The sequence below is a fragment of the Dasypus novemcinctus genome, chromosome 21 (assembly GCF_030445035.2).
Source record: "Dasypus novemcinctus isolate mDasNov1 chromosome 21, mDasNov1.1.hap2, whole genome shotgun sequence".
NCBI classification, from domain to species: domain Eukaryota; kingdom Metazoa; phylum Chordata; class Mammalia; order Cingulata; family Dasypodidae; genus Dasypus; species Dasypus novemcinctus.
The window spans coordinates 3,537,817-3,681,995 of NC_080693.1; the positions used below are offsets into that span (position 1 = coordinate 3,537,817).

Consider the following 144,179-nt stretch of genomic DNA (forward strand, 5'->3'; position numbering starts at 1 on the left):
TGTCAAAGGAGCCGCGAAATAGCTCTATTAGGCTCTGCATTTGAGCATTGTTCATGATGAGAGAAGTGACTTCTTTGGCATCTAAAGGCCAAACAATGGTGTGCGGCGGGACGCCATATGTTTGCATGGAGAGAAGTACTAAGTCAGTAGCTAACGCAATCCATGCCCTTATAAAAGGGCAAATTTTTGGAAGCTTGCTTTTGGATGTATGCAGGAAAAGGAGAGGGCCATCTTGCCATAAGAGGCCCGTGGGAGTGATTGGCGTTGGCAGGATTAAGGCTAAGACTGGAAGGTTAGGGGAGAATCGCTCTAGACGGCATTGCTGCAGAGCGGCACTGACTTGTTGAACGACTTCTCGGGCGGCAGGGGTGATGGTGATGTTCCGAGTAACCGCAGTTGGTGGGCTATCTTTGGCTTGCAAGAGCTCGAAAAGGGGCTGCATTTGCGCTGTTGTGATGGGGAGCGCTGAGCGAAGCCAATTAATTTGTCCACAAAGCCGTTGGAGCTCAGTGAGTGTCATTTTGTGAGAGACGTGAATTTTTGGGCTCGCAGGTTGAATGGACTGGTGAAAATGAAAGCCTAAGAATTGAAAAGGAGGTTGGAGGTTTATTTTGTCCGACTGCACAGTAAGCCCGAGGCTGGAGAGGTTTGTTATTGTTGCCGAGAGCAGATCATTGAGGAGCGCATGGGAGCTCGCTGCCAAAAGGAGGTCATCCATGTAGTGGAGGATGTATGTGTGCTCCGGATTGAACTTGGAGCGCAGCGGCTTAACGGCATGGTTGACATACAATTGGCATATAGTAGGGCTGTTGCGCATGCCTTGAGGTAACACCTTCCATTGAAATCCCTGCACTGCACCTTGGTTGTTGATGTGCGGAACTGTGAACGCAAACCTTGGACAGTCCTGGGGATGGAGAGGGATAGAGAAAAAGCAGTCTTTGATGTCGATGGTTGCTGCATGAAAATGTTGGGGGACTGCGGTGGGATGCGGGCATCCTGGCTGAGGCGATCCCATTGGTTTAATATGCTTGTTGATCTCTCGGAGGTCGTGGAGAAGGCAGAACTTGCCTGTGTTTTTCTTGTTAATGATGAAGATTGGCGAATTATAGGGACTGGTGGACGGCTCAACATGCCCCGCTTGTAGCTGCTCTTCGACGAGGGCAGAGAGAGCCTGTAGCGTGTGAGCTGGCAAGGGCCACTGCTCGACCCAGATGGGCTCCTCTGTGTCCCATTCCAGAGGGATAGGGTCAGGTTTTGAGATGGGAGCAGTGGCCCCTAGGAGGGGGGGGCAGCGCGGCTGAGAAGGCTTCTGTGGTGATTTGGGCTTTTAACTGGCTGAGGACATCTCTCCCCCATAAGATCGTCTGGACTGACGAGAGGACGAGTGGGCAAATTTGGCCTTTGTGGCCTTCTCGGTTGCTCCAGTGCAGAGGCTGAGATGTTTTCCAGGAGGTAGCAGCTCCTGTGGCGCCGATGACTTGAGGGCCAGTTTCGAGGGGCCAGTGATTGAACGCGGCGATCTCAAAGGGAACACAGGAGACTTCAGCACCAGAGTCCAGAAGCCCATCGAGCCATTGTCCATCGATTTTAAGCTCTAATGAGGGTCTCTGGGGGCGTGTGATGGGCATTGTCCACATTATGGCTTGGGAGTCTTCCCGAGGACCTCTTGCGGGTGGGGCTGAGGCCTGCCCCGCTGGGAGTTTAAAGGCTGCTGGTAGTTTTGGATGGCATGGCAGTCACGAGCCCAGTGATATCCTTTTCCACAGCGTGGACACAGCGTAGAAGGGCCTCTCGGTCTTCGTGGTGGCAGGGTGGAGCGGGGTGCTGGGCCTGGCTGAGGGCACTCACGGACAAAATGGCCGGACTGACCGCACCAAAAGCAGACGGAGATGGGAGAAGATGAAACGGCCATGGTAGAAGCAAAGGCAGCAGTGAGCGTTTTGACTTGTGGGTCAACGTCGTGGCAGGCGAGAACCCATTCGTGGATATCTTTATCACGTATGGGGAGGACCACAGCCCGGAAGGGTGCAAGGCATCCATCTATGATGAGCTCTTTGGCGAGTGCGAACTGAACGTCTTCACTAGAAATTTTTCACTGGCAAGCTTCCAGGACGCGGGCGACGAATGCTGGGAAAGTTTCATTGGAGTCTTGAAGCAGTTGTGCGAGCTTGGTGGGCTGCTTGGTGGAGACTAGAGAAAAGGACCGGTGGACGAGGAATTTTACCCGGTGCCAAAATCCTGGGTCAATGTGTAGATATGGACGAGGGTCCGCGTAGTTGTTGATCCCTGTATACGCATCAGGTGGATCTAAGACGCCAGCTTGGGCATTTTCTACTACCTGCTGGTCAACGGCTGCTTGGTAGTGAGCTCGCCATTCAAGAAATTGACCTGGCGTTAAGATGGTATGGGCTAGGGAAATCCAGTCATATGGGAGAACGAGTTGAGTTGCCAGCTCTTCAAGGAGCTGCGTCACATAAGGGCTGCCGACTCCATCTTCTTTAACAGCTTTGCGGAGGGTCTTAACTTCTTCCGCTGTGAAGGGCAGCCAAGTTTGAGGTCGTTGCGGCGTAGGCTGCAGATTTAGTGGGTAAAGCTGGGGGGTATGAGAGGGTGCCCCGCTAGGAGTAGGTGGAGGGCTACTGCCATACGGTGGTGGTGAGGGATAAGCGGAAAATAAGTGAGAAAATGGCGGCCAGGCAGCATTTCGACGACAACAAAATGGCGGTGGGGCACTTCCGCGCCAAGATGGCGGGGTGGCCGTGTCACTTCCGGGCGCCGGCCAAGATGGCGGAGTAACTGCGTCATTTCCGGGCGCCGGCCAAGATGCCGGAGTAACTGCGTCACTTCCGGGCGCCGGCCAAGATGGCGGAGTAACTGCATCCAGTTGTGAACAAAATGGCACGGGGGAAGCTTCCGGTTTAGCGGAAGATGGCGACCATACAGTTTCCGGGGCGGAGCCGGATGCTGACAGGGCAGGAAGAGGGGGGTAAAGGCGGGAAGAAGCGCCTTTGTTCCCGCCGGCGGGCTCCGGGCCCGGTGAAGAAGAAGCTGGAAGTGCGCCATTTTGGGCAGAGGTGGAGGAAGAAGGTGGAAGTTCGCCATTTTGGGGAGCCGCAGGAGCGGTCTCTGTGTGCCGCGGGGAGCTCGGACGGGGGGGCTCCTGCTCGAGGGCGGCCGCAAGTTGGTCAGACAGAGAGTCAGTGTTGGCGGACTCATTGGGATCACAGTCTAGAGGCTGCTTGGGAGAAGCCTCATGAATAGTCTCGGATGGGGCACCGAGGAGACAGGCGTGGATGGCGACGAGAACGGGTAAGAGGCCTGGCGGGAAGGAGCGTTTTTCATGCTCCATTGCAGAGGCGACTCGATCTATGAGTCGCGAGTATGTGTCCGGGCTCCAGAGTTGGCAAGTGGCGAGCCACGGATTAAAGGGGAGCAGAAGGTCCCAGTATTTTTGGAGTTGCCGCAGGGAAATGCGGACTCCATTGGTGTTGAGCAGGGCGGCGAGGGCCCTGACTTGCGGTGCCTGATGCGTAGATAGAGAGGCACCCATGTTGATATAGAGACAGGACGATGGCGAGGGGTCCCTACCTGGAGAACGAGGATGGGCCGTCCGATTCACAGCAGCAGCAGCAGCAGAGAGGGGCCGGGGGAGGAGCCCCACGTTGGGCGCCAGTTGTAGCTGAGCGTGAGGGTTTCGTCCTCGCTCAGGCCCAAGAGTCGGGGGGGCTTGCTCCTGCTAAACCACCGGCGGGGGGTGCCCCAAGAGGGAGCACCGGTTCTCCAGGAGTGGGGGACGCACGGTTGGGGAAAAACCACGGAGACCGCTTGAGCGCAAGAACAGGTCTGCTTCATTGCGGAAGTACACTTGGTTATATAGGGTTGGGTAGAGGGAGGGGTTGGAGCTAGGGCGGGCTAGCTACGGGGTGGTAGTGAATAGGTGGGAGTGGGCGGGACTGGCAGAAAGGACAGCAACGGCTGGAGGGGGAAGATAATAACGGCTGGGAGGAGGGGTGGAGGAAGGCAGTAACACCCTCCCCCCCCGCCAACCCGGCTGTCTGTTCTCTGTGTGCATTTGCTGTGTCTTCTTTGTCCACTTCTGCTGTTGTCAGCGGCATGGGAATTTGGGTTTCTTTTTGTTGTGTCATCTTGTTGTGTCCGTTCTCCATATGCCTGGCACCATTCCTGGGCAGGCTGCACCCTCCTTCACACTGGGCAGCTCTCCTTATGAGGCGCACTTCTTGCATGTGAAGCTCCGCTCTGCAGGGGACACCCCTGCATGGCACAGCACTCCTTGCGTGCATCAGCACTGCACATGGGCCAGCCCCACACGGGTCAAGGAGGCCTGGAGTTTGAACCATGGACCTCCCATGTGGTAGAAGGATGCCCTAACCACTGGGCCAAGTCCACTGTCCCCACATTCTTTAATGTGATAGCAAGAATCTCCCTAATACAGGGGCCGCGACTAGTGAAGGAGGAAGGAATATTGATGGGCCCTTCATATTGATGGATAACTTATGAACCTCTCATTTTGAAATTGAAACAGCGTTGTATTATAGGGTGCCTAAGTGTTACCTCCTGAGAGCCTCCTTGTTGCTTAAATGTGGCCTCCCTCCAAGTGGAACTCAGCATATAAATGTTTTTCCCACGCATGGGACGTAGCTCCTGGAGATGAGCCTCCCTGGCACTGAGGGTTTACTACCAGGCACCAACTAGCAATGCAACTGGAAAAGGACATTGACTGAAAGGGCAAAAGGGTAAAGACAAATGAGTTTATATGGCTAAGAGACTTCAAAGTGAGTCAGGGTGTCATTCCAGAGGTTATGCTTATGCACACCTCAGCAGGATCTCATTGACTGCCAAATTAGATATTGCCTCAAAGAGTGGAGACATTCAGACACTACAGGTAGGACAAACAGCTCAGGAGTTTGGTGCACTGCCAGTGGGCCCTACCTGGGAAATTATGCACCCAAGTGTGACAGAGTTGTACTCAGTTTTGGTTTCCTTACATATGGCTATTCTACTCCTTCTATTTGAGCCTATATTTAGTGCTAGAGTTGATGGTGTATGTCCAAGAGACTTAAATCTTTGGTCTGTCCATGTTCTGGCTCAGCCCTGAATCTCAACGGAGTTGCAACCCCTACTGTCTAGTTCATTAGGGTCCCCCAGGACAACTAACAAGGAGATGATGATGGACAACAAGCATCCCAAAGAACATAGTCTGCAACTGCAAGTAAGATAGTCCTATCCATCTGCATCATAGGATCTAAGCCCCCTCTCAAATAGAGATGGAGTAGGCATCACCATGCCAGATTCCTTAGCACTGGGGAATGAATGATGGGCTAGAGTAGACTTCTTGGTATTCTAGTATAGACTTATTGTGATTCTAACAATGGAAGTACTTTTATCATTGATGTGGAGGCAGTGGCCACTGGAGGTTCTGAGGGGAGGGAGAGGGAAAACCAGCTGTAATATGGGGACATTTTCAGACCTTGGGAATTGTCCAGAATGACACTGCAATGACAGATACAAGCCATTATATATCTTGTCAAACTTACAAAATTGTGCAGGAGAGAGTGTAAGCTACAATGTTAACTATAATCATTCTTAGTGACAGTGCTCCAAAATGTGTTGGCAACAGCCATGGCAAAGGAGTAAGAATAATGAGTCAGATTAGTGAGCTTTATGTTTCTGTTGGTGTGTTTTAAATCTTTTTGCATTTCTCTGTTTGTTCACTGTATATTTTGATACCTCCTGATGGCAATATTCAATTAACAAATCACAATTCTTAAAAGACCTCTATTCAAATAACCAAAAAATTACTAAGTGCTTATTTTGATAACTAAGTATGGATACTAATAAGATAAATTAACATTATATGTGTTAAATTTTTGAAATGATGAAAATTGTAAGTTTTGACTAATAAAATTATTACAACCCTCTTTTTAAAAAATTGTTTTTGCCTAAATTGAAATGAATATGTTTGCTTCACAGAACAGAATGAGAGATATGACCTAAATGGATATAGAAAGAAGTAAAGGTTTGTGGAAGTGCCAAGTAAAATTTGATAAGTTTACTTAAGGGAGTGTGTTTTGTCCTAACATAAGATGGCTGGTTTTCATAAAATCAGGATGGAAGTATGTAAGACAAATTTTGAATGCATATGGCAAGTTGTAGAAGACAATATAGGAGGTAGGATTAAGGGAATGTTTTCTGTGAAGGTGAAATTTGTCTTGAGATGAAGTAACCAGTCTATGTGGTTATGGATTGTTATAAGACATTTATAAAAGCATTGTTTAAATGGAAATATCCAGGAAGTCATTATTAAATAGAAAGTGAATTGGTATTGATAAAAAAAAGTAACTTCATAACAGGAAAACCTGTCAGAGGCCATTTCAATCTACATAAGAAAGTGGTGGTAGGAAGAAGATAATCTTGATTCCACTGGGAATTTTAGGTTTTCATAAAATAATGAAGAAAGTAGTTTTTCCTGTACTGCTAAAATAAAATACCAGTTAATTAATGTAATCATGGTAAAGGTGTAAAAGCAAAAAGTAAAGTAATAAAAGAGTTAAGACCATCTGACATGTTACAAGTTGAATGAAAATTGTTTAGAAATTATTACAAAATTAAAGGGCTTTTATAACATTCTGTTAACCAAAGTTGTTTGGTAAAATGTTCATATGAATATTTAAAGATTGTATAGAATTCCCCCAAGCTAAACAATGCCTTCTGCAAAGTATTAAATAAAAGCATAATGTTGTTAATCATGGTTTTAATTATTTTAAAAAATGGTTTGTGTCACAAAATCTGTCGGAATCTTGGTCGGTGACCCAAGATATCAGGAATGAAAGACAAAGAAAGATTGGGTTCAGGGGATCTGAGAGCATTGATTTCTTAAGCTCATCAGACAACTTTATTGAGTTGAGGGGCTAGTATATATACCCCTAACATACATGACATTCAGCACAAAATCAAGTTACCTATTACCCTTACCTCATTCTATATTAACTAGTGATTGATGAACACCAACAAACTTTACTGGAACTATTATTATGAAAATCAGTAACTATGCTCATAAATCTTGTTACTCAGGTTGTTCTGTTCTATATGTTATTGTTCTGCCTGCAGGTGTGCTTTCCCAGCCAAGATTATGATCCGCACCGATAATCACAAGGGACAGTTTGACTCAGTGGTCAAGGAAGTAACTTGCTTCCATGGAAACAACATGCCTTTGTTTCCCACAAAATTCACCTCTCCACCTTGTCATCAAAGGCAGATGCTTGGGCTTGTATTCATCTGATTTGCCCCAGTCCACTGAAGAAGCAGTTCTCTGGCTATAGAGAGTGGCCACTGGGGGTTGCCAGGAGTGACACATAACACTTGGTTATGATAAATTAAAGTAACATCAATGCTGTATACAAAAGTTCCAAATACTGTTGCTTTGCTGAAAATATCAGTTATGTCACTATCCCCTTGCTTTAGATCTAAGGCTTTCTTAACTACCTCCTTAGGAAAGTCAAGCCAGCATCCATTCACCTTCATGTGGGGGACCAGCAGTGGATCTTGCAGTACATCCTAAGGCCATGTGCAGAGCCCACACCATCTCTCCTGGCCTGGTGGCAAAGGATCCAGCTGTGCAGAAGAAAGCAATGGCTGTAACCCTATTTCATTATACTGATGGTATTATTTTAACTAGTAATTCTTTTTCAGAATTAAAAGAAGCCTCAGAAACAATGGTATCTTATCTTAAGGGCCTGGAATGGGGAAACAGTTGCGACAAACTTGCAAGGTCCTTGCTGCAAGTAAACTCTTAAGTGTTGTTAAAGTACGATGTTTTCCCACACCATAAACCAAAACAATTATGGCCTTTTCTTGGTTGTTGAGGTACAGGAAACACTTAATTCTTCATTTAGCTCAGATATTAAGAACCAATGTATGTGCTAATCATGAAGGGTTGTACATGGAAATGAGAAAATCTCCCAAGTGGGCTGCTTTTTAAGAAGTAAAGAGGGCAATAATACAGTCTCAAGCAGTAAAGGGGGTGGGCCTTGACTTACCCCATGAATTGTATGTGGCTAGCACCAATACTGACTTTGGGTGAGATTTGTGGCAAAGGCACCTTTTTAAATAAATATCCCTTTGGGTTTTTTAAAATAGAGTTTAAAATTTTTAAAAAAGATACATGGATTACATAAATGTTACATATAATATATAAAGGATTCCCATATGCCCTTCTCCCAACCCCTCCCACATTTGTCCACATTAACATCCTTCATTAGTGTGGTCCATTTGATACAACTGATGAACACATTTTGGAGCATTGTCACTAAGAATGAATTATACTTTACATTGTAGCTTACACTCCTGCACAATTTTGTAAGTTTGACAAGATATATAATGGCTTATATCTGTCATTGCAGTGTCATTAAGGACAATTCCCAAGGTCTTTAAATGTCCCATTATTACACCTGGTTTTCCCTCTCCCTCCCCTCAGAACCCCCAGTGGCCACTGCCTCCACATAAATGATAAAAGTACTTCCATTGTTAGAATCACAATAAGTCTATACTAGAATACCAAGAAGTCTACTCTAGTCCATCATTCATTCCCCAGTCCTAAGGAATCTGGCATGGTGATGCCTACTCCACCTCTATTTGAGAAAGGGCTTAGATCCTATGGTGCAGATGGATAGGACTATCTTACTTGCAGTTGGAGACTATGTTCTTTGGGATGCTTGTTGTCCTCGTCATCTCGCACTCTTGCAACCTAAGGAATGCAGTAATTAAGAGTTCGGTAAGTATGAATACAAAGAAGAGATAAAATGGGGGCAAGGGGTTGCCTTTGGGTGGGGCTTTGTGGGTTTGAGGGGGGCTGGAGATGGGCGGATGGGTAATATTGCCCAAAAAGTGGGGGGAGGGAGGGGTAGCATACGAACACAGGAGCGTGTCAGGTGTTGGTTGAGAGTAAAATGCTGAGAAAATCGTATCAAAATATAATTAAGAGGGTTACCTGTTTAGGATGCTCGGAAGGGATGGTCCGATGTGGGACGGGCTCCTGGGGAATGTCTGAATGCTCATTTTGCCAGAGTGGGTGATACCATTGGGTAGAGACCCAAGTAGTGAGAGTGGGGGTGGACCCACATCCTGGGGAGGACTAATGCCATCAAATAGAGGGAACTGTATCTCTCGAGAGAAAGGGTGGCTCCCAGGGCATTGGGGCAGCTGAGCAAGTTAGGACATGAACACTGTTGCAAGTATCTCTGGACGTGGCTCCTCGGGAAACGGAGGTTGGCTGTCACTGTGGGCACCAAGGGGATGGGAAAATGGATGTTAAATGTGTGAAACCAAGGTAAATGTGGGGTAAGAGAGGAGTTTCGTGAGAGTACACAAGGATGGATATAAAATATGTAATATTACATCATAAACATATAGGGGACGACAGAATGATAATGTAAACCATAATGTAAAACATAGGATAACTAAAAATGTTAGAAAACTGCGTGTCCTAAAGTATGCACCGCAATGTAAGCACAGATGTCACCTGGTTTGAAAGCTATTGTCTCAGACTCTGTACATCACTTTAAGTAAATATGTTGTGAATAGGTTGTAAGAGTATCGCTGTGGAAGGGAAAAGGTTTTGTGGTGGATGTGTGGGAGTGCTGTATATTGCATACATGAATTGCTGTGGTCTAGGGCTCTTGTGAAGAGAAGTTCAATAATTAGGGGGAAAAAAAAGGAAAAGAAAAAGATAGGATGTAGAATTTTTCCAAGTCAACACGTATTCTATATCTAACCTTTAAACCCATCGCTATATCCCATTTTGCTAGTAAGAGATCCTGACATTATATTGGGGCTTCAATATTCAGGAAGTTCTGGATCCCAGAGTGGTCCAACAATGGCAGCGGAGGAATACTGGTATAGGATACTATTGACAGGGGATATATGGCTGACAGGGAGCTATACAGGGCATATGTCCAGGGTGCATGGTAATGTTTAGATATACTCATAGTGGCAACAATTAAAAACTAAAACTGGGGGGGTACTGGGTCCCTGGCCGGGGGTGCTGTGCCGTGGTCCCTAGGGGAGCAGTGGCAGTCCCCCAAGTGCAGCGGCAAGGACCGAGAAGGAATGAGGGTCCAACTGTGAGCCCCTGATACTGACTATGCTTGTGAGCCTATATGCCTGAAATAAGAACAAGGCCTAGAGCAGCACTGTGCCTGGGAATTTCCTCCTGACAGCCTTCATGTTACTCAAATGTGGCCAGTCTCGAAGCCTAACTCAGCATCTAAATGCAATGCCTTCCCCCCAGCGTGGGACATGACACCCAGGGATGAGCCTCCCTGGCACCGAGGGAACACTATCAACTAACAACTGATAATGCAACTGGAAAATAACCTTGAATTGAAGGTTCGATGTGGATCAGTAGAATATCCCTGTCTACATAGAATAATATGACTTTAAAATGCTGTTTGATCTAATGTAAGGGGGAAATAGAAAGGAGAAATGAGTTTATATGGCTATGAGTCTCTTAAAAAAAGAGTCTGGAGGTTGTCAGAAGGATTGCCCTTATGCACAACTGAGCAGAGTCTAAGAGACAGATAAAGTAGATACAATCCCCAGGTATTGGTTCCTTTGAGGGCTAAAGGGACCCAAGGGTTCTATGGTCATGGCAGATAGGGTTCACTGCCATGTCAGATGGCCCTTCTTTGGAGCTGGTGTTTCTGCGTGATGAAACTGGACCCAGAGGGGATCTCTTTTCATAAGACTATCATGCTACTTTACTGGAATTGTAGTTGGTATTGGGGTTTAAGATATATTTAGGGGATTGAATCTTTTTACTGACAATATGATAGCCAGGCCCTGAGCCTCAACAGACTCCAGCTCCTACAATCTGATTTATTGAACTCACCTCACTCAGCTAAGATGGAGTTGAAGAAAGACAACTACCACACCATGGAGCCTAGAGTGCCTACAACTGAAAGCAGGAGGATTGCATCCAGTAACCATGTGGAATCTGAGCCCCCTCTTGACATAGAGGTGAAACGGACACAACCAATCCAAGGACCACAGAGAAAAGGTGGCATTGGAGTGGGAAAAGTGGACATGGTGGCTGATGGGTATGGGGAATGGCAGGAAGAGATGAGATGTGGAGGCGCCTTTGGGACTTGGAGTTGCCCTGGATGGTGCTTCAGGGGCAATCACCGGACATTGTAAATCCTCCCAGGGCTCACTGGATGGAATGGGGGAGAGTGTGGGCCGTGATGTGGACCAGTGACCATGGGGTGCAGAGATACCCAGAGATGTACTTACCAAATGCAATGGATGTGTCATGATGATGGGAGTGAGTGTTGCTGGGGGGGGGAGGGGTGCGGTGGGGGTGGTGGGGTTGAATGGGACCTCATATTTTTTTAATGTAATATTTTTACAAAATCAATAAAAATAAAATAAAATAAAAAAGAGTTCCTGGCAAATGGAATGAAGCTGTTCAAGGCTGAAAGAAAGGATGAGCACATACCTTTTGTAGTGAATAGAACACTTTAGACTTTGTACCTTGAGATAAGATTTTTTAAAAATTCCTTAGACTATGGGTAATGCTGATAGCTAATACATGTTGCTGCTTGATGTCATGTACGCTATGTGTTTATGCTTATTGGTGCATAGGCTAGTATATCTGCTTCTTGTCACATACACTGGGGTATATATAGAGCCCCTTGTAAACAATAAAGTTGTCTAAGGAGTTATTACTCACAGACCCCCTGATCCCAGCTCTCTCGTTCTTTTTCTCTCTGTCTTTCTCTTTGTTTCCTTCTCCCTTTTCTCTTTCTTTAATTCCTGATACCCTTCGGGTCCAAATCTCCAACACAGTATCACTGTAGTTAAGCACTAATTTAGCAGTTTAGATTGACAGACATTTAACACATATATTCTGGGTTACTCTTCAGTAGTACAGTTTTGAAAGATTTGTAATTCAGGAGTAAGATATTGATTTAAAACTGAAAGCTCTTTTTCACACCTTGATAAAAATTCTGATCAAAATAAAATGTGACTAAAATTAAAATATTGTTAACATTTTAATTTTCTTTTAGTTTGTAATATATTTTAATTGCAGGCTTACCAAAGCTGCTAACATTTTTTATTTATCTATTTATTTAGGGTTTTCCAGTTCGAAAGTTACTAAACTTTGACGGGACTCATTTTATCAGCTTGGCTCTCCTGGCCCAATTAGAATTATCATGGAAACAAAACAGAGAACATTAATGTTGCTATGTTTTTCTACTTTTTGAGCAGTTTGATTCTCTCAGCCCTCACTAGCCCACAGATACAACATTCAGGTGGCAGGGGGGTTGCAGAGTTGCTGCAGGAATGTTTTCCTTATGTTAGTTAACTTGTTAGCAGAATGTTTTCTTACAAGCATGTTTCAGTGAAAAGTGCTTTCTTTTGCGCTTCTACTTGTACGGGATTTTGTATCTGTGATTTAGCCTTCCCTTGCACAAGTGGTTTGGCATGATTTAAAGGTTCTTCTATAGTTTCTACATCTGAATCAGTACCTCCTTCTTACCTAGTTGCTCAGAGAGACCTGTCACTAAGGCAGAGGTGGAAGTCTGCAAATTCCTTTCTAGTTGTAATTCTTCTTTCCTCTAGCCTTAGCATAGACAGACCATTCTTTGCACCTGTTCATGTGATTCCTCTGCTTTCTTAAATTCTCCTTTTGATTTACTTATCAGTTGGAGATTCTGTTCCAACTTTTAAATCCTCCTCCAGTCACCTTGCCTTTGCTTCAGCTGCTGCTTGTTAGTAGTATCACAGCAGGCAAGGAAGAAGGGCCATACAATGGCTGCAGCCACCGCACATTGCTCATTTTTCTTAATAAAAGTTCCCTCTACTCTTTTCTCTAACTGAACTAATCCAACAGGAGTGTGTGGGGCATCCCCCAGCTCCCTCATGGGTCCCTAAGTATTTATTGGCTGAGAGAGCTCATACCACATAGACATGCATGGCTGCCCCAGGATCCCCACACACACACACACAGATTCCCTGTGTCCTGCAGGGTCTACTCTACAGTATCTGGAATGGCTGACATGCTTTCACCTGCCTTGTCCCCGATGGGATTCTCTGGAATATCCTGCCAACTATGCCAATTTTAATGCAGGGAGGTTGAGCCCAGGAAGGCCGACAGAATACTTTGATATTCCAAAGAAACCACATGGGGAGGCCAGCAGCACTCACGCCATTTATTTACTCACATGTCCCAATGATGGTGATCAGGCAGCAACCATGCTGTACAGTAGGGAAACAAAGATTATATAGGGCTAGACAGCACAAAGAGGGGCTCTAGCTAATGCACAGAGTAGCTCAAGGGTGTAGGTAGTTTAGTAAGTAACAGTGAGTGTATACATATAAGGGTAATTGTGTGGGTCCCCAGAACAGTGAGGGTCAGCACATATGAAGGTTAATGATTACTATGCCTAAGATTCTGTATGTACTGTAGCAGTAACTTCCAGGATGGATTGTCGGTCGATTCCACCCCCACACTTTCCAGCAACCTACACAAATAACTAGTGGGAGGAAGAGGTGGGCATTTCACGTCCCTACATGGAGATTAGTGCATAGCCATATTTGAGGGTTGTTATTTCTGTCTACTACCCACCAAACTAAAAGCTCATGCACATATTCCATTATTTTTTAAAATGGAATATTCTTTGAACTCCAGACATATGGAAGTGAAAATGGATATATTGGTCTGAATCATTCTGAAAGGAACACTTAATGCCTCAAATGAGCTTACATGACCTATTTATAGTTTTTATAATAACTTATGTCTGTTTTCTAAATTTTGGCTAAATTTTTTATAATCTTTTAAAACTAACTGCTAGAGTTGGTCATATATTGCTTCATATGCAATCTTAATGACAAATAGCTTACAAAATTTTCAAAGATTAATTCATTTATCCCCTTCCCCTCCTCCTGCCCTTCTGTTTTTGCTGCCTGTGTTGTCTTCTCTTCTCATTTTCTGTCCTCGAGGATTCACCAGGATTCGATCCTGGAGACTGCCGATGGGGAGAGAGTTTCCCTGTCAATTGCACCACCTCAGTTCCTGGTCCCTGCTGCACTTCGCCTTGAGTCTCTCCTTTGTCTCTCTTCTGATGCATCATCATCTTGCTGTGTGACTCACTTGCGTGGGAACTGGCTTACCTAGTGGGCACTCATGGTCATAGGCTTACCACACAGGCATACTTTCTCTTCTTTTTCACCAGGAGGCTCCAGAGATCCTCCCATATGGTAGGTGGATGTTCTATTACTTTAGCCACATCCACTTCCCAAATTTTAATGCATTTTTGGGAAGCATAATGACATTTTATGAAATATTTTTATGGCAAAATAAGGCTCAATGAAGGCTGTGACAATACTTATGTGCAGATTTATTAAAAATGAATGTCAACTCTTATCCAATGAGAAGATGCATATTAAAGAATATAAGTGGAAACACCATTTGACTGTATGCTATATGAGCAAATATTTCTTCATCAATACAAAGAGAATTATTTCCCATAATTTCTGAATGTTTCATTTATATTTGCTTGGTTTCTCATCTCTGTCCTGAACTCAGCTCCCCTATCTTGTCCTCTTCCTATCATGAGCCTTGCCTCGGTTCTTGTGCGCTGTGTGCCCCAGTCAGTCATGGCCCCTCACAGCTCCCACCATGCTGGCCCTGTCAACTCTCCTTGCACCTTCCCCAAAACTTACGTCTGTTCACTCCGGGCAGGTTGCTTTGTCCCATCGGTCACCAGGTTCTCTCATTTTCCACTCCTTCCCAGGCAGACTTACCCCAGTACCTCTCCTTATGAAATCCCTCTTTCCTGCCTCTCACCTTAGACCTCAGACCCATCCCACAAGGACCCCTGAGCCTGGCCTGCATCCCTTAGTTTCTGTCCTTTATTCAGCACCCACTTCCCTTCCCTGATCCTGCCCAGGACCTGCTCCTGCCCTGCCTCGGTTTAACCCCTGCAGGCTCCCCCCTCTGTAGATTGACCCCACCCATTCACTACTCTTCATTCAGCTCCCCCCAGCCCTTTTAATTGCCCCATCCTCCTAGGCCCTCTCACCTTTCTGATCCTGCCTCACGCAGTTCATCTGCCCCTCAGCCACTGACCTCTCCCAGCTCCACCTTTGAACCCTCCCCACCACAAACATACAGAGAGGTCTCATATCCTCACCGGGGTTCTCTTCTCCTTCTCTCTTTCCCCTCTCCCCAAATTGGCCCCAAGTCCCCTGCTTCAGGTCACCACAGCTCTCCCCTCTCACGGGTCATGCCATTTTCTATGAAGACCTTTAGACCTCTCACCTTCCTGAAATGCTGTGACCTGGCTCCCAGCTCCATGCCTCCATGTTCCATACACTGCTGTCCCCCTCATTTTACCTTGAACTCTGTATTCTTCCCCTCAGCTGTGTCAGTTTACACCATGGTCTACATGGGTCTCATCACACGCCTGATGCCTCTTCTTTCAGGAGATGCCTCTGCCCTTTCCCACCCTTCAGTTCTCCATCCTTGTCCCAGTGCTCCCTTCCTAGCTATGTGCCTTCTAGTCACTACCTGTCCCCAGTCCCCAGGAAAGCCACTCCCAGGCCCTCTTCTCACTGTCTCCCCTGCCTTCTTCCCTGGCTCTTTTCAGTTCCTAGGCACTCAAGCCCCTGCCCTCTGTTCACTGCTGCTTCCCCCTCCTTTCTCCCCCATCATCTTGGATCAGTTTCCCTCTGCTAGCTACCCTAGTGGATCTGCTTGGTCTAGTTACCGTTATGTCATCCATCCCCTTCTACCTGCCTGCCTTCCCTTTCCTCAAGGGCCCTAGACCCCATTATGGAGATATTGAGTCTCAGGGCTCCCTGCCCCTTCTCCACATTCTGCCTCTAAGATGGGTGTACAGAGGGCACAAGATCACCCTGCGACCTCCACACACCCTATTTTATGGTGATGAATGCACAACATTGTGATTATACTAAAAGCCACTGATTAAACACTTTGGATAGATTGTATTGTATGTGAATATATCTTAATAAAACTGCTTAATACATAAATAATTGTGCTAGAACAGCCAGAAACAGAAGTGATTTCCAGCAGGGGAAACAGACACAAGGTGAAGAATTGTCTTATTTATTCATTTTTCTTATTCCTGAAATAATGAAAACCTTCTAATGATAACTGAGGTAATGTATGCACATCTATGTGCTTATAGCAAATACCATGCATTGCATACTTTAAATGAATTGTATGCTTTATTAATATGTATCAATAAAACTGATTTGTTAAATACATTTTTAAAAAAGCAACAAAACACACCCTATTCTAAGCTGGTCATGAAAGATGCTCCAAACAAGTTCCTTGCAGAGGCCCACATGTTAGGTCCCAAAGCTGGGCCTTTGGGGATAACCAGAGATGTAGAGGGAAAAAACTTGACCAAGAGAGTTAGGGAGAACTTACATTTGTTATGACTGCAAACAGGAGCCAAGGTCAATAAAGCAACTCAGACCTGTCTCCCCATGTGGTAGTTTTACTCTTCTTTACATACCTAAGTTACTACTTAACATTTCCTTTGATTATACATTAGCTTTTATGCATATGGATGAACATACATAGCTAGTTATATAATTGTATGATTAGTATGTTCAGGAAATCATGCTTGCATGATCAAAAATGGGGCAGATAACTCCACCCCTGGGTGGGAATTTTATTATGTTATTTAAGCAAGTTGGAGTGAGGACAACCAGGGGTTTCTTCTGTGCAGGTCTAAGCAACCAGTTGAAGCTGGTTTTCATACTGCATTGCTTCAACACGATATTCTCGACCACAAGAAATGGAATTTGGGGCCAAGAGAGGGTTGCATCTCATTACTTTCTAATTTACATATAATTCTTTCCTTTGTATCTTAGCAACAGGGAGAGAAACAAGTTACTTTCAGATATTTGGTCATCCTACATCCTTCAACATCAGACCACTGTCCTCATTATCATAATCAGGCCTCTACCAGAATGTCATAAGACCCTCAGAATCTCTTCAGTTTAAGCAAAGGCTTTGAATCTCCTGTTTCCTGCCCCAGCTGTTCTGTAATAAAGCTCTTTCTGTCTTTGAAACCTGGTGTCATAGTATACATTTTTTGTGTGCATCGGGCAATGAGGCCATTTTGGCAACAGCAATAGGACAAAGAGCTCACAGGTAATCCCAATCCTGTGGACAGGGAAGAAACAAATCCTGGGCACTGTGCCTGAGAACTGCTGAGCCTACTGTTCCCAAAACACAAAGAAGCCATGGCCCCACCTACCTGCTTACAGTAGGATCATTTTCCCTCCAAAGCAAATAAATGGCAATGTCTCTTTCTGACCTGAATGGTCGTTTTGCTCTGAGGACTAGGGTGGCACACCAGCCAATAACGCATTTCATATTATGTGATAAAATCTGCATTCTTTCAAAAGATTAAAGGTAAAAATAGTATAATATGGCATGCATAGTTAAGTAGTATAATTTTTTTTAAGATTTATTTTTTATTTATTTCCCTCCCCTTCCCCACCACCCCAAATGTCTGCTCTCTGTGTCCATTCACTGTGTGTTCTGCTGTGCCTGCTTGTATTTTTGTCAGTGGCACTGGAAGTCTGTGTCTGTGTTTTTTGGTTGCATTATCTTTCTGTGTCAGTTCTCTGGGTGTGTCATGCCACTGCTGGGAAGGCTGCACTTTTTTCAAGCAGGGCAGCTCTCCTTACAGGGTGCACTCTTTGTGCATGTGGCTTCCCTACACGGGGAAACCCCTGTGTGACATGGCACTCCTTGTGTGCATTTGCACTGTGTGTGGGCCAGCTCACCACATGGGCCAGGAGACCCTGGGTTTGAACCATGGACCTCCCATGTGATAGGCAGATGCTATATCCATTGAGCCAAATCCACTTCCAAAAATAATATAATCTTGATTGAAATTATTTTCAAAATCAACAGAAAACCTCATTACGGTTGACCTCATAGGTCACCTACATTTTATTTAAGAGAAATGGGCACTAGGATATGCCCAGAAAGATACAATTTCTGACTTCCATTTATCCCCTAAATTCGAATCTCAGAGTTTGACTCTCCCATACTACTGAGCATTTATTTCTCAACATTGCAGTGTTTTGTTCCTTACTACAAATTTCTATCAGCTTCACATAAGACATGGTGACTAAAAGAAAATAAAGAGGATGGAAAAATATTGGGAGACCTGTATTTTTATTTGCTTCTGGGATACATGTAACAATGATAAGAAATGCTCAAGTAGAAATAAATGTTGGAAATCTTGATTTTTATATGCTTCATAGGGACATACACGTACTTTAAACTCTTATTAAGCAATTTCTCTCTTTTAGCAACTAGACAGATGAGGCAATATAGACATTATTCTTAGATTCTTATTCTTAGATTCTCTATACTTAATTTATAGAGAAGTGGACAAAACAGACTTCATCTCTGCTATTATAAAGCTTAAAATTTAGTGTAAGAGAATTATATCAAATATGTAGACTGAAAAATTGAGATATGTGATATTAAGGAAAATCATTGTGTGGAAGTGTTTTTTTTTTTTTGAAGTTTTAATATTTATGATTAGCCTTAAAGAATGAGAACCAGATAGCAGTCAGAAGAAGGAAGATGAAAAATGTTCTGGTCAAAGTTGATTAAACATGGGGAGGCCTCTTCCCATGAGGCCTTGGGAACATGGCTGATGGATTAGACAGATAAGGTTCACCTCTCACTAAAACAAAGGAGAAAGAGCCAGAGGCTAACTTGGGGACCTGCTTTGGGGTATAGACTAGGAAAATGCTTCACAACTGCCAGGAGAGTGAGGGAGAGAGATGAAGGAGCTCAAACAACAAGCTGTGAGTTATTAAACCTCCTGGCTGCTGGGAAGGGCTCTCCTACCCAATCCCAGAGATATTAAGTGAGGGTGAAACTCCTAGAGAACTTTGTATAACTGAGCAGAGAGCAGACATGTTCCACCCTGCCAGCTCCCTTGGCTGTATAGAGAACGGGAAGGTGCTCTGAGTCATCTAGGAGGGAACTGGATAGGAAGGGAAGCCAGGGAGAGATGGTGGTTGCTTGCCCCAGTGGCTGGGAGCAGCACATGCATCCTGCCCTCAGGGAGGATAGCCTAGGTGGAGCTGTGGGCTCCCTACTCCAAATGGAGTGTAGTGGCAGTTTCCCTGGAAGGAAGAGGAATCTAGGAGGGTGGAGAATGATTTTTTTTGTGGTAAATGTAGCCAGCTGGGCCCCTCTTGAACATCGGGAGGGACCATGACTCAACAGGGAGAGGGGAAGATCTCCTCAGGCAGGTTCTCATGCCCAGCTGCTCAAGTAAAGAGAGGAATAACTTCAGAGAGGAGGCAGAGACAGGCAGCTGATCAGCAGGGGGATTGCAGGGAATCTAACCTGCCCAAGGGAAAAGGGGTGGACAGCCTTCTGAAAGGCTAACTAACCTAAGGATGCAAATTACCTCGGTGGAAGAATTCCTGCCTAGCATATATGAGGTCCCTGGTTTGAGTCCCAGTCTTTAAGAAGTGATCCACTAGGTTATCATGCATCCAGCTGCAACTTTTTGACAGGAACATATAGACATTCTCTTTTTACTAGCTGTTCTTGGATCTCTCTCTTTTTTAAAGGTTCCTTTTAAAATTCTCTCCTTATTTTGCTCAGTAAAAGCCTGTTCAAACCCTGCAGAGGGCAAGCTGCAGGGTGATTGAACATCAGCAGCGTGAGAAGATCCCTAAGGGCCTAAGACAGAAGGCTGCTTTTCCATGTTGATTTTTGTTTTTCTCTTATATCCTTCTTCCTCCTCTTTTTAAAAATGAGTTACTTCTCTCTTTTTTCTTGTTTGTTGTTTTTCCTTTCCTTCATCTCTGTTTTTTCTTTCATTTACCATTTTTTCTCTACCTACCCTATTTCCTTTCTCTCCATCTTTATTCCACCTTTTTTCTTTTGTCTCTAATTTTTCTTGTTCATATTTCTATCTCCTTTTCTGCTTTCTTTCTTTTTTACATTTTCTTTCTTTTCTTTTTTCTTTCACCCTCTTCTCACCATTGCAGCCTTTTAATTCATTCTATATATTTTTCCCTATTCTGTTTCTTGTTTCATTTCTTCTATTCTACTATCTCATATTATTCCTCTGTACTTCTTATTCAAGTTAATCTTTCCATTTCATAGGTCTGGTAGAGTTCCTCTCCTACATTTAACTATTATTATTGCTATTGTTCATTTTCTCTTCCTATCTCTTTCCTTTTCTCTGGTCCAATTTTTTTTCAAGGGAACACAGACAAAAGTAAGGAAGTAGAATAAAAAGAATGTAGTATCAAAGTGAAATATTACCATGAACAGAAAAGCAATAATAAAATAAAAGCATAGAATAGAGAAGATAATCAACTGAATAAACCCATCAAGACAAACAGATTCCTAGACACCAACAAAAAATTACAAGCCATACTAATAAACATGAAGATATGGCTGAGTTCAATGAAGAAACTAAAACTAGGATGAGATGCAAAACATGGAACAACTAATCAGAGATGTCCAAACACCTAACATGAATCAACTTAATGAACTGAAGGAAGAGATTAAGGGTATTAAGAAGACACTGGGAGAACATACTGAAGAAATTGTAAACATACATAAGATAACAGATATGATAGTGATGAATGACACAATCCAAGAAATAAAAAATACATGGGAAGCATACAACAGCAGATTTGAACAGGCAGAGGAATCAGTGATGTGGAAGCCAGTACATCTCAAACCAGATAGTAGGACAGATAGATTAAAAAGATAGAAAAAAATCCAGCAGGGATTTAGAAATTTGAATAACAATATGGAATGCATGAACATACACATAATAGTCATTCCAGAGGGAAAAGAGACAGGAAACGGGGAAGAAGGAGTGTTGGAGGTAATAATGGCTGAAAACTTCCCTACCCTACTGAGGGAGAACCTGTCCAGGAATTGCAGCACACCTCAAAAAGAATACATCCTAACAGAATACCTCAAAGACAAGTATGTCAAATTGTCTAATGCTCAAGACAAAAAAAAGAATACTGAAAGCAGGAAGAAAAAGAGAACCATCACATAAAAGGGAAGCTCGATAGGATTAAGGGATGATTTCTCATCTGAAAACGTGGAGGCATGAGGTGGTGGTATGACATTGTTAAGGTGCTAAAAGACAAAAAACTTGCAACCAGAAATTCTCTATCCAGCAAAGCTGGCACTCAAAAATGAGGAAGACTCGAAATTGTTGCAAGTATCTGTGAATCTGGTCCTTCAAGCAGTGAAGGTTTGTTGTCACTGTGGGCTCTGAGGGAGGAGGAGAGAGGAATAATATAGATAGAAGCAGGGTAACTGGGGGTAAAGTAAATGTTCCACAAGGTTGTGCAATGATGGATATAGGATAAGTTAAATTTCACCAAAAATGTATAAAAACCTATAGGCTAAAATGTACACCATAATGTAAACCATAAGGTAAGTAAAAATTTAGAAAATTGTGTAGCCTAAAATACAAACCATAATATAAACCAAAATGGAACTATGATAGATATGTTTCAATATCTGTACATCAGCTGCAGCAAATATAACATGAACATGTAAAAAGATCATTGCTGGGGAAGGGGGAAAATGTTTGATGATGGATATATGGGAGTCACAAATATTGTATTTGTGAATTTCCTGTGATATAAACATTTTTGAAGACATTTTAAAAATTAGAAAAAAGAAAGTATAAGACACTGAGGAAGAAATGAAAGAAATCGCCTTGCCACTGTACATTTAGGGCGGCACCTATTACAGTGATGAAAGGCAAAATGTTAAAAAAAAAGTTTTATGATATTTTTCATTTATAGTACCCCAATTTATTTTTACTTTATTTCCGTTTTTCTAAATTAGTCTGTATTCTATTGCTAATCTTCAAGCTTATCATTACTATTTTATTTTCCTATTATTTGCATGTAGCAATATAATAGGCTTCATGTTTGAAGATGTTTTGGACTACAGATGGGTTCAACTATGGCAGGGGAGGAATGTTGGCATAGGGTGTTATCGATGGGGGACGCATGGTTTGGAGAGAGTTCTCCAGACCATGTATATAGGGTATATAAAAATATTCAGATATTCATTGGGTATTATCATAGTAGCTACAGTTACAAATGACAACTGATGGAGTGCTGAGTTCCTAGGCAGGGGAGCTCTGTCAAATTGCCTAATGGAACAGCAATTGTTGGAAACTGAGGCCCATAGTGGCCTCTCAAGGAGAGACGTGCTGTCTCCATGCTAGTGCTGTCTCCATGACTACGCTTGCAACCTAAGGAATGCGGTGATTGGGAGTTCCTGGCAAATCGGTTAAAGTTGTTAAAGGTGAAAGAAAAGATGAGCATATACCTTTTGTTATGTATAGAACACTTAGACTTTGTACCTTGAGATAAGATTATTTTAAATTCCTTAGACTATAGGTAATGCTGATACTTAATACATGTTGCTCCTTAATGGCATGTAGGCTAGTATTTGTGCATAGTGGCACGTAGGCTACAGTGGTCCTGCTTGCAGGCACGTACACTGGGGTATATAAAGAGCCCCTTGTAATCAATAAAGTTGCCTGATGAGCTTGAGGCTTCAGTGCTCTCAGATCCCCTGATCCCAATCTCTCTTTGTCTTTCATTCCTGATAGCATTCAGGTCCATGGCTCCAACAAGCAATGATTCCCCAAGTGCAATGGCAAAGACCAGGGAAGAAGGATGGCCCAAAAATGAGCCTTTGATACTGATGGCATTACTTATGAGGCTGTGCACTTGAAAATTCAACTTGACCTAGAGCTGCAGTGTGCCTAAGAGTTACCACCTGAGAGCCTCAATGTTACTCAAATGTGGCCACTCTCTAAGCCAAACTCAGCATGTAAATGTATTACCATCCTCACAGCTTAGGACATGACTCCCATGGATGAACCTCCATGGTACTGAGGGATTACAACCAAGTACCAGGTGGTGATGCAACTAGAAAAAGATCTTGAATAAAAGGGGGAAATGGTAAACAGAAATGAGTTTATATGGCTAAGAGACTTGAAAATGAGCCAGAAGGCCATCAGAGGGGTCGTGCTTATGCACATTTCAGCAGGATCTTAGACACAGCCAAAGTAGATACCCAAGATATGGGTACTCCTGAGGGCTATGGAGATGAGACATCCAGTTCCTACAGTCATAACAGATGGCTATGGAGTTCAGTGCCTTGCCAGTGGGACAGACTTTAGAATTGGTGATGGAGTTGGACTCAGATGGGACCTCTACAGATGCCTCTTCTGTCACTTTTATTGAACCTCTGGTTGGCACTGGGGTTGGTGTATACTCGAGACTTGAATCTCTAGACTATGTGCCAACTGTGCCCTGAGGCTCAGCAGAGATGCAACAGCTACTCTCTGGTTACTTGGGCTTACCCAGGTCAGCTAACAGGGAGGTGAGGATGGTCAACAACCACACCAAGAAGCCAAAAGTCTACAAATGCAAGCAGGAGAATTCCATCCATCAGCCATGTGGGATCTAAACCCCCTCTTGATTTAGAGGTAGAGTGGACATCACTAATCCAGGGTCCTCAGGATGGAGAAATAGAATATGGATTAGAATGGACTTTTTGTATTCTATTATTGAATTATTGTGACTCCAGCAATGGAATAAATTATAACATTAATGTTGAGACAGTGGCAATGGGAGTTGCTGGAGGCAGGGAGAGGGAAAAGGAGGTGTGACATGGCATTTTCAAGTCTTGGAATCACCTTGAATGATATTGCAGGGACAGATGCAGGACATTATATAACCTGCCATAACCCACCAAATGGAACAGGAAAGTGTAAGCTACAATGTAAACTATAATCCATGCTGTGTAGCAGTGCTCCAAAATGTATTCATCAAATGCAATGAATATACCACACTAATGAAAGAAGTTTTTGTTTTGGGGAAAGTGGGGGATGTGGAGAGCAGGATATATGGGAACCTCCTAGATTTTTTAATGTAACAGTTTTGTGTGATCTATGTATCTTTAAAAAATAAAAATATATTTAAAAAACACATTAGAGGCATATAGCAGTAGACTCAAAATGATAGAAGGATAAGTAATACAGAAGACACAACTGAAATTGAAGACAGAAGTGTTGTGTGTATTTTTACATGTATGGAGCAGGACAACTAACAGAAGGATGGAAACAAACGCAAGTCACTCACTCTGGTAGACTGGAAAATGGAAGTGATGTTCCCAACTGTGATGGACTTCCCAAAAAAAGTAAAATCCCCTGTGTGACTGTGCATAGGATCACAAATGTCCTTTAGGTAAAGGAAAGACAACTGGCTACATAATCCCACTCTTTGACAGGATGTGGAGGACATGGTCTTGCCTTGGACAGCATAAGAGGCATTAATGAAACAAGGGCTTGCCCAGGGGAAGACTCCCATATCCTTTCTGATGACCTTGGTAATAGTAGTGGGTGAAGTGGTAGAAAGGATCAACAATTTTCTGCTTTGGGTTGGAATCAGAAGTACAGAATCAGCCATTTTCACTGAGGCAGCCCAGAAGGAGAAAAGTCAAGCAAAGGGAGGCCATGCCAATAGGGACATAAAGGAAGCAGAAAGAACTACCAAAGGAAAAAAAGAGGAGGAGGCAGGGCTGGCCCACCAAGGAAGGCAAGGCTGCTTTACTTACCAAAGCAGGGGAGAGACAATGCAGAAATGGATGTGATTCCTACAGAAAAACTGCTAAAATTATGGGGCAGAAGATGATCCCTTTAAATAAGATCTTAAGGCCATATTACAAACCATAAAAGAACAGGAAGAAGTGGGCTCTCAGAACTGAAAAGGCTTAAAAATCTGCAGAGCTGCCCGATAGACCCCAGATGTGCCCCAGAAAAGAGGAACATACAGGTTGCTGAGGTTTCCTTGTCCACAGACCAGGGCAGTGAGGAAGACACTTCTGACTGTGATTGATTCAGAGAGGAAGGGTGCTCCCATCATCTGTATTCTGATCTTACTTCCTTTAAAAATAATGCTTGTTGGAGAGCAGATGCAGCTCAAGTGTTTGAGTGCCTCCTTCCCATTTTTGAAGTCCCAGGTTCTATCCCTAGCACCTCCCAAAAACAATATAACAACAGACTGGTGAAAAAAAACAAATCAGGAGAGCCAGTGTAGCTCAGCGGGTGAACACCACATACGTTTTCCTGGGTTCTATCTCTGGCCCTAGTAGCTCAAAAACACAAAAAAATGAATGCCCAGGGATAGAGTTAAGGATTCCAGGTCCACGCTACAGGTGATATGCCCTGTATCTCCATTAGGGTTGATAGGGAATGAGAGGGGTGCACACTTTCAACAGTCTTTTAGATACAAGTGCCAAAGAGGCAAAAAATGTCCACACCTCTGAAGAGTAGTCAATATAGTGAATGACAAAATCATTACTAATGATGGTATGGCTAGGCTTATGGAGGAAACTACAAAACTAAGAGGAGATGAGTTTTATCATGGGAAAAAAACCATGGTAGACATATATTCTGGATATGGCACAGCAATTCTCATGCAAAATGTGACTGTGGAGAAACACTTCTGCAAAGTGCTCAGATACCTGAATGGACTTCAGGCAGATGTAGGTACCTCATGACAAAACAAATGCCCTACCAATAAGCACATTCCCAAACACCAGCAATGGGGTGAGAAGACACTGGAATGGAGAACTCAACTGCATAAAGACTATCTGGAAGAACTAACTGGGTGGTGACTGCATCTAAATGTATTTAGGAACTGAACACTGCAGGGTAAAGAAAACAAGGCAGTGGAATATATGTTGGGAACAATCAGCTTTGAGGGAGTGGAGGACCAGCATGTATCCTATTTAGGCTACCAATGCAAAATCCCAGCCTCAGTATGCTCAACTGCTTTCTATTTCCCCACTGGAGTGCACTCCACAAGGCACTTCCCAGTGGTGGTTTGTGGTCTGGACTGCAGTGGTTTTGACATAAAGGACCCGTAATTCCAAATTGGAGATGAAGAGGGTTCCTTCCTTGTGAAAATTGGACATTCTGAAAATTGGACACTGCCTATGCTTCAATGTACTTTAATGTCCTTGCTTGATGTTATCATTATGTCCTTCATTGCAAAAATCTTCTTGTAATAATACTAATGCATGGCATGGCACACTGACAGATTCTGGATTCTGGAGAATCCTCTAACCAATGAACCCACAAATGTCCATGACTGATGTGCTTTATTCAAGTACTGATCTTTTTTTTTTGAAAGATTTTTTGTTTCCCTCCCCTTCCCCCTACCCCCATTGTCTGCTCTCTGTGTCTATTCACTATGTGTTCCTCTGTGTCTGCTTGAATTATCCAGTGGCACTAGGAAACATTTCTTTTTTGTTCCATCATCTTGCTGTGTCAGCTCTCCATGTCTGCAGTGCCACTCCTGGATGGGCTGTGTTTTTTTCACATGGGGTGATCTCCTTGAAGGATGTACTCCTTGGGTGTGGGGCATCCCCACGCAGGGATGCCCCTGCATGACACAGCACTCCTTGAATGCTGCAGCACTGTGCATGGGCCAGCTTACCACATGGGTCAGGTGGCCCTGGGGATTGAACCCTGTACCCTCCATATGGTAGATGGATGCTCTATCAGTTGAGCTATGTCTGTTTCTTGATCTCTTAAGTTAACTTCGCTTCATATTAGTTCTTAGTAAATCCAATATTTAGTATACCAGTGTCAGTTCACAATTCTATATTGTTATCCCACATAGTTTCAAAATTAAGACTTGTTCACAGGCAAAATGGTCCATAAAAAGAGCTTTCTTTTCCATTAAATTTTCTAAAGTGAAATCCAGCTGAAGATTTTCCTAAATACACTTTATGATTGTTTCCACAGCATAAGAATATCAGTGCTGAGGAATGAGAGACCACTGAACACATGCTTTCATTCACAACACCAATAAGCAATATATACAGTGTGAAATCTCAGTTGTCCTACAAATGCTGGTGTTTATATTCTTTCATATAATGTATGGTCAGAATATTAACCAAAGCCTTTTACATATATCAGGGTTCTTAACCAGGGGTTGATGGACCCCTTGATTTCATGGGATCTGTGAGTTTGAATTGAAAAAAAAATCAATGTTATCTTTATTTTCTCTGCCCTCTAACTGAAATCTAGAATTTTCCTCCCTTCTGAAGGTAGGCAATAAATGTAGTATTCATCTCACCTGACTGGTAAAGGAGTCCATAGAATAAAAAATATTAAATCCAGACATATATGGCATTCATAGTGCTTCCCTCCAGTATCAATTTTCTCATGTTGTCTAAGATTACAAAAACAAACCTAAGGTTTTCCCAGAGATGCTATTCATACAGTATCTCTCCAGTGTGAGATTTCGCATGTTGTCTCAGAACAGATCAGAGAAGGCTTTGTCACCTAGGTGACATTCCTAGGGTTCCTCTTCAGTGAGTCCTCTCATGTTGTCTAAGGCTATGATAGATAATGGGTGAAGGCTTTCCCATAGAGATGACATTCATATGGTTTATCTCCAGTGGGAATTATCTCATGCAGATTAAGTCTAGAGATGCTATTAAAGGCTTTGCCACTTGATGACATTCAAAGGGTTTTTCTCCAGTTGTGAGTTTTCTCATGTTTTTTCAGGGAAGAACACCAAATGAAAGGTTTTCCACATAGATAACATTCATAGGGCTTCTCTCCAGTGTGAGTCCTCTCATGTTGTCTAAGTGCAGAATATTGAGTGAAGGCTTTCCCAACCAGATGACATTCATAAGGTTTCTCTCCAATGTGAGCTCTGTCATGATTTCTGAGGGTAGAACAGTGAGTGAAGGCTTTCCCACACAGTTGACATTTATAAGGATCCTCTCTAGTATGAGTTCTCACAGGCTTTCTCAGGGCAGAAGAATGAGTGAAGGCTTTCCTACATGTATGGCATTCATAGGGCTTCTCTCCAGTGTGAGTTCTCTCAAGTAGACTAAGGCTATAGATTCTACTGAAGGCTTTCCCAGCAGATGACATGCATGTGGTTTCTCTCCAGTGTGAGTTCTCTCATGTTGTCTCAGGGCAGAATAGTGAGTGAAGGCTTTCCAACATTGAAAAGTCTTCATATGCTTTCTCTTCTGTATGAGTTACATTGTAATCTGTAAGGCCAGCATTTTGAATAACCAATTTACCAATCAGATGACACTTATATGATTTACTTCCATGGTGAATTTGTTTTTGTTGATTAAATGATGACTGGTCACTGAGAGCTTTTCCAAATAGATTGCTGAAGTAGGGTTTCTTTCACTTTTAAGTTAACATATGTTCAGTTATTCTGGCTATGTAGGCAAAATCTTCTGGCAGTTCACTATATTTCATGCCATTCTTTTCAGGACAAGAGTTCTCCTGGGAAGTAGAGGAGAAACCATTCACTTAATAAAAAATCCACTCATATACAAATGAACTCTACACTAATCATTCAGTGACAGCCTCCAAGTAAAATCTTTACCATACCATGTTATTCTTCTTCATGTACAGAGATCTTTTCTTTTGTACTATCTCAACTGCAGAGTGTTCAAATCAATTCTGGGAGACTTCATACACTTTCAAATATTGGGCATATGGGCCATGCTTATTGGAATTATATTTTTACAAAACTCAGGTTTTTTGTGTGTGTTCAAGTTAATTTTTCCCTAAATTCAAACTATCACTGACTTGTTCTGGATTAGCACTTAAAAACCAATTTACTTACACTTAAGTACCTATACTGAATTCCTAATTCATTGCACTTCCAAGTATCTATTTTGAAGACAAGGGTTCACACCTATGATGGCTACCAATGACAAGAACATAGATGTGCCTTTCTGCAGCTATGTTGCATGGACAGCATCTGTTTTCTAAGATCACATTCCCTTCCTGAAATAATTGAAGAAAAAGAAACAATTAGTAGACTAGCATTAGGGAAATTAAAATGTTGAAAAGTATCATGTGGCCCTCTATTTGTCTCAAATATGACACTTATCTGGGAAAGAGTATCAAATTAAGGAATACTTTAGGAAGCAGAAAATATTACATAGTACTGACAATTAGAAAATACTTTGAAAATTAAAATAGAAGACAAATTATAAAAAGCTAGTATGTTGGGGAGGTAAAGAGAGGAAAAACCATCCAAGAGGAAGACAAAGAAAAGATCCATTAAGTGAATGTTAAATCCAATAGTATACAAATATACATTTCTCCAAAGTCTCAGACACTTGAATAGATAATAATGTGGTAAATGGAATAATGACCACATCCAATTGAATTTTCCCAGTATTGACAACTACATTAGAAAATATAACCCACATAAGGAAATCTGCAATAGATATTTTTAGGAATCTACTTACCCAATGACCAGGACCCTCTTATCATGAAGCAGTTTCCTAGAGCTTACCTGAATTCTGCCTTTGGAAAATTCCAAGTCCTTCTCTCCAAAGTTCCTCTCCTTGCTTCAACTGGGAAAGTATATCTGATTTATAAACCTGATGCCCTGGTGGTGGTAAAAACAACAACAACAGAAATTTTGAGATCTCTGCAGTTTGAGGATTGCCATCAAATCTAGGGAAGGTGATTGTTTTATTTTCCCAGTCTTCTTAGACACATACCATGAATGGGTTGTCTTAAACAAAGGCAACCTACAGTTCTGAGGCCAGGAAAGTGTCCAAAATCAAGCCACCATCAAAACAATGCTTTCTCCCCAAGACCGAGATTTTGGGAATAGCTGCTGGTGAATTTTCGTCCATAATTTATCATATGGCAATGCACATGGCAGCATCTCCTGGCCACTTTATTCTCTTCTGGTTTCACTGATTTCAACTTAATATTTCTGTTGCCTTTGGTTTTTCGTTTGTTTTTTTTTTTTGGGAGACGCTGGGGATTGAACCGAGGACATTATACATGGGAAGCAGGTGCTCTATCACTTTAGCTACATTCACTCCTCTGTGTTGGCTTTTTGTCTGAAATTAATTATTTGATTAAGGACTCTAGTATTCAGATCTGATCCCCTCCTGAATTAGGTGTGACACACTTTAACTGAAGTTACCTCAACAAAAGGCCCTACTAACAATTGGTATATACCTACAGGGATGGATTATATTTAAGTATGATTTTCTGGGGTACATAAAGCTTCAAATCACCATATATCACCCTCAAAACCTAAAAAATACATGTTCTTTCTATATGCAAAATACTTTCCATCACAATATCCCAAAGGCTTCAACCCCATCAGAAACAATGTGAAGTAGAAAGTCTAATCAAAATCAATTATGGGTGTCATCTGTCCTGGGGCACAATTCATATCTGTGGATCTGTTAAGTCTATAGAACAGGTTATGTGCTTCTAGTTTACAATGGAGGGACTGGCAACAGATAAACATTTTGATTCCCACAGGGAGAAACTGAAAGGAAAACAGGAGTCATGGGTCCCAAACAATTCAGAAACCATGCAAGGCATGCTTCATTAGATTTCAAGGCCTGAGATTCAGCTGTGGAACAATGTTTTAATCTCAGGGATTGTTGAAGCAGCAGCCTCAAGCCTTCCAATAGCCTGTGCAGAAGGCTTGGTCTCTTCAAACCCTGGGGTGAAGGCCCCAACCTCTGATAATACTGGGCTGCTGGCCAGACTCACTAAATCATGAGGGAATAGGCTCAACCCTCTAACAAGAGTGGGGTGGTAGCCCAACTCCACAATCCTAAGGGTACAGCTTCCAGCCATTCAGAACAGAGGGATAGTAGCTCTCATACTGAACAATAGTGCAGAAAGCTGCCCTACATTGAGCACTGTGGGAGATTCACCCTTTTCACATAAATGGGTAGGTCTACTCTCTTGGCCTGATAATCTGTCTTCAATCCAAATCTCAGCTTCCACAGTTCTCATCTTGACTGTGGTGTTCTGGGGCTGGCTGCTGGCAAACCTTGGTCCTTAGCTTGTCATATGGCAAAGCACATGGTCTCATCTCCTAGTCTCTTTCTTCTCCTCTGGGTTTTGTTGATTCCAACTTGTTACTTCCTATGGCTTTCTCACTCTCTGCCTGAATTTCATTCTATTCTAAAGAACTCAGAATTAAGTCATCTTGATAGAGGTGGGGAACACCTTAACTGAAATAACAATGGTTTCACATGCACAGGAATCCATTTAATTTAAGAACATGTTTTCTGTGGTACAAACAGCTTCAAACCACTTTAATGCTCAAAGAAGAATAAGGTAAACCTTGAAGATCAGCCAAGGGAAAAGTACCTGCAATACAGAATATTGATGTCTTCACCATTAAAAGATTATCTCTTAATATTGTACCCAAATACAGCGAGGACCTCTGGCCGTTGATGCCCAAGTGCAAAGAGAGCCTGCAAAACCCACTATATTTTCAAGTGAGAAGAAATTCTAGGTTTCCACTGTGTTTCACTACTGTTTTAAAAAAGAAACCAATAGCATAAGCTCCCTGGAATAGTTCATGTGTAAAAGGATATCCTTTTGTTTTTAGGACTATAGTTTGAATCCACACCAAATACATAGAGAAAATAGTTACTAAGAACATTTTAAACTCACATTTTCTTTAAGAAAATATTCATTGAATTCTAAGCACTGTTCTGATTGTTGCACACCGAGTAGAAGAAAACATGAAATTTGTGTTTGAGAATATTACAATCTACTGGGGTGAAAAACTATATGCAAAAATTAAGGAAACAATCATTTTTAGGTAGTCATACATGTTACAAAATAACAAAATATATTAAGTATATAAAGTTTAAAATAAAATATAAAAATATAAAACAATATGAACAAGTTGTTCTAGACACTTCATGAGAAAATAAGGGAAATTTATATAGATATGGAAATTTCAGAGACTCACCCAGTGAGACCAGATGATTAATATTCTCCAGCATCACATCTCTCAAAAGCTTTCTCTGGGATGTGTCCAACATGGCCCATTCTTTCTGAGTGAAGTCTATAAGTATATCTTCCAAGTTTACTAACTCCTAAAAACATCATGAACATTGGGGTTCAGAGAGGACCATCTCTATCAATGTCCAGAGTGGATGTTCAAGGCGATAGACAGCACTGAGAAAGCAGTGGCTTTACAAAACAGTAACTTTACAAAACAGTAACAAAACAGTGGCTTTACAAAACATTCTCAGTGCTGAATGGCCATCTGCTCTTCACAATCAGACAGACATAAACACACTGAATGTTTAAAACCCCATTATAAAAGAATATCAGAAGACATGTGGTATGGTATGAACTGGAAATTTTCTAATAGACTGGTCATTATAACTTCCAGGTGGCACTATACAATTTTCACTTCAGCATTCATAACTAAAACAACCTTTCCCACCAATTTCAAATAAATCTACAAACTCATCATAAGGCAAGCAATACCCATGTTTGCCACTTTCATATCACAACTATGATTAGATTATTCCCTCAGATGACCTCAGTTTCTTCTCAACTAGGAAATAATTTTGAAATGTGTAAGAAGTTTTAAAAGATGCAACGAGCTAATGTGTAAAGGGTTTCCAATATAAATATTATTCATTAAAATGGCAGAGAACCTTACAATAAGTCCAACATTCTGCTGAACTAAGCAGTCACACAAAACACAAAACTTTGGCCCAATAGATGTTGCCTCATTTAACTCTACATAACTGAGGTGTTCACCATAACATGAGAGTACAGAGAATTCAGCAGCACACAATAAAGTCCCCGGAGACACTATACTGAAGAATGGTCCTAGCCTGACCTTTACAGGGAAAGACACCTTCCAATTTCCACTTTTCTTGGGACCTCCAAATATCCATGTTCATTGTATCTCTTGTCTATTCACCTCCTCTGTATGTTGAAGAGTACAAGAAGTGTCTTGAAACACTCTGGTTTCACAAGTTTTTCAGCAATTTCCAAAGGACAGTACATTTTACTCTACATACTAAACCACTCCTGAATCCATGCCAACATTAAAGAAACAATACTTCTTATAATTACTTCCATTTATAATGTCTGAATAAAGGTTATCAACAAAATTTGAAATTGGACAATTGGAGACAAGTGGGTAACGAGAATTTTAGTTATCTTTCTTTAAAAGTTTTCAAAATATGCAAGTAAATACTAATACTTTACAAAATTAAAAATTGGGCAAAATAAATGATTCCTCTTTTCCTTCTATTAGCTAACCCTCAATTTTACTCCTCTCAACAATGCATAACCCTCTACCCCACCATCTGTAGCAATGCACTGGTTGAACTCACCTGCTGAAACATCAGTCACCTTCTGACTGTAAACTTCTGCTCCTACTCATCTCTATCACCTATTTTCACCTGCATGCTGAAACCAACTACAGGCATTAAAATGATCAATGGGTGCACTATTTTTCCAATGTGCTGAATGAGAAAAAACCTCTCATCTCTCCAGTGAAAACAGAGACTTAATGGAGTCCAGAGCAAATTTGTGTGATGTTGGAAAGGGGATTACTTATTGATGAATCCCTAATCTATTGTAACTGTCCCAGAGGCCTGGATAAACTGAACTGCAGCTAAGATCCTTGAATATCTCCTAAATGAGCTTAGAATAGCCACACCAGTAGGAGAAACATACCCATCTGCTGACCATACATGGGTCATTTCAGTAGAAGAATATCCTACTCACTGGTGGTTGCATTGTAAATAGCTCAGTTGACAACTGACTTCCTCTGGGTTTTCACTCACCACCAGGTAAGCACTAGGTGAACAAAGTTGAGAATGGAAAAAGAAGGTATGAAACTCTCTAGTCTTGTCCCCAATTTCCAGATCCACCTGTCATGAAACACAAGACTTCACCTGAAAGTAACCCACCCCCATCAACAGAACACGAAATGAGTTCCAAGAGAAATAAGGGGAGGACCCTCCTCTCCCCAAGACAAGAGTAAGAAGGTCTTGGCAACTCTGGATAGGTGCAGTTAATGTTGGGGTTTAAGATATATTTAGGGGATTTGAATCTCTGGACTGACAATGTGATAGCCAGGTCCTGAACCTCAACAGACTCCAGCACCTACAATCTGATTTATTGGACTTACCACACTCAGCTAAGATGGAGTTGAAGAAGGACAACCACCACACCATGGAGCCTAGAGTGATTACAACTGAAAGTGGGAGGATTGCATCCAGCATCCATGTGGAATCTGAGCCTCCTCTTGACATAGAGGTGCAATGGACACAACCAATCCAATGTCCACATAGAAGAGGTGGCATTGGATTGGGAAAAGTGGACATGGTGGCTGATGGGTATGGGGAAAGGCAGGAAGAGATGAGAGGTGGAGGCGTCTTTGGGACATGGAGCTGCCCTGGATGGTGCTTCAGAGGCAATCACTGGACATTGTAAATCCTCACAGGCCCACTGGATGGAATGGAGGAGAGTATGGGCCATGATGTGGACCGTTGACTATGAGGTGCAGAGGTGCCCAAAGATGTACTTACCAAATCCAATGGATGTGTCATGATGATGGGAATGAGTGTTGCTGGGGGGGGAGAGGTGGGGTGGGGGGGTGGGGTTGAATGGGACCTCACATATATATTTTTAATGTAATATTATTACAAAGTCAATAAAAAAAAAGAAAGATAGGAATACCTTCATTTTACCCATGAGAACATGAAAATCATTGAGTTTTATATCATTAGCCCATGGTGTTCAAAGATTTTCAATTCCCTCCTTGAATCCAAAACATTGAGTCTCCACCACCAAAGAAACCACTCAAGGATATCTCAGATGTGAGTATTCCTGGCCTATGAATCATCCATCCCAGTCTTCTAAATTTTCATTCCCTTTTTGCTTTACCTTGTATCTTCCATTTTGTGTACACTTGCCCTAAATCATCTTGGTTCTTCCATGGCGGTATCTAATGATATCACTCTCTCAACACTGAGTTCTAGATCCCATTCTGCTGGACTAAGATATCACCCAAGATCTCAAACTCACCAAAACATAACATTTACCACTCAATCCCCAGAACAATGTAGGTCTGGAGCTTTGCAACCCTAAATAAATGTTTCTTAATAAATTAAATGTTTGAAATGTGAGTCAATTAGGCGATTGAGAGTGATGATCATTCTCCTTGCAGAGAGATTTATGTCAAATTTGACTACATATTTTAGTTTCATTTCATATAAGGATAAGGTTGGCCTTATGGCCCCTTTCCCCAGCTGATCAGATATTCACACAAAGGAAAATATGTGGCAGCTGATATCTGGTGCTTTAGACACACCTTGGATCCCAGGCAACAACCCAATGGCTTGGTTTGTAGAAAGAGTTCCTTGGAATAGGGGCTGCGGTTAATTGTGCAGCTCTTTCCCTGTCTGCAGACAGCTCTCATGCAGGTTTACCTTACAAAATGAAATCCTGTATGGACATCTCTTTCTTCTTTTTACTTTTTAGTGGCTTTAATCTAAATGAAATGTGTAATTTACAAATGAATTGTGTGATTTTCCAAAGCAATCTCTGGGGAGCAAATGTACCTCAAGTGGTTGAAGCCCTACTTCCCCTTTATGAGGTCCTGGCTTGACCTTGCAGTACCTCCAAAAAAAGGAAGGATAAAAAAAGATCTCCATGGGTGAGCGTTTTGGGGTTACATTAGCATAATAAGCATGTAGAGCATTCTGAAAATGGGACCCTCTCCACATCTGCAGTATTTTCCCATTTCCTACAACCTCTCATCATAAAAAAAACTTTTAAATATTAAATCATACTTCAAAAGCATAATTGATGCACCGTTAGTTTTAGTTGTATTTATTCTTCCATGAGTCTATTCAGCTTTGCCTTTTGTATACATTAATACTGTGTAATAATAGAGATACCATTTTGCATTCTACCTTTTTGAGTGGTGGTCAAAGTGATTGTCTGATTCACAAAAGTCTTCGTCATTATATTTACAGCAAAAGAAAAAAGGAAAAGAAAAGAAAGGAAAAAACCTAGGGCATAATGGACTTCTCAGTAACAGCTTTTAGTGTTTATGTATTTGTACATATGTGTGTATTAAAAAGAGCAGAATCTCATTTACTCTTACTTGTAACAAAATGCTACATGAAGCATGCCCAGATCACTACACATTCTAACAATTTTCAAAAAACTGTTGGGCCAAATTCTGGATAATTACATGAATTGGGGGTGAAAACATACTGGAAAGGTTTTTTTCCAGTCTGATTTTTCTGATGAGAAATCCACCAAGTGTTTCCACTTTGATATTAGGATTGGTTCTTCTCAATGTGAGTACTTTTATGTTAACTAGGGAATGTATGACTACTGAAATTTTTCCTTCAGTTACAGAGTGTGAATCCTCATGTATTCTACAATAGTTGCTCTTTGAGCAAAGAAATTCCTCATATGTATTTCACTGAGTGGCTTGTCCAGGTTGAATTATCTGGAACTCCTCAAGAGACATCAAACTTCTGGTAAAGACATCCTGTCTTACTTTCCATTTGGGGATTATTCCTACTGAGAGCTTCCTTGTGTACACAAAAGCAGGAGGCTACTGATTGCTTATGTCCAGTGATTCCAGACCTAGAGTTTCTCTCCAGGGCAGTTCAGTCATCTTATTTAAGGATATTTTATAAACAAAAGTATTTCCATATAGATTACATTGATATAGAATTTCTCCCCTTCTCTGACTGTTTTTAAAGTTACTGCTGTGGCAGTAAATTCTTCTGTACTCAATACTTTAATATATATGAATTCTCAAAAATGTCACATTAGGACATGGACCCTTCCACACTGATTAAGGACATAGGGTCTCTCTCCCATGTGAGTTCTTTTATAGAAATACAAATTAGCAATCTGGCCAAGTGCTTCCCATGCTCACAAGATTTATACCATCTACCACTAATGTGAAATTGGCATCTATAAAGATTAATGCTCCCCTATTCTTTGCCATATTCATTATATTCATAGGATTTCTCTCCAGTATGAATTTTCTCATGTTGTCTAAATTTAGAGGAATAATGAAAGGCTTCCCACCAGGATAAATGTCTTATCAAATTGTAACTCCAATATGTGAATGTCATTCTTTTTATGAGACCAAGGTATTTGCAGAATAACATAAGAATAAGAATATAAGACATAAGAACAGAATAAGAACATAATAAGAACATAAGACATAAGAACAGAGATTGATAAAGCAAAATATAATGACATTTTTAGAATGTTCTCCCATTGTCTTTGGTGTCATTTCAGAAAATATCTTTCACTTGAAAAAATCTGAGGTCGACACTACCAAGTTCCTGTACTCCCACTTTCCATGCTCCTCCTTATATTGAAGCACAGGTTCCTCAAATTCAAGTGGACTTTTGCCTTGGAGAAAGCCTCTACCTTCCACACACAGATCTTACTCCAATGGTGAAATCACATGTGATTTGCAGACAGATAACTCATACATAGATTGTGCATTCAGAGGTGTCTGATTATTTAAACTGGCAAAAAACATTGAACCAATATTGAGCATTCTTTGAAATGAAAAGATTTTCTAGAGAACTTGATGTTTTAGTTTTCTAGGCTGTTCCTGTAAATATCATGAACCTGAGTTGGCTTAAACAAAGGGAGTTTATTGGCTTACAGTTTTGAGGCCATGAAAATGTCTACCAAACCAAAGTAAATCAACCAATCAAGGTATCATCAAGGTGATGCAATGTTTTCTTCCCAAAGACTGGCCACCACAATCCTTAGTTCCTGTGCCATGTGGAAAGGCACATGGTGGCATTTGCCATCTTTCCTTTCTATTCCAGGTTTTGTTGATTTCAGCTTATTGCTTTCCTGGTTTTCTTTCTGCATCTGAATTTCATTCTCCTGTAAATGACTCTAGTAAGAGGATAAGACCCATTCAGTTTGTGGTGGGTCCCACCTTAACTGTAGAAGCCTCAACAAAATATCTTACTTACAGTGGGTCCACAACCACAGGAATGGATTAAATTTAAGAACATGTTTTTCTGGAGTATATATAGCTTCCAGACACCACATTTGGGGCCAGCAGGTGCTGCCTCTGACACCTCTACATATCTGAGATGTTCATTTTATGGTGAAAGAGCAGAGAGTCTATAAGTGCAAGTCAGGGGCTCTCCAGACTGTTATATTGAAAGACAGTGATAGTTTGCTATGGAATGATGTCTGCCTTTCTCAATTTTCTTGGGGCATAAAAGGATCCATTATCACTTTTTGGGGGGGGGGATTTTCCTCCCTCTTCTGTGATTAAGAGTAATATAAGATTCTTGATTGCTTCTCACTTTCACTCCTCTATTTACTTTCAAAATCTTTTAATGTCACTTGGTTAAGAGGGATATAAATACTGTTTCACAGTGACCCAAGATTGTATTTTTAAAACATTCAATCCTGACAACTTATTGATGTTTTGCCTTCACAAAATGTAATCCTAAATGACATCTTACTGATCTCAAAGGAATTGTTCTTTCACCTTGAAAAGGAGAGGTACTAGATAGAGGCTTCTTTGATATGTTATGAGTTCCAGGGAAAGTGTTGCTAAATTTAAAAGATTTTCAAACTTTGTTCTGTTTATATTTTTATGGGTAAAATGTTATTAATGTACACATTTCAGTAATTATATAAAGGGCCTAGAGATTAGTCAATGTCTTCACTATCCATGAGTTGTGCTACTACTGAGCTGCCTGATTTAGACAAAAGTACTGTGTAGTCTTGTTAGTCATAATTTCACAGAAGCAACCAAATTTCCTTCTCAATTGCATTACATTTTAATGAACTTTCCCCAGAGCTTTCACTTAAATTTGCAAGAGAGGAGCAATGTGACATGTACAAAGGAGCCCCAATAACATTAAGTGCCAATTTCTCATTAAAAATGTTGGAGGTAAGAAGGCAGTGGGAAGAAATATTTATAAAGTGCTGAAAGAAAATAATTAGAATCAAGAATTTTATATCCAGAGAAGTTCTCTTTCAAAACTGAGGAGATTAAGACATTCTCAGATAAACAAAAGCTGCATATTCATTACCACTTGACCTGCCCTACAAGCCAAACTAATGGGAGTTCTTCAGACTGAGAGGAAAGGACACTAGGCAGATGATCAAAGTAGTATGAAAAAAATAAAGATCTCCAGTACAGGTACTTACCTGGATAATTATAAATACCAGTACTACTTTATTGGATGAGAAGGGTTTCTAATTGATAATCTGTAAAACATCAACTAAATACAAAAGGAGCCAGTAAAGAATGACTTGAGGTACAAAAAACGTCTAAGAAAGACTTACAAAAACCAAATAGCAAAATGGCAGAAATTCTGCATTACCAATAGTTATTTGTAAATTAAAAGACATAAATATCCCATGCAAAAGGCAGAAATTAGACGAATGTATAAAGATGCATGACTCAACTACATTCTGCTTACAAGAGCCACATCTTAAATCCAAAGACACAAACTGGTCAGAAGTGAAAGTATGAAAAATATGCCACAAATATAGTAACCAGAATAGAGTGAGGATGGCTAAATTATCATCAGACAAAATAGACAAAAGTCAAATACTCTTAGAAGGAACAAGGAAAGAAACAACATATTGATAAAAGGGTCAATTTTAAAAATACATGTACATAATTCTGAAGCCCAAAATATATGAAGCAAACATTCGCAGATTTGATGGTTGAAATAGGTAGGTCTATATAAATAGAAGATTTCAATAAACCACTTTCAGTATTGGCTAGCACTTTCTAACTGAAGGTCAAAAAGGAAATATAAGACCAGAATAATACTGTGTACCAACTAGACCTAGCAGACCTATATAGATGTATATAATATATAGAGAGAGTGTGCAAAATATGTAACAAAAATCTGTTTGAAAACAGCAGAGTACATATTCTTCTCAAGTACAGAGGATCATATCCTAGGATAGACTTTATGTTATATCACAAAACAAGACTTAATAAATTTTAAAAGACTAGAATCATATAAAGTATCTTATCTGACCAAAGTGAAATGCCACTAAAAATCAGTAACAGAATAGGAAAATTCACAAATATGTGGAACTTAAGCAATACACTCTTAAGGAACCAATGGGTCAAAGAAATCACAGGAAACTTGGAAATATCAATAGCTGAATGAAAATGAAAACATAAAATACCCAAACTTATGACAAACAGATTGATCAAAAAAGGAAAGGATATAAATAATAAAAATCATTGGCATTGAAAGGGGGAATATTACTGCTGAAGTTACAGAAATAAAAAGGATTATAAGAGGATAATAAGATTCACTGTATGCTAACAAATGAAATAACTTACATGAAATGGACAAATTCCCAGAAACACACAAATTGAGTAAACTGACTCAAGAAGAAAGAGACAGTCTCAAAAGACCAAGAACAGGTACTATTTGTATGTTGGAGGGAGGGAGGAATAGAATAAATGAAACATGGGACATTTTTGGAGAGGTGGAATGGTTCTACATGATCCTTGAATGATGGATACAGACCATGTCAAACTTCATCAAAATCTATAAAAGTAGACAGTCTGAAATGTAAACCATACGGTGACCATGGTTACTAACAGTGTTTCAATACACACAAATTGAGTAAACTGACTCAAGAAGAAAGAGACAGTCTCAAAAGACCAAGAACAGGTACTATATGTTATCAAAACCTCCCAATGCAAAGGGTTTAATATCCATTGCATAGAAAGAGATCCCACAACTCAATTGTAAAAAGACAAATGATGCAACTAAAAATTGGCAAAAGACTTGAATAGACATTTTTTGAAAGAGGACTTAACAATGGAAAAAACATGAAAAAATGTTCAACATCACTAGCTGTAAGGAAAATGCAAATCAAAACTACAATGAGATACTGTTTCATGTATTTTTGAATGAGCACTATTAAAAAACAAAACTACAAGTTTTGTAGAGGATGTGGAGAAAGAGGAACACTTATTCACTGCCTGTGGGACTGTAGAAGGGTGCAACAGCTGGGGAAGACTGGTGGTTCCTAAGGAAGTTAAATATAGATCTGCATATGACCTGTCAATCCCACCACTAGATATATACTCAGAAGAACTGAAAGCAGGGATTCAAACAGACATTTGCACGCCAATGTTCATATGACCATTATTCACAATTGCCAAAAGATGAAAACAAGCCAGTTATCCATCAGCAGATGAATGGATAAACAAAATGTGGTATATGCATGCAAAGGAATATTATTCAACTGTAAGAAGAAATAAATTCTCGATACATGTGTAAACATGGATGAAACTTGAGGACATTATGTTGAATGAAACAAGCCAGATACAAAAGGACAAAGGATATATGATTTCACTAATATGAATTAAATATAATCAATATACTCATGGGATGGCTAGAATATAGGCCATCAGAAGACAGACTGAGGCTCAAGAATAGGAAGCTGAAGCTTAACTTGTGAAGGATTTGTAATACGATTGATTGTTATGGTTTGTAAATAGGTAGAGGTGATGACAGCACATTACAGTGATTGTAATTCACAGAACTAATATGTGGGTGGGGTTGTGGTTGAAAGGGAAAGTTTTGGTTCATGTATATCACTCAAAGGAAACCTAGAGGATGAAACATAAGACTATATAGCATAGTGACAATAGTACAAATATTGTAAGATCTGTTGTCTTGTATGTACAGTGACATTATCTTACAGTTTTTCACCCTGCTATTTTTTCATTTTGTCTTCAAAGCAGCTTTAGATTACAGAAAAGTAGATGTGGCTCAAGTGATAGGGCCTCCATCTACCATATAGGAGGACCTGGGTTTGATTGCTGGGGCCTTCTGGTGAAAAAGAAGAGAAGTGTGCCTGCATGATGAGCCATTGCCCACATAGTGAGTCAAGTGCCCATGTAGTGAGCTGTGCATCCATGCAGTGAGCTGTGCACCCATGCAGTGAGCCAAGTGACTGGGTGTCCATATGGGTGCCTGCACAGTGAGCTGAGTGCCCACATGAGTGTCTGTATGGCAAGCTGAGTGTCCACATGGTGAGCCGAGTGCCTGTGCAAGAGCTCATGGGACAAGCCCAGTGCCCATGAAGCAAGCCAAGAGCCCATGCAGTGAGCCAGTGCCTGTGCAAGTCAGTCACACAGTAAGGTGATGATACAACAAAAGAGAGATGAAGGGGAGAGTCAAGGTGAAGCACAGCAGAGACCAGGAACTGAGGTAGTGCAACTGACAGGGAACTTCTGTCCACATCATAAGTCCCTAGGATTGAATCCCTGTGAATCCTAGAAGAGAAAGACAAGAAGAGAAATAGATACAGAAGATCACACTGCGAATGGACACAGACAGCAAAAAACGACAAGAAACAACAGCAGGGTGGGGTAAGGGGAGGGGAAACAAAAAAAGAGAATATAGGTGATTCCCATAGACCCAACATCCTCCCCCATTTCCCCTTTCCCTTACTAATAACATTTTACATGTGAAGGTACATTTGTTACAATTGATGTACAAATATTGAAACACTGTTAGTAACCATGGTCAATGATTCACCGTATGGTTTACATTTCAGACCGTATACTTTTATAGATTTTGATGAAGTTCGACATGGTCTGTATTCATCATTCAAGGATCATGTAGAACCACTCCATGTGTCCAAAAATGTCCCATGTTTCATTTATTCTATTCCTCCCTCCCTCCAATCCCATGATAACCATCAAGATTAATTCATTGAAGGACAAGATTCGTAGTTGCTTGTAAACAACATTGAGGGTTTGACCTTCTGGCTTGTCCTCCACAATCAGGCGCTGCCTATGCTCTGAAAAGACTCCTTCCCTTCTATTTGAGATCATACCAGGACACCCCAAGGTGGGAATCCAACACATTCTCACTCATTATATAAGTCTCAAGCCACTGATCCAACACACTATGACAAGATGAACACTACATATTCCCTAGAGCCCTGCCCCATGTGTGCCTTGTCCTACATGCCCCCACATCCAACACCTTAAACTAGTAACCTACCCAAGCCATGTTTGCCAAAAGAACATTCCCAATGTTGTACTTTAACCACATACCTGCACATCCCCATAGTTCACCTGCTTGCTCCCTCAACCTTGCCCTCAGTTCCATAGTCAAACCCACCTTCCCCAACCTCCTCCCATCAGAGACCAGTACCACTCAGCCCAATAGCCTCACTTCACTCTATTATACCCATCCACTGCACAACTACAGCCTTCCAATTTATCACAGATTTTGTCACAACCTTCTTCCTGTTTCCTGTAAACCTATCTTTCAGACTTTAACCCTCTAAGTCTGCTCAGCGTACTTAATTTATATCACTGAGGTCATGTTATGTTTGTCCTTCATTGCCTGGCTTGCTTTACTTAACATAAGGTCTTCAAGATTCACCCATGTTATCCTGTGTGTTAATACTGCATTCTTTCTTACACCTAAGTAATACTCCATTGTATGTATGTATATACCACAATTTATCCATTCATCTCTTGATGGACATTTGGGTTGTTTCTAACTTTTGGCAATAGTGAATAATACCACTATGAACATTGGTGAGCATATATCTGTTTGTGGCCCTGCTTCCCATTCTTCTGTGTAGATTCCCAGCTGAAGGATTACTGGATCATATGGCAGTTCTATAGTTAGCTTCCTGAGGAACCATCAAACTGTCCACAATGGCTGAAGAATTCTATATTTCCACAAGCTGTGGATAACGGTTCCCATTTCTCCACATCCTCTCCAAATCTTGTAGTCCTGTGTTTTAAATAGCTGCCAGTCTAATGGGTGTAAGATGATATCTCTTGTAGTTTTGATTTGCATTTCCCTAATGGCTAGTGATGTTCAGTATGTTTTCATGTACTTTTCAGATATTTGTATTTCTTCTTTTTTTAATTGAGTTTTTAAAAAAGATTTATTTATTTATTTATTTATTTCTCTCCCTTTTCCCCCCAACCTGGTTGTCTGCTCTCTGTGTCTATTTTGCTGTGTCTTCTTTGTCTGCTTCTGTTATTGTCAGTGGTGCAGAAATCTGTGTTTCTTTTTGTTCCATCACCTTGGTGTGTCAGCTCTCCGTGTGTGCGGTGACATTCCTGGGCAGGCTGCACTTTCTTTCATGCTGGGCAGCTCTCCTTATGGGGCACACTCCTTGCATGTGGGGCTCCCCTATGCGGGGGACACCCCTGCATGGTAGGGCACTCCTTGAGTGCATCAGCACTGCACATGCACCAGCTGCACATGGGTCAAGGAGGCCCGGGGTTTGAACCGTGGACCTCCCATGTGGTAGATGGATGCCTTAACCACTGGGCCAAGTGTGCTTCCCTATATTTCTTCTTTAGAGAAGTGTCTATTCAAATCTCTTGCCCATTTTTAAAAAATGGGTTGTATTTTTTTTTTGAGGTGTAGGATTTCTTTATAAATGCTAGATATTAGGCCCCTATCAGATGTATGGTTATCAAATATTTCCTCCCATTGAGTAGGTTGTCTTTTCTCTTTCTTGACAAATGGACAATATAGGCAGGGCAGACAGCTCAGGAGTTTGGCACCCTGCCAGCAGGCCCTACTTAGAATTTATGCTCCATGCAACAGAGTTGGGCTCAATGGTGGTTTTACCAACATGGCTCTTTTGCCCCTTCCATTTGAACCTGTAGTTAGTACTAGAGACTCAAATTTCTGGGTTGTCCATGTACCAGGAGAGTCCCAAATCTCAGCAGATCTGCAACAGCTACTCTCCAGTTCATTGGACTCACCTAGGATGACTAACCAGACGATAATTGACAACTACCATCTCAAGAAACAGAGAGAGTCTGCAACTACACCCAAGATAGTCCCATTCATCAGCACCATGGGATCTAAGCCTCCTCTCAATTAGAGGCAGAGTGTGCATCACCATCCCAGAATCCTCAGGATTGGGGGATGAACGATGGACTAGAGTAGGCTTACTGTTATTCTACTATAGAGTTATTGTGATCCTAGCAATGGAAGAATTCTTATTGATGTGGAGGCAGTGGCCACAGGAGGTTCTGAGGGGAGGCAGAAGGAAAAATAAGTATAATTTGGGGATATTTTTGGCACTTGGGAATTATCACGAATGACATTGCAATGACAGGTATAGGCCATCATATATCTTGTAATAACTTACAGAAATGTATGGGAGTGTAAACTACAATGTAAACTATAATCAACACTTAGAGGCATGCTCTAAGATGTGTTCATCAATTGCGGCAAATGTATCACACTAATTAAGGATATTGTTGATGTGGGAAAATGAGGGCTAGGGATTGGGACATATGGAAGTCCCCTAAATTTTTTATGTAACATTTATGCAATCTATATTTCTTTTTTAAGAAAATTTTAAAAATAGTACAAATTTAAGCATATCTTCCCTGAATCAGAACAAATGTATGTTAATATCACATGATATTAAAAAATAGGGTGGTATTTGGGTGAAAATACACCTAAAGCAATCAATGGACTGTAGAGAATAGTAAAATATTAATATTTCTCCATCAATGTTAAAAAAAATTTGAGTGAAATTAACTAGACACAAAGTACTACATATTGTTAGACTCCATGTATGTAAAATATAAATATAAATAAATTTGTAGAGATGGAATTAGATTAGTGGTTATGAATGGCAGGGGAAGGACAGAGGGATTGAGTGTTGACTGCTAATGGGTAAGTTTTTTCTTTCTGGAGTAATGAAAATGCTCTAAAATTGAATGCAGAGATGAATGTGCTAGGCATTCATTTTTACAAAAGCCATTTAACATATACTTTAGTTGAATTGTATATTATGTGAGTATATCTTAATAAAATTGCTTAAAGAAGAAACAAAAGCCTCCCAATGTAGTGAAGTCAAGGACAATAAGCCTTCACCAGTGATTTAAGTAGAATTTCTCCAAAGAAGATATACAAATAGTCAATGGCACATGAAAAGATACTCTAAATCATTGGTTATCATAGAAACGCAGATCCAAACCACAATGAGATACCAATTCACATCCACCAGATAGTGGTCACTAACAAAACAAAAATTAGTAAATGTTGGTGAAGCTACTAAGAAATAGAAATCCTAATACATTGCTAGCAGCATTGTAAAATGGTGCAGACTCTTCAGAAACCAGCTTGGAAGTGCCACAGAAAGTTAAACAGAATTACCATAAAACCAGCAATCCCACTTCTTGGAATATACTCAAAAAAACTGAAGGCAGGGAACTCATATAGATATTGGTACAACAATGCTTACCACAGCATTGGTCAAAGTAGATAAAAGGTGGAAGCAACCTGTGTCCATTAACAAATGAATGAATAAACAAAAAGTGGTATGTGCACAATGGAAGATTATTCAGCCATAAAAGAGAATGATGTTTTTACTAAGTCCTTTGAGGTACAAAAGAGTTTAATTTTGAGGAGGTCCCATTTATGTATTTTTTCTTTTGTTGCTCATGCTTTGGGTTTAAGGTTTAAGAATCTACCACCTATTACAAGATCTTGAAGATGTTTTCCTACATTTTCTTTGAGGGGTTTTATGGTAGTCACTTTTATATTTAGGTCCTTGATCCATTTGAGTTAATTTTTGAAGTTTGATCAGTGGTTATGTAGGGCTACAGAACATGTATTAAGGGGTGTGGAGTTTCTCTTTCTGCCATAATGAAATAGTTCTACATTTTTTGGTGGCAATGAAAGCACAGCATTGTGATTGTGCGAAGCCACTGATTCCACAGTTTAGCTAGATCTTATGGCATGTGATGATATCTCAATAAAACTGCTTGATAAAAAAATAATTATGCATGAAAAGCCAGAAATAGCAGCTATATACAGCAGGGGAAATAGAAAGAGATTAAGAGGTGGAGGGAAACCGACTTTGGCCCAGTGGTTAGGGCGTCAGTCTATCACATGGGAGGTCCCCGGTTCAAGCCCCGGGCCTCCTTGACCCGTGTGGAGCTGGCCCATGTGTGCTGCTGATGCGCGCAAGGAGTGCCATGCCACACAGGGGTGTCCCCCGCATAGGGGAGCCCCACGCGCAAGGAGTGCACCCATAGGGAGAGCCACCCAGCGCGAAGGAGGGAGCAGCCTGCCGAGGAAGGGCGCCGCCCACACTTCCCGTGCCGCTGACCACAACAGAAGCGGACAAAGAAACAAGACACAGCAAAAAGACACAGAAAACAGACAACCGGGGGAGGGGAGGGGAATTAAATAAATAAAAATAAATAAATCTTTAAAAAAAAAAAAGAGGTGGAGAATTTTCTAGGTTTGTGTGTATGTGTATTATTATTATTTAAATGAAAAAGCTCTAGTATTGATTGAAGTGATAAGTGCACAGCCATGTGATTATACCATATACCACCGAATATACACTTTGGATGAACTGTATGCTTTTATTAATATGTCAAAATAATATTGATTTGTTGAAAAAAAAAGCACTGAAGAACATAAAATCATGGTAACAGTTATTATTCTTAACAAATAGCTATAATTTTGTCAAGTAATGAGATTATAACACAAGGGGTTACTGATAAAATGGTCACAGCAGAAAATGGATATACCATTAACTATAATGAGATTTAACTATCACTGTGAGAGAAATGAGACGTAATTAGAAAAACAATCATAATGTAAAAAGAGAGCAACATTTTTATACATGGTTCCACAATGCTAAAAGTCTAGTGATAAAAGAGAAAAAAAAGAATATTGGCGAACGGGCAGAAAATCAGATACCCTTCTACATTTTTGGTGGGAAATAAAAAATGATGCAACCATGTGGAAAATCTTTTGGAGGACACACAGCTCTCATATGACCTGGCATTCTCTTTCTAAGTATACAGCCAAAGAATGGAAGAGCAACAACTCGAACAATAGTTTTATAAACCACAATTAAGTGAATAAAAAATGTGGTATGTATATATACAAGAGAATATTATTCAGTTGTAAAAGGAATGAAATCCTGATACATGCTACGCTGTATGGATGGCCTAGAAAAAATGACATTGAGTGAAATGTCAGACACAGAGACATATTGCATGACCTCACTCCTTTGAAATAACTGGAATAGGCAAGTTCAGACACAGAAAGTAGATTACAGCTACCGGGTGCAGGAAAGAGGGTCAAGGACCAGTGAATGCATAACGGAATCAGGGTTTCTGTTTAGGGTGATGGGAAAGTTTGTGTAATGAATGGTGGTGACCTTAATACAGTAATGTAATTAATCCTACTAATTAATGGTATGGTTGGGAGGGATTGAGATGGTAAGGCATATGTTGTATATATGTTTCTACAATATAAAAAAGGAGCAAGTAAAGTCAATGACGATTAAATGCAATACAACACAATTTGTTCATCCCTTCATGTATTGATGGACACTTGAGTTGTTTCCATCTTTTGGAAATTATGCATAAGGTTGCTATGAACATTGGTGTGGAGATGTCTGTGTCCTTCTTTCAATTATTCTGGATATATATCTAGCAGTGGTGATGTTGGGTCAAATTGCAGATCTAAATTTATGTTCCTTAGGAAACACCAAACAGCTTTCTACTGAATAGGTGCAATTCTCCATTCTCAACATTGACTAAAAATTCCTCTCTCTGTATCCTCTCCAATGCTTGTAGTTTTTTTTTTGGGGGGGGGGCTTTTTTATTTGCTTGCTTGCAATAGTGGTCATTCTAGTAGGTGTGAAAATATATTTCACTATAGCTCTGATTTAATAGAAATGAAGTCAATCATATGACTCCATGCATGAACTTGAAGACATGTTGAGTGAAGCAAGACAGACAGAAAAGGAATTATGCTATGTGAAAGATGCTGATTTAAAATACTACATGCTGTTTGTCTCTATTTATATAAAATATAAAACCAAAGAAATATACAGACAGGAATAGATTAGAAGTGACATATGGCAGGAGAAGGATAGAGAGATTGAGAGATGACTACTCAGGTGTATGGATTTAGGTTTTCATTTGTTTCTGTTTTGTTATTTTTCTTCTTTCTGTTTATTTGTGCTGTAATGTAAATGCTCTAATCAGGGTAAAAATGATGCATGCACAAGTCTGAAGTTATACTAAATGTCACTGATTGTACAATTTAGATGGATTGTATTGTTTATGAATATGTTTTTTTATCAATACAGTTAAAAAAACAAAACACCAAAAAAAATAAATGCAATAGGAAATACTAGGTGGGATCTAATAATGAAGGAGAAAAGACTCAAAGAGGCTTTATTGGGGACATATTAAAAAACTGGAATATAGACTATGTTTTATAGCAATATTAAATATTTTTAACTGTACACAAAGCAGTTATATTAGTGAAGATCTTGGTTCTGAGGAAATGTACATGGAAAGTATTGTGTTCAAAGAGCATGGTGTATCCACTGACTCTTCAATGTTTAGAAGAGAGGAAGAGAGAAGGAAGAATGGAAGAAGAAAAGAACTGCCAATGTGGCAAATGTTAAAAATGGTGGATCTGGGTATGAGAAGCAGGGATGTATGTAGGTATTTTTATATTTGAAATTGTCCTGTATGTTAAAAATTATTTTGATAATGTTAAAAAATAGTAAAAAAGGAATTGAGAAGAGAATTTAAATCATACACTATAAAGTTTCAATTAAAAATATTAACCAAAAATACATATAAAAAACAAGTAAAGTGGGAGGAAATTTTAATTCTTTAGTTGTAAGTAATTTTATACATGATGCCAGTATCTGCTCTAATTATTTAGTTTAATACATTTTCATTTAAAGTAATCACTTCATTAAAAAGACTTTACCATAAATAAATGATAATGCAACAAATTATAGCCTGTAAGAGATGTACTTTTTTATATTTTTTTCTTTTTAGGAGATACCAGGGAATGAACCCAGGACCTTGTACATAGGATGCAGGTGCTCAACCACTGAAGTATCCTGGCCCCAGACCCACTTTAGATCCAAATGCCCAGAGAGGTTGAAAGTAAAAGAATGGGCAATACTGAGAGACACCGCATCCAAATAATAACGAAAAGAGAGTTAGACTCACTTGAGTTGTTATCAGAAAAAATTTAAACAAACATGGTTACAAAGACAGAAAAGTATTTATATATCCATAAAAGGGTCCATATATCAAGAACATATAATAATTATAAACATATGTGCAAGAAACAACAGAGCACTTAAATATATAGAGGGAAAAAATGACAGATTGAAGGGAGAAATAGTTTTACCATAATATTTGGAAATTTTAATTTCCCACTTTCTCATACATTTAGAAAAATTATACAGATGATTAGTAAGGATATTGAGAACTTGAACAACACTATAAGCCAACAGGACCCAGTAGAATATATTCTTCTCAAGTATATGTGGAACATTCCTAGAATAGATGCTATGTTACCCCACAACATACACAGAAACCCTGAAATTATGAGGAACTTCTTTGACCAAAGTGGCATGAAACTGGAAATTAATAAGAGAAGGACATGAAACTGGAAATTAATAACAGAAGGGAAATTAGAAAGTTCCACAAATATGTGAAAGTTGAATTACACACTCAAATCAACCTACAGGTCACAGATGAAATCTTGAGGGGAATTAGAAGACACTTTGTGATCAATAGAAATGAATACAGAACATACCAAAACTTATAGGATGCACAGAAAACATTACTAAGAGAGAAACTTGTAGCCAAAACTCCTAAATTTTAAAAATAACCATCTCAAATTAATAACATAATTTTACACCTTAAGAAAATACAAAAAGAAGGGCAAACTAAACCCAAAACTGGCAGAAGGAAGGAAATAAAGATTAGAGCAGAGATGAATGAGACAAGAGAAAATCAATAGAATCAACACAGTTTTAATAAAACCTGGTTATTTGAAAAGATCAATAGAACTGAAAATCCTATAGGTAGACTGATTAAGAATAAAGGAAAGGGAAGCAGATGTGGCTGAACTGATAGAGCATCTGCCTACCATATGGGAGGGTCTAGGGTTTGACACCCAGGGCCTCCTAGCCTGTGTGGTGAGCTGGCCCATGTGCACAGCTGCCACATGCAAAGAGTGCTGTCCCGTGCAGGGGTGTCCCACACATGTGGGTGCCCATGTGCAAGGAGTGTGCCCTGCAAGGAGAGCTGCCCCACACACAAAAAAGCACAGGCCACCCAGGAGTGGTACCACACACACAGAGAGCTGATGCAGCAAGATGATGGAACAAAAAAGAGATGCAGTTTTCTGGTGCCTCTGAGGGTGCAAGCAGACATAGAAGAACACACAGGGAGTGGACACAAAGAGCAGGCAATGGGGGGGAGGGCAGGGAGAGGAGAGAAATAATGAAATAAATCTCTTAAAAAAAGCATAAAGGAAAGAATCAATTCACTAAAGTTAGTAATAAAAATAGTGACACTGCTACAATGGGATTTAAAAGTAAACTTTAAGCAATTGCACCACGACAGATTAGGTATCTTTGATGACATGGACCAATTCCTAGAAATACACCTGACCTTCTTTATAATATTTACTCTTAAAAATTCACTGTTCTGAAAAACAAAAAGCAAAAACTTAGTGCAGATTTTTATAAAAATAATTTAGGTAATCGTATATTCTATTTTTTAGGTAACTTATACTTTTTGGTTACCCTTTGTCTTTCCTGTCTGGCCATTTTCCAAGGGAAGTAAAGATTTGTTAGAGTCAGTGATCGGAATTATCCAGGCAAATCAATCAACCACCTGCCCCTGTGGTGTTTCAGTTTGATTTAGAAGTGAATTTAAAGTGATAATGACCATGTTAAATTATGCACTTAGTATCAGAGGATTTCATCAGTTCAGATGGGACAAAACTTGGAAAACATCATGTATAGCTGAAACCTTAAAGATTTAACTGGGCAAAGTCTTAGAAAAGGTGCTTGGGATAGGAATTGGTTTACTGGAAAAATGTACAAAACCCAAGCAACATCAGACTGTTCTTTGCAGAAACTAAGAGGAGAGGGAAATGAAGGAAATTGAAGTATTCAGGACTGAAGGCCATTGTAAGCTCTATGGTCCTTGTCCTAAGGACAGTGGGAAGCCATCAACAAACTTAAAGAATGACAGGATGAGACAGGTATGTCCAAGAGAGCCTTTTAGGTTACAGATGCTTTGACATGTGGACAAGAGAGTACACCAACAGAAAACTGAGGAGGGTAAGGGTGAATTTTAAATATTCAATGATGGATGTCCATAAGACTTGATGAAAGAAACAGGTCCTGTGACATTGCATGCAGTTTGGACAAAGAAGTCAGGAACTATTTAACCCCTTTTCTGTGAATCCCTCCTAGACTAAGTACAGATGAGCTACCTGGGCCTCACTGAATCAACTTGAAGGGTATGTCACTAGTGCAATCTGGGAAAATTTGTGCATTAAAATAAACAATGATAACAGATAAGAACATATTGAATAAAACTGAATACCTCAATCTGTAGTGCTATAACAAATAAACAGGAAGCAAACAAGCCTTTTTAAGGTAGAAAGCTATGTAAGATATATAGAAGCAGTGCTGGAAATGGAAAAATATTACCATCTGACAACCATCAGAGTGGTAGTTGATTCAGATGAGAGGATGGTGGGTGGAGGATGGTTTGGGCCTATGTATTGATATCAGAATATGTCCTCGTAATATGTCATTCATTGTAAAGTGAAAACATGTTTTTGCATGAGAAGGAACCTGAGAGAAACTTCATGGGGTTATCAAGTTCACATCACCAGTGGTGACCCAAAAGGGGATCTCCTACCTCTCCTGATGGGCTTCCCTCCTAACTTCCTGATGGTCTGAATGTAGGGTCTAAATCTGAAGAGGAAATACTGGGCAAAGGCTAGGGCCATCTGTGCTCCTTAAATTTTTCAAAGATGTGAAAATGAAAGAACTTCTCAGGAGGAGCTCCATATTGAAGTTGACTGGATAAAGCTGACAGGAAAAATGTATTTTTGAGAGAGTTTGAGAAGGATGAGACAGCAGATAAAAGTTGAAGAGGTTTGTGAATGGGATTACAGCATTGAAGCAAAGCTGATTTCCTCTTTTGGGGTGTTCTACTAGAGTGTTCCTGTTTTGCAGATACATATATTTTTGTGAAATGTTTATTAGTGGGCAAATGGGATAAAATGAAAATAACTGGGGAAACAACTGGTGAATCTAAGGAAGGGATTGGATTGGGAGTTCTTTGTACCTACTCCTGCAATTTTTTAAAAGAGGTCCTGGGGATTGAACTCAGGACCTTGTACATAGGAAGCAGGAGCTCAAGCACTGAGCTGCACCCACTCCTACTGCAGTTTTTCATATCTTTAATATTATTTCAAAATAAATGACTTTGAAAAACACCCATGTTGTTGCCATCCTACTAAAGTATTGAGGCCAAATCTGCTTCAATGCTATTCAACCAAAGTCAAGAAAGCAACTGACTTTTTAAGAATCTGGATGTTATTAAAGAGAAAATGGGCAATTATTATAATAATAGCACTATGTCTTTGATGTCCTGAGTGATTTGTGGTGTTTGTGGAAACAGCAAGATATCTGTATTTCAGTTTCCCACAGGAACTCCTTCCACTGCTCTATGTTGTGGACAGACTACCCTTTGTCCCAGGTTGAAAGCCATGGAGTAGGACATTACATAATTAGGTGGGAAAATAATCAGAACTGAAACCATAGGAGTGAAGCCAACTAGATTCCAAGGTAGGTTCCACAGGAGAGCAGCACTTGGCTTTTCTACTAAAGTCCTGTACTCTTCATCTTGTTCTTTTCTGGTTAAAAACTCCTCTATCTGTCTTCCCTTTATACAGGGAGGGACAGTTCATAAACCTAATCAGAATTACATTTCAAGGGACACCCTGATTACACAGCTGCTAAAGCTGGCCAGGCTCCATTTTGTGGAACGCGCCCTGTTCACTTTGAATTTATCGTACAATTAAAATTTTAAAATCTCATAAAATTTTGCAAACATTTTGTATCCTTTATTAATTCTATAAGTACTTTTTGGCTGAATTCTTTGTACCAGGAAATTTCTGGATCCTCGAGATTAAGTAGGGACCCAGATTCACTGGATCTCTATGGACAAAAAGCTAGAATCCCCTGGAGGAAATATATTTTTTTTTAAAAAGGGAGCAGGGAGTGGATTTGGCTCAAGTGATTGAGCACCTGCTTCCCACAAGGGAGATCCCAGGTTCGGTTCCTGGTGCCTCCAAAAAACAAAGACAAAGAACAAGCCTTGTGACTATAGAAGATTCTTCATTTCATACATTAATTCCCACTTGTTAATATACTTTAATGAAGAGCCTTTTCAAGTGTTTTCTCCATCTTTCTACTGGGCTTTTTGCCTTTCTTACTAATTTGTAAAGGTTATTTCTATATTAAGGCTATGAGTCCTTTCTTGGATATATGGACTGCAAAAGTATTTTCCCACTAGTTGACTTGACTTGTACTTTCTCCATGTTGTCTTTTGAAGACTAAAATTCCTTATTTTTCTTTTATTTTAGTACTGTTTTAAACAAATCAATTTTATTGACACATATTAATAAAGCGTAAATTGTTCCAAACTGATTGATGGTATTCCATTTAATCACATATTTGTGCATTCATTACTTCAATCATTTCAGAGCACTTTCATTATTCCAATAATAATAAACAAAACACCCTAAAAAACTCATCCCCTCTAAATCTTTCTATACTTCTCCTGCTGTACAAAGCTGCTATTCTTTTTCTTTCTTTCTAGTATATTTGTATTATTATTTTGCAAAAACGGCCTTATATATGCAATATCACCCACATTCATGCTTTTCATGAGGTTTCACTGTCTTATGAAGTCCCATGGTACAGTTTTTAGCTTTCCTTCTAGTAATACACATGACCTTAGACTGGCCCTTTCAAACACTGTCATACCCATATATAGCTCAGCTAATTACAAACACCATGATGTGCTTCTATTCATTTCCAAAGATTTACAAATAACCTTTTTACCAGTGATGCACACATTAACCCTCAGCTTTCCATTCGCTACCCTCATTTTCTTTTCTGGTGACTTATATTCTAATTATTAACTTCATGAGTTGACAATTTTATATTTAGTTCATAATAGCACAATCATACAGTATTTGTCTTTTTGTGTCTGGCTTACTTCATTCAACATAATGTCCTCTAGGTTCATCCATGTTGTCATATGCTTCACAACTTCATTTCTTCTTACAGCTGCATAATATTCCATTATGTGCATACACCACAGTTTGTTTATCCATTCATCAGTTGATGGACACCCAGGTTGCTTATAACTTTTGACAATCATGAATAATGCCACTGTGAATTTCAATGTCTGGATGTCTTTTGGTGTCTCTGCTCTCAGTTATTCCAAGCACATACATAGTAATGATATTGCCAGGTAACATGCTAGGTCGATATTCAACTTTCTTAGGAGGTGCCAGTCATTCCTCCACAATGGCTGTACCATTCTGTATTCCCACTAACAGTGAAAAAGTGTTTCCATCTCTCCATATCCTCCCCAACATTTAGTTTTCCAACTTTAAGAGTGGTCAGTGTAATAGGTGTGAAATGATATCTCATGTAGTTCTGATTTGCATTTCCCTAAGTTCTAATGAAAAACACTTTTTTTCATGTGTTTCTTCACCATTTGTATTTCTTCTTTGGACAATTTTCTTTTCAAGTTTTTTGCCCATTTTTTAATCAGGAAGTTTGTCTTTTTACTCTTGAGTTGTATAATTTCTTTGTATATCTTGGATATTAAAGTCTTACTAGATATGTGACTGACAAATATTTTCTTCCATTGAATTGGCTGCCTTTTCACCCTTTTGACAAGATCCTTTGAGGTGCAAAAGTGTTTAATTTTGAGGCAGTCCCATTTATCTATTTTATCTTTTGTTGCTCCTGCTTTGGGTGTAAAGTTTAAGAAACTATCACTGGTCACAAGATGTCAAAGATGTTTTCCTACATATTCTATTAGCACTTTTATGGTTGTCTCTTCTATATTTAGTTCTTGACCCATTTTGAATTAATTTTTGTGTAAGGTTTGAGATAGACATCCTCTTTCTTTTGGCTATGGATATCAAGTTCTCTCTGCACCGAGGGAGTAGACTGTTCTGGCCCAGCTGGGAAGGCTTGACAGGCTTGTCAAAAATACTTGACGATAGATGTGAGGGTCTATTTCTGAATTCTTAATTTGTTTCCTTTGGTTAATCTGTCTTTATGCCAGTATCATGCTGTTTTCACCACTAGCTTGGTAATATCTTTTTCTATTTTTAAAAAGATCTATTTATTAATTTATTTCTCTCCCCTTCCTGCTCTCTGTGTCATTTGCTGTGTGATCTTCTGTGTCCACTTGCATTCTTGTGAGTGGCACAGGGAATCTGTGTCTCTTTTTGTTGCATCATCTTGCTGCATCAGCTCTCTGTGCAGTGTCACTCCTTGGCAGGCTGCGCTTTTTTTTCATGGGGGGTGGCTTTCCTTAAGGGGTGCACTCCTTGCACGTGGGACTTCCCTACATGGGGCAGGACTTTTATTGGGATTGCATTGAATATGTAAATCTATTTGGGTAGAATTGACATCTTTATGATATTTAGGCTTCCAATACAGGAACAAAGTCTGTCCATTTATTTAAGTCTTCTTTGGTTTCTTTTTGCAATGTGTTGGAGTTTTCTGAGTATGGACTCTTTAAATCTTTGCTTAATTTTATTCCTAAATATTTTATTTTAGTTACTATTATAAATGGATTTTTTTTCTGATTTCCTTCTCAGATTGCACACCAGTAATGTATAGAAGCGCTATTCATTTTTGCATATTAATCTTGTATCCTGCCACTTTGCTGAACTTGTCTATTAGGTCTAGTAGCTTTGTTATTAATTTTTCAGGAGCTTCTAGGTATACAATCATATCCTCAGTGAATAGTGGAAGTTTTACTTCTTCCTTTCTTATTTGGATGCCTTTTATTTCTTTATCTAGCCTAATTGTTCTAGCCTGAATTTCTAGTACAATATTGAATAACAATAGTGACAGTGGGCATCCTTGTCTTGTTCCTGATCTCAGCAAAAAAGCTTTCTACTGCTGCGATCAGTTTACAATAGGTCTACATGAAGGGAAGGCAGTGTATAACTTAGAAATAAAGGACAGAGAGAGAGACTCAGAAGAGGAGAGAAAGATAGGGCCAGGGGACTCATAGCTTCTGAAACTGAGAGCCTCAACCCTATTTTACACATCGTATTTATTTGGAAACTAATGAGCAGCTGTTTGCTATCAGAAGTGCAACATCATCTACAATAACAGGAAGGAAATGCAACATCATCTACAATAACAGGAAGCAACAAAAAGGTAAGCCAGTTTCCCACAACATTCTACCTTTCACCATTGAGTACCATGCTAGCTGTAGGGTTTTCTTATATGCATTTTACCATATTGGGAAAGCTTCCTTCTATTCTTATCTTTTGGGTGTTTTTATCAAGAAAAGGTGCTGTATTTTGACAAATGCCTTTTCTGCATCAATCAAGAGGATCATGTGATTTTTCCTCTTCAATTTATCAATGTGGCTTATTACACTAGTTGATTTTCTTGTGTTGAACCACCCTTGCATACCTGGGATAAAACCAACTTGCTTGTGGTTATAATTCTCTTAATGTGATTTTTTATTTGGTTTGCAAGTATTGTGTTGAAGATTTTTTTGCATTTATATTCATTAGAGAGATTGGACTGTAATTTTCTTTTTTGTTGTATCTTTGTCTGGTTTTGATATTTGGGTTATATTGGCTTCATAGAATCAGTTTGGTAGCATTCTTTCCTGTTCAATTTTTTTGGAAAAGCTTGACCAAGTTTGGTATTAGATCATCTTTGAATGACTGGAAGAATTCACCTGTGAAGACATCTGATCCTGAACTTTTCATCTTTGGGAGGTTTTGTTTTTTTTTTTAAGATTTATTATTTATTTCCCACTCCCCCCCCCAGTTGTGTGCTCTCTGTGTCCATTCACTGTCTATTCTTCTGTGTCCATTTGTATACTTGTCAGCAGCACTGGGAATCTGAGTCTCTTTTTGTTGTGACATCTTGTTGCGTCAGCTCTCCGTGTGTGCGACACCACTTCTGGGCAGGCTGTATTTTCTGTACAGGCAGCTTTCCTTATGGGGTGCACTCCTTGTGCATGGAGCTCCCCTATGCAGGGGACACCCCTGTGTGGCACGGCACTCCTTGTGCACATCAGCACTGCATGTGGGCCAGCTCACCACATGGGTCAGGAGGCCCTGGGTTTGAACCCTGGGTCTCCTATGTGGTAGGTGGACGCTCTATCAGTTGAGCCAAATCCACTTCCCTTTGGGAAGTTTTTGATGACTGTTTCAAACTTTTTACTTGTGATTAGTTTGTTGAGATCTCCTATTTCCTCTAGAGTCAGTGGAGGTCAGGGGTTCTTATCCTTTTTTGTTCCACGGACCCCTTTGCCAGTCAGGTGAAAACCACGAATGCTTTCTCAGAATGTAGCAGCAGAGTTTTTGGCACTTAACATTGGCATGTCTTTAAATTAAAATTTAGGATTATTCAAAATTCCTTCAAGTTTATAGACCCCCTGTAATCTTCCCAAGCACCCCTGGGGGGGTGTGTTGAACCCTTGTTCAGAACCCCTAATATAGGTTTGTGTGTTTTCTAGGAATTTGCCCATCTCATCTACATTGTCTCGTTTTTTGCACACGGTAGTTCATAGCATCCTTTTTTGATCTCTCATTTCTGCAGGGTCCATGGTAATGTGTCCTTCTCATTTCTGATTTCATATATTTGCATCTTTTTTGATTATTGCTCTCCCTAAGGATTTCTCAAATTTGTTGAACTTCACAAAGAACCAACTTTTCATTTTTCTTTTTGTTGATTCTCCCTATTGCATCTATTTATTTATTTATTTATTTTAATTTATTTTCATTCATTCATTCCATATTCCCCCCTCCCCCCATTGCAGATTGCTTGCTGTCTGTTCTCTGTGTCCATTCACTGTGTCTGTATTTATTTTTTATTTATTTCCTCTCCCCCCCTGTTTGTGCCTTGCTTGTATTCTGGTATCTGCATCCATTCACTGCATGCTCGTCTGTGTTGTTGTTATTTTCTTTTGCTTATCTCCCTTTTTTGTTGTGTCAACTTGCTGAGCCAGGTCTCTGTAGCACTTGTGGGCAGCAGCACTCCGTGGTGCTTGCAGGCTGGGCAGCACTCTGCAGTGCCCAGCTGGCAGCTCACCACAGTGTACAGATGAGCCTGCCTTCAAAGGAGGTCCCAGGATGTGAACCCAGAGCCTCCCATATGGTAGATGGGAGCCCAACTGATTGAGCCACAGCTGCTTCCCATTCCCTATGGTTATTTTGTTCTTGATTTCATTTATTTCTGCTCTGATCTTTACTATTTCTTTTCTTCAGCTTGGTTTAGGGTGGGGGTACAGGCAGGGGAGAGAAATAAATGAAAAAATAATTCTATGTATAAAAAAACAAAACCCACCTAAGGGGGAGCAGATGGAATGCAACTTGTTGAGTGCCTGCTTCCCATGTTCAATCCCAGGTACCTTCTGAAAAACATCAAAGATAAACAACATGTTTGGCAGTAAAATATGGATTTTCTATAATCACAGATAAACACAAATATAAGTAAATCTTGTGTCAGTATGGCAACAGCAAATACACAATCATTAAGGAAAAAGTACCAGAATTGTAGGGTCTTATCATGTCATTACAAGGTATAAATTCCAAGAAAAAAATAGCAAATTAAAATTGAAGTGCACCTATTTGCAAGCTTTTGCAAACTGACAGAATTACAACATGTGAGAGCCAAGTAAGAGCCACATAAGAGCCAAACTGACATCCCAATAGGAGATTCTGGGACGACTCTCTCAGCAAGGGATGGAATAGAGAAAAATTATCAACAAGGAGAGACTACTTCATTATCATGAATAATATATTTTACTTAATGCACGCTTGTCCTTAAGCCATCTATATAAAACATGGCAAAGAGGAAAATACACTTCTGTTTCATGAACTTAAGGAACTGAAGGGCTGAGGCAGGAGAAGGATATGTAGGAGGCAACCATGGTCATCCTGTCAGCAATGAAGCAGGCTCTAACAAGAGAGAAAGAGGAGGCAAAGTAGAAGGGGCCAGATGAACACAGGAAGTGAAGGATGGAAGTAACAAGGAAAGGGAGAAGTAAAAAAAGGCCGCAAAGCTTTGGCCTGAACACATATCAGGAAGGAAATGCTGACTATGGAAAAGGGAGAGACCAAGAAGTAGGAGTTTGGGGGAGGAGTCTAGAGTTTGGCATTGGCACATTACACACAGAAGTGGGATGTCCTGGATACAACTCTGTGTAAATCTGGACTGTGTGGAAAATTGGATTAGATAAGTAGGGTTAGTACTCATGCCAGGAGAGATGGAACTTAAGGCCAAGAGTAATCACATGAACCACAAGTGAATCAATTTCTGGAGAAGGAAAGAGGTCCAAGTATGGAGCCCTGGGGGAAAACAAAACTAAAGCTGAGGAGTTTTTGGAAGAAAACACAAACTAGCAGAGGAGACAGACATGGAAAGACTAGAGAGTCCAGATGATAAAAAGAAAAAGGAGAATGTGGTGAAACAGAAATAAGCGATGGGAGCACTTGAAGAAGTACACAGGAACCAACTGTGCCAAACGCAGCTGATGCAGCAATTAGTGGGATGTGAAGGATCTTTGGGGAGTAAGCTTTCCTTTTCTATCACCCAGCAGAAAGGAAAACATGTCCTTAAGTGAAGGATACCTGTAACACCTTTAGGTCATAATACCTTAAATTTGAAGGGTCCAAATATCCACACCAAAAGGAACAAGAATTTTGTAGCAGTCATTCAATTTCAATGGATTCAATGATAAAAAAACAAACAAACAGGGAACTATTGATCCACCAAACAAGAAGAATGAACCTCAGAACAGTTATTTTGAGCAAACGATGCAGGTCCCAAAATGTAAATTCCAATTTATTTCATTTTTATGAATTTCAAGATGTAGCAAAACAACTGTATGAGGAGAGAAAGTAAGAACGAGAGTGAATATGGTTATTGATTGACGTGTATAGGGATTATTTTCCAGATTATTGGAAATGATTCCTATCTTGATAGGGCAAGTGGATGGTGTAGGTGAAGGAGATGAAAGGTTTGAAAAATTTGACATCATTCAGTTAAGAACAAAGCATTTAACTATATTTAAATTTTACATCACTTTGAAACAAGCAATAAGAGAGAGAGAGAGAAGACTGCTCGTAAGAGTACAATGGAGATAAGCACATTTCATTTTCAGTATCTTTCCCCCACTGACCACTCACTGATGAGCAGTTGGGCTGTCAGTTGCTTGTGGGTTCCAGGCAGAATGCTGGGGAGTTCCCTGGGGTTTGTTGTGGATACAGGGTTACTGGGCAGAGTCCTGTGGTGGCATCAGTGCCACAGAGGGCCTGTAGTGCTCTGTGGAGCTTGTCTTTGGACGATCCTAGGGAAGCTTTGAGAGGTGGTGATGGAGCGCAATGGCACTACTCCATACCTCACATTCCACAGCCTCCTGGAGGACTCGGGGGCATTTCAATCCTTCTTCAGCCTTCTGGTGTGTCTCCTCCTGTTCAGACTTGAGCACTCTGTTAGAAGCCGACTTTATATAAAACATGAAAAACAGCTTGCAGACACACTAGCTACACTGATTGTCAAGAAGTGTCAACTTCTTGATAAGATGAGTGATGTGAAGAGGAGGTATGCAGAGACTAAGTCATCTTTAGAGGAAGCTAGGCTACAGAAAGTTACTTTAAAAAATGAGTATGGGCCATGATGTGAACCATTGACCATGAGGTGCAGAGGTGCCCAGAGACTTACTTACCAAATGCAATGGATGTGTCATGATGATGGAAATGAGCGTTGCTGGGGGGGGAGTGGTAGGGTGGGGGTGGTGGGGTTGAAGGTGTCCTCATATTTTTTTTTAATGTAATATTTTTACAAAATCAATTTAAAAAAAGAAAAAAAATAAAGTGATAATAAGATTTAAAAAACCACATTAAAAAAAATTCTTATGATGAGCTATTGTCCATGTTTTAAAAAGTGCCATTCTCATTTAACTTGTACTCTATTATCTTCAGGATTGATGAAATCTTTGTTTGGCATAGTATTTTTTTCTCCTGTTCAAAATATAATAATGAAAATTATTAATTGCCAAAGAAGAAAGAAAATGCCCAGCCTCATTGACACCTACAGAAAGTTTAAGGGAACGACAGCAGTGTTGATGGAGGAATTAACTTCAGTGGTCCTAAAACTACAGGAAGAGAGAGCCAGATGTTACAGACAAGAAAAAGAGATGAAGAAGATGCTGAAAACACTGAAGGCACAAGAAGAGGTCCTGAGGACCACCGCAGCACCAGGTGCTTTTCCACACTCAGTGTGTTTGGAATCCCTTCCCCTCCCTGATGGTCACTCCTGCAGCAGTGGGCTAGGTCAGTCTTAAAGCAGCACTGAGCTTCTGCTCCCCTCAGGCCTACAGAGCCACCAGGCAGTAATGACCCTCTCCAATTCTTCCATCAAAGAATTTTTGAGGGCAGTGGATCAACAGAACTTGCTCCATGGGCTGGAGATCTTCTACCTTCACCTCCTGAACACACAAGTGATTTCCTCCATAGTCAATTCCTCTTTCAATCACACAGTTTCAACTTGAGGAACACACCAGAAATATGGAACTTTCTCTTTACAGAAACTCAACATGAAAGAAAATACTACTACTGACAAAATTGTTCATATACTTGAGAGACTTATGTATATGTTCATTATTTATTAATCTGTTCTTATATTTATGTTACAATTTTTGTGTTGATCTTATGAGTATAAACTTTCTTTTATTCTTATCTATATAATATGTATTACATATGTAATTGTAAGTTGAACATATATGCAGTTGTCATGAGTTGTTTTTAAGACAAAAGCATTATAACTTGCAAGAGTATATTGCCAAGAAACCTAAGTTAAAAGTAAAACTTAATAGATGTAAATTTAAAAATTTTAATAGATGTAAAATAAATAAATATAAATGAGATTTTCATCTTTCTTGGGAAGAAGGTAAACAGTATACTTACAAAGAATTTTACATAATTCAATGGTCTATTTGAAAAGAATAAAGAATAAAAATTTAAAAGTTACATGGAACAATTTTTATTCCCATACAAGAGTGCTGCCGTATGAGTTGTATAAGCAGGAAGAAATCCCTCTTGGACAAGATCAGAAAATCTATACTCCCCATCCCACACCCATCTCTCACTCCTGCTTTCCATCAATGACACACCCCCATGGAAAGCTGAGGGAGCAGCAAGGAGCTCCTCTCCCACGGAGACAGCTGACATCACTAAGATAATAATTCTAGTCATATAAAATGATGCTGGTCATGAAGCCCTGAAGAGAGCTCAGGAACTGGCCTGATCCATCGCACATATTCATGGTATAGGAAGGAAGGGCTGTGCTTGCCCTTTGGTTAATAAAAGTTCATGCCAAAGAATTTTATGTAATTCAATGGTCTATTTGAAAAGAATAAAGAATAAAAATTTAAAAGTTACATGGAACAATTTTTATTCCCATACAAGAGTGCTGCCGTATGAATTGTATAAGAAGGAAGAAATCCCTCTCGGACAAGATCAGAAAATCTACACTCCCCATCCCACACCCATCTCTCACTCCTGCTTTCCATCAATGACATGACACACCCCCATGGAAAGCTGAGGGAGCAGCAAGGAGCTCCTCTCCCACGGAGACAGCTGACATCACTAAGATAATAATTCTAGTCATATAAAATGATGCTGGTCATGAAGCCCTGAAGAGAGCTCAGGAACTGGCCTGATCCATCGCACATATTCATGGTATAGGAAGGAAGGGCTGTGCTTGCCCTTTGGTTAATAAAAGTTCATGCCAAAGAATTTTATGTAATTCAATGGTCTATTTGAAAAGAATAAAGAATAAAAATTTAAAAGTTACATGGAACAATTTTTATTCCCATACAAGAGTGCTGCCGTATGAATTGTATAAGAAGGAAGAAATCCCTCTCGGACAAGATCAGAAAATCTACACTCCCCATCCCACACCCATCTCTCACTCCTGCTTTCCATCAATGACATGACACACCCCCATGGAAAGCTGAGGGAGCAGCAAGGAGCTCCTCTCCCACGGAGACAGCTGACATCACTAAGATAATAATTCTAGTCATATAAAATGATGCTGGTCATGAAGCCCTGAAGAGAGCTCAGGAACTGGCCTGATCCATCGCACATATTCATGGTATAGGAAGCAAGGGCTGTGCTTGCCCTTTGGTTAATAAAAGTTCATGCCAACCATGGTATTACCTGGGATACTTTCTCTGCCTGGGACTGGGCTTTTATTTCTGGAGATCTGACCTCAGGACCATGTGATCCTCACTGTTGGGGTAACCTGCCAAATCCTCATGCTTCTAAAAGTCATTCTGAGAATTTTTACCCTATTTCACATTGAATACCTTCTTCTTTTTTTAATTTTATTATGATTTTTAATTTATTTCTCTCCCCTTCCACCTCACCCCAGTTGCCTGCTCTCTGTTTCCATTCACTGAGTGTTCTTCTGTCACCGCTTCTAATCTTATCAGCGGCAGCAGGAATCTGCAATTCTTTTTGTTGCATCATCTTGTTGTGTCAGCTCTCCATGTGTGTGGTGCCATTCCTGGGCAGGCTGCACTTTCTTTCGCATTGGGCAGCTCTCCATATGGAGTGCAGTCCTTGTGTGTGGGGCTCCCCTCTGTGGGGGACACCCCTGCATGGCAGGGCACTCCTTGCATGCATCAGCACTGTGCGTGGGCCAGCTCCACACAGGTCAAGGAGGCCCAGGGTTTGAACCATGGACCTCCCATGTGGTAGCAGACACCCTATCCATTGGGACAAGTCCACTTCCCTGAATACCTTCTTATTCCACCCCAGTCTCCAAGCCAGGGGCTCAAATTCCTTAAGCTAGAATTTCTCAGCCCATCCAATCAGAATGGATTCCTAGGGCCTGCCTGGAACTTAGCCTGAGAGGATTAAGGGAATCCTGAGAAGAAATTCAAAGCTAGACTTATTATTAGTATTAAGTCATTCATCCCTCATGAAGAGGTTTCAAGGTTGTAAATGTTATTCCAGGTTCACCACTTTTGAATGAAAGGTTCAATCCTCAGTGTCTCCTCAGAAGTAATAGCGCAGTGGGATAAGGAAGCCTGTGTTCCCCATGGGAGCCAGAGTGCCAGGAGAAACAGTGCTGGCAGTTGTACCCTTAGTTGGCATTACTTACATGTTCCCCATATTCCACCCTATTGTTAGTACTTGTAAGAATGTGCATTTCTTGTATTTCTACTGTTAACCATAGTCACCATCCACTAGATGGTTCATTGTGCTATACACGTTTTATCCTGTAGCTTTCCTTCTATTACCATACATGATCCCAAACTTCCCCTTTAAGCACATTTACTCACATAATTGACCACTGTCAATTAAATTATACTCACAATAATATGCTACATCACCTCTACCCATTTCCAAACATTTGTAATTAACATAATGAAAAATTCTTCACAAAGTAAGTGTCAGCTCCCCATTTTTACACTGCTTCCATCTCTGGGTAACCTATATTATAGATTATAACCCTATGAGTTAGCTTTATAATTAGTGGATATTAGTGAAATCATAATATATTTGTCTTTCTGTGCATGGATTATTTCAAAAAGTCCATAATGTGACATGAATAAGGTCTTCCTTCTTTCTTACATCCATTCCTTTGTATGTATATATCGCATTTCACTCATCCATTCATTGGTGGATGGACACTGAGGAGTATCGGTGAGCAAAGGTCTATTCACCTTCCATCTTTCAGTTCCTCTGGGTATGAACCTAGTAGCGTGGTTGCCAGATCATAGAACAATTCCATGCTTAGCTTCCTAGGAAATGCTAAACTGTCTTCCACAGTGGCTACCCCATTTTCCATTGCTACCAGCAGTGAATGACTGTTCCTCCTTCTCCACATCCTTTCCCACAATTGCAGTTTTCTGGTTGTTGTTTTTTTATAGTGGCCATTCTAGTAGGTGTGTTATGATATCACATTGTGGTTTGACTTGAATTTCCCAAATAGCTACTTGTGGAAAGCATCTTTTCATGTGATTTTAAGCCATTTGTGCTTGCTCTTTGGAAAAATGTCTTAAGTTTTTCACCCATTTTGCCATTTTGTTTGTGTTTTCTTTCTTGAATTGTGGTTTTGCTTTATATATTTTGGAGAGTAAGCCCTTATGAGGTATATGGTTTCCAAGTATTTTCTTCCATTGTGTAGGCTGCTTTCTTGACCAATCTTTTCAAGCACAAATGATATGATTGCGAGGAGTTTCCATTTATTTATTTTTCTTCCATTGCAAGTGCTTCCATTGTAAATAAGAAACGTTTGCTCTGCCCAAGGTCTAAAGATACTTCCTGGCATTGCCTTCTGTGAGTTGAATGGTCCTGGCACTTTTCTTTAGGTCTTTGATCATTTTCAGTTAATTTTTGTTTAAGGTATGAGGTAGGGGTAAGGTCTGAAATGGTGAAAAGGAGCTGGCTTAAAGGGAGAAAGTATTTGGATGTCACAAATCTGATAGTGTTTACTACCCATGATTTGTAAGTAGATTCTACAACTCAACACTAAAGCAACAAATGACCCAATTAAAAAATGGGCAAAAGACTTAAACAAATCATCAAAGTTCACACACACACGCACAGTACTGATAGTATGGAAGCAGTGTGTATATGGGTGATTATATTGGGAAAATCATGCATGATTTTTCAGTAAACCTTAAAGTTCTCTAAAATGATGTATCATCTTGGAAATGCATAACAGATTATGTTAACGTTAGATTTGATAAGGCGATGAAAAATGTTGTCTTTTCATATATAACTACTAAAAGAATATGAAAATAATGTATATCTTCTGAAAAACAGACATGCAGAGCCAAGAGAGTCCAGATGATAAAAAGAAAAAGGAGAATGTGATGAATCAGGAATAAGGGATGGGAGCACTTCAAGAAGTCCAGAGGAACCATCTTTGCCAAAAGCAGCTGATGCAGCAATTAGTGGGATGTGAAGGACCTTTTGGGATTGAGCCTTCCTTTCTATCACTCAGAAGAAAGGAAAACATGTCCTTATATAATGGATACTCATAATATCTTTAGCTCATAACACAAACATGAAGGACCCAGTCATCCACCAAGAGGACGTAAATAAATATTTTGTAATACAGTCATTCAATTTCAAAGGAGTAAATGGTAAAAAATGAGGGAACTGCCGATACACCAAACAACAAGAATGAATCTCAAAACAATATTGTGAGCAAAGGATGCAGGCACCAAAATGTTAATTCTGATTTATTTCATTATTATGAATTTCAAGATGTGGCAAAATGAATGTATGAGTAAAGAAAATGAGAATGAGGGAAAATATGTTGGGAGGCAGTTATTGATTGAAGCAAATAGGGATTATTTTTCCAGATTATTGGAAATGATTCATATCTTGATAGGGTAATTAGATACTGTAGAGGAAGGTGATAAAAGGTTAGAAATATTTGACATCACTCAGTTAAGATCAATATATTTAACTGTATTTAAATTTTAAATCAATTTTAATCAAACAGAGGAAGAGAGAAGACTGCTCGTAAGAACCAAGACTGCCTACAACTGGAAGCAGGAGAATTGCATCCACCATCCATGTGCAATCTAAGCCCCTCTTGATCAAGAGGTGGAGTGGACATCACCATCCCATGGACCACAGAGTGGAGGAATAAAATATGGTTTAGAGAGGACTTACTGATATTCTACTATGAAACTATTGTGACTAGTAACATAAGAAATTGTATCATTGACGTGCAGAAAGTGGCCACAGTAGTTGCTGAGGACAGGGAGAGGGAAAAAGAGACATGATGAGGGGGCATTTTTGGGACTTGGTGTTGTCCTAAATGATATTGCAGGGCCAGATGCTGGGACATTTTATATCCTTCCATAACCCACTAAATGTACTGGGGGAGAGTGTGAACAACATGATAAACTATTATCCATGTGGTGCAGCACTGCTCCAAAATGTGTGCGCTGAGTGTGATGAGTGTGCCACAATGATGGGGGAAGCTTGGTATGGGAGGAGTGGGGTGGGGAGAGGGGGTATACGGGAACCTCTTATGTTTTTTTATAATATAACCTTTTCTGTGATGTATGTATCTTCAAAAAATAGAATTTACAAAAATGGGGAGTGGGTTACATGGGACCCTCTTATGTTTTTTCAAATGTAATGTTCTATGTGATCTATTAACTTTAATTTAAAAGTGTTAAAAAAAAGAGTAAAATGAAGAGGAAGGCAAGATGGCGTCAGACTAAGTACACCCACAAATCTCTCCTACAAAATAAATGGATGAGTGGGGACAAAATCCTGCCTGAGTGAGCTATTTGAGAACCCACTGTGCAGAGGCTTCAGGGCAACAATCTGGAGAGAGTCCGACAAAAAGAGTGATTGTTCAAGGTAAAACCATGAGTTTCTTATGCTGGAGGCTGGAACTGTGGGATGGCTAAACCCCTCCCTCAGGGCAGGAAGCCAAGGCATTCCCTCTCCCTTACCAGTCACCCAGCTGGAGGACACAAACTCTGGTGAAGGGTGGAGAGCGGTCCCCCAAGTGCAGGTTCAATTGTCTGGACCCTCTTTTTTCAGCTTTGAGGATCGTACCAGCTGGCTTGAGGAGAAACCAGGAAGAGGGGAGAGGCGAATTTGATGAGGCAGCCTGATTTCCCTAACCTCCCTGGGATAGGGAAAATTGGTCTGGGTGAAGGTGGACTCAGGCAATTAACTAGTCCTGTGCAACTCACCTAAGGCAGGGGGACAGGAGGAAGTGCTTAATAGGATTCCAAGACATATTTAGGGTTCCTGGCCAGGTGTGGGTGCTCTCTCTCAAAAAGACAGAGTGTCATTTTTTTCTGCAGTGAGTTAATTCAACAGGGTCACATTTGAATTTTAAAAGGGAACTCTCACAGGCTATAGCTTCCTGCTGCCCTGGGAGAAAAAGCAGTTAGAAAAAAATGAGGGGGAGGGAAGGGGGAGGACAGATTCCTAGTCAGCAGTTTATCCAATTGTAAAGACTCTCCTGCCCCAGGGAAAGGGATTCTTTCTGAAGAGCTAATGAACCCAACAAGAAAGTTTAGCTCAGTGTAGGAGTTTCAGCCTTGGGTATACAAGGTCTTTAGTTTGATTCTTGGCTCCTCTTAGAGAGGTGACCCACTGGGATTTTAAACATCTAGCTGATACTTCAGGATAGGGAAAACAGACATTATCCTTGTATAGGCTTCCCTTGGGTCTCTTATTTTTCATTGAAAAAGAGGTTATTTTTGTTATATAATTTAACTTAGTTTACTCACTAAAACCCACAACAAAATCTGCCATGAGAAGGCTACAAGGTAATTTATTAACATTGGCAGCCTGACAAGATCCACATGGGCTTAAGAGAGAAGTCTGTTTTTTCTTAGTGTTTGGTTGACTACTTTCTTGTGGATTTGTCTGTTGTTTTTCTTTTCTTGTCCTCCCTTCCTCTTCATCACCCCCCCTCTTTTTAATTGGGTGCTGCTGTCTTGTTTCTTGTTTGCTGTTTCTTCTTCCTCAATTTCCTCTTTTCTGTGTGTATTGATTTTGGCTACCAACACTATCTCTTTTCCTTCCTACATCTTTCTATCTTCTGTCTTCTGTTGTTGCTCTTACATTCCACCTCACTTTGTTTAGCCCCCAATTTTTCTGGCTTTTTATTTCTAACACTTCTGTTTTTTATCTTTTATGAACACTTCCTGTTTTTTCCGTTCTTTTCTCTTTCCCTCTATCCTCACCACACTGGCCTTTTAATTCATACTGTATTCTTCTCCATATTAAGATTCCCGTTTCATTATAGGTGCTCCAGTTTTTTATTCCTATACCTCTACATTGCTTACACAAGTTTAATATTCATTCTCCTAGGTCCTATATGGTTCTTCTGCTAACCTTTACTATCAATATTACTATAATACTTTTTCTTTTCTTATATCTTTTACTTTCCCTGGCCCTAATCTGTTTCATTCAAGGGAACTTAGAGACTATCAAGGAAATAGAATAAGAAGAACAAAGTGTTAAAGAGAAAACTTAACATGCACACACACACACAAAACAACAACTAAATAATACCAGAGGCTACACAGAGAAGGTAATCAACTGACCAAACCCATCAAGAATAAATAATGACCAGACAACAACAAAAAATTACAGACTATACCAATAATTATGAAGACATGGTCCAGTCCAATAAACAAATTAAAAACCAGGAAGAGGAGCAGAACATCAAACAATTACTCAAAGCTGTCCAACCTAATATCATGAACCAGCTCATTGAAGTGAAGGAAGAGATTAAAGATATTAAGAAAACACTTGGAGAGCATACTGAAGAAATTGTAAACACACACAAAAGATAACAGATACGATGGTGATGAATGGCCCAATCCAAGAAATAAAAAATACCCTCTCAGCAAATGACAGGAGATTGGAATAGGCAGAGGAAACAGTGATGTGGAAGATGGTAAATTTAAAATCAAATGGCTAGTATAATTGAGAGATAGAAAGAAAAAGTGCAGCAGAGTTTTGTGTTTAGAGTGATAATGGAAAATGTACAAACATATGCATTATAGGCATCCCAGATGGAGAAGAGAAGAGAAAGCGAGAGAAGGGGTGTTGTAGTAAATAATGGCTGAAAACTTCCCAAACCTACTGAGGGAGTTGTATGTATATGTCCAGGAAGCACAGTGCACCCCAAACATTATAAACCCCAACAGGCCTATTTCAAGACATATACTTGTCAAAGACAAAGAGAAAATACTCAAGACAAAGAGAAAATACTCAAGACAAAGAGAAAATACTGAAGGCAGCAAGAGGAAAGAGAACCATCACATACAAGGGAAACTCAATAAGATTAAGTGCTGATTTCTCACGTGAAACCATGGAGGCAAAAAGGCAGTGCTATGACATAGTCAAGGGACAAACAGAAAAAAATTTCCACCCAAGAATACTCTATCCAGAAAAGCTGGCATTCAAATATGATGGAGATTTCAAAATATTCATAGATAAACAGAAATTAAGAGAGGATGCTAATAAGCAACCTGCCCTTCAAGAAATACTAAAGGGGGAAGCGGACATGGCTCAAGCAATCGGGGTTTCATCTACTATATAGGAGGTCTGGAGTTTGATGCCCAGGGCCTCCTGGTGAAGGCAAGTTGGCCCGTGTGACAAGGTGGCCCATGCAGAGTACAGGCCCATGTTGTGTGCAGGCCAACATGGAGTCCTGGACTACACGGACTGCTGGCCTGCACAGAGTACTACCCTGCACAGGAGTGCTGCCCCACACAGGAATGTGGCACAGCACAGGAGTGCTAGTCCACATACAGAGCTGGTGCACCAAGATGATGCAACAAAACAAGACACAGAGGAGACATAACAAGAGATGAAGCAATCAGGGACCTGAGGTGGTGCAAGAGAATGATTGACACTATCCCACTCTGGAAGGTCCCAGGATCAATTCCCAAAGCCACCTAATGAGAATGCAAACAGACATAGAAGAACACACAGTGAATGGACACTGAGAGCAAGAGGGGTGGGGAAGGAGGGAGAAATAAATAAATCTAAAAGAAAGAACTACAAAAGGGAGTTCTTCAGGCTGAAAGAAAAATACAGAGGAGACAGAGTTGGAGGAGAGTATAAAAACAACTAAAAAGACAAAAAGAAATAAAAACAACATATAATACCCATAAATCCAAAGAAAATATGGCTAATGTAAGTAATTCCTTGAGAGTAATAACACTGAATGTTAATGGATTAAACTCACCAGTCAAGAGACACAGATTGGCAGAATGGAGAAGGAAATATGGCCCATCTATATGCTGTCTACAAGAAACCCAACTTATATCCAGGGATTCAAGGAGGTTGAAAGAGAATGGCTGGAAAATAATCTTACAAGCAAAAAATAACCAAGAAAGGGCAGGAGTAGCTATACTAATATTGGACAAAATAGATTTCAAGTGAAAAATGATTGTGAGAGACAAAGATGGACACTACATGTTAGTAAACAGGTAATGTTTCAAGAATAAAAAACAATAATAAACATGTATGTCCCTAACCAGGGCACCTCAAGATACATGAGGCAAACATTGCAAAAACTAAGGGGAGGAATAAATGCCTGTACAATTATAGTGGGGCACTTTCATACACCATTATCACCCTTAGACAGAACATCCCAACAGAGAACCAATGAAGAAACAAAGACTTTGAATAATATATTAGAGGATCTGGACCTAATAAACATAGACAGAATACTACACCCAAAGACAGCAGGATATACATTCTTCTCAACTGCATATGGAACATTCTTCAAGATAGACCACCTTCTAGGCCATAAAGAAAGTCTCAGTGATTTCAGAAAGATTGAAATCATACAAAATAATTTCTCTGACCAAAATGGAGTGAAGCTGGAAATATGAAAGGGCCAGAGAACAAGCGTAGGCACAAAGACATGGAAGTTAAGCAACAAACTATTAGACAAACAGTGGGTCAAGGAGGAAATCTCAAAAGAAATCTGTAACTACCTGAAAACTAATAAAAATGACAACACAATGTATCAAAACTTATGGGATGCTGCAAGAACTGAACTGAGACATAAATTCATAGCCATAAATTCATATATCAAAAAAGAAGAGCTAAAATTGAAGACCTAACTGCACACTTGGAGGAATTAGTAAAAAAAACAATGAACTCACTTCAAAGGAAGAAGAAAGAAAGAAATAACAAAGACCAGAGCAGACCTAAATGAAATATTAATAAAAAAGTACTAGAAAAAATAAAGAAAATGAAGAGGTAGTTGAGACAATCAATAAAATTGATAAACCCTTAGCTAGAGTAACAAAGAAAAAAAGAAGATACAAATACACAAAATAAGAAATGAGAAAGGGGATATCACTATTGACCATAGAGAATTAAAGACTATCATAAGAGGATATTTTGAAAAACTATATGCCAATAAGAAGGACAATTTAGAGGAAGTGAGCAAATTACTAGGAACAGATAAGCAGCCTACACTGATGAAAGAAGAAATTGATGCTCTCAACTCACCAATCACAAGTAAAGAGATAGAATCAGACTTTAAAAACCTCCCAACCAAGAAGTGCCCTGGGCCAGAAAATTAACACAGCATTTTAAAATGAACTGGAAAAAGTAACTATGAAATTTCTTTGGATGGGAGAGAGGCGAAAGAATGGCCTCTTCAACAAATGGTGCTTGGGGAACTGGATATGCCTATGCAAAAGAATGAAAGAGGATTCCCATCTCACACCTTATATAAAAATCAACTCAAGATGGACCAAAGATCTTAATATAAGAGCCAAGACCATAAAGACCTGGGAAGACAATGTAGGGAAGCATCTACAGGACCTTGTAATAGGAGATTACTTCAGGAATTTCATACCCAAAGCATGAGCAATGAAAGAAAAAATAGATAAATGAGACCCCCTGAAAATTAAAATCTTTTGTACCTCAAAGGAGTTTATCAAGAAAGTGAAAAGACAGGCTACCCAATGGGAGAAAATACTTGGTAACCATATATCTGATAGGAGCCTAATTTCCAGCATATATAAAGAAATCCTATATCTCAAAAATAAAAAGAAACAAACCATTGAAAAAATGGGCAAGAGATTTGAACAGATGCTTCTCCAAAGAAGAAATACAAATGGCTAAAAAGCACATGAAAAGATGCTCAAAATTATTATCTGTTAGGAAAATGCAAATGAAAACTACAATGAGATACCATCTTACACCCATTGGACTGGTGGCTGTTAAAAAACAGAGGACTACCAGTGTTGGAAAGGGTTTGGAGGAATGGGAACCCTCATCCACTGGTGGTGGGAATGTAGAAGGATCCAACCATTGTGGTTCCTCCAAAAACTAGCTATATTATGACCCAGGAATCCACTCCTGGGTATATACCCAGAAGACCTGAAAACAAGGATACCAACCAATATAGGCACAACAATGTTCATTGCAGCATTACTCACTACTGCCAAAACTTGGAATCAACCCAAATGCCCATCAACAGAAAAGTGAATAAACAAAATATGGTATATACAGACAATGGAATACTACTCAGCTGTAAGAAGGAATATAATACTAACACATGGGATAATATGGTTGAATCTTGAGGACCTTATGTTGAGGGAAAAAAGTCAGGATTCAAGGACAAACACTACATGACCTCTCTGATATGCACTGAACAAATCAAGCAGTCTCAGAGAGCTAGAGACTGGATGATAGGCTTACAGGAAATAGGGGGGAGAGGAAGGTTGTGAGCCAGCGCCCAATAGGGCAAAATCTATGATAAGGAGGAGGTAAGTACTTGTGCAGTGAAGGAATAAGATGGGGTATAGGGATAGTATTGATTTGTGATTCACAAGCTTGAGGGAGGCAAGGGTTGGGAAGATGGGTCAGCTGGTCCATGGAATTGGGAAGAAGTTGGGAGGAGCAGGTGAACATGAAAGATTGTCAGGTACATGGTTGAAACTATAATGTTGAGAAAACTCTTTAGAAAATTTAATTAGGAAGTGTTACTGGTTTAAGATATTTGATGGGGGGCATCTGGCTCAGGGTGCTCCTGGGGCAAGCTTCAAGGGAGTGTGTGAGTGCTCATTTGTCATAGTGTGTTATATCAGTGGGTGCAGACACATAAAATGAGTGGGAAGGCATTGTACCCCCATCTTGCAGAGGCCTGGTGTTCTCAAACAGAGGGAAGGGTGTCTCTCGTGAGTATGGGTGACTCCCAATGTGGTAGGAGAGACTAGTGTGTCAAGCCCTCAGCACTGTTGCAAGTATCTACAAATCTTGTTCTTTAAGCAGTGCAACTTGGGTGTCACTGTGGACTCTGAAGGGAGGGAGAGATTGGAAATAAATAAAATAAATAAATCTATAAAAATACTTTTCTGAAAATATTATATAAAACTAAGAAAAAAATAAAAAAGATATAAGACACTGAGGAAGAAATGGATGAGATTGCCTTGCCTCTATACATATAGGACAACGTCTATTACAGTAATGAAAGGCACAATCTCAAAAAAATTTTATGATGTTTTTCATTTTTTAATACCCCAATTTATTTTTTACTTATTTTAATTTTTCTCAATTATGTATTTTACTTCTAATCTTTAAACCTATCATTATTATTTCATTTTACTTATTAACACAATTTGGTAATATATTAGGCTTCATTTCTGAAGAAGTTTTGGATCACAGAGGAGGTCAACTATGGCAAGGGAGGAGCATCGGTGTGGGGTGTCATTGAAGGGGGATGCATGGGTAGGAGGGAGTTCGCCTGGGCATGCATATAGGGTATATAGATATGTTCGGATTTTTGTTGGGTATTGAAATAGTGGGGTAGAGTTTCATACAACAATTGAGGGAATGCTGAGTTTCCATTCTGGGGAGCTCTGTCACATTCCTAATGGAACAGCAACAATCCCCCAAGTGCAAGGGCGAAGACCAGTGAAGAAGGATGGTGCAGTGATGGGTCCTTGATACTGACAACTATGCTTATGAGCCTGTACAGTTGAAATTTCAATTTGGCCTAGAGCTACACAGTGTCTAAGAGTTACCTCCTGAGAGCCTTCATGCTGCTCAAATGTAGCCACTCTCTAAGCCAAACTCAGCATTTAAATGCATGACCTTCTTCCCACTGTGGGATATGACTCCCGGGGATGAGCCTCCCTGGCACCGAGGGATTACTACCAAGCACCACGTGGTGATGCAACTAGAAAAAGACCTTGAATAAAAGGGGAAAATTGTAAAGACAAATGAGTTTATATGGCTAAGACTCCAAAATGAGTTAGGAGGTCATCAGAGGCATCACGCTTATGCACATCTCAGCAGGATCTCAGAGAAAGCCAAAATAGATAAAGTAGTGGTGCTCTTGAGGGGTATGGAGATACCAGGTCCTACAATCATGGCTGATGGCTCTGGAGTAGTTCAGTGCCTTCCCAGTGGACCTTACTTCAGAATTTGTGCTCCTGAGTGTAATGGAGTTGGACTCAGATGTGAGTTCTCTAAACATGCCACTGCTGTTCCTTTTACTGAACTTGTGGTTGGTGTATACCCAGGAGACTTGAATCTCTGGACTTTCTATGTACCAGCTGGGCCCTGAGTCTCAGCAGAGTTGTAAAACATACTCTCCAGTTTGTTGGACTTACCTAGGTCAGCTAACAAGGAGGTGAGGATGGTCAACCACCACACCAAGGAACTGAGAGAGTATACAACTGCAATCAAGAGAATCCCATTGATCAGCCATGTGGGATCTAAGCCCCCTCTCAATTTACACATGGAGTGGGCATCTCCACCCCAGGGTTCTGAGGATGGAAGAATAAAATAGGGATTAGAGTGGACTTACTGGTATTCTACTATAGAATTATTGTGACTCTAGCAATGGGAGGAACTATATCATCAGTGTGGAGACAGTGGCCATGGGTGTTGCTGAGAGGAGGGAGAGGGTAGAAGAGGTGTGATATGGGGACATTTTTGGGACTTGGAGTTGTCCTGAATGATATTGCAGGCAGATACAGGACATTATATATCATGCCACAAACCACTGAATGGACTGGGAGAGAGTATAATCTACAATGTAAACTATTATCTATGCTTTATAGCAGTGCTCCAATATGTATTCTTCAAATGTAATGAATGTGCCACACTAATGAAAGAAGCTGATGTGTGAGGAGTGGAGGGAATGAGGTATATAGGAATCTCTCATAATTTTTAACGTAACATTTTGTGTGATCAATATATCTTAAAAATAAATAAATAAAATGGTAAGAAAAAAAGAATCCACTTTGCAGCCAATGTTAAAGGAAGTCTTAGAGCTTGAAAGACAAAGAGAAGAGAGGCATGGAGTAGAGTATAGAAGAAAGAGTAGCAGAAAGGATAATCAAAAGAGTTAAAAAAATAGATGAAAATATGATATGACATATGAAAACCAAAGAGTAAAATGGTGGAAATAAATAATGCATTTACATTAATATTGAATGTGAGTGGCTTAAACTCCCCAATTAGAAGGTATTGGTTGACAGAATGGATAAAAATATATGAGCCATCCATGTTCTGCTTACAAGAGACTCACCTTAGACCCTGGGACAAAAACTGGCTGAAATCAAAAGGTTGGAAGAAGATACTCCATGCAAATTGTAACCAAAAAAGAGCAGGGTTTGCTATACTAATATCAGACAAAACAGACTTTAAATGCAAAGGAGTTATAAGAGATACAGAAGTCCATTAAATATTAATAAAAGACATGCCTTCATAAATATCTATGCACCTAACCAGGGTGTCCCAAAATACATGAGAGAAACTCTGGCAACCTGAAGGGAGAAAGAGGTATCTTTACAATAATCATTGTCGACTTCAACACACCACTCACATTATTAGATAGAACAACTAGACAGAAGATCAACAAGGCAACAGAAAACTTCAACAATAAGATTATCAAGTTAGGACTAATAGACATATACAGAATGTTGCATCCAAGCTCAGTGGGTTATACATTCTTCTCAAGAGCCCATGGATTACTTTCCAGTGTAGATCACATGTTAGGGCCCAATGCAGCTCTAAATAAGTATAAATATATTGAATTTATACAAAGCAACTTCCCATATCATAATGGAATGAAACTAGAAATCAAAGATAGACAGGAATGAGGTAAATTCCCAAACATGTGAAGACTAAATATTATGCTCCTAAATAATCAGGGTGTTAAAGAAGCAATTGCAAGGAAAATCAATAAATATATTGAGACAAATGAAAACGAGAACACCTAAATGAGTATATTAAAAAAGAAGAAAGAGTTAAAATCAAAGATTTAACTGAGGGAGTGGATGTGGCTTAAGTGGTTTAGTTCCCACATCCCACATGGGAGGCCCTGGGTTCAGTTCCCATTGACTCCTGAAAAAACAAAACAAAACAAGAAAAGCAAACAAATGAAAAAAAAAAAAAACAACTCTGGGAAGCCAGTGGGGTCCAGGGACTGAGCTCTACTCTCAGTGTCCATTCACTGTTTGTTCTTCTGTATTTGTTTGTATTCTCATTAGGTCACTCTGGAAATTGGTCCTGGGACCTTCCAGAGTGGAATAGTGGAAATCATTTTCCTGCACCCACCTCAGGTCCCTAATTGCTTCATCTCTTATTATGTCTCCCCTGTCTCTTGTTTTGTTGCATCATCTTGCTGCACCAGCTCTGTGCGTGGACTAGCACTCCTGTGCTGTGCCACATTCCTGTGTGGGGCAGCACTTCTGTGCAGGGTAGTACTCTCTGCAGGCTAGCACTCCATGCAGTCCAGGACTCCATGTGGACCTGCACTGAACATGGGCCCACACTCAGCATGGGCCACCTTGTCACAGGGGCCAGTCTGCCTTCACCAGGAGGACCTGGTCATGAAACTCTGGACGTCCTATATAATAGATGGAAGCCCAACTGTTCTGTTTCCCCCTTTAGTATTTCTTGAAGGGCAGGTTGCTTATTAGCATCCTCTCTTAGTTTCTGTTTATCTATGAATATTTTGAAATCTCCATCATATTTGAATGCCAGCTTTTTTGGATAGAGTATTCTTGGGTGGAAATTTCTTTCTGTTTGTCCCTTCACTATGTCATAGCACTGCCTTTTTGCCTCCATGGTTTCACACGAGAAATCAGCACTTAATCTTATTGAGTTTCCCTTGTCTGTGATGGTTCTCTTTTCTCTTGCTGCATTCTGTACTTTCTCTTTGTCTTGAGCATTGGATAATTTGACAAATGTATGTCTGCAAGTAGCCCTGTTGGGGTTTATAATGTTTGGGGTGCACTGTACTTCCTGGACATATACATACAACTCCCTCAATAGGTTTGGGAAGTTTTCAGCCATTATTTACTACGACACCCCTTCTGTCCCCTTCCCTTCTCTTCTCCTTCTGGGATGCCTATAATGTATATGTTTGCACATTTTGCATTGTCATTTTAAACCCTAAAACTCTGCTGTACTTTTTCTATCTTCTTATCTCTCAATTATACTAGCCATTTGATTTTAAATTTACCATCTTCGACATCCGTAATTCTTTCCTCTGCCTATTCAAATCTCCTGTTATTTGCTGAGAGTGTATTTTTGATTTCTTGGATTGGGCCATTCATCACCATCATATCTGTTATCTTTTGTGTGTGTTTACAATTTCTTCAGTATGCTCTCCAAGTGTTTTCTAAATATCTTTAATCTCTTTCTTCACTTCACTGAATTGGTCCATGATATTAGTGTGGACAGCTTTGAGTTCTGCTCCTTCTGCTCCAGTTTGATGTTCTGCTCCTCTTCCTGGTTTTTAATTTGTTTATTGGACTGGGCCAGGTCTTTGTAATTATTGGTATGGTCTGTAATTTTTTGTTGTTGTCTGCTCATTATTTTATCTTGATGGGTTTGTTCAGTTGATTAGCTTCTCTATGTAGTCTCTGGTATTATTTAGTTGCTGTTTTATGTGTGTGTGTGCTAAGTTTTCTCTTTAACACTTTGTTCTTCTTATTCTATTTCCTTGAAGTTTTCCAAGGTCCTTTGAAGGAAACAGATTAGGGCCAGGGAAAGTAAAAGATATAAGAAAAGAAAAAGTTTAACAGTAACATTGACAGTAAAGGTTAGCAGAAGAACCATATAGGACCTAGGAGGATGAATATTAAACTTGTGTAAGCAGTGTAGAGGTATAGGAATAAAAAACTGGAGCACCTATAATGAAATGGGAATCTTAATATGGAGAAGAATACAGTATGAATTAAAAAATTAAAAGGCCAGCATGATGAGGATAGAGGGAAAGAGAAAATAATGGAAAAAACAGAAAGTGTTGGGAAGCAGACTTGGCCCAGTGGTTAGAGCATCTGTCTACAATATGGGAGGTCTGCAGTTCAAACTCCAGGCCTCCTTGACCCATGTGGAGCTGGTCCATGTGCAGTGCTGATGCACACAAGGAGTGCCGTGCCATGCGGGGGTGTCCCCTGCATAGGGGAGCCCCCCATGCAAGAAGTGCACCCCATAAGGAGAGCCACCCAGGGTGAAAGAAAGTGCAGCCTGCCTAAGTATGGTGCCGCCCACACGGAGAGCTGACCCAAGAAGATGATGCAACAAAAAGAAACACAGATTCCCATGCTGCTGACAACAACAGAAGTGAACAAAGAAGGAGATGCCCCAAATAGACACAGAGATCAGACAACTGGGGTTGGGGGGGGGAAGGGGAGAGAAATTAAAAAAAAAAAACTCACTATAGAACAAGTGGAAAATAAAGAAAATTGTAAGAAAAGGTAAAATTAAAAACAAAACAAAACAAAAAACAGAAAGTGTTAATAAAAGATAAAAATCTAAAGTGTTAGAAATAAAAAGCCAGAAAAGTTGGGGGCTAAACAAACTGAGGTGGAATGTAAGAGCAACAACAGAAGGCAGAAGATAAAAAGATGTAGGAAGGAAAAGACATAGTGTTGGTAGCCAAAATCAGTACACACAGAAAAGAGGAAATGGAGGAAGAGGAAATACAGCAAACAAGAAACAAGCCGGCAGCACCTAATTTAAAAAGGAGGGGCGGGGGGTGAAGAGGAAGGAAGGACAAGAAAAGAAAAACAACAGACAAACCCACAAGCAAGAAGTCAACCAAACGCTAAGAAAAAACAGCCTTCCCCCTTAAGCCCATGTCGAGCTTGTCAGGCTACCGATGGTAATAAATTACCTTGTAGCCTTCTCACAGCAGATTTTGTGGCGGGTTTTAGTGAGTAAACTAAGTTAAATTATATAACAAAAAATAACCTTTTTTGCAATGAAAAATAAGAGACCCAAGGGAAGCTAATACAAGGATAATGCCTATGTTTTCCCTGTCCTAAAGTATCAGCTAGATGTTTAATATCCCAGTGGGTCACTACTCTAAGAGGAGCCAAAAATCAAACTAGAGACCTTGTATCCTCAAGTCTGAAACTTCTTTGCGATCTAAACTTTCTTGTTGGGTTCCTTATCTCTTCATAAAGAGTCCCTTTCCCTAGGGCAGGATTGACTCTTTACAATTGGATAAACTGCTGACTAGGAATCACATAGAATATTACATTTAAAAAAACATAAGAGGTTCCCATATATCCCACTCCCCATTTTTGTAAATTCTATTTTTTGAAGATACATACATCACAGAAAAGGTTATATTATAAAAAAACATAAGGGGTTCCTGTATACACCCACTCCCCCACCCCACTCCTCCCACACCAACAACCTCCCCGTCATTGTGGCACACTCATCGCACTCAGTGCACACATTTTGGAGCACTGCTGCACCACATGGATAATAAATAGTTTATCATGTTGTTCACACTCTCCCCCAGTACATTTAGTGGGTTATGGAAGGATATAAAATGTCCCAGCATCCATCTGGCCCTGCAATATCATTTAGGACAACTCCAAGTCCCAAAAATGCCCCCTCATCATGTCTCTTTTTCCCTCTCCCTGTCCTCAGCAACTACTGTGGCCACTTTCTCCATGTCAATGATACAATTTCTTATGTTACTAGTCACAATAGTTTCATAGTAGAATATCAGTAAGTCCTCTCTAAACCATATTTTATTCCTCCACTCTGTGGTCCATGGGATGGTGATGTCCACTCCACCTCTTGATCAAGAGGGGCTTAGATTGCACATGGATGGTGGATGCAATTCTCCTGCTTCCAGTTGTAGGCACTCTTGGTTCTTACGAGCAGTCTTCTCTCTTCCTCTGTTTGATTAAAATTGATTTAAAATTTAAATACAGTTAAATATATTGATCTTAACTGAGTGATGTCAAATATTTCTAACCTTTTATCACCCTCCTCTACAGTATCTAATTACCCTATCAAGATATGAATCATTTCCAATAATCTGGAAAAATAATCCCTATTTGCTTCAATCAATAACCACCTCCCAACATATTTTCCCTCATTCTCATTTTCTTTACTCATACATTCATTTTGCCACATCTTGAAATTCATAATAATGAAATAAATCGGAATTAACATTTTGGTGCCTGCATCCTTTGCTCACAATATTGTTTTGAGATTCATTCTTGTTGTTTGGTGTATCGGCAGTTCCCTCATTTTTTATCATTTACTCCTTTGAAATTGAATGACTGTATTACAAAATATTTATTTATGTTCCTCTTGGTGGATGACTGGGTCCTTCAAGTTTGTGCTATGAGCTAAAGATATTATGAGTATCCATTATATAAGGACATGTTTTCCTTTCCTCTGAGTGATAGAAAGGAAAGCTCAATCCCAAAAGGTCCTTCACATCCCACTAATTGCTTCATCAGCTGCTTTTCACACAGTTGGCTTCTCTGGACTTCTTGAAGTGCTCCCATCACTTATTCCTGGTTCATCACATTCTCCTTTTTCTTTTTATCATCTGGACTCTCTTGGCTTTGCACGTCTGTTTTTTAGAAGATATACATTATTTTTATATTCTTTTAGTAGTTATATATGAAAAGACATTTTTCATTGCCTTATCAAATCTAACATTAACATAATCTGTTATGCATTTCCAAGATGATACATCATTTTACTTAGAGAACTTTAAGGTTTACTGAAAAATCAAGCATGATTTTCCCAATATAATTCCCTATATACACACTGCTTCCCTACTATCAGTACTGTGCATGTGTGTGGGAACTTTGATGATTTGTTTAATTAAGTCTTTTGCCCATTTTTTAATTGGGTCATTTGTTGCTTTAGTGTTGAGTTGTAGAATCTATTTATAAATCATGGATAATAAACACTATCAGATTTGTGACATCCAAATACTTTCTCCCTTTAAACCAGCTGCCTTTTGCCCTTTCAGACCTTACCCCTACCTCATACCTTAAACAAAAATTAACTGAAAATGATCAAAGACCTAAAGAAAAGTGCCAGGGCCATTCAAATCACAGAAGGCAATGCCAGGAAGTATCTTTAGACCTTGGGCAGAGCAAACGTTTCTTATTTACAATGGAAGCACTTGCAATGGAAGAAAAATAAATAAATGGAAACTCCTCACAATCATATCATTTGTGCTTGAAAAGATTGGTCAAGAAAGCAGCCTACACAATGGAAGAAAATACTTGGAAACCATATACCTCATAAGGGCTTACTCTCCAAAATATATAAAGCAAAACCACAATTCAAGAAAGAAAACACAAACAAAATGGCAAAATGGGTGAAAAACTTAAGACATTTTTCCAAAGAGCAAGCACAAATGGCTTAAAATCACATGAAAAGATGCTTTCCACAAGTAGCTATTTGGGAAATGCAAGTCAAACCACAATGTGATATCATAACACACCTACTAGAATGGCCACTATAAAAAAAACAACAACCAGAAAACTGCAATTGTGGGAAAGGATGTGGAGAAGGAGGAACAGTCACTCACTGCTGGTAGCAATGGAAAATGGGGTAGCCACTGTGGAAGACAGTTTAGCATTTCCTAGGAAGCTAAGCATGGAATTGTTCTATGATCTGGCAACCACGCTACTAGGTTCATACCCAGAGGAACTGAAAGATGGAAGGTGAATAGACCTTTGCTCACCGATACTCCTCAGTGTCCATCCACCAATGAATGGATGAGTGAAATGCGATATATACATACAAAGGAATGGATGTAAGAAAGAAGGAAGACCTTATTCATGTCACATTATGGACTTTTTGAAATAATCCATGCACAGAAAGACAAATATATTATGATTTCACTAATATCCACTAATTATAAAGCTAACTCATAGGGTTATAATCTATAATATAGGTTACCCAGAGATGGAAGCAGTGTAAAAATGGGGAGCTGACACTTACTTTGTGAAGAATTTTTCATTATGTTAATTACAAATGTTTGGAAATGGGTAGAGGTGATGTAGCATATTATTGTGAGTATAATTTAATTGACAGTGGTCAATTATGTGAGTAAATGTGCTTAAAGGGGAAGTTTGGGATCATGTATGGTAATAGAAGGAAAGCTACAGGATAAAACGTGTATAGCACAATGAACCATCTAGTGGATGGTGACTATGGTTAACAGTAGAAATACAAGAAATGCACATTCTTACAAGTACTAACAATAGGGTGGAATATGGGGAACATGTAAGTAATGCCAACTAAGGGTACAACTGCCAGCACTGTTTCTCCTGGCACTCTGGCTCCCATGGGGAACACAGGCTTCCTTATCCCACTGCGCTATTACTTCTGAGGAGACACTGAGGATTGAACCTTTCATTCAAAAGTGGTGAACCTGGAATAACATTTACAACCTTGAAACCTCTTCATGAGGGATGAATGACTTAATACTAATAATAAGTCTAGCTTTGAATTTCTTCTCAGGATTCCCTTAATCCTCTCAGGCTAAGTTCCAGGCAGGCCATAGGAATCCATTCTGATTGGATGGGCTGAGAAATTCTAGCTTAAGTATTTTAGACCCCTGGGTTGGAGACTGGGGTGGAATAAGAAGGTATTCAATGTGAAATAGGGTAAAAATTCTCAGAATGACTTTCAGAAGCATGAAGATTTGGCAGGTTACCTCAACAGTGAGGATCACATGGTCCTGAGGTAGATCTCCAGAAATAAAAGCCCAATCCCAGGCAGAGAGAGTATGCCAGGTAATACTGTGGTTGGCATGAACTTTTATGAGCCAAAGGGCAAGCACAGCCCTTTCTTCCTATACCATGAATATGTGCAATGGATCAGGCCAATTCCTGAGCGCTCTTCAGGTCTTCATGACTAGCATCATTATATATGACTAGAATTATTCTCTTAGTGATGTCAGCTGTTTCCCAGGGAAAGGAGCTCCTTGCTGCTCCCTCAGCTTTCCATGGGGGTGTGTCATTTAAATGGAAAGCAAGAGTGAGAGATGGGTATGGGATGGGGAGTGTAGATTTTCTGATCTTGTTCAAGAGGGATTTCTTCCTGATACAGAACTCATACTGCAGCACTCTTGCATGGGAAAAAAAACTGTTCCATGTAAAGATATAACTTTTAAATTTTTATTCTTTATTCTTTTCAAATAGACTATTGAATTTTGTAAAATTATTTGTAAGAATACTGTTTACCTTCTTCCCAAGAAAGATGAAAATCTCATTTTATTTTTATTTTACATCAATTAAAATTTTTAGTAAATTTTACTTTTACTTATAACTTGGGTTTCTTGGCAATAAACTCTTGTAAGTTATGCTTTTTTCTTAAAAAAACTCATGACTGAACTGCACATATGTTCAACTTACAATTACATATGTAATACATATTATACAGATAACAACAATAAAAGAAAGTTTATACTTTTAAGATCAACACAAAATTGTAACATAAATATATGAACAGATTAATAATGAACATATATGAACCCATACGTAAGTCTCAAGTACATGAACAATCTTGTCAGTAATAGTATTTTCTTACATGTTGAGTTTCTGTAAAGCAAAAGTTCCATATTTCTGGGCTGTTCCTCAAGTTGAAATTGTGTGATTGAAGGAGGAATTGACAATGGAGGAAATCACTTGTGTGTCCAAGAGGTGAATAGAGAAACTCCAGCCCATGGAGGAAGTTCCATTGATCCACTGTCCTCAAAATCTCTCCGAAGGAAGAATTGGAGAGGGTCATTCCTGCCTGGTGGCCCTGCAGGTCTGAGGGGAGCAGAAGCTCAGTGCTGCTTTAAGACTGACCTAGACCCACTGCTGCAGGAGGGACCATCAGGGAGGGGAAGGGAATCCAAACACAGTGAGTGTGGAAAAGCACTTGGTGCTACGGTGGTCCTCAGGACCTCTTCTTGTGCCTTCAGTGTTTTCAGCAACTTCATCATCTCTTCTTCTTGTCTGGAACATCTGGATCTCTCTTCCTGTAGTTCTAGGACCACTGAAGTTAATTCCTCCATCAACACTGCTCTTGTTCCCTTAGCCTTTCTGTAGGTGTCAATAAGGCTGGGCATTTTTAAAGTCACTTTCTGTAGCCTAGCTTCCTCTAAAGATGGCTTAGTTTCTGCATACCTCCTGTTAGAAGCACTCATCTTATCAAGAAGTTGACATTTCTTGACAGTCAGTGTAGCTAGTGTGTCCTAAGCTGTTTTTCATGTTTTATGTAAAGTTGGCTTCTAAGAGACTGCTCAAGTCTGAACAGGACGAGACACCCCAGAATGCTGAAGAAGGATTGAAATGCCCCCAAGTCCCCCAGGAGGCTGAGGAATGTGAGGTATGGAGTAGTGCCATTGCGCTCCATCACCACCTCTCAAAGCTTCCCTAGGATCGTCCAAAAGACAAGGTCCACAGAGCAGTACAGGCCCTCCAGGGCACTGATGCCACCACAGGACTCTGCCCAGTAACCCTGTATCCACAACAACCCCAGAGAACTCCCCAACATTCTGCCTGGAACCCACAAGCAACTGACAGCCCTACTGCTCATCAGTGAGTGGTCAGCGGGGGAAAGATACTGAAAATAAAGTGTGCTTTTCTCCATTGTACTCTAATGAGCAGTCTTCTCTCTCTTGCTCATTTAAAAGTAATGTAAAATTTAAATGTAGTTAAATGATTTGTCATTAAATGAATGATGTCAAATTTTTCAAACCTTTCATCTCCTTCACCTACACCATCCACTTGCCCTATCAAGATAGGAATCATTTCCAATAATCTGGAAAATAATCCCTATACACACCAATCAATAACCACCTCCTCACATTTTCACTCTCATTCTTATTTTCTATCCATATACATTCATTTTGCTACATCGAGAAATTCATAAAAATGAAATAAATTGGAATTTACATTTTGGTGACTGCATCATTTGCTCAAAATAACTGTTCTGAGGTTCATTCTTCTTGTTTGGTGGATCAGTAGTTCCCTGTTTGTTTGTTTTTTATCACTGAATCCTTTGACATTGAATCACTATTATAAAATTCTTGTTCCTTTTGGTGTGGATATTTGGACCCTTCAAGTTTAGGGTATTATGACCTAGAGGTATTATAGGTATCCTTCATATAAGGACATGTTTTCCTTTCTGCTGGGTGATAGAAAAGGAAAGCTTACTCCCCAAAAGATCCTTCACATCCCACTAATTGCTACATCAGCTGCATTTGGCACAGTTGGTTCCTCTGAACTTCTTCAAGTGCTCCCCTCACTTATTTCTGTTTCACCACATTCTCCTTTTTCTTTTTATCATCTAGACTCTCTAGTCTTTCCATGTCTGTCTCCTCTGCTGGTTTGTGTTTTCTTCCAAAAATTCCTCAGCTTTAGTTTTGTTTCCCCCCAGGGCTCTGTACTTAGACCTCTTTCCTTCTCCAGAAATCAATTCACTTGCTGGTCATGTGATCTTGGCTTACGTTCCATCTCTCCTGGCATGAATACTAACCCTATTTATCTAACCCAATTTTCCACACAGTCCAGATTTACACAGAGTTGCATCCAGGACATCCCACTTCTGTGTGTAATGTGCCAAGGCCAAACTCTAGACTCCTCCCCCAAACTCCTCCTTCTTGGTCTCTCCCTTTTCCATAGTCAGCATTTCCCTCCTGATAAGTGTTCAGGCCAAAGCTTTGTGGCCTTTCTCGACTTCTGTCTTTCCATGTCACATCCATCCTTCACTTCCTGTGTTCGTCTGGCCCCTTCTACTTTGCCTCCTCTCTCTCTCATTAGAGCCTGCTTCATTGCTGACAGGATGACCATGGTTGCCTCCTACATATCCTACTTCTCCTGCCACAGCCCTTCAGTTCCTTAAGTTCATGAAAAAGAAGTGTATTTTTCTCTTCGCCATGTTTTATATAGATGGCTTAAGGACAAGTGTGCATTAAGTAAAATACATTATTCATGATGCTGAAGTAGTCTCTTATCCTTGTTGATAATTTTTCTTCTATTCCATCCCTTGCTGAGAGAGTCGTCCCAGAATCTACTATTGGGATTTGGGTTTGGCTCTTACTTGGCTCTTACATGTTGTAATTCTGTCAATTTGCAAAAGCTTGCAAATAGGTGCACTTCAATTGCAATTTGCTATTTTTTTTCTTGGAATTTAAACCTTGTAATGATATGGTAAGACCCTACAATTCAGTACTTTTTCCTTAATGATTGTGTATTTGATATTGCCATACTGACACAAGATTTACTTATATTTGTGTATATCTGTGATTATGTAAAATCCATATTTTACTGCCAAACATGCTGTTTATCTTTGATTTATTTCAGAATGTACCTGGGATTGAACATGGGAAGCAGGCACCCAACAACTTGTATTCCATCTGCTCCCCTTAGATGGGTTTTGTTTTTTTATATGTAGAATTATTTTTTTCATTTATATCTCTCCCTTTCCTGTTCCCCTGCCCCTATTGGTCTGTTCTCTGTGTCCATTCGCTATGTGTTCTTCTGTGTCTGCTTATATTCTTCTCAGCGGCACAGGGAATCTGTATCTCTTTTTGTTGTGTCATTTTTTTAAAAAAGATTTATTTATTTATATCTCTCCCATTTCCCCAAACCCCCCATCACCCTAGTTGTCTGTTTTCTGTGTCTATTTGCTACATCTTCTTCTTTGTCCGCATCTCTTATTGTCAAAGGCACAGGAATCTCTGTTTGTTTTTGTTGCAAAATCTTGTTATGTCAGCTCTCTGTGTGTGTGGTGCCATTCCTGGGCAGGCTGCACTTTCTGTCACATTGTGCGGCTGTCCTTATGGGGCACACTCCATGCCCATGGGGCCCCCGTACATGGGGACACCCCTGTGTGGCATGGCACTCCTTGCATGCATCAGTACTGTGCATGGACCAGCTCCACACGGGTCAAGGAGGCCCGGAGTTTGAACCATGGAACTCCCATGTGGTAGATGGATGCCCTATCCACTGGGCCAAGTCCACTTCCCTATTGTGTCATCTTACTCCATCAGCTCTCCATGTGTGTGGTGCCATTCCTGGGCAGGCTGTGCTTTTCTCTTTTCTCATGGAGCGTCTCTCTTACGGGGTGCACTCCTTAAGCATGGGGCTCCCCTATGAGGGGGAGACCCCTGCATGGCATGGCACTCCTTGGGGCATCAGACAGTTGGGCATGGGCCAGCTCTCCACATGGGTCAGGAGGGCCTGGGTTTTAAAACGAAATACAGCGAGTTCTTAAAATATCCTTTTGAAAATTTTGATTAGGTGGAACACTTATATGACTATAATTACTTTTCAAGTTTAAATTTAATCTTCCTTCCTTCATTATAATTTTCTTTATTCTCACTGTTATTATTATTATTTTTCTCCTGAATATCTTCTTTGGAATCATAGCTTTTATTCAATTTTATCTTTTCTCTTTATTTATTTTTACATTCTTTCAGTAGTTACATATGAAAGATGTTTTTCTTTGCCTGCTCAGATTTAAAGTTAACACAATTTGTTATCTATTTCCAGATAATTCATGGTTTTAACTAGAAAAGTTTTAAGGTTTACTGAAAAATCATTTAGGAAATAGAACACTCTAATGTAATCACCCACGTCCACTGCTTCCCTATTATCAACACTGTGCATGTGTGGGAACTTTGATCATTTTTCAAACAACTCTGTTGCTCATTTTTTAATTGTGTCATTTGTTGTTTAAGTGTTAAGTTGTAGAATCTCTTTATAAATCATGGATATTAAGTCCTGTTCACATCTGTGATTTCCAAGTATTTCCTCCCAATAACCAGGTGCCTTTCCACCATTTCAGACCTTGCCCCTACCTCACACCTTAAACAAAAATTAACCAGAAATGATCAATGATATAAAGATAAGAACCAGGACCATAAAAATCATAGAAAAAAATGTGGGGACGAATCTTCAGTCATTGCACCGGGCAACGTTTTTCAGACTTTACACTCACACATTTACAATGAAAGAAAAAGAGATAAATGGAACCTCCTTACAATAAAATCACTTCTGCCACAGGGCCTGGTCAAGAAAGCAGCCTACACAATGGATCAAAAGTGCTTTCCACCACTAGCCTATTAGAGAAATGCAAATCAAAAGCACAATGAGATTTCATATCACACCTACTAGAATGGGCAGTATAAAAAACAACCAGAAAACTTGGAATTGTTGGGAAGGATGTGGAGGAAGACAAACAGTCATACACTGCTTGTGCAATGTAAAATGGGGTAGCCACTATGGAAGACACCTTAGCAATTGCTCAGGAAGCTAAGGATAGATTTGTTATGTGGTCGAGCAATCATGCTCCTAGGTTCTTAATCAGAGGAACTGTAAGATGGGACATGAGCAGACATTTGCTCACCGATGTCCATAGTGGCTTTATTCACAGTTACCAAAGGATGGAGACAAGTGTCCATCAACCAATGAATGGATAAACAAAAGGTGATATACATATATATATATATATAGGAATGCAATTTGGATGTAAGAAAAAATGAAGACCATATTCATGTCACATTATGGAGTTTCTTTTGTGTAAGCTAGGCACAAAAAGATATGATTGCACTCATATCAAGTAATTACAAAACACTAGCTCATAAGGTTATGATCTACACTTATATATAGGTTACTCAGAGATGGAAGGAGTGTAAAAATGGGGAATTAACACTTAATTGTGCAGAATTTTTCATCAGGTTAATTGCAAATCTTTGGAAATGGATAGAGGTGATGGGAGCACTTTATCGTGAATGTTATTGACAGCACTGAATTACACATGAACATGTGTTTAAAGGGGAAGATTTTGGTCATGTGTATCACTGGAAGGAAAGGTAGAGGGTAGAACATGGGTATAACACAGTGAACCATGTGTGGAGGATGACTGTGGTTAAAAGTACAAATATAAGAGTGTTCCTTCAGGAAATATAGTGAATGCATATCACTATTACAGGTACTAAAAATAGGGTAGAATAAGGGGAAATATAACTAATGAAAACTGCAGGCTTTACTTAGCAGTAATATTTTAATATTGTTCCTCCATCGCACTAGAGGTAGCACACCAATGCAAAGTGTCAACAAGAGGGGCCGATGTGGGAAATTTGTACTTTTCATGAATTTATATAAACCTACAACTCCTCTAATTAGAAAATCATCACAATAAAAACCATTTTCCTATATGAAGAAAACCAGACACAAAGTACTACAAATGGTAGAGGTCTTTTTTGTTTAAAATGTAATTAAACACACAGAGTTTCTTAGACAGGTGTATACCTCTAGTAGCTAAGTGTGAGTAAGCAACCAGGAACACTAGATATTTGAGGAGATTTGTAGTAGGAAACATAGAGATCAAACATGCATACTAAAAAAGGGAGTGATGAAAAGAGAAAAACTCATATAGGACTTTAGGAAAAAATATTATGGCCATCAGGGAGATAAGGGAATATTGGTTATAAATGAAAGGATATGCATATGTAACTTCATATGTGTGTATTTGTATGTACATATACATGTCTGTGTCCATATGCATGTAGTGGTTACTGCATGCACCATTACATAGACAACCTCACAGCCTTTGCCATTCATGACATGGTTTTCCTGAAAACTAGCAGAAGGGGGAGCCCCAGTACTCACCTCTGCAGGATTGACTGCAGGAACAGCATATTTTCTCATCCCTAGAAAGGGCAGCATGTACCCAACTATGACAGTTTGAAGCTATCTGTGGATCTCAGACCAGGTCATGTCCACGGAGGCAATCCCTAAATATAATGTAAATGAGAACAAATAAAAGAAAATTTACACTTATAAAAGGAATAAAATTTTAAATTATAAATATAAGGTTAATAAACATGCAAATGATCCTATATAAACAGTGAGCTAAGTCCCTTGAATAGTTTCTTTTTTTTAAAGATTTATTTATTTATTTAATTCCCGCCCCCTCCCCTCCCCTCCCCTCCCCTCCCCTCCCCTCCGTTGTCTGTTCTCTGTGTCTATTTGCTGTGTCTTGTTTCTTTGTTCGCTTCTGTTGTAATCAGTGGCAAGGGAAGTGTGGGCGGCGCCATTCCTGGGGAGGCTGCACTTTCTTTTGCGCTGGGCGGTTCTCCTTACGTTGTGCACTCCTTGCGCGTGGGGCTCCCCTACACAGGAGGCATGGCGCGGCACTCCTTGCACGCATCAGCACTGCGCATGGGCCAGCTCCACACGGGTCAAGGAGGCCCGGGGGTTTGAACCGCGGACCTACCATGTGGTAGAAGGATGCCCTAACCACTGGGCCAAGTCCGTTTCCCTAGTTTCTTAATTATATTAACCATCTCATCAGTCGTACTAGGTCCTTTCATGTTGAGATTTCATAATGAGAAAGTGACATATTTCTGGTGTGTTCCTCAAGTTCAAACTATGTGTGCTTGAGGGAGGAATTGACCAAGGAGGAAATCACGTGTGTGTCCAGGAGGTGAAGGTAGAAGATCTCCAGCCCATGGGAGAAGTTCTGTTGATCCACTGGCCTCAAAGACTCTCAGATAGAATTGGAGAGGATCATTCCTGCCTGGTGGCTCTGCAAGCCTGAGTGGAACAGAAGCTCAGTGCTGCTTAAAGAATGACCAGGCCCACTGCTGAAGGAGGAACCATCAGGGAGTGGAAGGGATTCTAAACACATTTAATTTGGAAAAGTGCCTGGTGCTCTGGTGGTTCTCATGACCTCTTCTTGAGACTCCAGTGTTTTCAGCATATTCTTCAACTCTTCTTCTTGTTTGGAACATCTGGATCTCTCTGCCTGTAGTTCTAGGACCACAGAAGTTAATTCCTCCATCAACATTGCTGTTGTTCCCTTAGCCTTTCTGTAGGTGTCAATAAGGTTGAGCATTTTTAAAGTCACTTTCTAAGGAAGGACACATGGCTCAACTGATAGAGCGTCCACCTACCACATGGAAGGTCCAGGGTTCAATATCCAGCACTTCCTGGTCCATGTGGTGAGCTGGTCCATGTGCAGTGCTGCCGTGCACAAGAAATGCCCTGCCACACAAGGGTTCCCCCACTTAGTGGTGCCCTGCATGCAAGGAGTGTGCCCTGCAAGGAGAGCTCCCCCACGTGAAATAAGCACAGACCGCCCAGGAGCGGCACCACACACATGCAGAGCTGACCCAGCAAGATAATGGAAAAAAAGAGACACAGTTTCCAGGTGCTGCCTGTCAAGAATGCAAGTGGACACAGGAGAACATGCAGCAAATGGACACAGAAAGCAGGCAAATGGGGGGTGGGGGAGAGAAAGAAATAAAATACATCTTTTAAAAAATAAATAAATAAAGTCGCTTAGTCTAGCCTAGCATCCCCTAAAGATCACTTACTCTCTGCTTACCTCTTGTGAGCAGCACTCATCTTATCAAGAAGTTGACTTTGCTTGTCAGTCAGTGTAGCTAGTGTGTCTGCCTGCAAGCTGCTCTTCATGTCTTATAAAAAGTTGGCTTATAACAGACTGCACAAGTCTGAACTAAAGTATGAAACAAAACAGAATGCTGGTGAATATTGACACATGCCTCAGTTCCCCCTGGAGGCTGTGGAATGTGAGGTCTGGACTAATGTCATTGTGCTCCTTCCCCACCTCTCACAGATTCCCAAGGACCATTCAAAAGACACTTTCTGTTCATGGGGATGGACATTATCCATCATCATCTCCTGGCTAGTTGTCCTGGGTGAGTCCAATGAATTGGAGAGTAGGTGTTGCAGTGCTTCTGTAATTCAGGGCTCAACTGACACATGGATGGGCCAAAGGTTTAAGTCTCTTGGACATATATTTATCAAGTATAGTGCTAAATATAGGTTCAAGTAAAGGGGCAGAAGAGCCATGTGTAGAGATCCCATAAATGAGTGTAACTCTATCTATTCTTATGAATATTTTTCTCTCTATCTCTCTGGTTTTTAAAATTGATGTAAAAATTTTAAATAGTGAAATGCACAGATCTTAACTGCATGCTTTGTCATATTTTTAAAAGTGTCATCCCCTGTTTATACAGTACTAATGACCCTATCAAGGTATGAATCATTTCCATTTATCTGGAAAATAATCCCTATGCCCTTCACTCATTACATACCCCCCAACATATTCACCCATGTTCTGATTTTCTGTTATCATAAATCAGGTTTGCCACATCTTCAGAGTCATAAAAATGAAATAAATTGGAATTTACATTTTGGCACATGCATCTTTTGCCCAAAACATTGTTTCAGAATCATTCATGTTTGGTAGATCAGCAGTTCTCTCATTTTTTATCATTGTGTCCTTTGACTTTGAATGACTACATTACAAAAGGTTTACTCATGTTCCTCTTGGTGGATATTTTGGTCCTTCGAGTTTGGGATATTATGACCATCCATGTATGTGTCCTTTATATCTGGACATGCTTTTTTTTTCTCCTGGGTGATAGAAGGAAAGCTTAATCCCAAAAGATCCTTCACATCTTAACTAATCGCTTCCCTATTATCAACACTTTGTATGTGTGTAGGATCATTATTAAGTTGGTTAAATTAAGTCTTTTACCCATTTTTAACTTGGGTAATTTGTCATTTTAGTGTGGAGCTGTAGAATCTCTTTATATATCATGGATATTAAACCTTTATTGGATATGTGATTTCCAAAATTTTTTCCCTTCAGTCAGTTTCTTTCTCACCTTCTTACTAATCTTACCCCTATCTAACACCTTAAACAAAAATTAATTGAAAATGAGCAAAGACCTGAAGATATGAACCAGGACCATAAAACTCACAGAAGAAAACGTGGGGAAGGGTCTTCCGATATTGTGCTGGGCAACTGTTTCTTAAACTTACATTCAAAGCACAGGCAATGAAAGAAAAAAAGATAAAGAGAACCTCCTCATAAGCAAGTCATTTGTGCTTAAGAGGACCTGGTCAATAAAGCAGCCAGCGCAATGGAAGAAAATATTTGGAAGTTGAACGAAAATGAGAACAAAACATATCAAAACCTGTGGGACAACACAAAGGCACTGCTAAGAGAGAAATTTATAGCCTGCAATGCTTATATTAAAAAAGAAGAAATAAGGAAGCAGTTATAGCTCAAGTGGTTGTGCACCTGCTTCCCAACTATGGGGTGCAGGCATCAATCTCCAGCTCTGGTACCTAAAAACAAACAAACAAACAAAAAATCAGAGCTAAAATTGAACTAACTGCACATCTGGAGGAACTAGAAAAAGAACAGCAACCTAATCCTAAACCAAGCTGAAGAAAATAAATAGTAAAGATCAGAGCGGAAATAAATGAAATCAAGAACAAAAAAACCCATAGGGAATGGGAAGCAGCTGTGGTTCAATCAGTTGGGCTCCCATCTACCATATGGGAGGCCCTGGGTTCGCATCCTGGGGCCTCCTTATGAAGGCAGGCTCCCCCGTACTCTGTGGTGAGCCACCAGCCCTGGCATCGTGGAGTGCTGTCAGCCTGCAAGCACAGTGGAGTGCTGCTGCCCACAAGTGCCATGGAGACCTGACACAGCAAGGTGACACAACATAAAAGGGAGACAAGAAACAAACAAACAAACAAACACAGAAGAGCACACAGTGAATGGACACAGACACCAGAAAACAGGCAAGCCACAAAGGGGGGGGGGTGGAGGAAATAAATAAAAAATAAATACAGACACAGAAGACCACACAGTGAATGGACACAGAGAGCAGACAGCAAGCAACTGTAAGGGGGGATATGGAATGAATGAATGAATGAATGAATGAATGAATGAATGCAATAGGGAGAATCAACAAAAAGAAAAATGAAAAGTTGGTTCTTTGAGAAGTCCAACAAATTTGACAAATCCTTAGGGAGAGCAATAATCAAAAAAGATGCAAATATATAAAATCAGAAATGAGAAGGACACATTACCGTAGACCCTGCAGAAATGAGAGACCAAAAAAGGATGCTATGAACTACCATGTGCAAAAAATGAGACAATGTAGATGAGATGGGCAAATTCCTAGAAAACACAAAACACTAGGGGCTCTGAACAAGGGTTCGACACTCCCGCAAGGGTCCGTGGGAGGATTACAGGGGCTCAATAAGCTTGAAGGAATTTTGAATAATCCTAAATTTTTTTTTAATTTAATTTTATTTTTTAAAAATATTTATTTATTATTATTATTTTTAATTACATTAAAAAAAATATATGAGGTCCCATTCAACCCCACCGCCCCCGCCCCCCACTCCCCCCCAGCAACACTCTCTCCCATCATCGTGATACATCCATTGCACCTGGTAAGTTCATCGCTGAGCATCACTGCACCCCATAGTCAATGGTCTACATCATAGCCCAGACTCTCTCACGTTCCATCCAGTGGGCCCTGGGGGGATCTACAGTGTCCCGTAATTGTCCGTGAAGCACTATCCAGGACAATTCCACGTCCCGAAAACGCCTCCACATCTCATCTCTTCCTCCCGTTCCCCACACCCAGCAGCCCCCATGGCTACCGTTCCCACACCCATTCCACATTTTCTCTGTGGACATTGGAATAATCCTAAATTTTAATTAATTTTTATTTTTATTTTTTAAAGAGTTATTTATTTATTTATTTATTTCTCTCCCCTCCTCCCCATCCCAGTTTTCTGTTCTCTGTGTCTATTTGCTGCATCTTCTTTGTCCGCTTCTGCTCTCGTCAGCGGCACGGGAATCTGTGTTTCTTTTTCCTTGCATCATCTTGTTGTGTCAGCTCTCCGTGTGTGTGGCACCATTCCTGGGCAGGCTGCACTTTCTTTCATGCTTGGTGGCTCTCCTTATGGGGTACACTCCTTGCGCATGGAGCTCCCCTATGCGGGGGACCCCCTGCATGGCAGGGCACTCCTTCCATGCATCAGCACTGCACATGGGCCTGCTCCACATGGGTCAAGGAGGCCTGGGGTTTGACCAACGGACCTCCCATGTGGTAGACGGATGCCCTAACCACTGGGCCAAGTCCACTGCCCTAAATTTTAATTTAAAGACATGCCCATGTTAAGTGTCAAAAACTCTGCTGCTACATTCTGAGATTCATGGTTTTCACCTGACTGGCAAAGGGGTCTGTGGAACAGAAAAGATAAGAACCCCTGACCTCCACTGACTCTAGAGGAAATAGGAGATCTCAACAAACCAATCACAAGTAAAAAGATTGAAACAGTCATCAAAAACCTCCCAAAGGGATGTGGATTTGGCTCAACTGATACAGCATCTGCCTACCACATGGGAGGCCAAGGGTTCAAACCCAGGGCCTCCTGACCCATGTGGTGAGCTGACCCACATGCAGTGCTGATGTGTGCAAGGAGTGCCATGCCACACAGGGTGTCCCCAGCATAGGGGAGCTCCACTCACAAGGAGTACACCCATCATGAGAGCCGCCTGTACAGAAAAGTACAGCCTGCCCAGGAGTGGTGTTGCACACATGGAGAGCTGGCGCAACAAGATGCCACAACAAAAAGAGACTCAGATTCCTGGTGCTGCTGACAAGAATAGAAGCAGACACAGAAGAATACACAGCGAATGGACTCAGAGACCAGACAACTGGGGGGGAGGGGTGGGAAATAAATAATAAATCTTAAAAAAAAAAAAAAACCTCCCAAAGATGAAATGTTCATGATCAGATGTCTTCACAGGTGAATTCTTCCAGTCATTCAAAGATGATCTAATACCAAACTTGCTCAAGCTTTCCAAAAAAATTGAACAGGAAAGAATGCTACCAAACTGATTCTATGAAGCCAACATCACCCGAATATCAAAAACAGATAAAGATACCACAAAAAAGAAAATTATAGTCCAATACTCTAATAAATATAAGTACAAAAGTCTTCAACGAAATACTTGCAGACCAAATAAAAAATCACATTAAGAGAATTATCACCACAAGCAAGTTGGTTTTATCCCAGGTATGCAAGGATGGTTCAGCACAAGAAAATCAATTAATGTAATAAACCACATTGATAAACTGAAGAGGAAAAATCACATGATCGTCTCAAGTGATGCAGAAAAGGCATTTGTCAAAATACAGCACCTTTTCTTGATAAAAACTCCCAAAAGATAAGAATAGAAAGAAGCTTTCCCAATGTGGTAAAATGCATATAAGAAAACCCTACAGCTAGCATGGTACTCAATGGTGAAAGGTAGAATGTTATGGGAAACTGACTTACCTATTTGTTGCTTCCTCTTATTATAGATGATGTTGCACTTTCTTCCTGTTATTGTAAGTGTTACCTTATTGTAGATGTTGCAGATGCTTCCTATTGTGAGCTGATTGCAGCAGTAGAAAGCTTTCCTGCTGAGATCAGGAACAAGACAAGGATGCCCACTGTCACTATTGTTATTCAATATTGTACTAGAAATTCAAGCTAGAACAATTAGGCTAGATAGAGAAATAAAAGGCATCCAAATAAGTAAGGAAGAAGTAAAACTTCCACTATTCACTGAGGATATGATTGTATACCTAGAATCTCCTGAAAAATCCATAACAAAGCTACTAGACCTAATAGACAAGTTCGGCAAAGTGTCAGGATACAAGATTAACATGCAAAAATGAATAGCGCTTCTATACATTACTGGTGTGCAATCTGAGAAGGAAATCCGGAAAAAAAATCCATTTATAATAGTAACTAAAATAAAAATTTAGGAATAAAATTAAGCACAGATATAAAGGGCCCATATTCAGTAAACTCCAACACATTGCTGAAAGAAACCAAAGAAGGCTTAAATCAATGGACAACCTTTGCTCCTGGACTGGAAGGCTAAATATCATTAAGATGTCAATTCTACCCAAACAGATTTACATATTCAGTGCAATCCCAATAAAAGTTTTTTTTTTTTTTGCAGAGATGGAAAAACCAATTATCACATTTGTTTGGAAGGGAAAGTGTCCCTGAATAGATAAAAAATGACTTGAAAAAAGAACAAAGTTGGAGGACTCTCACTTTTGGACTTTAAAGGATATTACCAAGGGAAGCAGATTTGGCTCAACTGATAGAGTGTTCACCTACCATATGGGAGGTCCAGTGTTCAAACCCAGGGCCTCCTGACCCATGTAGTGAGCTGGCCCACATGCAGTGCTGCCGTGCTTAAAGAGTGCTGGGTCATGCAGGGGTATGCCCCATGAAGGGAAGTCCCACATGCAAGGAGTGCACCCCCTAAGGAAAGCTGCCGCACATGAACAAAAAGCACAGTCCACCCAGGAGTGACACAGCACACACGGAGAGCTGATGCAGCAAGATGACACAATGAAAAGAGACACAGATTCCCAGTGGCCGCTCACAAGAATGCAAGTGGACACAGAATAACACACAGCAAATGACACAGAGAACAGGAAATGGGAAAAATAATTAAATAAATAGACCTTTTTTAAAAATAGAAAAATAAAGGATAATCCTGAGCTGGTGGTAAAAACAGCATGGTACTGGCATAAAGACAGATTAACCAAAGGAAGCAAATTAAGAATTCAGAAATAGACCCTCACATCTATAGTCAAGTATTTTTGACAAGCCTGTCAAGCCTTTCCAGCTAGGCCAGAACAGTCTACTCCCTTGGTGCAGGGAGAACTGGATATCCACAGCCAAAAGAAAGAGGACGCTTTTCTCACACCTTACACAAAAATTAATTCAAAATGGGTCAAGACCTAATATAAAAGAGACAACCATAAAAATGCTAATAGAAAATGTAGGAAAACATCTTTGACATCTTGTGACCAGTGGTAGTTCTTAAACTTTACACCCAAAGCACAAGCAACAAAAGATAAAATAGATAAATGAGACTGCCTCAAAGTTAAACACTTTTGCACTTCAAAGGACCTTGTCAAAAGGGTCCTTTCCATTTCCCCCTTACATTAGGTCAAACAGCATTTTAAACTCCTGTTATTATATGTAGACAGGGATATTCTGCTGGTCCATGTTGAACCTTTAATTCAAGGTCATTTTCTAGATATGTCATCAACTGGTACTTGGTAGTGATCCCTCGGTGCCAGGGAAGCTCATCCCTGGTTGTCATGTCCTATGCTGGGGGGAAGCCATTGCATTTACATGCTGAGCTTGGCTTTGAGACTGGCCACATTTGAGTAACACAGAGGCTGTCAGGAGGGAACTCTTAGGCACAGTGCTGCTCTAGGCCTTGTTCTTATTTCAGGTGTATAAGCTCACAAGCATAATCATTAGTATCAGGGGCTCACTGTTGGACCCTCATTCCTTCCTGGTCCTTACCGTTGCCCCTGGGGGACTGCCGCTGTTCCCCTAGGGACCATGACAGAGCCCCCTTTAATCCATTTTGAGCTAATGTTTATATAACATATGAGATAGGGGTCCTCTTTCCTTCTTTTGCTTATGGATATCCCATTCTCCCAGCACTATTTGTTGGCTGGACTGTTCTACTCAAGCTGGGTGGGTTTAACCAGCTAGTTAAAAATCATTTGACCCTAGATGTGAACATCTGTTTCTGAATCATCAATTCTGTTCCTTTGGTCTGTGTGTCTGTCTTTATGCCAGTACCATGCTGTTTTTACCACTGTAGCTAGGTAATGTGATTTAAAGTCCAGAAGTGAGAGTCCTCCAACTTTGTTTCTCCTTTTTAAAATGTCTCTGGCTATTCAGGACCCCTTAACCTTCCAAATAAATTTGATAATTATGTTTTCCATTTATTTAAAAAGTGATGGTGGAATTTTTGTCATGATTCCATTGAATCTGTATATCAATTTGAGTAGAACAAGTTTTCTATTTAAAAAATTGACATCTTAATGATATTAAGTCTTCTAATCTGTGACATTGGAATGTTCTTCTAATTATTTTGTTTTGTTTTTATTTTTTTAACCAATGAGTTGCTTTACATCTTTGGTTAAGTTTATTCCTAAATATTCGGGGTTTTTCTGTCATATATTATTTTTATCACTCCCTTGACACTTTTAATTACATTTACTGACATAATCTTCATTTTTGACTCTCTTCCAAGTCTCTCTGTCCTGCCTTTTCTTTTCAGGCTATCACACACCCTGTAGTATTTCTTGCAAAGCTGGTCTCTTGTTTACAAACTCTTCAATTTCTGTTTATTTGTGAATATTCTAAACTAGTCCTCATTTTTGAAAAACAGTAATGCTGGATATTAGATTCTTGGCTGGAAGTTTTTCTCTTGCTGTATCTTTAATATATCAGGCCAGTGCCTTCTTACCTCCATGGTTTCTGTTGAGAAATCAGCATTTAAACTTACTGAGTATCCCTTATGTTATGCATTGCTTTTCTCTTGCTGTTCTGAGAAGCCCTTCTTTGTCTTTGGTATTTAAAATTCTGATTAGTATGTGTCTCAGAGTTGGTCTATTCAGATTTATTCAGATGGAAGTACATTGTGCTTCTTGGACATGGATACCTATGTCCTTCAATAGGTTTGGGATATTTTCTACCACTATTTCTTCAAATATCCTTCTTCCCCTTTTCCCTTCTCTTTTCCTTATGGGACACCCATGATATGGAAGGTTTCATGTCTCATTGTTGTTTAGTTTCCTGAGAACTTGTTCTATTTTTTTCCATTCTTTTCTTTACCTGTTCTTTTGTATGTTCACTTTCAGAGGCCATTTCTTCAAGCTCAACAATCCTTTATTCTGCCTCATCAAATCTGCTATTATATGATTCTAGTGTATTTTTAATTTCATTTATTCCCATAAGATCTGCTATTTTTCTATGTAAGCTTTCAAATTTTTCTTTGTGCTCATTCAATATCTTCTTAATATCCTTAATCTCTTTAGCCATCTCATTGAATTTATTAAGGAGATTTGTTTGAACATCTATGATTAGTTGTCTGAACTACTTTATGTCATCTGGAAGCTTATCTTGATCCTTTAACTGAGCCATATTTTCCTGTTTATTGGTGTGAATTATAATTTTTTGTTGGTGTCTTCAAATCTGGCTTAATAAATGCATTTATTCTGGGTGCAGTTTCTCTCTTTAGTTTAGAGCTTCTTGCCCTTTCTCCCTTGCTTGTTGTGTAGTAGGTGCCAAGAATATAGTTGGTGCTGTTAAGCTGTAGAAGCTCATTCTTCCCTCATTGCCCCAGGGACCAATGAAGCTTCTCCCAACTTTCTCCTTTGTCAGGGGTAGCAACAGAACCACAGCTGTGTGTTGTAAACCAAGTCATGCAGGCCTAGACTATAGTTGCATAAGAGACTGATGAAGCTTCATGCCCCTTTCTCCCCTGCCTGAGGTGTGGATGGAGCTTTAGGTGTGGGCAGCAACCTATGCTGTGTAGGTCTAAAATCACCACAGTTGCCCAGGTGGAAGGTAGATTTCCAACTCTGTCCAGCCAAATATACCTGCAATTAACAGGAGAGGCTGGCACAGGTGCCCCCAGCTCCCTCCCTGCTGGAGGTGGGGCTGGGGCTTAGGCTAGTGCTGCAATCTGATCTGGATGGAAAGACTTTCCTTGCCAGCACTATGATTTTCAGTGCACTCTGCTTCCCCTCATGGCAGGGATGGAGTCTGGCCTCTTTCTGACTTGGACATGTTCCAACTTTTCCTGTTCTTAGGGTTATACTTTAGCCTGCCAAATTTACTAATCAGTAGCTGAAGTTGGTACCCAACTGTCTCTTCCTCCCCTGTTTTTGGGAAGTGGAGCTTCCAATTCTAGCCACAGATTAGCTCCTAAGGTGGCTTGTACTGTCAGTGGAAGATTGTCACCTCCAGGACATGGAGTATTCTACTCACGAATCTTCTCTGCAGATAGGTAGTCACCTCTTTCCATTCTTTCAAGGATATTGGAGGATGCTTTTCTGGTCCCCTGGAGCTCCCAAACTAGAGCTTCAGAAATCTCTGGGTGATTACTAACTGTCCTGTTGCATGAGCTGACTCTAGGCTCCTTACTTTCCTGTCATCTTGCTGGTTGTCTATCCATTTATTTTTTCAGCATCTTTTCTGGATTGAAGTGGTTTCTGTTTTAAATTTTACTTCACTGTTTAGACACATATTTAAAAAGAAAATTCAAACAAAACCACATCCTCTTATAAAGACTTTACTTCTCTTTTACTTAATGAATAATATACAAGTAAGGTTTACTGACATTTAAGGTCTTTGAAAGATTGACTCAAACTTACCTTTAATTACCATATCCCGTTATTTGATTTAGTCAATACATACAATAATGTCCCCCCAAATTTATTTATTTGTGTTTTAAATCTTGTTTATTAGAGAATTTGTGAGTTTACAGAACAACCACACACAAAATACAGGGTTCCTATACACCACTCTGCAACCAATGCCTTTCATTGGTGTGGAATTTTTTTACAATTGATAACAGGATATTTTTAAAATTTTACTATTAACTAGAGCCCATTGCTTAACATAGCAGTCACTGTGTAGTATAGGTCCATGGATTTTTAAAATTTTTTTCTGTTACCAGATATACATTCTAGCATTTCCCCTTTTAATCACCATCAGATATGTATTTCAGTGGTGTTAGTTGCATTCACAGTGTTGTGCTACCATCAGCACCATCCATTACCAAAACCTTTCCATCATTCCAAATAGAAACCCTTAAACTTTGTACATTCAAACTTTATAATAACTATGACCTTTTCTTTTGTCTCAAAGTAGTTGGAAAACCTATGGCCAATAGACTGTGTTCATGGGATAATCAAAGAAATCACACACCAGTATTTTCTAGTTTGACCTTTTTCTTCATGTATTTCCAAGGTTTGATTTCCCAGCACAAAATCTGTCTTTACCTATTAAGTTTACTTTATTCATTGAAGAGAGGGGTAGATCTACATTTCCTTTTTTAACTTTATTCATTAAACATGAATTTAGAACTTTCATCATCTTAAAGATTTAATAAATACAATATTAATTTATTTAATTGGTATTCAATAAATGTATGGAGATTACATGTAAGCTAAATAAAATTGAAACCACTATATTTTATTCCAGGAACATTCTTTTTCTTTCTTTTAAAGGAGGTTTAAAAGTTCTTTTCTTTAATAAAATTCTAAAACTGTGAATAATCTTAAAAGCATACTGAATGCTAGGTTTTGTAATATATTACAAAACCTTAAATTATTTTAATTATAATTTAGGAAAGATCTTTCTATACCTTTCAAGAAATTTTGCTTTACTTACTTACTGAAATTTGATAATAGGATTATAACCACTCATATTTTAAGCCAGCACTAAATCTTAATTGTCATGGATTTGTCATAAAATCACTGAGGTTAATACATGCTATGATTTCATCTTTCAGAAGTGAAAGATAAAAGCAAGAGTAATGCAGTAGACCAATGAGAGTGCCTCCTCTGGATTCATTCTGATAGGTTTTTCAGACAAGCCTCAGTTAGAGCTGGTTCTCTTTGGAATCATCTTGACCTTTACCTCATGACCTTTCTAGGCAACACTGTTATCATCTTGTTGTCCAACTTGGACTCTAAACTCCACACTCCTATGTACTTTTTCCTCTCCCATTTCTCCTTCCTGGACCTCTGCTTCACAAGCAGTATCATTCCTCAGCTTCTAATCAACCCCTAGGGTTCAGGTAAGTCCATCACATGTGTAGACTGTGTGATTCAACTCTATGTCTCCCTTGCCCTGGTCTATACTGAGGGTATCCTGGCTGTGATGTCCTATGACTGCTATATTGCTGCTTGTCATCCTTTACATTATACTTTTTCATGCATCCTCGGCTCTGCCATGTCTCGGCCTCTATGGCATGGCTCAGTGGGGTGGCCACCACATTGATTCAGTTCCACTCACCCTTCACCTGCCTTTCTGTGGTCATCGCCAGGTGGATCATTTCTTCTGTGAGGTCCCTGTGCTCATCAGGTTGGCATATGTGGACACCACACTCAACCAGGCTGAGCTCCTTGTGGCTAGTGTAGTATTCCTGGTGGTGTCTTTGTCACTCACCCTAATCTCCTATGGGTACATTGCTCAAGCAGTTTTGAAGATCAAGTCAGTCACTAGAAGACATAAAGCATTTGGGACCTGCTCTTCCCACCTGATGGTGGTCACCATCTTCTATGGAACTATCATTTTCATGTATCTGCAGCCAGCCAAGAGTAGATCCAAGGACCAGGGCAAGTTTGTTTCCCTCTTCTACATCGTGGTGATCCCCATGCTTAACCCACTCATTTATATTCTGAGGAACAAGGAAGTAAAGGCAGCATTGGAAAAAAATTGGGGGAAACTCTATGACTGAATGGGACATGATTATCAAGAAACATTTAGGAGAGACTTACTAAGGGTGAATCATTTAATGAAGGGTGACTAAATAACTAATTTGGTTATGTCCATGACCCTGTCAATGGGATTGAGTAGAAGAGAATAAATTAGAGCTTGAATTTTAGAGTCTGAAAATCTGAGTTTGAGTGCCCATTTCACCACAGAAGAGCTGTGGGATTTGGCCAATTTGCACCACTACCATTACATTATTTCTCAACTAGGCTGTATACTAGCACCTGAAATGGAATAGACCCAATTAAAACAGATCACTGTTCAAAGGGTTTTATTGTTTTTAAAGCTTGTTTTTATAAAGTTTATTCTATTTAATAGTCACAGCTATATTTTTTGATGGCTTATAAATTATTATTGAATTATTATAAAGTTTTTATCATTTTTCTTTCACAAAAATCAAAATATTTTGGCCAGTTGCTCAGAACAGAAAGAGAAAACACTAAACTTCAGTGATATTCTTTTATCAACTTTAACTATGGATTCTAAGCCCCTTAAGTCCCATTTGTAAGCCGTTACTCTCTGAGTTCACCTCTAGAGCTGCACCCCACACCTAGGGCTGTATTATAAGTTTCTGATTTTTGTATTTCTTCCCTCACTGTTTTTTTTTTTATCCTCCCCCTCTGGCTTGCTTGCCATCTGCTCTCTGTGTCCATTCTCTGTGCATTCTATTTTGTCTGTATTTTTTATTTTTTATTTATCCCCCCTTGTGCCTTGCTTGCTGTCTGCTCTCTGTGTCCATTTGCTGCACACTCTTCTGCCTTTTCTGTTTTTGCTTGTGTCCCTTTTTTGTTGCATCACCTTGCTGAGTTGGCTTTCATGGCACTCATGGGCCGGCAGCTCTCCACATCATGTGGGTGAGCCTGCCTTCACAAGGAGGCTCTGGGATGCAAACCCAGGGCCTCCCATATGGTAGATGGGAGCCCAACTGATTGAGGCATAGCCACTTCCCTCCTCACTAGGTTTTTGATAACAGCACGTATATTATGATTTAACCACAATTTAAAATAAAACCTTTGCATATGGCTTTACAATGACTCCCGACTTTCTCTTTAAGCCCAGACATCTAATCTTCAAAACCTCATGTTAAATTGTGTATTTCTAACAGGCTGTTTTATTCCATTAAAAATTTTATTGAAGTATGTTACACTTACATGAACAATTATAAACAGTAAGTGTAAAGTAAAAGTTGTGAACTTAGAAAATAAACATGCATAACATCATACAGAGTTCCCATATGTCACCCACCACCAATACCTTGCATTGTTGTGAAACATTTGTAACAAATTATTAAAAAGCATCATAATAGATTACTACTAATTATAGTATATATCTTGCATTTGGTGTATTTCCCCCCAAACTCACCATATTATTATGTTTTATTTATAAACCATACAATTTACAAAAGTGTACAATCAATGACATTTGATATAATCACAGAGTTGTGCATTCATCATTTTAATCAATATTAGAGCATTTTCATTACTTGAAAAAAGAAAAAAATCAACAAAACACAAACCACTATAATGCTCACACGCTAGTGCAATGAGTTATAAATCCTAAAATGTTCTTTGACCATTTTCATTCATTTCTAAACATTTAAAAACACATTTTTAGCAATTCTGCAAAGATTAAATTTCAGCTTTCCATTCTGCAACAACGTTCTATTTTCTGGTGACATATTCTTGCTATTATTAACTCCATGATTTTTCTCATTATATTTATGAAAAGTTCATAATAGTGAAATCATACAATATTTGTCCTTTTGTGCCCTGCTTGCTTCATTCAACATAATGTCCTATAGGTTCATCTGTGTTGTCATATGCTCCATGACTTCATTACTTCTTACTGCTGAATAATATTCCATGTGATGGAATCCTGAGTTGATTCCATCTTTTGGCAATTGTAATTAATGTCACTATGAACATAGGTGTGCAGATGTCTGTCCATATCACTGCTCTAAGTTCTTCTGGGTTATATACCTGGTTGTGGTATTGCAGGTTCACATGGTAGATCTATATCTAACTTCCTTAGGAACCACTAAACAGACTCACAGTGGGGATTCTACATTCCCACCAACGTGAATAAACATTCCTGCCCCTCCACATCCTCTCCAACACCTTCAGTTTTCTGTTTTGTTAATTATGGCCATTCTAGTAGGTGTGAAATTAAATCACATTGTAGCTTTGATTTGCATTTCCCTAATAGCCAGTGGTGTTGAACATTTTTTTCATGTGTTTCTTCAACATTTGTATTTCTTTATTTAGAAAAAAGCCTATTCAAGTTTTTCAGTCAATTTTTAATCAGGTCATTTGAGTTTTTATTGTTGAGTTGCAGGATCTCTTTATATATAATGAATATTAGACCCTTGTCAGATGTGTGATTACCAAATATTTTCTTCCATTGAGTAGGCTGCCTTTTTACCTTCTTCACACTGTCCTGTTTGCTGAAGAAGTGTTTGTTTTTTAGGAGGTCTCATTTATCTATGTTCACCTTAGTTGCTTAAGCTTTGGGTATAAGGTTTTCAAGACTGCCATCTACTGCAAGGGCTTGTAGATATTTCCCTACATTATCTTCTAGGAGTTTTATGGTCTTGGCTTTTATATTTAGGTCTTTGATCAATTTCGAGTTGGTTCTTGTAAGGGGGTGATACAGGGCTCATCTTTCATTCTTTTTGTTATGATATCGAGTTGTCCCAGCACCATTTGTTGAAGAGACTGTTATGTAAGACCTTCACAGGCAAAATAGAAATATGGCAGAAGAATGTTCTGTTTTATCAGTAGTGACTTAAATGTCAATGGATAAAATCCTCTAGCCAAAAGGCAGAGATTTGCATAATAAATAATAAATCATGACCCAACTATATGCAGTCTGCAAGAGACTCACCTTAAATTAAAAAATACAAGTAGGTTGAGGTTGAAATGATGGGAAAAAATATACCACACCAGGAATAACTAAAAGAGAGCTGTGGTGGCTATACTAATATCATATTAAATAGACTTTAAGACAAAACAGTCACAAGGGATACATATGGTCATAATATACTGATAAAGTAGACAATTCAATAAAAGGATGTAATATTTTAAGTATATATGCACATACCAGCAGAGCCACAAAATTTGAAGCAAACACTGACACATTTGAAAGGATAAATTAATGGTTCTACAGAAATAGTATGAGAATTTAACGTACCACTCACAATAATGGACAAAACATCTAAGCAGTAGATCAATGAGAAAGTAGTGGACTTGAACGATACACTAAACCAACTAGACCTAACAGACAAATATAGAACATTGCACCCAGTGGAAACAGAGTGCGCTCTAATATTTTTTATGTCTCAGTAATGTCCTTTTGAGCTTCTTCATTCTTAGAGCCCATCCAGTATCATGTATTGCATTTAATTGTCATCTCATGCATTTTCTTCCCTCCCTCTTTCTCTTCCTTCCTTCCTTTCTTTTACTTGTAGAAACATATATGCATTCATACATGAAATACAGTTTCCATATATTACCCTCCATACAAAGTTTTCCTTATTAACACTTTGCATTAGTAGTGTGGTTCCTTTGTTACAACTGATGAAATAATATTATTATAATTGTACTATGAGCTGGAGTCCTTAGTTTACATTAGGGTTCACTGTGTTGTACAGTCTTAGGGTTTTTAAAATATTTAAAAATATTTCAACCACATTCAACCATATATTTTAGTGGTGTTAATTACATTCAAAATGTTGTGTTATCAACACCACCGTTTTTTACTAAAGCTATATATCACCCAAAAGAGAAACAAGTTAAACAGATTTTAGGTACCTGGTAAAACATATTCCTGTTTCAGAGTCTACTTATTTGCTTATTCTAATTATTTCATATCCATATTTGTATCCATAGAGCATACAATATATTTCCTTCTGGTCTGGCCTAATTCACTCTAAATGATGTCTTCAAGGTTCATTCATAGTGTATCATGTATCAGAACTTCATTCTTAGATAATATGCCGTTGTATGGATATACCACATTTTGTTTATTCACTCATTTGTTGATGGACACAGGTTGCTTCCATCTTTTAGGAATTATGATTAACGCTGCTCTAAACATTGGTGTGCAAATAACCAATTGAGTCCCAGCTATTAGTTATTTGGGGTTTATACCTAGAAGTGGGCTTGTCAGGTCTTATGGTAAATCTGTACATAACTTTCTGAGAAACTGGCAAACCGTTTTCTGCAGAACTAAACAACCATTTTCCACAGCAGCTGCACCACTTTACAGTCCCACCCACAATGAATAAGTGGTTCTAGTTCTCTGAATCCTTTCCAATATTTGTTATTTTCCATTTTAAAAATAATATTAGTCATTCTATATGTGTGTGAAATACCATTTTCCCTAATGGCTAATGATTTTTAACATCTTTTCATGTACTTTTGGTCATTTGTATATCTTCTTTGGAGTAAAGACTGTTCAAGACTTTTGTCAATTTTTTTAATAAGGTTGTTTATCTTTTGTTATTGAATTGTAGGATTTATATATATATATATATATATATATATATATATATATATATATTCTGAATATTATCAGATATATCATTTCCCAATATTTCGTCCCGTTCTGTAGGCTGTCCTTTTCTTTTCATGATGAAGTTCTTTGATGCTTAAAGCTTTAAATTTTGATGACATCCCATTCATCTAATTTTCCTTTTTTTACTCATGCTTTTGGTGTTACATCTAAGAAGCCATTGCTTAAAACAAGGTCCTGAAGATACTTCCCCAATATTTCTTGTAGGAGATTTACAGTTTTGATTCTTATATTTATGTCTTTGATACATTTTTTAACAAATCAACTTTATTGATACATTTTAATAAAGCATAAACCATCCAAAGTGCACAATGTTATTTGATACAATCACATAGTTGTGCATTGCATTCATTACTTCAATCAGTATGAAAGTATTTTCATTAAATCAATAATAAGCAAACAAAATAATCAGCTCTCAATCTCTCTGTGCTTCTGCTGTACATAGTTGCTATTTTGTTTCTTTCTCTTTAGTTTATTAGTATTTGTATTTTTTAAAAACAGTCTTATATATGCATTATTATTCATGATTGTACTTGACATGAGGTTTCACTATGTTATACAGTTCCATGTTAAGTTTTTTAGCTTTCCTGCTACTAATATACTTGTCCTTAGACTTTCCCTTTCAATCACTGTCATACCCTTATCTATGCTAGTTAAAAACACTATGATGTGCTTTCAACACTTCTATTCATTTCTAAAGATTTACCAACTACCTTTTTACTAATTCTGCCCAGATTAACCTCCAGCTTTCCATTCTCTACCCTTATTCTAGTTTCTGGTCACCTATATTCTAATTATTAACTCCACGAGATTACAAAATATATTTAGCTCATAATAGCACAGTCATATAGTATTTGTCCTTTTTTGTCTGGCTTTCCTCACTCAACATAATGTCCTCCAGGTTCATTCATGTTGTAAGTACACTTCATGACTTCATTTCTTCTTACAGCTGCATAATAGTCCAATGTGTGTATACACAATTTAACCATTTATTGGTTGATGGACACCTGGGATGTTTCCATCTTTTGACAACTGTGAATAATAACACTATGATCATCTGTGTGTAGATTTCTGTTCATGTCACTTCTCTCAATTCTTCTGTGTCTATGCCTAGTAGTGATATTGTTGGGTCATGTGGCAAGTCTATATTCAACTTTCTTGGAATATGCCAAACAGTCCTCTAGAGTGGCTGTACCATTCTACATTCCCACTAACAAAGAATAAGCTTCCCTATCTAGCTTCATTCTTTCCAATACTTTTAGTTTTCCAACTTTTTAATAGTGGACATTCAAATAGGGGTGAAACGATATCTCATTGTAGTTTTGATGCCCATTTTCCTAATCACTAGTGTATTAGTCAGCCAAAGGGGTGTTGATGCAAAATACAAGAAATCTGTTGACTTTTATAAAGGGTATTTATTTTGTGTAGGAACTTACAGACACCAAGCCACAAAGCATAAGTTACTTCCCTCACCGAAGTCTATTTCCACGTGTTGGAGCAATATGGCTGCTGATGTCTGCCAGGGCTCAGCCTTCCTGGGTTCCTCTCTTCCCAGGGCATGCTTCTTTCCAGACTCAGTGTTCCTCTCTGCCTGGGGCTTGCTTCTCTTTCCTCTGTGTGCTTATTTCCTGGGGCTCCAGCTTGAGACTTCAGCATCAGGAGGCAGGGCAAGATGGCATCCAAGTAAGTACACTGTCATCATCTCTCCTACAAAGGACAGGCTGTATGGTGACAGAATTCTGTTGGAGCAGGCTGTTTCAGGAACCTACATGGCAGGGGGTATCTGGACATTGATCTGGAGAGGCTGCAGCAGAATTAGTGCTTGCTCAAGGAAGAACTGTGAGTTTCTAACACTGAACTTGGAAGTCATTGGAAGGTAAATGCCTTCCCCCTGGGGTTGAGGGCATAGCACTCCAGGAAAGCTTCTGGTCATGTGGCAGCATTCCCAAGCCCCATGTTCCCCAAATACATGAACCCCAAGCCCATGGTGCCCAAACCCCTCAACCCACATTTCACAGACCTACATACCCCAAGTCCACATTCTCCCAGCCTTTGTTTCCCAAGCCCAGCACTCCCAGAAATCTGACATTGCCCTAACTCTCTGGTCCTGGACTAACTCCAAGAGTGGGAAGGTGTAGGCAGGAAGTTCAGAGGGGCCCAAAGAGTACAGATTAATTTTATTGAGTTTGGAGGAGCATATCAGCTGACTTGGGGAGAGCCTAAGAAAAGAGAGGAGGTGAATCTGCTGAGAGACCCTGATTTACCTAACTGCCCTGGGATAGGAAACTTGGTCTGGAAGAAAGTGGAGTCAAAAAATTAACTAGGTCCCCTGTAGCACACCTAAGGGAGAGGGACAGTAGGATGTGCTATGCAGGCTTCCAATAGCATATTTAGGGTTCCTGGCAAGGGGTGGGTGCTCTCGCTCAAGAAATTAAGAGACATTATTTTCTGAGGTGAGTTGGTTCACCAGGGACCCATTTGGATTTCCTACAGGAGCCCTCATGCAGCCTTGCTGTGGCCCTATGAGAGAGGGAAGTGAGGAAGGGAGAAAGGTGGAAGGTCAGACTCCTAAGCAATTTATTCAATTGCAAAGAGGAATCCTTGCCTGAGGCCTCATCCAGTCTTTTTTGTTGGTTTGCTTTCTTGTTTTTCTTTCCTCTTTATCTCCCCATGGCCCTTTTTTTCCTTTCTCTCTCTCTCTCTCTCTCTCTCTCTCTCTCTCTCTCTCTCTCTCTCTCTCTCTCTCTCTCTCTCTCTCTCTCTCTCTCTCTCTTTTTTGCTTGCTTTTTTGAAAAATTTTTGTTCTTTTTTCTTTTTTTTATGTTAGGTGCTGCAGGCAACATTTCTTATTTGCTGTGCTTCTTCATCTTCAGTTTCCTCTATTCTCTGTGTACTGATTTTGGCTACTAACACTCTCCCCTTTCCTTTACATCATTCTATCCTCTATCCTTAATTGTTTTTGTTACATTCCACCTCTTTTTTTTTAGCCCCCAATATTTCAGACATTTTATCTCTAATATCACTAATCTGTTTTTTATTTTATTCACTCTTTACTATCATTTCTTTTCTCTTTCCCTCTCTCCTCACCATACTGGCCTTTTAATTCATACTATATTTCCCCCCATATTCAATTTACTATCTCATTATAGGTACTCCATTTTTTTAGGTTATAACTATACACAGCTTATGTCAGTTCAATATCCATTCTCCCAGATCTCACATGGTTCTTCTGCTAACATTCACTAGCAATACTACTATTACATTTTATTTTCTTACCTCACTTACTTTCTCAGGCCCTAATATTTTCCTTCAAGGGAACTTAGCCAACAGCAAGGAAATAGAATAAGAAGAACAAAGTGACAAAGAGAAGACTTAGCACACACACAAAAACAACTATTTTTTGTCTTTATTTTTTTAATGTTACATTAAAAAAATATGAGGTCCCCATATAACCCCCACCCTCCTCATCCCCTTCTCCCCCGATAACAACAACCTCCTCCATCATCATGAGACATTCATTGCATTTGGTGAATACATCTCTGACCACCACTGCACCTTATGGTCAATGGTCCACACCGTAGCCCACACTCTCCCACAGTCCACCCAGTGGGCCATGGGAGGACATACAATGATCAGTAACTGTCCCTGCAGCACCACCCAGGACAGCTTCAACCCCCGAAAATGCCCCCACATCACATCTCTTCCTCCCACTCCTTACCCCCAGCAGCCACCAGGGCCACTTTCTCCACACAAATGCCACATTTTCTTTGATTACTAATCACAATAGTTCATGAATAGAATATCAGTAAGACCACTCTAATCCATACTCTATTCCTCCATCCTGTGGGCCTTAGAGTGTTTGTGTCCAGTCCACATGTATATCAAGAGGGGGCTTAGATTGCACATGGATGCTGGATGCAATTCTCCTGCTTTCAGTTGTAGGCACTCTTGGCTCCTTGGTGTGGTGGTTGACCTTCTTCACCTCCATGTTAGCTGAGTGAGGTAAGTCCAATAAACCAGAGTGTATGACCTCCAAGTCTGTTAAGGCTCAGGGCTTGACTACCACATGGTCAGTCCAGAGATTCAGGTCCGCTGGGTATACATTAAACCCCACCACAACTACAGTTCTGGTAAATGTAACAGGAGAGGCGTGTGGATAAAGATCACATCTGAGTCCAGCTCCATCACACAGAAACACAAACTCCAAAATAGGGCCAATTGAGATGGCACTGAACTCCATCTGCCATGACCATAGAACCTGTGGGTCTCTGTAGCCCTCAGAAGAACCAATACCTGGGGTTGTATCTACTTTATCTGTCTCTGGGACTCTGCTCAGATGTGCATAACGACAGCCCCTCTGATAACCTCCCAGCTCTTTTTGGAGACTCATAGCCATATAAACTCATTTGTCCTTTCCATTTCCCCCTTTTATTCAGGTCAAAAAGCATTTTTAACTCCTGGTATTATATGTAGACTGAGATATTCTGCTGGTCCAAGTTGACACTTTTATTAAAGGTCATTTTCTAGTTACATCAATTAAATTCCAAGATGAAGAAGCTAGCCAAGTGAATAAATGAATAAACTCAAGAAGATAAAATGATGACCAGACAGCAACAAAAAACTACAGACCATACCATTAATCAGGGAAACGTGGCCCAGTCCAATGAACAAATTAAAAAATAAGGGAGAAAAGTGGAAAACCAAACAAATAATTAAAGATCTCAAAACATGTATCATGGACCAATTCAATGAAGTGAAGGAAGAGATTCAGTATATTAAGGAAACACTTGCAGAGCATACAGAAGAAATTGTAATCATGCACAAAAAGATAATGGAATGATGGGGATGAACAGCACAATCCAAGAAATTTAAAAAATACACTCTCAGCAAATAATAGTGGATTTAAAGAGGCAGAGGAAAGAATTGATCATGTGGAACACAGTACTTCTGAAATCAAACATATAGTAAAATTGATTGATAAAAAGAAAAAATCCAGCAGGGACTTAGGGACTAAATCAAAGCTACAATGAGATAAAATTTTACTCACATATGACTGGCAGCTATCAAAAAAACAGAAGATTACAAGTGCTGGAGAGGATGTGGAGGAATGGGAGCACTCATCCACTGCTGGTGGGAAGGCAGGTGGATCCAGCCATTCTGGAGGACAGATTGGTGGTTCTCAAAAAGTTAGCTATAGATTTTCATTATGACCCAGCAATTCCACTGCTGAGTATATACCCAGAAGAACTGAAGATAAGGATACAAACCAATATATGCATATCAATGTTCGTAGCAACATTATTCACTATTGCCAAAACATGGAATCAACCCAAAAGCCCATCAGCAGATGAATGGATAAATAAAATGTGGAATATACATACAATGGAATAGTACTCAACTATAAGAAGGAATACAGTACAAGCACATGTGAAAACATGGACTAATCTTGAGGACCTTATGTTGAATGAAGCAAGCCAGATATTGAAGGTCAAATACTATGTGAACTCATTGATATGAAACCAGAAAACTAAGCTGCCTCAGAGAGCTAGAGACTGGAAGATAGGCTTAAAGGAATTTGTGGGGGAGAGGAAGGTTGCAAGCTGATGCTTACATGAGTGAAGTCTATGATAAGTTGGATGTAAGTATTTGTAACAGGGAAAGGACAAGATGAGGACATGGGAATACCTTTGGGGCTTGAGGGGGGCTAGGGTTGGGTGGAAGGGTCAGATGGCCCAAGGAATTTGGGGGAGGTCTGAGGGGAACAGTTGAATATGGGAGGATGTCAGGTATATGTTTGAAGCTATAATGTTGAGAAAATGCTTTAGAAAATTTAATAAGGGAGGATTATGTGTTTAAGGTGCTAAAGGGGGGCATCTCATACAGGGACAAGCTTCTAGGGAGTGAGTGCTCATTTTGTCATAGTGTGTTATATCATTGGGTGGAGACCCATACAATGAGTGTGAAAGTGTACCCACAACCTGGGGAGACATGATATTCCAAAATAGAGGGAATTGTGTCTCTCAAGAGAATTGGTGGCTCCCAATTAGGACAATCTAGTATGCCAAGCCCTCATCATTGTTGTAGTATCTGTAATTCTGGTCACTCAAGTAGTGAAAATTGATTGTCACTATTGTCCCTGAGGAGAGGGAGAGAGAGCTATAGAATAGATGGAAGCACAGCAACTGGGGGGCAATGGAAGTGCTCCACAAGATCATGCAATGATGGATATAAGACACGTTAACTTACACCAAACGTGTATAAAAGTCTATAAGAGGGAACTGGCAAGATGGTGGCTGAGTGAGCACACTTGAGATTCTCTCCTGCAAAGAAGTGGCTAGGCAGCATTGGAAATTCTTCAGGACCAGGTTGTTTCGGGATTTTGCAGGACAGGAGATGTCTGGACATCGATTTGGTGGGAAGGTAACAGAGAAAATTCATGTATAAGATATAATTGAGACTCTATTACATGGAGGTGTGAACTGCATGTGGGACATTCCCTCCTGCAGTGGGCAGAGCCATGGCAACAGTGCTGGGGTGGCAATTTCTGGAGGCTCTGCAGTACTGGGGAATTCATAAACCCTGAGCAGGCTATTGGGGGGTTAATAGGACAGGAGGCTTTCACAGACCAATTTGGGGAGTCAAACGGGAGTTATTTTTGTGAAGCGGGGAATTTTTTATTGTGGACACAAATAATAGCACTTCTGCCTAGAGCCCCGCCCCCCAAAGGCCGGCTGCCGATCTGAAGCAGACTTAAATTTACACTATAAAGAGACATCACCAGGAGACGAAACAGAGTGGGAGATGTCTGGAAGCCAATTAGGGGAATATTTTGCAGAATATTTTGCGAAGCATGGGAATTTCGGTTTCGGACTCTGTTATCGGCATTTCCAGCTGGAGCCCCACCCCCAGGCCTGGCTATGGATCTGCATCATGAAATTGGCTGCAGTGTAGAGGCACCCACAGGTGGCTGTTCTGAGGGCTTACAGGGTGGGAGGTGTCCTGAAGTCGAATTGGTGATACAGCCACAGAATAGACCCAGTGAGTGAGTGAATTGAGGGGTTCAGACACATAGGTTAGAGTTTGCGGAAGTGACATCTCCCATAGGGCGGGCACACAGCTGTGGGGATCCCTGAAGGCTGTGTTGCACTGCGGTGCTCCCAGGCTCCCTGTTAACCAGATTTGAGGGTGCCAGGTCTGAGTCCCCTAAACCCTGGTGGCCCACACCCCAGAGACTCACACCTCTTGAGTCTTCAATATCTCAGACTTTTGATCCCTGAATCCATCATGCCCTGAGGTCCATCTGAGGTCCTTGAAAGTCCTAGCCCTCAACGTTTGCAATTTTTCTTTTTTGTTTTGTTTTGTTGTGTTTTTATTTTTATTTTATTTATTTCATTTTTTTAAATTTTTTAATGTCCTGATTGCTAACATTGCACTATCTCCTGGTCTTTTATACCAGCGTATGCCCCAAAGTCTTTTTTTTTTCTTTCAGTTATTTAGGGGGGTTCTTTTGATGTTGCTGTTGTGGTTGTTCTACATCTTTTTTTTCTTTTCCACACTTGTTCCCCTCCCTTTACCCATCCCCTTTTTCTTTCTTCCTTTCTTCTCTTTTTTTTCTCTCTCTTGTCCCTCATTTTCTTCTTATTTTAGTTTATCTTAATTATATAATAGGTGCTGCAGGGAACAACTCACATTTGCTGGGTTTCCTCATCCTCCGCTGCCTCATTTCTTTCTGAATTATTTTGGCTACCTACACTATCCCCTTTCCCCTACATCTTGATATCCTCCATCATCTACTGTCTCTCCTATATTCCACCTTCCTTTCTTTGATTCCCAAAGTGTCTAACTCTTAATTTCTCATACCTTTGTTTTGTCTTCTGTCTTTTATCCACTCTTGAAACTATTGCCTTTCTTTTCTCTTTCCCTCTCTCACAAAAACACTAACTTTTTAATTCATACCATATTCCTCCCATATTCAGTCGACTACCTCATTATAGGTACTCTACCTACTGCTATAACTCTACACAACTTACATGAATCTAATATCCATCCTCTCAGATCTCATATTGTTGCTCTGTTAACATATATCACCAATACTACTTTACACATTTTCCTTTCTTACACAATTGCCTTTCCCTGGCCCTAATACTTTCCTTTAAAGTGAACTCAACCAGCAATAAGAAATTAGAATAAGAACAACAAAGTGACAAAGAGAAGATATAACACTTACTCAAAGACAACAGCTAATTAATCCCCAAGACTAGACAAAGAAGCTAAGGAACTGATGAAACTCGTCAAGATAAAATGATGAAAAGACAGCAACAAAAATCTACAAACCAAACCAGCAATCAGGAAAACATGGTTGAATCCAATGAACAAACTAAAAACCAGGAAGGGCAGCAGAACTTCACACAAGCAATTAAAGATCTCAGAATATTTATCACCAACAAATTTAATGAAGTAAAGGAAGAGGTTAACAACATGAAGACAACACTTGGAGGGGAAATTGCAGACATATGCAAAAAGATAACAGATATGATGGGAATGAACACCACAGTTCAAGAAATCAAAAATACACTTGCAGCAAATATCAGCAGACTAGAAGAGACAGAGCAGAGAATAAGTGATGTGGAAGACAGAACATCGGAAATCAAACAGATAGTAGAATTGGTCAATAAAAAGATAGAAAAAATCCAGCTAGGACTTAGGGACTTGAAAGACAATGGAAAACGCTCAAACATACCTATTATAGGCATCCCAGAAGGAAAAAAGAAGCGAAAGGGGTCAGAAGGAGTGTTGGAGGAAATAATGGCTGAAAATTTCCCAAATCTACTGAAAGAGACAGACATACAAGAAGCACAGTGCACCACAATCTCATAAACCCCAACAGGCCCACCCCAAGACATATACTTGTCAAATTATCCAATGCTCAAGACAAAGAGAAAATTCTAAAAGCAGCAAGAGAAAAGAAAACCATCACATACAAGGGAAGCTCCATAAGATTAAGTGCTGATTTCTCATCTGAAACCATGGAGGCAAGAAGGCAGTGGTATGATATAATCAAGGTACTAAAGGAAAAATATTTCCAACCAAGAATACTCTATCCAGCTAAAGTAGCATTCAAAGATGATGGAGAGTTCAAAATATTTGCAGATAAACAGAAACTGAAAGAGTATGCCAATAAGAAACCTCCCCTTCAAGAAATTCTAAAGGGAGTTCTGCAGGAAGAAAGGAAAAAACAGGATAGGCAGAGTTGGAGGAGAGTATAAGAGCAACAAAAAAGACAAAAAGAGAAGGGAAAAACAAACAAACAAAATATGACAAACACAAGTCCAATCAAAATATGGCTAACATAAATAATTCATTGAAAGTAATAACACTGAATGTCAACGGATTAAACTCACCTATCAAAAGATTCAGACTGGGACACTGGATAAGGAAATATGACCCATCTATATGCTGTCTACAAGAGACACATCTTAGACTCAAAGACTCATGGAGGCTGAAAGGGAATGGTTGGAAAACAATCTTACAAGCAAAACAATAACCAAAAAAAGGCAGGAGTAGCTATATTAATATCAGACTAAATAGACTTTAAATGCGAAACAATTGTGAGAGACAAAGAAGGATACTACATTTTAATGAAAGGGACAATCTGTCAAGAAGATCAAACAATCATAAATATTTATGCTCCTAACAAAGGTGCCTCTAAATACGTGAGGCAAACACTGGAAAAACTAAGTGAAAGAATAGATGCATCTATGATTATAGTGGGGGATTTTAATACACCACTATCAACTCTGGACAGAACATCTCAAAAGAGAATCACTAAAGAAACAAAACATTTGAACAGTATATTAAAGAAGCTGGATCTAATAGACATATATAGATCATTACACCCAAACACAGCAGGATATACATTTTTCTCAAGTGCACATGGATCATTCTCCAAGATAGACCATATGCTAGGCCACAAAGAAAGGCTTAATGAATTCAGAAAGATCAAAATCATACAAAATAATATCTCTGACCACAGTGGAGTGAAGCTGGAAATCTGCAAGGGACAGAGGCCCAGATTTCACACCATAATTTGGAAATTAAACAGCACACTCTTAGAAAAACAGTGGGTCAAAGAGGAAATCTCAAAAGAAATCAATGACTACCTTGAAACAAATGATAATGATAACACAACATACCAAAATTTATGGGATGCAGCAAAAGCAGTACTGAGAGGGAAATTCATAGCCATAAATACATATATCAAAAAATAAGAAAGAGCAAAGATTTAAGAACTAACTGCACATATGGAGTAATTAGAAAAAAACAACAAAGTAATCCAACAGGAAGAAGAAGGAAGGAAATAACAAAGAGAAGAGCAGAACTAAATGAAATAGAAAATAAGAAAGCACTTGAAAAGATAAACAAGACCAAGAGCTGGTTTTTTGAGAAGATCAATAAAATTGATAAACCTTTAGGGAGACTAACAAAGAAAAAAAGAGAGAAGATGCAAATACACAAAATAAGAAATGAGAAAGGAGATATCACCAATGACCCAACAGAAATAAAGACTATCATAAGATGATACTTTGAAAATCTATATTCCAACAAAAATGACAATTCAGAGGAAATGGACAAATTCCTAGAAACACATAAGCAGCGTATATTGACAAAAGAAGAAATTGATGATCTCAACAAACCAAACACAAGTAAAGAGATAGTATCAGTCATTAAAAACCTCCCAACTAAGAAGAGCCCAGGGCTAGATGGCTTCACAGATGAATTCTACAAAACATTCTGGAAAGAACTAACACCAATCCTGCTGAAACTATTCCAAAAAATTGAAACAGAAGGAACATTGCCTAACTCATTCTATGATGCTAACATTATCCTAGTACCAAAGCAAAACAAAGACACCACAAGAAAGGAAAAATACAGACCAATTTCTCTAATGAACCTAGAAGCAAAAATACTTAACAAAATACTTGCTAATCATACTCAACAACACATTAAATGAATTATACACCACGACCAAGAAGGATTCATTCCAGGTATGCACGGATGGTTCAACATAAGAAAATCAATCAATGTAATACACCATATAAACAAATTGAAGGAACAAAATCATATGACTATATCTATAGATGCAGAAAAAGCATTTGACAAAATACAGCACACTTTCTTGATAAAACACTCCAAAGGATTGGAATACAAGGAAATTTTTTGAACATGATAAAGAGTATATATATCAAAAATCTACAGCCAACATTGTTTACAATGGAGAAATCCTAAAATCCTCCCCTCTAAACTCAGGAACAAGACAAGGATGCCCACTGTCTCCCCTTCTATTTAACATTGTCTTAGAAGTACTAGCTCGAGCACTGAGGCAAGAACCAGGTATAAAAGGCATTCAAATTGGAAAGGAAGAAGTCAAAATTTCATTATTTACAGATGACATGATCCTATACATAGAAAACCCTGAGAGGTCTACAACAAAGCTTCTGGAACTCATAAATGAGTTTAGTAATGTCGCAGGTTATAAGATCAATGGGCAAAAATCAGTAGCATTTCTGCACACAAATAATGAGCAAGCTCAGGAGGAAATCAAGAAACAAATACCATTCACAATAGTAAATTTTAAAAAATCAAGTGTTTAGGAATAAATTTAACTAAAGATGTAAAAAACTTATTCACTGAGAACTATACAAGACTGTTCAAGGAAATCAAAGAAGACCTAAATAAATGGAAGAATATTCCCTGTTCATGGATAGGAAGACTAAATATAATTAAGATGTCTATCCTACCAAAACTGAACTACACATTCAATGCGATCCAAATTAAAATCAACACAGCTTTCTTTACGGAACTAGATTAACTATGAAATTTATTTGGAAAGGAAAGAGGCCCCTTATAGCCAAAGACATATTGAAAAAGAAAAATGAAATTGGAGGAATCACACTACCTGACTTCAAAACATACTACAAAGCTACAGTAGTGAAAACAGCAGGGTATTGGCATAAGGAGAGACATGCAGACCAATGGAATCGAATGGAATCTTCTACATATGGAAGAATGAAAGAGGATTACCATCTCACACCATATACAAAGATCAACTCAAGATGGATCAAAGACCTAAATATAAGAGCCAAGACAATAAAGACCTTGGAAAGCAGTGTAGGGACACATCTACAAGGCCTTGTAATAGAAAATGGCTTCATGAATATCACACAAAAAGGACGAGCAGCAAAAGAACAAATAGATAAATGGGACTTCCTCAAAATTAAAGCCTTCTGCACCTCAAAGGAGTTTGTCAAGAAAGTAAAAAGGGAACCCACACAATGGGAGAAAATATTTGGGAACCATATATCTGATAAGAGACTTATAACTTGCATATATAAAGAACTCCTATATCTTGAAAATAAAAATATAAACAACCCATTTAAAAAATGGGAAAAAGATTTCAACAGACACTTCTCTAAAGAAGAAATACAAATGGCTAAAAAGCACATGAAAAAATGCTCCAAATATCTAGCTATCAAGGAAATGGAATGATATACAATCTCATACAATGAGATACCATCTTACTCCCATAAGATTGGCAGCTATGAAAAAAACAGAAGAATACAAATGCTGGAGAGGGTGTGAAGAAATGGGAACACTCATCCACTGCTGGTGGGAATTCAAAAGGATCCAACCATTCTGGAGGACAGTTTGGAGGTTTCTCAAAAAGCTAAACATAGATTTGCCATATGATGCAGCAATACCGCTGCTGGGTATATACCCAGCAGAATTGAAAACAAGGACACAAACTGATATATGCACACCACTGTTCATAGCAGCATTGTTCACTATCACCAAAAGTTGGAATCAACCCAAATGCCCATCAACAGATGAGTGGCTCAATAAAATGTGGTATATACATACAATGCAATACTACTCAGCTTTAAGAACAAATACACTACAAACACACGTGATAACTGGATGAATCTTGAGAACCTTATGCTGAGTGAAGCAACCCAGGCATTGAAGGACAAATACTACATGACCTCAATGATATGAAATAAGCAAGCTGCCTCAGAGAGCTAGAGACTGGAACATAGGTTTACAGGAAATCTGGGGATGGAGGAAGGATGTGAGCTGACGTCTGCAGGGGTGGAATCTATGATGAGCTGGTGGTAAGTATGAGCATAAAGAAGAGATAAAATGGGGGCAAGGGGTTGCCATTGGGTGGGGCTTTGCAGGTTTGAGGGGGGCTGGGGATGGGCGGATGGGTAATATTGCCCACAAAATTGGGGGGAGGGAGGGGCACAGTGTCAGGTGTTGGTTGAGAGTAAAATGCTGAGAAAATCATATCAAAATATAATTAAGAGGGTTACCTATTTAGGATGCTCGGAGGGGATGGTCTGATGCGGGACGGACTCCTGGGGAGGGTCTGAGTGCTCATTTTGCCAGGGTGGGTTGTACCATTGGGTAAAGACCCAAGTAGTGAGAGTGGGGGTGAACCCACATCTTGGGGAGGACTAATGCCATCAAATAGAGAGAACTGTATCTCTCGAGAGAAAGGGTGGCTCCCAGGGCATTAGGGCAGTTGAGAAAGTCAGGCCCTGAACACTGTTGCAAGTATCTCTGGATGTGGCTCCTTGGGAAATGGAGATTGGCTGTCACTGTGGACCCCAAGGGGAGGGGAAAATGGATATTGAATGGATGGAACCAAGGTAAATGTGGTGCAAGAGAGGAGTTTCACGAGAGTACACAAGGATGGATATAAAACATGTAATATTACACCAAAAACATATCGGGGATGACAGACTAATAATGTAAAACATAGGATAACTAAAAAATTTAGAAAACTGTATAACCTAAAGTAGGGACCACAATGTAAGCCCAGATGTCACCTTGTTTGAAAGCTATTGAATCAGAGCCTGTACATCAGTTTCAGTAAATATGATCGAATAAGTTAAAAGATTATCGCTGTGGAAGGGAAAAGGTTTTATGGTGGATGTGTGGGAGTACTGTATATTGTATATATGTATTACTGTGATCTAGGGCTCTTGTGAAGAGAAGCTCAATAATTAGGAAAAAAGAAAAGAAAAAGATAGGAAGTAGAATTTTTCCAAATCAATATGTATTCTATATCTAACCTTTAAACTCATTGCTATATTCCATTTTACTAGTAAGGGAACCTGGCATTATATTGGGCTTCACTCTTCAGGAAGTTTTGGATCACAGAATGGTTCAAAAATGGCAGCAGAGGAATACTGGTATGGGATGTTATTGACAGGCAATATATGTTTGACAGGGAGTTATACAGGGCATGTGTCCAGGGTGCATGGAAATGTTTGGATATACTCATAGTGGAAACCATTAAAAACAACAGCTGGGGGAGTACTGGGTTACTGGGTTACTTGGATATACTCATAGTGGAAACAATTAAAAACAACAGCTGGGGGGGATTCTGTTGTGGTCCCTAGGGGAGCAGCAGCAGTCCCTCAGGTGCAACGGTAAGGACCAGGAAGGAATGAGGGTCCAACAGTGAACCCCTGATACTAATGACTATGCTTGTGAGCCTATACACCTGAAATAAGAACAAGGCCTAGAGCAGCACTGTGCCTAAGTGTTCCCTACTGACAGCCTCCGTGTTACTCAAATGTGGCCAGTCTCCAAGCCAAACTCAGCATGTAAATGCAATGCCTTCCCCTCAGCATGGGACATGACATCCAGGGATGAGCCTCCCTGGCACCAAGGGATCACTACCAAGTACCAGCTGATGACGTAACTAGAAAATGTCCTTAAATTAAAGGTTCAACGTGGACCAGTAGAATATCCCTGTCTACATATAATGACAGGAGTTAAAAATGCTGTTTGACCTAAAGTAAGGGGGAAATGAAAAAGACAAATGAGTTCATATGGCTATGAGTTTCTAAAAAAAAGAGTCCGGAGGCTGTCAGAAAGATTGCCCTTATGCACACCCGAGCAGAGTCTCAGAGACAGATAAAGTAGATACAACCCCAGATATTTGTCCTTTTGAGGGCGAAAGAGACCCACAGGTTCTATCGTCATGACAGATGGGGTTCACTGCCATGCCAGTTGGCCCTTCTTTGGTGCTGGTGTTTCTGTGTGATGGAGCTGGACTCAGATGGGATCTCTTTTTACAAGACTTTCATGCTACTTTACTGGAATTGTAGTTGGTGCTGGTGTTTAAGATAAATCTAGGGGATTTGAATCTCTGGACTGACAATATGATAGCCAGGCCCTGACCTCAACAGACTACAGCTCCTACACTCTGATTTATTGGACTTACTCCACTCAGCTAACATGGAGTTGAAGAATGTCAACCACCACACCATGGAGCCTAGAGTGCCTACAACTGAAAGCAGGAGGATTGCATCCAATATCTATGTGGAATCTAAACCCCTCTTGATATAGATGTGAAATGGACGCAACCAAGCCAGGGTCCACAGGAAGGAGGAATACGGTAAGGATCAGAGTGGACTTAATGATATTCTATTCATGAACTATTCTGGTTAATAATCGAGAAAATGTGGCATTGATGTGGAAAAAGTGGGTATGGTGCCTGCTGGGTGTGGGGAATGGGAGGAAGAGAAGAGATGTGGAGGCATTCTCGGGACTTGGAGTTGTCCTGGGTGGTGTCCCAGGGACAATTGCCGGATGTTGTATGTCCTCCCTTGGCCCACTGGATGGAAGGTGGGAAAGTGTGGGCTATGGTGTGGGACACGGCACATGGGGTGCAGCGATGACCGAAGATGTACTCACCAGACGCAATGGATGTGACATGATGATGGGGGAGAGTGTTACTGTGGGGGGAGTGGTGGGGTGGGGGTGGTGGTGGTGAATGGGGACCTCATATTTTTCTTTTTAATGTAATATCTTTTTAAAAGTTGAATAAATATAGAATTTGGGAAAAAAAAGTCTGTAAGCTAAAATGTAAACTCTAATGTAAAATATAAGGAAGCTAAAAATTTAGAAATTTGTACAGTCTAAAATAAAAACCATAATGTAACCCAAAATGAAACCATGTTTGGTAGCTATGTTTCAAAATCTGTACCTCAGCTGCAGCAAATATAACATGAACATGTATAAAGATCATTGCTGGGGAAAGGGGAAAAAGGTTTGATGTTGGATATATGGGAGTTCCCTGTATTGTGTATGTGAATTACTGTGATTTAAAATTTTTTGAAGACAAAATTAAACATTAAGGGAAAAAAAGAAAGGTTGTAGATACTGAGGAAAAAATGAAAGAAAGTACCTTGCCACTATACATACAGGGCAATACCTATTACAATGATGAAAGGCAAAATGTTTGAAAGAAAGCTTTATAATATTTTTCATTTTATTAATACACCAATTTATTTTTACTTTAGTTTAGTATTTCTAAATTATTATGTATTCTATTTTTAAACTTTTAAACCCATCACTATGTTTAAATTTTCTATTAATTGAATTAATTGAATTTGGCAATATATTAGACTTCATTGTTGAAGAAGGTTTGGATGACAGAGAGGTTCAACTATGGCAGGAGAGGAACACTGGTGTGGGGTGTTATTGATGGGGATCACATGAGTTGGGGGAGTTCTCCAGGGCATGTATATAGGGGACATAAAAATGTTCTGATATATTCTGGGGTTAAAGTTACAAACTCCAATTGAGGGAGTGCTGAGTTCCTACCTGGGGGAGCTCTTTCACATTCCCCAATGGAACAACAATAATCTCCCAAGTGGAATGGCAAAGACTAACAAGGAAGGATCACCCAATAATGAGCCCTTGATACTGATGATTATGTTTATGAGCCTGTGTGCCTGAAATATGATCTAGGCCTAGAGCTGCTGGGTGCCTAAGAGTTACCCCCTGAAAGCCTCCATGTTGCTTAAATGTGGCCACTCTCTAAGTCAAACTCAGCATATAAATGCATTACCTTACCCCCAGAATGGGCATGAATCCCAGGGATGAGCCTTCCTAGTGCCGAGGGATTACTACTAATCACTAACTGGTATTGCAACTAGAAAGAGACCTTGAATAAAAGGGTCAACACTGACCAGCAGAATATCTCAGCCTACTTGTTGGATCAAGTGTTAAAAACTGCTTTTTGACCTAGAATAAAAGTGGGAAATGGCAAAGACAAATGAGTTTAAATGTCTAAGAGTCTTCCAAAAAGAGCCGGGAGGTCATCAGAGGTGTCATGCTTATGAACACATCAACAGAACCCCAGAGAAAGCCAAAGTGAATACAACCCAAGGTTCTGGTTCTCCTGAAGGCTATGGGGATCCACAGGGTATATGGTCATGGCAGATGGATTTGGAGTTCTATGCCATGTCAGAGGGCCCTACTCTGGAATTTGTGCTCCTGAGTGTGATGTAGCTAGACTCAGATGTGACCTTCCTACACATGCCTCTTCTGTCACTTTTACCGAACCTGTGGCTAGTGCTAGGGATAGGGCATACACTGAGGATGTGAATCTCTGGACTGCCCATGTGCTATCTGGGCCCTGAGCCTCAGCAGAGTTGCAACTCCTACTCTCTGGTTCATTGGACTTACCCAGGTCAGCTATCAGGGAGGTGAAGATGGTGAACCACCACACCAGGGAATTAATGCCAACAACTGCAAGCAGAGGAATTGCATCCATCATCCATGTGGAATCTAAGCCCTCTTTTGATCTAGAGGTGGAGTGGGACATCACCACCCCAGGGGCCACAGGATGGAGGAATAAAATATGGATTAGAGTGGACTTAATAATATTCTAGTATAAAACTATTGTGATTAGTAATAGAAGAAATTGTAGTATTCAGGTGGAGAAAGTGGCCACAGTAGTTGCTGAGGGCTGGAAAAGGGTAGAAGAGATGTAATGTGGGGTCATTTTTGGCACTTGGAGTTGTCCTAAATGATATTGCAGGGTCAGTTGCTGGACTTTTTATATCCTGCCATAACCCACTGAATATACAGCGGTAGAGTGTGAACTACAGGGTAAATTATTATCTATGTGATGCAACCATGCTCCAAAATGTGTTTACCGAGTGCGATGAGTGTGCCACAATGATGAAGGAGGTTGTTGGTGTGGGAGAACTGTTGTGGGGGGTTGGGGTAATGGGAACCTCTTGTATTTTTTAATGTAACTTCTTTGTGATGTATTTATTTTCAAAAAATACAATTTACAGAAATAATGGTTTGAAGGGTGCAGAGTGAGGTATATGGGAAGCTTTTATGTTTTTTTGTTTTTTATGTTTTTTAGTGTAATGGTCTTTGTGATCTATTAACTTTAATTTAAAAACTGTAAAAAATTAATAAATAAAAAAGACTTCAGCATCAAACTCCAACATCAAAACTCCAGCATTAAAAACCTCAACATCAAAATGCTCCAACTCTGTCCTTTGCCATGCCAATGACCTACTGACATGGCCCAATAATAGCCCTAATCATAATTTTATCATGCCTAGGTACAGACCAGTTTACAAACATAATCCAATATCTATTTGTGGAATTCATAACTGTATCAAACTGTTACAGCTAGTGAAGTTGAACATTTTTTCATGTGTTTTTTCACCATTTGTGTTTCTTCTTTGGATAATTGTCTTTTCAGGTCTTTTGCCTTTTTTTAATCGGGTAGTTTTCCTTTCTAATACTGAATTTTAGCATCTCTTTGTATATTTGTATATCATGGATATTAAACCCTTATTGGATATGTGATTTCCAAATATTTTCTCTCATTAAGTGCATTGCTTTTTCAACCTTTTGGCAAAGTTCTTTGAGATGCAAAATTGCTTAATTTTGAAGAGGACCCATTTATCTATTTTTTTTCTTTTGTTGCTCATGCTTTGGTTGTAAGGTTTAAGAAACTGTTGCTACCACAAAATCTTGAAGATGTTTTCCTTCATTTTCACCTAGGAGTTTATGGTTATCAATTTTATATTTAGGTCCACGATCCATTTTGAGTTAATTTTTGTATAAGATGTGTGATAGGGGTCTTCTTTCTTTCTTTTGATTACAGATAGTCAGTTCTCCCAGAACCATTTATTGATAGACTGTTCTGACTCAGCTGGGAGGGCTTGACAGCCTTTTCAAAAATCACTTGACTGTAGATGTGAGGGTGATCCATGAGTTCTCAGTTTGGTTCCATTGGTCAATCTGTCTGTCTTTATGCCAGTTCCATGCTTTTTTTTTTTTTTTACCATTGTAGGTAAGTAAAATGTTTTAAAGTTGGAAAATGAGAATCTTTGAACTTCATTATTCTTTTTTTAAAAGACATTTCTGGCTATTCAGGGCCCCTTATCCTTCTAAATAAATTTGATAGTTGGTTTTTTCTATTTCTGCAAACAAGTCTGTTAGGATTTTTATTGGGATTGCTTTGAATCTGTAAATATGTTTGGGAAGAATTGACATCATAGTATTTAGTCTTCCAGTCCATGAACATGGAAATCTCCATTTAAGTTTTCTTCAGTACCTTTAAGCAATGTTTTGTAACTTTCTGAATATAGGTCCTTTATGTCCTCAGTTAAGTTTACTCTTCAATATTTATTCTCTTAGTTGGTGTTGTAACAGAAATTTTTTTCTGATTTTCTTCTCATTTTGCTCATCAGTATTGTATAGAAAGTCTATTAATTTTTGCTTAGTAATATTGTATCCCATAACTTTGTTGAACTCATCTATTAGTTCTAGTCACATTTTGTTGACTTTTAAGGGTTTTCTAAATACAGGATCATATCATCAGTGAATAGGGAGAGTTCAACCTCTTTTTCTATTTTAGATTCTTTAATTTATCTATCTAGCCTAATTGTTTTAGCTAGAGCTTCTAGCACGACATTGACTAACAGTTGTGACACTGGGCATCCTTGTCTTGCTCCCGATCAATGAGAAAGCCCTCAGTCTTCCATCATCGAGTACAATGCTAGCTGTAGCTTTTCTATATATGTACTTTACCATACTGAGAATGCTTCCTCCTATTCCTATCTTGTGGAATATTTTTATCAAGAAAGGATGCTGTATTTTGTCTAATGCATTTTATGTATCAATTCAGATTGTCATGTGATTTTTCTTCTTCAATTTATCATTGTGGTTTATTACATTAATTGATTTTCTTTTATTGAACCACTCTTGTATACCTGGGATAAAACCTTCCTGATCATGGTGTATAATTATTTTAATGTGCCTTTGGATTCTGTTTGTAAGTATTTTGCATCTATATTCATTAAAGATATTGGTCTGTAAATTTCTTTTCTTGTAGTATCTTTATCTGGCTTTGGTATTAGAGTGATGTTGGCTTCATAGAACTACTTTGGTAGTATTCTTTCCTGTTCAATTTTTTTGGAAGAGCTTGTGAAAGATTGGTTTTAGATTGAATGATTGGTAGAATTCTCCTATGAAGCCATCTGGTCCCAATTTTGGGAGGTTTTTGATGTCTGTTTCAATCTCTTCACTTGTGGTTTATTGAGGTACTCTATTTCTTCTAGGGTCATTGTAGGTTGTGTGTTTCTAGGAATTTTTCCATCTCATCTACATTATCTAGTTTTTTGGTGTACAGTTTTTCATAGTATCATCTTGTGATCTCTTTTATTTCTACAGGATCAGTTCAGCCAGGTTGCTCTTTTAAAAATGTAATTCTAGGAATGTTAATTATCTGTTTAAACCCATTCAATGACTTCCACTGTCTTTATAAGCAAATCCAAAATACTTAAAATAACATATAAAGACCCCATGTAACCTTAGGAGCCGTTTCTTACTCCTCAGACTTCAGTTTTCTTTTCCACCTCTTATATCTCTCTCTTTTTGTACCTCAAGTTTATTACATTTTTTCATACCCTAGTAGCACTGCATGTGCTATTGTCTCAGTTGGTAATTTTCTCTTTTGCTGCCCTGGCGATTTATATTTAGGTCACAATTTAAACATCATCTTTTCACCAGAGAGGCATTTTCTGTCTCTTAGATATTAACTCACCTTATAGTTTGCACCCTAAACCTCACTTTTTACAATGTATATCTGTCTCTCAAATAGTCTTTCTTAAGACTTCCTTAGCTAGAACAGCACCTACTATCTCCTATTTTATTAGGAATCCTGAAGAATGTTTCATGCTAATAATATCATGCAGACAATTCAAATGCTTTTTCCTCTCATCTGCCAGTAGTACATTTTATCATTGAATACAATTTTGATGATGCTACCAACCACTAAACTAATAAAAATTTTATATGCCCATTAACTCATATACTTATTTGATGTTGATAACTCAAAAATAATTATTATATTCATGTTGAGTGCTTGATCTGAGAGACACTGTAATGATCAAGGTAGCTCATCTCCTTAGGAAGCCCATATTTTAATGGGAAGTCTAACAGTTAAGTAGTTATGGTAAATAGATATACCTACCTTATGAGGGAAATGCAAGAGCCTCTAGGGCTGCATGGAAGAAAGGAGTGGGGAAATCTAGAGGATTAGGGTTTTAGCCATTGAGACATTGTTAGAGTCATACATACCTCAGTTTGGATACTTGATCCAACATTAGCTCCCTTTCTGACCTTGGAAAAGCTACTTAACTTTAAGCTTCAGTCTCATGACTAGTGAAATGGATGTCTTAGTATCTTCCTCATGGCATTGTTGTGAAAATAAAATGGAATTATGCATGCAAAGAATGTATCACATGTTTGACATGTGAAAGTGAGCAATAAATGTTGTTATTTTCTTAATTCCTGAGTCATGATAAAAATATCACAAATATTTCCATATATGATTATTTTTAAAGGCTTCATATGTTGTTAAATGAGTTGGCTAGCATTTGTATATTTCTTCTTTTTTGTATTATAAACAATGCTATGATAAACAATCTTGTATAGGATATCAGCAAAATGGTGGATTAAGAGCCTCTGAAAATTGACCCCACCATAAAAGCCAAAAAAAAAAAAAAAAGCCCGGCAAAAGTTGTTGAGTAAACATTTTTAGAATTCTGGAAGTTAACCAAAGACTTTCAATGAATTTTAAAATGATATGTGTTCTGTGGAAGACATCTTTGACACTGAGGGGGAAAATAAGACCCTAGAAAAACTGCTTCTTGTATTGGAATGGGTAATTTTAGTGGTAAATAACACAAATCAACCCCAAAGCAGTGTAATTATTAGATCACATTGATTAAATGTCAAAAGGTACTGATAACTGAAGTTGTGACTTGATCTAGTTCCTCAGATATGTTGTAAGGATCTATCTACTTCTCTCTGAAGCTTACATCTATATTGGTTTCTTTCTAAGGCATGATGTACCCAACATCATCGGTTCTAGGAGTATCAATTTCCAGTTTAGCAAAAAAAAAATTGGAGGGTCTATTTCTCTTTGATCAAATTCCCCTGTGCTCTTGCTCACTTTTATGGTTTTGTTTCTATTTGTATCCCTGTTGCAGTTACTCATACTTTGACCAGTCACCCTTGGAAGGTATCACCACCCTGGAGCCAGAAGTGGAATAAACTGACTTAAACCATGTCAATTGAGAGTTGGAGGGGGTGCTCCCAAAAGATGAATATAGGGCAATACAAAAAGGGAAAACCAAAAGACAAAAAAAAAAAAAGCCAAGAAATGATGATGTATGCTTTATAATAGCAAAGGATGCAATGCATTATGAATATTTAATTGAATATTCCAAATAACACAATATGCATGTAGTAATAAAATAAATATGTAATAAAAATAAAGGTAAAAAGTATAATAGAAAATAAAACTCACTAATTATAAAACCCTTAAATAAATCCAAGAGTATAATAGGGAATTACTGGAAGCATTTGTATTAAAATCAGAAACAACACATCCTTGTCATATATTATGAGGAGGCACTAATTAATATATATAACACAAATAAAAATGGTATCTTATTGGAAAAAAATTAAAGGGCTTAATAACTAAAGCCAAGATAATTCTCTTATGTTAAACAATCCTGAGACCAAGCCAAAGTAGTGTACATGAATGCTCCATGAATACTTGCTCTTGGAAATTAAAACTGTGAAAGATCTAAATGGCTTAAGAATCAAGACAAAGAGCTTACCCCTCAAGACTCTCTTCAAGGAAGTGTCCTTGCTACATTCCCCAATCTAAATAATTTCAGCCCACATCCACACACTCCTCTACCTTGTAAGAGCTGTCTTAAAATCATTCAACTCATGCCCTATAATTCTATAATATTTTCTACCAAATACCTCATGTTGTATTATTTTATTCATATGAATTGTCCAAAAGAAGTATAGTTATGGTGATACAAAGCACTAAAGTTTACATAGGACTAGGGGACTTGGAGAGAAATGGGGAGGGACTGCTAATTTATAGAGTTTCTTTCAGTGATGAGAATGTTCTAAAATTGACAGTGATACCATTATCACACCTCTGTGACTGTATTAAAAAGAATGAATTTTACAATTTAAATTAATTGTATGATATGTGTCTTAGTTTTCACAGCTGTTATGACAAATACCACACAATAGGTTGGCTTAACAACAGGAATTTACTGGCTGAATGTTTCAGAGGCTAGAAGGCTTGCCTCCTCTGAGAGTTTGTAGCATTCTGACTGGCTGGCAATCTGAAAATTCTTGGGTTCCTTGGCTTTCCAAGCCCAAGGGTATATCCTGTCTTTTCATATCTGGGTGTTCCTGCTGACTTCCTGCTTCTCCCCATGACTTTGTATTTATAAGGTCTTCAAAAATAGGATTAAAACCCATCCTGATTCAGTTGGCCACATCTTAATAAAAAAAAAATCTTCAGAAGGTGCTGTTTACAATAGGTTCATGCCAATAGGACTGGTATTAGGAATGTGGTTTTGTTTTTCTGGGGTAGATAATTCAATCTACAACAGTATGTGAATCATACCTCAATAAAGCTGTTATACATATTTTAGAGAAAGGAAATGAATGGGTTCAGAAAGATGAGTGAAAGTATTGCACACTTAAAAAACTGATTCCTGTCATTTACTTAACAATTATTTATGGGTCCTTGCTCCTATCAGGAACTACTCTTGATGCTGGGTAAACAGGGATAAATAGGGCAGGTGGTTCCCTGAAATCATGGGACCTAAACACAGGACAAATATGTGGTCCATAGGGAAACATTTTTCATGTGCCTGATAGACTTCTTCCAGAATACCTTTTAAGTAATGCAGACATACAGAAATATGACAAATAAATAAAGGTCACCACATGATGAATTACTGTTCAGGAAACATAGGTCTTTCTAGTAAGTGAAATGGATTAAGTTGTATATTATTGATAAACACATCCCATGTTCTGATGTTTAATCAAAACAGCACACAGAAGCTATATGAACTTTGTTTTATTAATTATACAAATTTAATAATGGTAAATTTAATTAATGTTATAACCAGAGGGTATTGACCCCCTGATATACAGAAATAAACATTCTCATATGAAACTCTACTACAGTTGATGTTACAAATGACAAGTAAACCTACCTAGAAATATAATTAAAATTAAATAGAATAAATAAATAGTATAAACAATATTTAAATAGAATAGAATAAATTTATAGATTCATATTATATAATACAGTTATGAAATATACTAACAGCTATAACTTATCAAATATCCAATTAAGCCATTTTTATAATCTCTTAATAGAATAAGACTAAATAAGAAAAAATAAAATGTATCAGTTGAGACAAAAGGTCTTGCTGTTGTGGGTCTTCAACACAATGACTCATTGGAATCAGGATCCACAGAGCAGGTGCTACATTTCTTTCCACGTTATATAAACAGAAGCTGGAGTCAAGAGGTTGGTGTTCATACATTGTTGTTACAAGTAGAGATTAGTGTTGAGCCAAGGAATTCCCTTAGTAAATGGACTCTTGGGAGTTTCCTCCTCACTTTCCAGAATAGGGGGAAGCACAGCATATCATCTTCTCAGAACATTCCTCCTGGGACTCCTTCTTAACCTCTGATATTTGACAGGAGGGCAATGTGGAAGAACAGAGCCTGGGTTGGCTGCTCCTCTATCAGGTAGAGGGTTGAAGAAGGTTCTACTGAGCTGCTTCTGCTTGTGAGAGGAGCTACAAGACAAGATCCGCCTTGACCTCCTGTGGCACCTGCTGACTCTGGATGGGGTTGACCCAACTTCAGGGACCCCAGGGTGTGGTAACTGGTTTACACAGGCCATGACTTTACCTTTTCAGCCTGATGTTCTTCCTTCCTTGGGGAGCTGTTGATCCAGAGGGTTCCTGGTTGTGGTTCCAGGACTCTGCCAAATGCTTCATTTGAAACATGAGGGGTGGAATGATAATTTTCAGAAACTTTATGTTCTTCCTTGATTAGTTTTTGTGCCATAGATGTGTTTTACTTTCTCAATTGAAATAGGTTTCTCCCAGGTATCACAGCTCTCATTTCCATATCATGAGCTTTATGCCTCTGGGAAATAAGGCTTTCATAATACTCAGTGATTCTATCAACTTTTTTTCTGCAATGCTTTATGCTTGAATTTTATAAGTTTTCAGCTTTTCACATCCATTGCTGATGTCTTTATTTGCTTTGGAAAAAATATTCCTCCATATTTATGGGGTAAATTCTCTTTAACTTGACAATTCGATTAAAACCTGTATCCTTTTCTTGATGCGGATGGACTTGAAGTTTCTGCTGGAGCTTTTGCCTCTCCCTTTCCAGTTAGGAGAGTTCTAACTGGAGCAAAGCTTTTTCAGTTTGGAATCTTTCTACATGATTTTCAAGTTCACTGATTATTATAATTTCTTCTTCTAATTTTGCATGCCTCTCTTTTCTTTTTCCTTAAGACTTTGTATGTAAGTATTTAACTCCACAGCATCAATCAACACTCCTTGGGATTCTCCCACTATGAGGTCTCCATTTTCTGATATCTTCAGCATATCCAGTTCCATGTTCCCAAGAGCTATATTATTTTCCTCAAGAACAGCAGCTGAATCACAAATCTTAAGCAAATGCTCATCTGGAGGTTTGATTTGACCCACTTTATTACTAGAACTGGTTTCATAGGTAGTTTAGAGTTTCCTGAGATTTTTCTCTCTTTAGTAAATGTGCCCAGCTTACCTTCGGTTTTTGAGATTCCTGTGAAGAGAATTTTATGCTTCTTTCAAACCTGGAATTTTCCTCCAAAGCTCCTGTCATGGATGTGGGAAGCTGTTCTATATTTGCCTGAGAGATTTTGAAGGATGATTTGGTTGGAACTACTTGATGTTGGATTTGCCTTGTTGAGTCTTCTAAGGTCAGAGTTTTGCTTGTAGTGTCAACCATCAGGTGAACTTCTTGTAAACATTTAGATGTCTCTCCTTTCCATGATTTTCTAGACTCGTCTACTTTAAGTCCAAGTAAAGAGTTGTAGATTTCCAGTTCTTTATTCATGGGTTTCACATATACAATTTCTGATACTTCTTTCTTGTGTTTGTCTTCTGTTATAGTTGAGTTAAGGTCTCCAAATTATCTTTCAATGTGGTGAAACTTATCAACAATTTGTTGTGTTCCCTCTAGAAGAGCAGAAATGTCAGTGGCCAGTTTTTTTGTCTCACCTCCCATCATAATAAGATTTAATAATAAAAATCTCCACTATAACTATCCAAGCCACCAATTTCCACAGCATTCCCTGGACATCTAGGCTTTGTATAAAGTCCTCTAGCACAGCTGCCAACACCAGGCACAAGGTCACCAAGATCAGGATTGCACAGAGCATCATGACTATCAGCAGACCATACAAGGCTCCCAAGGCCTCTGCTGAGTCACCTCAGGTTGCCAGGAACCTGTTCCCACAACAAAAGATAGAACCCCATGGTGAGCATCCTGCCCAGAACCTCCAACTGCCTGGCAACCAAGGCAGACCTCAGTGGAGGTGGAGGAGGTGTATAGGAAAACAATGCCTCCATCTTTCCCACACCTTAACCCACAAATCAGTGATCACATCTCATGACCCAGGGGATATGGACTAAGCTCTGTAGGCTGGCAGAGATGGCCACCCTAGATTTTTCCCAACTGCCTTAGGAAAGAAAGAGGTAAATGTCTTCCCATACCTGTAACCATCTGAATTATTTGTTGGGAGGTTTCATGGTAGAGGACTTGCAGACCCCCAATGCTGGCCAAATAAACTTTTCATTTTGTGGCCTAGGACACCTAAGCCAGCCCATGGTGATCAGATGAGATTCCAACTGTCAGTGCCCTCCTTAATTTGTGTCTGCCTGGCCTTGAAATGTGTGTTATGAATATGAGAGGGGTTATGACAGGCCCTGCACAGAGATTCAACACACTTTACTATTTCATCTTTAAAAACTAACTGAGAAATATTGGAATATTAAAGTCATTAGATTTCAAGGATGTACATTCTGTCTGTGTCATCTTTGGATTCAATCTCATCTTTCTCTTGACTGTTCACACAAGGGCTGCATTGATCACAAGGATTGCTAGCTGGCATCTCACTCTTTAGCAACATATTATTTTTAACTTTTTATTTTGAAATAATTTCAAATCTACAGGACAGTTGCAGAAATAATACAAACCCCATAGAGAGAACCCCAACATAATCCCACACTCAAAGTACCCAGACACCCAGATCCAAAAATTTTAACATTTTTTCCATTTTGGCCATTTCATTATATTATCTATCTATCTATCTATCTATCTATCTATCTATCTATCTATCTATCATCTGACCATTTGAAAGCAGGTTGTACATGTAATCCTCAAACACAAATCCTCCTTTTATGTCTCTTAGGAAGGATATTCACTTATTTAATCACCTTAAGTGCAGTTATCAGACTCAAGAAATTTTAGTGACATAAACCTCACACTCTAAATCTAAATGCTCACATTGAAAAAGAAAAAAATACTTCAAATCCGTGACCTAACCTCAAAACTAGAAGAAGTAGGGGGAAAAAGCAAACTAAACCCAAAGGAAGCAGAAGAAAGGAACTAAAGATGAGAACAGAGATAAATGAAACAGAAAACAATAAGAGATAGAATCAACAAAATCAAAAGCTGGTTCTTCAACAGGAAGTAGCTACAGAAGAATAACCAATGCTTCTCAGAGTTCCCTTAGGAATAAGGGCATGAACTCTCTGAGGAAGGAGTTGAGGTAAATTAGTATAGTGAAAGGGCAAAGGCAGCAGGCCCAGCAGACAACCTGGCTGACAGACAACATAGCAGTGAGAACCTGCCAAGACCTTGACCTTGACCTTATGGTCCGAGAATTGAGAGGGGTCCTGGATATTCCAAACAGGCCACACCATTGACCCCCACCATTGGTGAGGTAGTCAATAACATCTGAGGCCCCTCCCCTTAGCATTAGCAAGGGAGGAATAATTAATAGCTTAAAAAGTGACGACACATGTCAAAGCCCACTCTCTGCCTAGAAGACCCTGCATCAAATCTTGAGTATTTCATCCTTGTTTTCCATTTCCCAGCAAGCTCTGTTCTTTTCTCCCATTTACCAACAAATTATTTTTACTAACAAAAAAGTTGGTTATTTGAAAATATCAAAATAATAATAAACATTTAGGTAGACAAAGTAAAAAGGGAGAGGATACAAATAATGGAATTCAGAAATGAAAAGGGGAACAGCACTTCCAACCCCATTGAAATAAAAAAAGGACTATAAGTGGATACTATAAATAACTGTATGCCAATAAATTAAATACAATAGATGAAATGGAAAATTCTTAGAAATATGTAAATTACCTACATTGACTTAAGAAGAAATAGAAGATCTCAACAAATCAGTAATTAGTAAAGTGACTGAAACAGTAAACCTCCCAACAAAGAGAAGCCCAGAACCAGATGGCTTCACAGGGGAATTCTACCAAAGAGTCTGAGAAGATTTAATACTCATTATGCACAAATTCTTTCAAAAATTGAAGAGAGAACAGTTCTTAACTCATTCTACAAGGCAAACCTCACCCTCATACTGAAGCCAGATAAAGATACCACAAAAGAAAACTAAAGAATATGTCTTATGAATATAGATGCAAAAATCCTCTAGAATATACTAGCAAACTGAGTCCAACAGCATATTAAAAAGAATTATACACCATGATCAAGTAGGATTTATGCCTGATATGCAAGGTTGGCTTAACATGAGGAATTAAAATAATGTAATATTCCACATTAAAAAATGAAGAGAAAAACACATGATTATCTCATTTGATGCAGAAAAGGCATTTGACCAAAATCCAGTACCTTTTCTTGATAAAACCATTTAAGACAATAAGAATAGAAGGAAACTTCCCCAGCCTGATACAGAGCATATATGAAAAGCTGACAACCAACATCCTGCTTAATGGTTTAAAAGACTGATAGCTTTCCCTCTAAGATGAGGAACAAAACAAGGATGATCACTGTTACTGTTGTTACTTAACATTGTACTGGAAGTTCTTGTCAGAGCAATTAGGCAAGAAAAAGCAACAAAGTTCATCCAAACTGGAAAGGAAGGAGTAAATCTTTTCCTATATGCAAATGCTGTGATCCTATATACAGAAATTCCTGAAAACATTCACAGTAAATCTAGTGCTAATAAATGAATTCAACAAAGTGGTGGGGTACAACATCAACACTCAAAATCAGTAGTGTTTCTATACACTAGCAATGAAAAATCAGAAGAAATGAAGGAAAAAACCCATTCCTAATAGTAACTAAAAGAATTAAATATCTAGGAATTAATCTTAACAAACATATAAAAGACTTGCATGCAGAAAACTATAAAGGCCAAAAGAAATGAAAGAAAACCTAAATAAATGGAAGTGTATTTCCTGTTCATGGATTTGAAGACTGAATAAGTTATGTTGCCAAGACTACCCATAGCAATTTATGGATTCCATGAAATCCCAATAAACTTCCTATAACTTTATTTGCAGAAATGGAAAAGCCAATCATGAAATTTATATGAAAGGATAAGTGTCCTAAATAGATAATGCCATCTTGAAAAAGAAGAATGAACTTGGAGGAGTCCCATTTCCTGACCTAAAATATATCACAAAGCCACATCACAAAATCAAAATATCCTGGTACTGGCATAAGGATAGGCATATAAACCAATGGAATAGAATTGAGAGTTCAGAAATCAACCCTCATATTTATGGCTAACTTATTTTTGAGATAGGGGCAAAACCACTCAATTGGAAAAGAACACTCTCTTCAAAGATGAAAAATAATTAAAAAGGAGGAGGGGAACCCCTAACTCACACCATATAAAAAAATCAACTTAAAATAGATCAAAGACCTAAATATAAAAGCTACAGCTATGAAACTCCTAGAAGAAAAGGTAAGGTAGCATCTTTAGGATCTTGTGTTAGGCAATGTTTTCTTAGACTTTGTACCCAAAGCACACACAAGCAACAAAAAGAAAAACAAATTGATATATGGGACTCATTAAAATAAAAACCTTTTGTCCTCAAAGAATTTTATCATAAAAGAAGACAAGCTACACAATGGTAGAAAATATTTGAAACCACACATTTGATAAAGGATTCATATATAGTTGTATAAAGAAATCTTTCAACTTAATAACAAAAAGACTAACAACACAATTTAAAAATGGGCTAAATACTCTCTAAAGAAGATGTAAAAATGATCAGAAAACATATGATAAGATGCTCAACATCATTAACCCTCAGAGAAATGCAAATCAAACACATAAGATACTATTTCAGCAACATTGGAAAGACTACTTCTTTTTTTAAATGGGAATAAGTATTGAAGAGGATGCAGAGGAACAGGAATAGGCATTCATGATTGGTAGCAATGTAAAACGGTGCAGCCGCTGTGGAACACAATTTGGCAGTTCCTCATAAAACTAAATATAGAACTACCACAGGAACTGGCAATCCCACTACTAGATATATTTCTGAAAGAATTAAAAACTGGGACTTGAACAGATATGTGCAAACATATGTTCTTAGAGGTATTATTCACAATTGCCAAAAGACTGAAGCTACCCAAGTTACCATTAACTGATGAATGGAGAAATAAAATGTGGTATATACATACAATGGAATATAATTCAGCTGCTACAAAGAATGAAGTCTTTTTTTTTTTAAAGATTTATTTATGTTATTTAATCCCTCCCCCTCTCCCTTCCCCGGTTGTCTGTTCTCTGAGTCTGTTTGCTGCATCTTGTTTCTTTGTCCACTTCTGTTGTCATCAGCGGCACGGGAAGTGTGGGCAGCGCCATTCCTGGGAAGGCTGCATTTTCTTTCACGCTGGGCGGCTCTCCTTATGGGCGCACTCCTTGCGCGTGGGGCTCCTCTACGCGGGGGACACCCCTGTGTGGCACAGCACTCCTTGCATGCATCAGCACTGCACATGGGCCAGTTCCACACGGGAAGAATGAAGTCTTGATACATGTGTCAACATGGGTTAGCCTTGAAGACCTCACATTAAATGAAGTAAGTCAGGTTTAAAGGCCAAAATATTGTATGAGCTATCTGATTTGAAATCACTAGAATAAGAAAGCTCCTAGAGTCAGAATCTGGAATATAGTTTACCAGGGGATGGAATGTAATAGGGAATGGGAAGTTAAGGCTTAAACTGTACAGGGTTCCTATTTGGAATAATGGAAATGTTTTGGTAATGGATAGTGAAGATGGTAGCACAATGATGTGAATGCTATTAACAGCACTGATACATGTATATGAATATGATTAAAAGGGGAAATTTTAGATTGTATCTATGGCAACAGAAGAAAATTTATTTTAAAAATCTGAGGGAAGCAGATTTGGCCCAGTGGATAGGGCATCTATCTACCACATGTGAGGTCCAAGGATCAAACCCCAGGCCTCCTTGACCTGTGTGGAGCTGGCCCACACTCAGTGCTGATGCACCCAAGGAGTGCCCTGCCATACAGGGGTGTCCCCACGTAGGGGAACCCCATGCACAAGGAGTGTGCCCTGTAAAGGAGAGCCACCCAGTGTGAAAGAAAGTTCAGCCTGCCCAGGAATGGTGCTGCACACATGGAGAGCTGATGGACAAGATGATACAACAAAAAGAAACACAGATTCCTGTGCTGCTGACAACAACAGAAGCAGACAAAGAAGAAGATGCAACAAATAGATGCAGAGAACAGAAAACCGAGGTGGGGGGGAAGGGGAGAGAAATAAACTGTTTTTAAAATCTTAAAAAAAATCCAAGGAACTACACTATACAGTGAACCCTAAGTTAAACCATGGTCTTTAATTAAAAGTACAATTGTAAAAGTGTGCTATCATGAATTGTAACTGATATTGCATGCCGTTTCAAGGTGATGGTGGGGTGGTAAATGAGAATCCTGCATGTTATGCAGGATTGTTCTGTGTACCCATAACATCTCTAATAAAGAAAAAAAAGGTCATTCTACAAATAAAATGATAGGAAAAAAGAACAAAGAAGAGGTAGGAAAAATAGAACACCAAAGATTAGATTTAAACCCAACCATACCAATTTTTGTATTAAACAAAAAATGTCTAAACAATTCAGGTAAAAGGAAGAGGTTGATTTTATTTTAAAGAGCAGAACTGATTATATTATTTCCATAAGAAACCCACTTTACATTTGTAAACACAGGTTACCATGTGAAGATCTATAAACAGAAATTTGGAAAGACTGTGTAAACATTAGAAAAATCATATTTTGGAGCAAAGAAAATTGCAAGGGATAAAGAGCAACATTTCAATATAATAAAGAGTTCAATTCATCAAGACTATATATTGTTTAATTCAAACTACATGAAAAAATGTTGCTACTATTGAATGGAAAAACAGAAAAATCAACAATTTTATTTGGCTATTTCAAAACCCACCCTAAAAAATAATGGAATGTAAACAGAAAGTAATTAAAAATATAGAGAAGACTGGACCTATCTAATCAACAGCATAACCAAAGATATTTATAAAACACTCTACCAAAGAACTGCAGAATAAAATGTTTGCAAGTGTGTATGAAATATTTGAAAAGAGAGTATATTCTGAGTCATAAGACAAATTTCAAAAATTATAAGTGATTGAAATTATGCAAAATATATTATTTTAACCAACAGAAATAAACAAGAAAACTATATGGACCTACCTCAGAGTGGCAGGAAGCTCAGATCACAGACAGTGGTTTCATTTCATTCTTGTACTTCTTGATATCTTGTATACCAGTAGTATGTAGCAGCAGGGTCACTTTAGAACAATTAAAATGGGCAGCACTCCCTCTGTTATCATGTGAAACTCTACCCACTATGTCAGTACCCAAAAAACATCCAAACATATGTTTACAACATATGCATGCCCTGGAAAACTCCCTCCCACCCATGCATCCTCCTTAAATGACATCCTATATCAGTGCTCCTACTTTGCCATAGTCGAACTCCTCTGTGATTCAAAACTTTTTTTATATTTTTGCCTTTCATCACTGTATTAGGTGATGCCCTCTGTGTACAGTGGCAAGGCAATCTTTTCCATTTATTCCTGTGTCTGCATCCTTTTTTAAAATTATGTTTTCAAAAAAGTTTTAGATCACAGTAAAGTCACATTTAGAATATATAGGACTCCCATATACACAACATCAAATCCTTTTCCCCCTTCCCCAGCAATGATCTTTTTACACGTGGATGTCACATTTGTTGCAACTGATGTACAAATATTGATGCATAGCTACTAACCATGGTTTCATTATGGTTTATGTTTTAGACTACACTTTTATAAATTTTTGGTGAAATTTAACATGGCCTGTATCCATCATTACAGGATCATGCAGAATACTTCCATTGCCACTGAATACCCCCTCTTCCATCCATTCTATTCCTCTCTCCCTTTCCATTGGGGCCCACAGTGACAACCAAGCTTCACTGCTTGAAAGACAAGATTCATAGATACTTGCACCAATGCTGAGGGCTTGACAAACTAGTCTGCCCTCCCCCATTGGGAGCCACCCATGCTCTCAAGAGAACCCTCCCCTCTGAGAATACCCAGGATGGGGATATAACACCTTCCCACTCATTGTACTGGTCTCCACCCACTGATATAACACAGTATGGCAAAATAAGCACTCACATACTCCCTAGAAGCCTGCCCCAGGTGAACCCTGTGCCAGTTGACCCTATCAAGCATATATAAAGAAATCCTGTATCTTGAAAATAAAAAGACAACCCATTTTAAAAATGGGCAAGAGATTTGAACAGACACTTCTCCAAAGAAGAAATACAAATGGCTAAAAAGCACATGAAAAGATGCTCAACATCACTAGCTGTTAGGGAAATGCAAATCAAAAGTACAATGAGATATCATCTTGCACTCATTAGACTGGCAGCTATTAAAAAAACAGAAAACTATAAGTGCTGGAGAGGATGTGGAGGAACGGAAACCCTCATCCACTACTGGTAGGAATGTAGAAGGATCCAACCATTCTGGAGGACAGTTTGGTAGTTACTCAAAAAACTAGCTATAGATTTGCCATATGACCCAGTAATTCCACTGCTGGGTATATATCTAGAATTGAAAACAAGGACCTGAACTGATGCATGCACACCAGTGTTCATA

At 39.3% G+C, this 144,179-nt stretch overlaps 1 protein-coding gene and 1 pseudogene across 1 annotated transcript; one reads left to right on the forward strand and one right to left on the reverse strand.

Annotated features, from left to right (window-relative positions):
- Positions 1–2,092: 2,092 nt before the first annotated feature.
- LOC139437235 (uncharacterized) lies at positions 2,093–3,550 on the reverse strand. Its single transcript, XM_071210877.1, has one exon. It carries the CDS (start codon positions 3,548–3,550, stop codon positions 2,093–2,095), a length of 1,458 nt encoding a protein of 485 aa, XP_071066978.1.
- A 20-nt stretch (positions 3,551–3,570) lies between these two features.
- LOC139437236 (olfactory receptor 2G2-like) lies at positions 3,571–105,091 on the forward strand (annotated as a pseudogene).
- The last annotated feature ends 39,088 nt before the right edge of the window (positions 105,092–144,179 follow it).

What these genes read in the sequence shown, in the direction of transcription:
- LOC139437235 (XM_071210877.1), bottom strand. Translation starts at nt 3,550, where the DNA reads ATGGGTGCCTCTCTATCTACGCATCAGGCACCGCAAGTCAGGGCCCTC.